Source organism: Equus asinus, chromosome 4 (assembly GCF_041296235.1).
Source record: "Equus asinus isolate D_3611 breed Donkey chromosome 4, EquAss-T2T_v2, whole genome shotgun sequence".
NCBI classification, from domain to species: domain Eukaryota; kingdom Metazoa; phylum Chordata; class Mammalia; order Perissodactyla; family Equidae; genus Equus; species Equus asinus.
In genome coordinates this window covers 110,946,563-111,086,671 of record NC_091793.1, presented here as the reverse complement: position 1 = coordinate 111,086,671, position 140,109 = coordinate 110,946,563, and the positions used below count along the sequence as shown (strand labels likewise).

Sequence of the window (140,109 nt, the reverse complement as noted above, 5' to 3'; positions counted from 1 at the left end):
AATTAGTGCACCAAAATTGTTGCCTAATAATACCTCAAGTGGCCTGATCTCGTCCTGCATGTCTCAAGTCCTTGTGGCCTGAACCACATCACAGGATGTTACGTAATTTAAGCCATAGTCCTTGTTAGTATTTAGTAACTGTTGAAACTTTGTCCCAGAGTATAAGCCATTATTTAGGTATCCACAAATATTCCCACAATGTTGTCTGTATGCTAGAATGCCTCGTCTCGACAAATGTTGGTTAACAGGTTTTACAATGACGATGTTAAAACTAAAATGGACCCTTGGGATAATAGTCTAGAACTAATATACCCCTCATATTAGAGATGAGGAAACTAAAGCCCAGAAAAAAGAAATTGCCCAAGTTCGTACTCTGTAAACAGCCTGTGTAAGAATGCAGTTCTCCAGACACTCAGCCCAGTATATGCTGGATTACACAGAGATGGCCCTCTCAAAAATAAAGATCAGAAAAGGTGCTGAGAACACTCTGATCTTTTTCTTTAAGCCTTAGTGAAATGCAAGACATTATGATCACAATGTTAAGAAAACTGAAGTCTATGCTACTAATGACGTTATGGATCAAAAAGGGAAAACAATCTTTCTTATATAAATCACTTCTTCAAAATGGCAAGTCTCATAATTTCTTTTCAAAACCACTTTATCTGTAGATGAAGCAATAACTGACCAGCAATTATGATCCTTATGGTAAGAAATCAAGAGGAATTTGTCTTAACTGCAGCAAATCTGAAACAGGTTAGTCCTGGAACTTTATGGTTAATTGTAGGAAAGAAATATGATGAAGCCTATATGATAAATATGAGTAAGAAATAAGATGCGTGTGAATAGGAAGTATGATGAAATCTGTGTATCGTAAGTAGCATTTAGTATGATCTGCTTGCAGAATTGAGGTTACAGTTTTAAATTGTCCTTATCTTAGAACTGTTCACATATGTTAAAATGTCACGGAATACATGTTTAACTAAAAGACAAAAGAATGACTTCTTTTAGAAAGGTAGTAGTAAAATTACCAAAAAGGAAACAGTATTTCCTTTTCTTGTAGTTTTTACCTCTTTTTTAATTTATATTTTACCTTGTTCTAAAGGAGCTTTAGGAAGTGAATGTTACCACCATGGAATAAAGTTTCTACAAAAGGAATATGCTGTCCTGATATAGATGGAAGAGGCAGCATAAAGATATGGCAAGTTCAATGCCCTACTAGTCTTAATTCTACTACTTCATGACTGTATGACCTTGTTTCACACATTAACTAGAGACAATAATACTTTCCCAGTCACTACACTGGGTTGTTGTGAAAATCAAATGGAACAGTATTTATGAAAGAGGTTTGTAAACTCTAAAATTCTGTGTTAATGTGAGGTGCTATTAGTATGATAACATTTATTCTAGAATAGGAGGTCTGGAAAAGGCATTTTTCTCCAGAGAAAAAGGCCATATTACACTATTAGGAATGAACTAGCAACCATATGTGTGGTACAGGTTCAAGTGCGTATGGACTGGTAAATTTTGTCACCTTGAAACCTTCTGAAGGGATTTTTTTTTTAAACATGGTATTAAAAAGATGGTCATCAGAAAGGGATGTAGGAAATCTGAGAGCTAAAAGAAAAATGCAGGTACTTTATGTGTCTTTATTTCAAAATATGTAGCTCTCTACAGACAGGTAACAGTAGCTTGTAAACCTATTTGTTTAGCTCACAGTGCTAATGGTGGGGTGGGGTGGGGTATGAGTATCACTTCCCAGAACAATTATCCAGAATCTCCTACCCAGCTAGATGACCTTTACATGGGATAAAAGAAAGAAAATAGAGGACCAGCTTGTATTGAAAATTACTGTGAGAGGAATAACTTAAAGACACATATTACTAACAGCACATATGTTTTTAAACTCTCATATACTACCCATAGCTGTATAAACTAGTACTTTTTAAGATGCAATTTAGAAATTTTTAAAAATTTAATAAAATTTTCAATTTGTATGTCTTTTGAGGTAGCAGTTCCACTTATAAGCATTTGTCCTACAAAACTCTTTGCACAGGAACACAAAGATATATGAACAAAGATGTTCAATGCAGCATTAATTTTGTTGACAAATTGGAGATAGCCTAAACATATACCAAAAGGGGCTGGCTAATATACTGACTTAGGAAAATATCTCTAATAGGTTAAAAATTAAATTACACATTATAGTGTTATTTTATTTGTATAAAAAAGTGTGATTTGATAAGCACAGAAAACATCTGAAAGCATACTTAACAGGTTTAACCATGGCTGCCTCTACGAGGGGGAATTGGAGATGGAGATTAATGAGTAATTTTAAAAAAAAATACTGTTTGCTTCTCCTAATGAGAATGTATTGGTTTCTTTAATAATTAGAAACTTATCAATCTTTTTGGAACTTCTTAGACATGGTTGCTAACGCTTACCCTCTTCTTTAAATTCTATAAATTGTGATACACAAAATCAAAGAGGAGCAGCTTAATTGAAATGAGGAACAACTGTTGAACAGTTGAAAATTAGTATTTGTAGTTTTGCATTCTGTCATTATTTACAAGCAAAGATTTGCCAAAATGAGGGAAGAGCACTATAATTGCTTATACTTGTTTCCAAAATTACCATCCTGTGATGACTGCTTTACTTTTTGAAACTATAATTTGTAAGAATGGCATTAATTATGTATGTCTATTTAGGGTGAGAAATACAATAATGCCTATGATATTTCACATTCCATAGTTAAAATGTTATTTCAAATATTAATTCTTTTTTCAGTTTTAGGCAATAAAAAATGACCATTACTCTTCTGTTTTAAATTTTTCTGTTCTTGTTTTGTGTTGTTTCTTAATGTGGAAGAGCTTTAGGGTAGGGGGAGGGTGAAGAAAGCTTTATCAAAGCTAGTTAGATAGTAAAGAAATGAGACTAAAAAGTGGTTAAAATTATGACTAGACATAGTCATTTTAAACTGATATATTGTTTCAGTCACTCTGGGTTTTCGTTTGTTTGTTTGTTTTTGGTGAGGAGGATTGGCCCTGAGCTAACATCTGTTGCCAATCTTCCTCTTTTTGCTTGAGGAAGATTGTTGCTGAGCTAACATCTGTGCTAGTCTTTCTCTATTTTATGTGGGATGCCACCACAGCATGGCTTGATGAGTGGCACTAGGTCCGTGCCCGGGATCTAAACCTGCAAACCCTGGGCTGCTGAAGCAGAGCATGTGAACTTAACCACTAGGTTCCCAGGGTGGCCTCTGTTTTTTCTTTTTTGATTGTGGTAAAAAACATAAAATTGACCATCCGAGTCATTTTTAAGCTACAGTTTAGTAGTGTTAAGTATATTCCCATTGTTGTGAAAACTGCCATTTTAATGGATTGGTTTTCAGCCAACTCCTTTGTAACCTATTTACCCTGTCATATCACTATGCACAGCAAGACTCTTAACTTCCTATGATCTGGACACACAAAGAGAGAAGCTATTATACCAGCTATACAGTGCTGTTAGTTAAGTGTTTAGTTGATAAACTTGTTCCTTAAAAGAATTATAAAAATAAAATTTAGCTTTGTGGTAGTGTTTCTCTTTTTTTTTTTTTTTAAAGATTTTATTTTTTCCTTTTTCTCCCCAAAGGCCCCTGGTACATAGTTGCGTATTTCTAGTTGTGGGTTCTTCTAGTTGTGGCATGTGGGATGCCGCCTCAGCATGGCCTGATGAGTGGTGCCACGTCAGCGCCCAGGATCCGAACCAGTGAAACTCTGGGCCGCTGAAGTGGAGTGCACGAACTTAACCACTCAGCCAGGGGGCCAGCCTTCTGAATTTTCTTACAAAATTTAAGAAGAATGTAATTCTTCTAAATTTTTTTACAAATCAGAATTTTGAGGGAATATATACAGTTGTCCACAAGCTAAACCAACTAGTCACTGTGAAAATTAAAAAAATTCTTTCTGAAAATTTTGCTAGAGGGAAGCCACACTTTAAGTTTGTCATTAATCTCATCAACACAGGGCTCTCAGAGAATCCCTTTGCCAGTCTCTTGAATGGGCTAAGAGGAAGAAAGGGTCATGCCAACTGGTACCATAAAATACAAAGAGAGCCTGCTTCATCAGGTAAGAAGGATGTGTCGTTAGGGTTAGGATGCATCTAAAGAATGAAAGCTTTACTTTTTCATATCTTTGTAAATTTAAATTTTGTTGTTCATGGGGAAGTTTGTTACTATAGATATGGTGTTATTTTTTAATATAGTTTAAGAGGAACTAAGGTACTTTAATATAAAATCAGGAATTTTAGAGCAAAGTGATTTTAGAAATCAGGTAATCTAGTCATTGTCATGCTTTTTGTTTGGTATACGTATGCATAAAAACTTTTGTTCCCATTTCCTTGTAAATATATATCTAACATATTTTTACTACTGTTAATCCCTATATTAAATATTACTATTGTTAACTTATTTTTTAGGCAAAAAAGAATAAGAATACTCATTCTTAATATTTTCAGTCAGTCAATCACTTGTGCACCCCTGAAGATCCCTGACTTAATCCCACACTCTTCTTTTTGGGTGAGAAAGATTGGCCCTGAGCCAACGTCTGTTGCCAATCTTCCTCCTTTTGCTTGAGGAAGATTGTTGCTGAGCTAACATCTGTGCCAATCTTCCTCTATTTTGTATGTGGGATGCCACCACAGCTGGCTTCATGAGTGGTACATAGGTCCGCACCTGGGATCCTAACCTGCAAACCCTGGGGCCTCCAAAGTGGAGTGTGCAAACCTAACCACTATGCAACCGGGCTGGCCCCAATCTCACACTCTAGCTTGAGGTTTCTCAGCAAGCAACTGATAGAGCTGATATTGTGGCCCAGGTCTCTCAATTTGGTCCTATGTTTTTCCACTTTTTTCTTTCCTTTCCTGCTGTAGAAAAGGCTAATTTCCTTCATGAAATACTTTACTTTGGAGAGAAAGTCACTGTGTCTTGCACATGGTTGACACCCATTAAACATTTGTTAAAAGACTTTGCAGTGATACCATCAAGAACACAATTTCCCCCGCAAAACAACCAAGCTTCCACTTTTGTTCAATCACTTACTTGGTCTTGGATTGGAAACTGCTACATTTCTTTGCCTTAAAACATCCTTGAGCCTGTGATTAGAATTAAAGAGACTAAAAACCACCTCATCCATGTTTAACCCATTACTGCCAACATATGTGTAACACAGGCCTTTCCCTCTTATTAAGTTGTTCTTTGTACATCATCAGGCAGAAGCTTTGGCCTAGGGTGAGTAATCATAATTAGCAGGAGACGATCTTTTGCCAGAGTAAATTTATCCCTGGTACAATAGCTCCAAAGACAAGATTATCTGGGACACAGGGCTATTCTTGTAGACAAGCCCAGATCATCAGTAGCCCTGGCTTTCCCCAGAGAATTTTAACTCAGATTAAGTTCTAGCTTTCTTACAGAGCTCTGAGAAAGCCTAGCTATTCCTCATCAAGAGCTTACCCTCCTCCTCTTTACCTCCTTCTCTATCCTTCAATTAGTTAAGCACCCAAACATTCAGACACTAAATATAAGCTCCATCTCCCCAAACCCAGGTCCTATTTGGCATACTACACTTACAGGGTCGAAGAGAGGTATTGGGTAAGTGGTTCAGTGGATGTGACATCCTTCCTCCTTTTTCTCTCTGGGCTTCCCACAACAAACAGGAAGGAGCCCGTGCTGTTCCGTGCAGCAGCCCCATATTTCACCCCGGGTGAGGCTTTTATACTCTTCTCTCACTTTTCTCCCATTGGCTTCATTGAAGCCGGCTGTATCAGGGCCCTGCTGTGTTCACTCACCAAGGCAGGCCTGCTTATCACAGAAGGATTGCCTCGATTTCTCATCTGTCCTCCTAGGGGATAATTATGAATCATCCCCTTCTCCACTCTTAAGCTTATTTACCTCTTATTGATAACTCCTCCAGGGCTGGAACTATGTTATCTTCATCTCTGAGTTCTTACTTGAAGGGAGAACAAATTCTTTTAACTAACATTTATGAAAGATTTTTATTCAGGTTATCTGTTGTATTGAATACATTAGTATTTAAGCTTGCCCATATCCTCTCTTCTTAGGCCACTCTCAGGTTTGTTTATCTCCCCTCTTTCTGCCTGACCCTTAAGGACAATTGCTATATAAACAGAATTATCTGCAATACTGTGTTTTATAAATTTTATAAAATGAGGTTATATTCTCATTTGATGTTCAAGTTATATTCTCTCATTTTATAAAATCTTAACTAAAAATCTGAATGTTAACTTTAAAAAACTATGTAGGGGGCTGGCCCCATGGCCTAGTGGTTAAGTTCGCGCACTCTGCTGCAGGCGGCCCAGTGTTTCACCAGTTCGAATCCTGGGCGCAGACGTGGCGCTGCTCCTCAAACCATGCTGATGCAGCATCCCACGTGCCACATCTAGAAGGACTCACAAGTAAAATATACATTATGTAGCGGGGGGCTTTGGGGAGAAAAAGGAAAAAAATAAAATCTAAAAACAAAAAAATGTAATATTCTCATTTGAGAACAAATACTTGGAGAAATGAAAACTCCCGTTTAAAAAAAGTTGTAAGAATGACCTCAAGGAGTTGCTAAAATATTTTAAAATAACAAATAATTATAACGCTTTGTTTTATGTAAGTTTTGTTAAGCTAGAATCACAAGAAAGACCAGGAAGAAATTTTCTTTCTCCAAAAATTGTGCTGCACGTCTACATTGTCCTTGGATACGTGGAAGCCCTGCTGAGCTAAATCGCATGTTTCCTTCATTTGGTAAAGATTTTCGCTATTTTTCCCTTTTCAAGTGGACTTTCAAGTTCTTTTATTCTCAGATTTTGAACCTCACATTGTTCTTTTGAGTAAAATGCAGAAGGGCTGCAGCAGGGAGACAACAAATGTCCAATTCACTCAAATAGTATCAATAGGATTTAATTTTCTTAGGTTTTGCTTTGCTTTCTGTTAAATAAAATAAATTAGATAATATATTTAAATGCCAAATGACAATTTTATCTGTTACTTGATTTAATTGTATGTGAGTCCATATCTAAGCACAAATGAAAATTGCATAGTTATATGTTTAGTACATTACAACACCTTATCCATTTATTTAAAGCAGATAAATACTTATCTAAATCATCATTGTGACAAATAAGAAAAATAGCTATAATTTGAAAGGTATTCTTTGGTGAGCCTTTATTTTTATGATATCTAGATCATATATTTTTTTCCATTGGGGTCATATAGGGTTGAGATGAAAAAGAAAAAAAGATAGCTGTAAACTTTTTATCTCTTACCTGGCTTGAGTTAAGAAGGGGTTAGAGCATTCCTAGGTATGAGATCCATATGCCACAAATAATTCCAAGAGATTCTCGCCCTGCTCCAGTGTCCTAAAATATTCCAGTGTGGGAGGAAGACTTCATAAATTAGAGTCCTCATACAAATATTGTCAATGATGCTATAGAAATTGGAGTTAGAGATAGAATAGGTTAGTGTAGATGATTTCACATCAGGTGGGCCTAAAGAATCTTCCCTAGAGGATTCAAAGACATGTTCTCTGAAATATCTGTGCTATTAACAATTATGTGTATGGACTCCCTGCAAACTGGAATGATTGTAGATAATGGAAAAAGTCAAGGCTAATACTCAATTTTTAATGGAAAAGGGAGGAACTGAGAGATCTCACTCTGTTTAGTCTTCTTTGAAATACTATGGTGTTGATCTTTGAAAAACAACAACAACCAAAAAAAACAAAAAACAAAAAGCCCATAATTTACGAGTCCACAGAGGGTGGTCAAGTATCCATCATCCAATATGGATTTGTGAAAAGCAGTCTTACTGAATAAACTTATTTTACTTCTTAGAACAAATAAATGGCAAAAAGAAGTATAATAGTAGGTTTGGTTAGATATATGATCATTCCTGACCCTATGCAAAGTTGTGATTTAGAGAAAATTCATTTATCTGCTCCAGGCTTTACATTCAGATTACTCATACAATTGTACTTGCCACATAGATACAATTTCAAGTTCTGATTCATTCACTTAACATTATATCATAAACTACATACTACTCTTACTTTTATGCGACCAAGTTGCTAAGGAATCTGAACTTAGGGGAGGTATATACATAAAATGTTTTTTCTCTAGTCACTACTCCCACTGTACTACGTTGAATATCCTTTCCCCCCAGGCAGATGCCGTAGTTTTCTGGTGTTTTAATTTGTGCAAAGTATAGCTTGGCCTACTTTAAAACTTTGGTGTTTTAAAACATCCTCCCTTGCTGGCCAGACTTGTAGCCACAGGGACCTGAAATGAGGATGGGAGTATAGTCACTTTTTCACTCATTCTCCTTTCCTAAGCCCCTTAAGATTGGGTTGGGGAGAGTGTCTGGTTCTAGAATATTTTTTCCTCCTTTCTTTTCAAGACTAGTTCTTCTGGTGTTGAGGGCTAAAAGTAGGAATAGAGAAGAAATTAATCTTGCCACTTAACTCTCTCTGTTTTGGGCGTCTCTACTTCTCCAGCTGACGTTGACTCCCATTGATGCTCTTACTGCCTCTCACATAGCATGCATTCTTAATTTCTTCAGTGAGCTGCAAGGGGCCACCATATTGTACCAATTCCCTGACAAGGAAACTCTGGCTCCTTGCTGCTGTTTTATCCTTTGTTAGTAGGGTTCCCTTTTGGGTGGAACACTGCAAAAGCAATTCAAGCCCCAACATCTTCCTGGCATCACTTGACCTATAGGAAATTCATATATCATCTCTTGTGTGGCAATCAAAGTCCCCAATACAATGGACACACATAGTCCTGTCAGCTGTCAGGATGATGAAATTTAAAATGTTAGCCAATGCCAATACTCTTCATATAAGGTGGGGGTGGGATGGGGAGCAAGAATAATATAAAGTGTAGCTGCTACTGAACCCTTCTTCTGTAGATGGCTGTGATGCCTAAGTTGATAATCATAACTTCCATTTTCAACCCTTCATTGTGTAACCCTTTATCCCTCTAAGCACTTCCACTGGGTCTAACTCTTTATCTCGTTCAGTGCCTAAACCTTAATTCCCAAATGATCTGAGTTTACTATGGATTTATCTTTGTTGGCTGTCTTTATTGAATTGTCTCTGATGGGTTTGACACATAGTCATCCTCGTCCCTTGGTTGGGATTAATAAACACATAGCTATGGTGACCCTTTTCTGCCTTTAATTCTACAGCTTGAGGAGCCCAAAATGGCCAGGGGACAGTCTCAGTTTCCAATTCATCTGAACCTTGATGGTGTTTGCTGATGGAAGCATTCCTCCCTTGGATATAGGACCTCAAAATCCATGAGCCTAAGGTTGTAGGGAAGGGAGGCAAAAATTTCTTTAGTGGGTTATTTTGTGTGATAGTGAGAGGGGCCATTTTCACCTCTTCCTCTTGGTTCCTGGATCTGTGCATTCCAGCTACAGGAGATCCTCTATCTCCAATGTTCTGTTATTTTATAATGTGCCTTGTTATTGAACCTTTTTCATCTATTGTTCTGGATACACAGAGGACACTTTGAAACTCAAAACTCATCTTTTGGGTGTGGAAAATTCTCTTATTTCTTTCTTTGATAATTTTTTCCCCATCATTTTAAATCTATATTTTCTGTGGAACTCTTAGTTGTCAATTATTGGGCCACTTGGATTAGTTTTCTATATTTAAATATTTTTCCTCCCTTTCTTTGTATATTTCTCTACTTTCTGACAGATTTTTCACAACATTTTTATTATAATCCTTTTGCTAACATTTTTATTACCACATACTAACTGTGTAACTTTGGAAAAGTTGCTCAATGTCTCAGTCTCAGTTTCCTCATCTTGGAAAGGGTGATAATAACATGAGATAACCCTACTTCATGGTGGTGTTTTGAGGATATATCATATAAAATGCTAGAATATTATGTGATACATAGGAAGTACTCAAGAATAAATATTAGTTAATATTAGCTATTCATCAGTATCTTGCGAATTTGGTTCACTTAAGTGATTTTTAGAAGATTTTTACACCTACAAGATGATTTCTGACCTATAGGACTGATGACCAGATCCCAGACTTTGGTGACTGCACCACATTATGCCTTTTCTGGAAGACCTAACAGTTGACCTTCAGCAATCATGCCTCTCTATCTCATTATGCCCTTCAAATTCGACAATTTCTGAAGTCCCTTTTCCAGTTTTGCATCTCTGTATCTGTGCTTACATGTGTATATTTTCATCTTAATTTAAGGTCTTGTAAGAAACTCTTATTCTTAAAAAGGAAGTGATAAGGGAAAAAGATGATTCATGAAGATGGTCTGCCCCAGAAGTGTGTATTTATTCTTTTATCAAACATTTTTGTTAACCACTGCTAAATGCTAGAGATACAGAGACTTTTGTTTTATCTTGTTCTTTTTTTAAATTTTTTTTTAAAAGATTTTATTTTTCCATTTCTCCCAAAGCCCCCTGGTACCTAGTTGTGCATTTTTAGTTGTGGGTCCTTCTAGTTGTGGCATGTGGGATGCTGCCTCAGCATGGCTTGATGAGTGGTACAATGTCTGCACCCGGGATCTGAACCAGCGAAACCCTGGGCCGCCAAAGCAGAGCACACAGTCTCAACCAGTTGGCCACGGGGCCAGCCCCTATCTTGTTCTTAATTACTTTTCTTGAGCACCTATCATGCTCAAGAATCTATGTGAGTTCACAGTCTATTGGACTATTTTTAAACTATGGGTCATGAAATCAATTCAGTATGTTGAAACCAGAATTAGAATAAAAAGAAATAAAATAGTATAGAATAGTAAATGCCAGAGTGTGTTGCATATAGTAAATTCAATATTTCTTCATGAAATTTTTATTTCAGTGTGTACTGGGGTTGTGATTTTTTTTAAAAATGTGTATTTTACTATTTAGGTCAATAAAGTTTAAAAGCTACCAGTGGAAAAGACAATAAGCAAAGAGATAATTACAACACAGTGTGATAAATACTATGCATAGAGCAGGGGCCTACCTACCTCAGATGGGGAAAGAGGATTAAGGATTGTTTTCTGGAGGAGGGGATTCTTGAGCTGTATCTTCAAGGATAGGAAAATTTGAGTAAATATGGAGTAAAATATTCCCAGCAAAGGAAATAGCACAAAGGCTCAAAAATCCTTGTGACTAAAGGAACAAGTATAGTAGTAAAAGTAAGATATAAGACATAAAAAAGAGGAAGTAGCCAAGTCAGGAAGCTCCACTTTTCACCATACTGAGGTAGTTGAAATTTTTTTTTAATTTTATTGAGTCATATTGGTTTATAACATTGTGTAATTTCAGGTGTACATTATTATATATCAGTTTCTGTATAGACTGCATCTTGCTCACTCCCAATAGTCTAGTTTTTATCTGTCACCATACATATGTGCCCCTTTACCCCTTTTGCCCTCCCTCACCCCCCTTCCCCTCTGGTAACCACTAATCTGTTTATCTTCCGTATGAGTGAAATCATACAGTCTTTGTCTTTCTCTGTCTGGCTTATTTTGCTTAACTTCATACCCTCAAGGTCCATCCACGTTGTTGCAAATGAGATGATTTTGTCTTTTTTTTATGGCTGAGTAGTATTCCATTGTATATATATATACCACATCTTCTTTATCCATTCATCAGTTGATGGGCATTGGGTTGTTTCCATGTCTTTGCTGTTGTAAATATTGCTGCAATGAACATAGGGATGCATAAATATGTTTGTATTGTTGATTTCATGTTCCTTAGATAAATACCAGGTAGTGGGATAGCTGGATCATATGGTATTTCTACTTTTCATTTTTTGAGAAATCTCTATACTGTTTTCCATAGTGGCTGCACCAGTTTGCATTCCCACCAGCAGTGTATGAGGGTTCCCTTTTCTCCACATCCTCTCCAACATTTATTATTTTTTGTCTTGTTAGTTATAGCCATTCTGACAAGCATAAGGTCACATCCTATTATAGTTTTGATTTGCATTTTTCCAATAATTAGTGATGTTGAACATCTTTTCATGTACCTGTTGGCCATCTGTATATTTTCTTTGGAAAATGTCTGTTCATATCCTCTGCCTCTTTTTTTGATCAGGTCGTTTTTTGTTGTTGTTGTTGAGTTGTATGAGTTCTTTATATATTTTGGAAATTAACCCCTTGTCAGATATATGATTTGCAAATATTTTCTCCCATTTGGTGGGTTGTCTTTTTGCTTTGTTCATGGTTTCTTTGGCTGTGCAGAAGCTTTTTTGGGTGACATAGTCCCATTTATTTATTTTCTCTTTTGTTTCCCTTGCCTGAGTAGACATGGTATTCGAAAAGATCCTGCTAAGACCAATGTCAAAGAGTGTACTGTCTATATTTTCTTCTAGGATTTTTATGGTTTCAGGTCTTACATTCAAGTCGTTAATCCATTTTGAGTTTATTTTTCTGTGTGGTGTAAGATAATGGTCTACTTTCATTTTTTTGCATGTGTCTGTCCAGTTTTCCAAATACCATTTATTGAAGAGACTTTCCTTTTTCCATTGTATGTTCTTGGCTCCTTTGTTGAAGATTAGCTCTCCATAGATGTACGGTTTTATTTCTGGGCTTTCAATTCTATTCCATTGATCTGTGTGCCTGTTTTTCTGCCAGTGCCATGCTGTTTTGATTACTATAACTTTGTAGTATATTTTGAAGTAAGAGATTGTGATGCCTCCAGTTTTGGGTTTTTTCTCAGGATTTATTTGGCTATTTGGGGTCTTTTGTCGTTCTATATAAATTTTAGGGTTCTTTGTTCTATTTCCATGAAGAATGTCACTGGGATTCTGATTGGCATTGAATCTGTAGATTGCTTTAGGTAATATGGACATTTCAACTGTTTATTCTTTCAATCCATGAACATGGAATATCTTTCCATTTCTTTATGTCTTCTTTGATTTCTTTCAATAGTCTTAAAGTTTTCAGCATACAGGTCTTTCACCTCCTTGGTTAAATTTATTCCTAGATATTTTATTCTTTTTGTTCTGATTGTGAAGGGAATTGTATTCTTGACTTCTCTTTCTGCTAGTTCATCATTAGTGTCTGGAAATGCAACTGATTTTTGTAAATTGATTTTGTACCCTGAAACTTTGCTGTAGTTGTTGATTATTTCTAATAGTTTTTTGGTGGATTATTTAGTGTTTTCTATAAATAGAATCATGTCATCCACAAACAGGGAGAGTTTTACTTCTTCCCTTCCAATTTGGATTCCTTTTATTTATTTTTCTTGCCTAATTGCTCTGGCCAAAACCTCCAGTACTGTTTTGAGTAAGAGTGGTGAGAGTGGGCACCTTCATCTTGTTCCTCTTCTCAGAGGGATGGCTTTCAGTTTTTCACTGTTAAGTAGGACATTGGCTGTGGTTTTGTCATATGTGGCCTTCACTATGTTGAGGTACTTTCCTTCTATATCCATTTTATTCAGAGTTTTTATCATAAATGGATGTCAGATCTTGTCAAATGCTTTCTCTGCATCTATTGAGATGATCATGTGACTTTTATTCCTCATTTTGTTAATGTGGTGTATTACATTGATTGATTTGTGGATATTGAACCATCCCTGCATCCCTGGTTTAAATCCCACTTGATCATGGTGTATGATCCTTTTAATGTATTGTATTTGATATGCTAATATTTTGTTGAGGATTTTTGCATCTATGTTCCTCAACAATATTGGACTGTAATTTTCCTGTTTTGTGTTATCCTTGTCTGGTTTTGGTATCAGGGTAATGTTTGCCTCATAGAAGGAGTTAGGAAGTGTCCTGTCTTCTTCAATTTTTTGGAATAGTTTGAGAAGGATATGTGTTAAATCTTTGAATGTTTGGTAGAATTTTCCAGAGAAGCCATCCAGTCCTGGTCTTTTGTTTTTTGGGAGGTGTTTGATTACTGTTTCAATCTCTTTACTTGTGATTGGTCTATTCAGATCTCTGTTTCTTCTTGATTCAGTTTTTGGAGGTTGTATGAGTCTAAGAATTTATCTGTTTCTTCTAGGTTATCCAATTTGTTGGCACATAGTTTTTCATAGTATTCTCTTATAATCATTTGTATTTCTATTGTATCTGTTGTAATTTCTCATCTTTCTTTTTTTTTCTTTCTGTTTTTGGTGAGGAAGATTGGCCCTGAGCTAACATCCATTGCCAGTCTTCCTCTTTTTGCTTGAGGAAGATTGTCCCTGAGCTGACATCTGTACCAGTCTTCCTCTATTTTGTATATGGGACACCCCCACAGCATGACTTGATGAGCAATGTGTAAGTCTGTGCCCTGGATCCGAACCTGTGAACCCTGGGCTACTGAAGTGGAGCACACTGGATTAACCACTACATGACTGGGCTGGCCCTACTCTTTCATCTTTAATTTTATTTATTTGAGACTTCTCTCTTTTTTCTTAGTGAGTCTGGCTAAGTGTTTGTCAGTTTTGTTTATCTTCTCGAAGAGCCAGCTCTTAGTTTCATTGATCCTTTCTATTGTTTTCCAGTCTCTATTTCATTTATTTCTGCTCTGATTTTTAATATTTCCCTCCGTCTGCTGACTTTGGCCTTTGTTTGTTCTTCTTTTTCTAGTTCTGTTAGGTGTAGTTTAAGACTACTTATTTGAGATTTTTCTTGTTTATTGAAGTTGGCCTGTACTGCTATAAATTTCCCTCTAAGTACCACTTTTGCTGCATCCCATAAGAGTTGGTATGTAGAAGTTTGAATTTTATACTGAAGTTGGTAGAGAGCTCCTAAAGGATGGGGAAGTCACAAAATTTAATTTCTATTTTAGATTGAACACTTGACAGCACTGTGTAGAATGGATTTGAGGATAGTGACTGGAGGTAGAAAAGGGAGAACTGGAGGCTTGGAGAGCAAGTAGGAGGCATAGTGATGGCTATTATAATCAAGAGAAGAGATTTAAAAAGCACTGAAGGGGATAGGAAACACAGGATTGGGTGGCTATTTGGATGTGAGGGGTAGGGAAGAGTCTGATACCCAACTTTCTGGATTGAGCAACTAAGGCAATGGTAATGGTCTTCACTTAGTAAATATAAAAGGACTAATGACTAGTGGTAGAGTGACCAGCTAGGAATAATCAATAAACATTTAATTAGTACCTACATAGCTAATGTCAGGCACTGAGATAAATGTTAGGACTGAAGGCGTAGATTAAGAAGGAAGGATAACGTAATAAGACATACTCTGGGAGGAACACTGAGAAATGGTAAAGTCTAGAAGAAGTGGTGAATTATGGTTTCCATGAAACCTTCTGTATATCATCCAGCTTGATTTTTTTTTCTAAACCTGTATTGCATACATTTATCACACAGTTCAGCATATGCATTGTTAATAGTTTTACCTATCATTTCTCTTCCCTATACATTGTAGGGTCTTTATAGAAAGGGATAATTATATTCACTTCATATTGCCTGCTTATAGATATCAATAAGGCACATATTATGCCTAAGAGATGGATTAGAACTTCATAGCCATATAGAATTCTATATGACGAAATGCCCTACCATCCCTTCAAGGTTCTCTAGTATGTTTAAGTAATGGAGGAATTGTCTTATCTGCTACTGAGCAGTTGGATTACACTCGCTTAGCTGCTGTTCCCTACCTACAACTCTGAGCCTACTGTCTTTGATGAAATGATGTTGCTGCTACTGCCACATGGATCTCAGCGAAGGGGTGATGTGAGGAAGACTACACTTCCCATTACTGCACCTTAATTTTCTTCCACAACATCAATGCAAAACTTGTTCACGTCTAAATGCTTTTTTGAAGGGTTTGGGATGATTAAAGGAAGGATAATTACTGACTCCTTATGTTATTCTTCATCCTCATTCTGAACTGTCCAAGTAAGCTCATCCATCTAGGGTGATAGAAGAACAGAGTGAGCAAACAGTGACTGTTTCTTTGGGGTTTCTTTCCAAGCACTGATAGTGAGGCAAGACTGTAGATCTGTTACTCCATCATTTTTTACCCTGCTGACTTGACCAGAGGCAGGGAAGAAGCAGCAGGTGGGCATCACCCAGAATCCTTCTCAAAAGTGCAGGCTATATTTAACTCTTTTTATACATAAGTTTATTCTTGTCCTTTGTGGCATCTTTTGCAATACAAAGACTTTATGCCATGGTGAATACCTCTTATGACTCAACTCTTAATTCCTGTTTATTTTGTTTTCATTTAGTTTTTCCTTATCATATTGTCATTACTTTAAGGTGGCATCCTATTGTCAGGGCTACTGGAAACGGGATATGCAGAGGATAACTTTGACTGAGACCTTTAACTATTCTTGGTCAAGTTCCTTCTGTGTTCTCAGCTTCCATCCTCTTCTGATTAAAAGAATGCCAATCATTCCACAATTCTGCCCCCTTTTCCTCCTTGATTTGTCTCTTTCCACAAGGTCTAACTCTCCTCAAGGTCTGGCTGTTCCACACTGTTTCTCCAGAACTTTCTAACTTAAACTTCTGATTGTTCTTCTGATCAGTTCAATTTGATACTGATCAATATTACATTATAGTCAGCTCTTCATATCCATGCGTTCCTTATCTACAGATTCAACCAACCATGGATCAAAAGGCTTACAATGGTTGTGTTTGTACTGAACGTGTACAGACTTTTTCTTGTCATCATTCCCTAAACAGTACAACAATTATTTATATAGATTTACAATGCGTTAGGTATTATAAGTAATCTAGAGGTGATTTAAAGTATACAGGAGGATGTACATACGTTATATGCAAATATTATGCCGTTTTATGTAAGGGACTTGAGCATCCACAGATTTTGGTGTCCATGGGGGTCCTAGAACTGGTCCCCTCCATGGATACTGAGGGACAGTATTCCTTTATATTAATTCTTGAGAAGGAGTTTCTTCCTGGGCATACCCCGGTTCCTGGCTTCCTTGTCTTGAGCTTTCTGGCCCTCTCCCTTAATGAGTCCTTTCTTTAGGTTTCCCACGAGAAACCTGCCCTCCCCTCTTTAGAAACTCCCTACTCACTGGGGTTGACTTCATCCTAGGATCAGTTCTTCTTCCCCTGACAGGGCAATCCAAAGACACAGTGACCCACTGTAGGATATTTCCCACCAAAGTCTTTAGTTTCTCAGTCTAGGTTTACACCCTAGATGCACTTGAGCAGAAGAGTTCCAGGGTAGGCTTCAGATTCCAAGTCTGGTAACTTGCAAGGTTTCCTTCAGTATGGTATACATGTATACTTCCATGTTCTTCCTCTAGTTTTCCTGTGGGTAACTATTAGACCAAACAAAGACATACAAACAAACACACAACACTCCCAAGGACATATAATTTCTATGTAGATCCATATTAAGGGAAACATTTTTTTTTCCTCAATGCAATATAGTTTTCAGAGATTCCCCTGCCCATAATAGAGATATGTTATTTGTCAATCACTTTCAGTTTCTTTTCCCTACTCTCCAACAGTGCACAGAGGCCTATGAGTGTTTAAGAAACAAGTCCCGTTACAATGTCTGGCCAAACAACAGTCTTACATACCTGGATAGCCATCTTTAGTAATGTAAACACCCAGCACAATTTTCTCCGACGTTTTATTATGAACAATTTCAAATATATAGAAAAGTTGAAAGAATTTTTATGGTGAATTCCCATATATCCCTCAGTTAGGTATCACATTATCTATCTATCTATCTATCTATCTATTTATCTATCTATCTACCTACCTACCTACCTACCTGCCTGTCTATCTATCCATTTGTCTATTCATCTCTCTATCCATCCATCAATCTTTCTTGTTTCTTATATGCATTTCAAAATAAATTTAACATACCAATACTCTTTCCCTAAATACTTCATGCCATTAGCTAGAGTTCAGTATTTAGTCATAGATTTTTTTGCTTTTGAGGAAAAATTTACATACAATGAAATGTATAAACCGTAAGTGTACATTCTCTAAGTTTTGGAAAATACATACACCTGTAACCTAAACCCCTAGCAAGACATGGACTACTACCATCACTCTAGATAGTTCCCTCATGCTCTTTCCAGTTAATTCCTCTCCCCCAGCAACCATAGTTCTGATTTTTTCCACCATAGATTAGTTTTGTTTGTTCTAGAACTTTACATAAATGTAATCATATGGTATATGCTCTTTTGTACTATATGATTCTGTGTGTCTTCTTCACTTAGCATGATACTTTTAAGATGCATCCATGTTGTTGTGTATCAGTAGTTTGCTCTTTTTTATTGCTGAATAGTATTCCATTCTGTGACTGTACCACGGTTTTTTTATCCAGTGTCCTATTGATGGACACCTAGGTTATTTCCGGTTTTTGGCTTTTATGAATAAAGTGGCCATGAACATTCTCGTACAAGTCTTTTTTATCCACGTATATTTTCATTTCTCTTGGGTGAATACCTAAAGGTAAGATTGCTGGGTCATAGTGTAGGTGTATGTTTAGTTTTATAAGAACTTGTTAGATCTTTTCCCAAAGTGATTATACCATTTTACACTCCCACTACAGTGCATGAGAGCTCTGGTTGCCAGCATCTGGTGTTTTCAGTCTTTTTAATTTTAGCCATTCTAGTGGGTGTGTAGTGCTATCTTTTTACTGTGATTTAATTTGCATTTCCCTGATGACTAAAGATGTTGTGCAGTTTTTCATGTGCTTATTGGCTATTTGTATATCTTCTTTTGTGAAGTGTTTGTTCAAGTCTTCTGCCCATTTTTTAACTAGGTTGTTTATATATTGAGTTTTAGGAGTTCTTTATATCCTGAATATCAGTTCTTTGTTGTATATATGTTTTGCTACTTTTTCTCCCAGATTGTGGGTTCCTTATTCATTTTCTTAATGCTGTCTTTTGATGAGTAGAAATTTTAAATTTTAATGAAATCTAATATATCAATTTTTAAATTTATGGTTATTGCATTTTATGTCCTGACTAAAAATCTGTTACTTACCTCCGAGTCACAAAGATACTCTTTTATATTTTCTACTAAAAGCATGATGATTTTAGTTTTTGCAGTTAGGTCTATGATTCATCTCAAATTAATTTTAGTGTATGTTTTGAGGTAGAGGTTGAAGTTTATTTATTTTCCTACATGGATAACTAGTTATTCCAGCATCACTTGTTAAAAAGACTTCTTCTTGTCCCATTGAATTTCTTTGGCACTTTTGTTAGAAATCAAATGCCTTTATAATTTTGTATCTATTTCTGGGCTCTCTATTTCTGTTGCACTGATCTATGTATCAATCCTTCTGCCAGCCGGTACCACACTATGTTGATTTATTTAGCTTTAAAGTAAATCTTGAAGCCAGGTAGTGTAAGTCCTCCCACTTTGTTCTATGTTTTTTTTTAGGAAGATTGGCCCTGAGCTAACATCTGTGCCCGTCTTCCTCTACTTTATATGTGGGACGTCTGCCACAAGATAGCTTGATAAACAATGCGTAGGTCCATGCCCAGGATCCGAACCAACAAACCCTGGACTGCCAAAGCAGAGCGCGCTAACTTAACTATTATGCCACTGGACCAGCCCCCAACTTTGTTCTTTTTTAAGTTTACTTTAGGTATTCTGGGGCCTTTGCTTTTCTCCCAACACAATTTTTAAAGTGCAAATAATTTTCTTTACTTTGGATCAGATCCAAAGCATCCTTCCTGATTGACCTCTAAGTAGAAGGAAGGCAAAAACCAGATCCAAGGAAATCCCCAGGGGTTGGGTAGGGGTGGGCAGCTGAGGCCTGGGCAGGATGTTTGTTCTCTCAGTTATATATGTAATTTTGATTGGAATGGGAATATGTGACAAACCACAGAGTTTTAAACCCCATTATTACCTAAAGCTGCCTTGGCCTTTGCACATGCAAAAGGTTTTGGTCTCATTCTTTCAGCTTTATTCATTAAAAAGATGAATAGTAGCAGTTGCCACAGTAAAATATTCCCCATACTTTGGGAATCATGCTATTTATTTTTCTTATATTACCTACAGCTGCAACAGCAAGTTTAGTACAAGCACATGGCACTCAATAAATGTTTATTAACTAAAATTTGGCTCATTCCAAATTATGACATTAGGGTGTTGAAAGAAGTGTTAAACCTCATCTAGTTCAATCCTCCATCTGATCATAAGGTTTCCCACTAACTACCAGCTCATACAAGACTTGTATAATGATAGGGCACTCACAGCCTTCAACATCTAGAGCAGCTCATTCCATGAATTCCTTACAAAATCCATTGAAAAGAAAACTGACTGTTATTGCCTCCACAAGGAAATAAAGAAGCCTGTGGTCCAAAAATAAGATCACTGTCATCTTCATTGCATAATTTATAGGACTTAGAGTCAGACTGTGAGGAAGAGCATTTTAGGAAGACGTAATTGCAGGAGTACCAATAGTTCATCTGATTTTTGATACCTCACTCTTCCCTCTCCACGAAAATGAGAACTTATTTCAATTAGAGCAAATGTTCGTACAGGGAGTATATAATACTTGTACAATATTGAGAAGCCCAAAAGTGTGTCATTTATCTAGTGTCTAGCTATAAGTGGCTTGGGTTGAAATGAAAATTTCTGACATTGATTTCCAGGTCATCCTACCAACTAAAACATAATTTTGCTCAAAGTAGGACACTTAGTCCTTCATATTTCTGTCCAGCCTAACCCCTGCCACTTCCTCATACAGTCTCTTAGCGAGGAAGGAATTAAAAGCACAACTTATAAAATTTGTAAGTTTTGCAATATTTCAGTAAAATTATAAAGTGCCATTTTATAATTCTAGGTATAGGCCAAAACCAATATACACTTGAAAATTCCAGATGTTTAAATATCATTCATGTGTGCGTGCATGCACATGCACATGCATGCCAAGGTGAGATCATGCTATTTATTTCAAACACCTTAAGTGAGCTTCATCTTGCTGGGGGGATAAAATCAGCTTATTCCTCATCAGAGTGATGGTGTGTGTACCTTTAACCTAGGAAGAGTTCCACTCCTTGTTTAATTAGTCAGTGATATCCTACTGCTCTACTCAGTGTTTGTACACCACCTTGATTTACTTCTTGTAAGATGACGTTCTTAGTAGCTGTGTGGGATATGGAAACAGGAACAAAAATGTATTCATGCCAGTAAAATAATCAGAGGAGGCTAGAAGATAAACAGAAATGGTATGTTATTAAAGATGGAAGGAGGACCAGGAGTGGCAGAACCTGCTCATTGGAAATTGCTTCTTGTTTTAGTAATTACATTTTAGTTTATGAGGGCACTAGGCATTAATATAATTCTAACTTTGACCCACAAAGTCCTGGCTGGTTTCAAATTAATGTAAGCAGCCTGGGAGTTGGAGATATGTCTGTGGACTTGTCTGGTAAGCTCATATTTTGGTTTTGCATCTGGGGGTAATATATTATTTTGATGGGTAACAACTTCACAAGCAGATTTGAAGTCCCAGCTCAATCAAGCTACATATTGAATCTTTTATGAAACCAACTCTAAAAAGTGACTATTAATGACAATACATTTGCAGCTCATCTCTTGGCCTTTAACTTACAATTTTGCTTTCTAAAATGTCTTTTTTTTTTTTTTTTTTTTTGAGGAGGATTAGCCCTGAGCTAACATCTGCCACCAATCCTCCTCTTTTTGCTGAGGAAGACTGGCCATGAGCTAACATATGGGCCCATCTTCCTCTACTTTATATGTGGGACTCCTACCACAGCATGGCTTGCCGAGCGGTGCCATGTCCACACCCAGGATCTGAACCAGCGAACCCCGGGCCACCAAAGCAGAACATGCGCACTTAGCCACTGCGCCACTGGGCCGGCCCTAAAATGTCCTTCTTTATGGATTGTCCTAATTATCAAGTTTTCAACTTATAGTTGTTGTTCCACAGTTTTAAAATTATTTCTTGTTTACAAATATCATTTGCAAGTTGAAGGGAGACTTATAAATTACTATATTGGCATGTGATTTTAAAAAATCATGCAAAGTTTTGAATGATTTCCACTACCTTTTCCAAAATATATTGTGACTCTCATTTGACAGGTTTGTCTTTTGATATCCCATTAACTAAATAAGTTTTCCCTCAACCCTGATCATCTACTGTTGAGGCAAAAGTAAGTTTTAATTTGCCGTAACTTCTGGTAACACTATTAGCTGGTCCTTATAACAGAATGACTGCAGTTTCTCAGGGCGGGAGCTCTCACTCATATGCTTTTGTATTCCTTTCGATACTTCGTTTATTTCCTCCAGTAAATACTTTCAATACTTTTGTCCATTTTATTATTACATTTGGATAGATGAGAAATCCAGCAAAATTCACCTTTATTTAAGGTAGCTGAGCTCTTCTATCTTCTTCTCCATATAGCAGCCTTATTTAGTTTTAAATTATTATATCATCTCCATTGCAGCTAGATTGGCACCAGTGAAGCCCTTGAACTTCTCAAAGATGAGCTATTTTTTTATTCAAGAAAATTTTCATTGTAGCTTGGTGCCTATACCTACAAATTATTGTGGTGGGCTCTATTTAAATGTAATTTGTCTTCCTCTCTAGAAGTGGCCAGTCTGACCTTAAATTTTCACCCAACAATATGGATTTGGTCAACAACAACATGTTTCAATAGAAAATAATTCATTTTAAATAAATGCCTTCCTTCTCCTTAAGTATTTTTATTCATACCGAGGGACTTTGAGCTACTAAACAGACATCTTTCCCTTGTAAAGTAACATAAAATAAACATCTTAAGATTCCTACTTACAGAAACTTCACAAAATAAGAGAGAGTAGAGTATGAGGGACATAAGATGCTAGACATAAGGTAGAACAAAATATGAATTTGTAAATCCTTATGTCCAATTACATTATTAAAAGAACTTTGAATAGACTGAAGAAAGAGGTGTGATGGTGGTAGACAGTTAAATCAACTGCAGCAGAAAAGCTCACTTTAGGAGTACTAGTCATGGAGCATTCCTTATCAACAATTTCCATTTGCCACTCCTCTTTCCTCATTTCCATTAACTTGGATACTTAACACAAATATTATGATTAGTGAGACTGGAGAAGAGGGAAGCCTCCTGTGAGATTCAATCTTGGAAATGTAAAAGAGGGTGGAGAGGCAGTACAGAGCTAAGTGAGATTAAGATAAATCTTGGAGTTGTTAGACAACCACTCTCCCACCCCCACCCCCTCTCCTCCCAGACCATGCGCGGTTTAAACACAGAAAGAAAAAAATACACTCAGGGTTGGGGTTGTGGGGAAGCATTGACTCCTAGAGGGTAGGAATTATATGCAATTTGCCTTTGTATTCTTTACAAGCAGGACTGTGTCTGGCATGTAATAGATATCCAGTAGATGTTTGGTGCGTGAATCAATATCAATATAGTCGTAATGGCAAGACTCAGTTTTAGAGACGTTATTTTGGTTCAAGGCAGAGTTACTACTTCTTAGATAGGGCTGGAAATGTTTACGTAGGGTCAAGTTGGGCCAGGATTCAGTGCCAGCCCTATGGAAGACAAATGGATTTTTTCCATATGCATTTGTGCCCACATCATCGCACACAGGACTTGGGTGATTAGGAATGTGGGGTGAGTCTACTAATAAAGCTTTATAATAGTACATGAAGCACAAATACATTCAGCGTATTCATCCCATACCGATTTAGGGGCATATTTCTTAAGTTGTGTTTACTTAGGTTTCCCCCAGAGTGAGTGGTTCCCAATCTTTTTTATTGTCAGTATTTGCCATTAGTTGTCATTATTCTGTTATTATTAGTAATGGGACATGATCTTTGATCCTTCAAAATCTTGCTCAATCTACGCCCCAAGTGTTCCTTTAAGTATCAGGGGAAAACAACTTTGGCTCAAGTCGGTGCCCAAAGCCACACCCACTAAGAGGCCTTAGGAAACCCGGGGCTTTCCTGGCGGCGACTAAGCTGTCGGCAACCACGCGGCGCGTCGGAATCCCACGGCTAGCGCTCCGGTCTTCCCCGCGGGAGGCGCGGCGCCCGGGCCAGCTGCCTTTCGGCCGGAACGCGGGGCCCTCTCCCCGCCCCGGGCTCATTTGCATAGGGACGCGCGCGGCGCCGGCGAGCGGGAGGGCGGGCGCGGCCGAGGAGGCGGCGCGCGCGCGCCCTGACAGCTCGGCCCTGCTCGCTCACTTGCTCGTCCCCGGCTTCCGAGCACAGCATGGCGGTCAAGGTGACTCCAACTCTCTGCTGCTGCCTTTATTGCATAAGAGACATTCCGGGGACCCTGCCTGCAGCCCCTCACTTCTTCCCATTTCCTTCTTTGCCTGGTTCTTAGATAGCGCGTCCTGGGACTCCAGCTCGCGGGTGGGAGAGCTGTGCGGGGCTTGGACCGGAGACAGAGGATGCCCGACTGGGGGAGGGGAAGGAGGAGGGATTGTGAGTTGGAGGGGCTTGTGAGGACCACGGTCGGTGAAGGAAGAGTAATGTCCTGCCCTAGGTGCATGGGATAGTGGGCCCGGAGTTGGAGGGCTTCGGAAAGGGAGTGGGAGGAAGTGGCCTGTTAAACCCGGGGACACCTAAGGCATCTGTGTATTGCGGTGGGGGAGGGGGTGAGTAATTGAGTAATTTGGGGCCTCAGTGGGGCTGGGGGACAGTGGTTGGCATTTGCGCTGCAGGTGGCAGGATGGCGAAAGTATTTGGAAACGTTGTAGCAGCTTTCATATTTTAGGTTGGGTGGAGAAAGAGAGGAGCGCGGAGATATAATTATACTCTGGTTTGCTTTCCATTGGGAAGAAAGGCTGCTAGGCCATGCGATTAATTTGGGTTTTTCAACTTTCTTGTTGATCTACTGTTGCTAGCCTCTTGATTTGAAGGTGGGTGGTTGCTACTGTGTTGCTAGTGAATGTGGAGTAAAGAAAGATTGAACCCCACTGCCTTCCCTTTCCAGTCCAGAGGAAACTATCTGATAGATTTGCTGTATCTTTGGCTCTTCACACTTGTCTTTCCACCCTGTAGTCACAGATCTCCAATTTGACAGTTGTTATCAGTATTAGTGCTTTTGGTTTGTTTTAAACTAAATGCCCTTATAAAGATAAGAACATTGACTGGTAGCATCTGTGAACTCTAATCTGAAGAGATTATGTGGTCTCTGGTGAAGCATTAACTGGCTTTTTTTTTTCTTACATGTGCAGACAACCAAGCGAGGTGATCCTCAAGAGTTAAGAAACATATTCCTGCAGGTAAATTGGCTTATGTAGTGTGCTTTTCCATTAGGAAAAAGAAGTGTAAGTCTAGTACTTTTCAGGCCTTAACTTTCAGGAATGTTCTATTTTCATGTATTCTTGAAAACATGGCTAGACAATGAAGTTTATAATTCTCTTATTTTATTAAGTATTAAATATTTTCCTTTTTATTAAGGTTTGATAAAAGATTTTCCTCAAGTTATTGTTTTTTAACATGATTTAAGGCATGCAAAAGAAGAACACTAAAAAGGAGAATTTCCAGCAACCCTTTAGTACTGTGACTGAAATAAAATTTCAAAATGTATTGACACTCTTGTGTAATTGATACGTATGGTGGTTAAAATTCTTTTTTCCTTGAAAATTGCATATTTATAAAGTTTTCCTATGTATAAGAAACTCTCTATGTAATTTGTTACAGAGATAAGAATATTATAGCTATTCGTAATTTGTGCATCTTTTTCCCCTCTACTTATATTATATCCATAGGCTTTTGGGTTTTCTTACAAAATGTTACTGTATGCTATTCTTGCAAAGATCCATCTTAACTTCTAAGTTTTTAGGATCAGTGACTTGGCTGTAGACGTAAAAAAAAAGTTGGCTTAGTTTTTTGTTTTGCTTTCTTTTCTTAAATTTCAGAAGTTCCTTATGCAGGAAGTTGTACTTAAGAAGTAGATGTAAAGGGAGACAAGCTAAGATGTTCCACTAAATATTGCTGTTTTTCCTGAAATCTTCTTTTGAGAGCTTTCTCTTCTGGACCTGGGTTCCTGTATAGAAACTTTGACCTTGGCCAGGTCCCTGCTCGGTGTTAGTTTCCTCCGTAGAATGAGAAGTGATCTCCAGGGTTCCTTCCAACTCCCAAAGTCTACGGTTCTATATTAGGAACAGATTCTATCATATGCTGATGGGCCTGGAATAGATGACATTTTTATGAGATATGTGGATTGCTTAAGCTATTGTTGGGGAGGAGGCTGCATAGATGACCATAGATATGTGTAGTTCGTGGAAAAGAATTAGTGACAAAGGGAATCTTAAATTTTATAAGATCTGATAAAGAGAAGCATCATTTCCAGAACAAAAGTAATTGTACTAGAAATGCTCTATTTATGGCTTGAAACGTTTAAATTGTTTTGCGAGGAGTTCATGTGATATAGTTAATTTTGTTTTCTGGATTAAGTAGGCATGGAAGAAATCAATTGAAATAATGCATGAGTATTATTGAAAAGAGCACTCACCTAGGTATCAGGAACACCAGGTTCGATTCCCAGTCCTGCATCTAGCTGTTTGTTGTACCTGTAGGCTAATTTTATGGCCTTCCTGGGCTTCGTCTTCTTGTGTAGGGCTCAGTGGGTAAGGGAATGGGAATTGAGGTCCTTCCAGCTTTAACAGTCCTGTGTTAAAAAAATCTGTGATTCTGTATGGATTTGGGTTTTTTTGGGAGGGGGGATGGAAGTACAAGGAGAGACCTGGGACTATATGTAGCTTTTTTGACAACTTTTAAATCTTTTAATCTTTTTACACGTTATTTTCATGATGGCCTTATTTTTATTTGAATATGGAATTCATAACTGTGCATTTAGCACTAACTATAAAGCATTGACTCAAGAATTATTGATAGATAAGAAAGAGATAAAGCATAGATACCTTCAGCTAGAAAGATGCAATATAGTTAGTTGAATCATTTGAGGACAGATACCAAGGAACATGTTAGATTTTTTAACTTCCTATCTGTAGTTCCATAGAATATGAACTATAGTTCCATAGAATATTCCATGTAGAATAATTCCAACTATAGTTACTTGAAGCTGTAGGACATTGTTTAGAAACAGTTTTATTTTAGATGCATATGACTTATAAATATTTTAGAGGTAATAGACAAAAATACATACTAACTACATAATTCTTTAGCAGTTAACATATTTACCCAACAGATATTTACTGAGGACTCTTTGCTGTTGTGCCATGTATGCACTTGTATTTAGTTTAGTAGTAGACACCAAGTTGAATCATCAAAGGGGAGGACTGAGCCAAGACTTGAATGGTAATGGACATGTGACTAGCTCCTTTCTGAGAACCATTCCATCTCTAACAGTTTATGGTTGAGAGAGTCAAGAGTAGTGAAGGAGGGCCCGCCCCGTGGCCGAGTAGTTAAGTTCGCATGCTCTGCTCCGGCAGCCCAGGGTTTTCCCTGTTCGGATCCTGGGCGCGGACATGGCACCGCTCATCAGGCCATGCTGAGGCGGCATCCCACATGCCACAACTAGAAGGACTCACAACTGAAAATATACAACTATGTACTTGGGGGCTTTGGGGAGAAAAAGGAAAAAAATAAAATCTTTAAAAAAAAAAAGTAGTGAAGGAAAATGTGTAGCCTCTGGTAGAGCAATCACATTGGCTTACCTTGATCAGAGTGGTGATGTAATAGTAATGACAATGGCTAACATGTATTGATCATTCTGCAGTGTGCTGGGCGTTGACCTGGTACTTTAAGGATGTGATACTAATGATACTAATTTTCACAGCAACATTAGGAGTTAGGGATAGTGTCTCTCTTATATAGATGAAGTTAAATGACTTGGCCAATGTCACTTAGTTCATAAGTTGCAGAGGCTGGATTTAAATCAAACTACAGAACCCATACTCTTCTTCATCCTTACACTATTACTGCTTGAGGGATCTTGAAACGAGTGATTTTTGAAAAGCTGAAGGTATGTGAGGGGATAATGGCAGCTGTGTTTGTTAAGAAGCTAAAGAAAAAAAAAATCTGGTTACTTAGGTGATGAAAAAAAAGGTGCCTTTACACTGTAACTACCTAGAACATTTGGCCAACAGGTTTGGATTTGAAACAGTAGGGAGACACTGTGGGTTTCTGAGTGGGCAAATTGAAGTGGTGAATTCTGGCAGCTCTTTGTGTCTGTTGGATAAAGCGTACAGAGGTTGGAAGTAGGTAGGACAAACAGCTAAGAGGCTATTGAAACAATACATGTGGGAGATAATGACGTGGAGTGGCTGATGGCTGGGGAAATGGAAAGGAAGGACAATACCAGGGACTTTGTAAGGGATAAATCTATTGAATTTGGTATTAAATATGGAAGTAAAGGAAGGAGTAGTGAATCTGACATTTTTAGGATAGATGTTAATTACTAAGGCATCTATTTTGGGAATTTAGGGAGGAGGGGTTTAAAGTTGGTTGCTAAATAAATGTGTCACAATAAGTTAAAGTCAGGTTCAGACAGATAGAAATTCATACAGGTGGTAGATGAATCCTTCTGGTTAGGGGGATTAAATATAAAATGAACAAGACAGAATAAGGGACTGATTTACAAGTGATATCTACAACTAAAGTGGGAAGGAGGAGAAGGGGAACTAGGGAGAGTGGTCCTATGGGAGCTTGAGTATCACAAAAAGGAGATAGTTGGGGCAGGCCCAGTGGCTGAGTAGTTAGGTTTGTGCACTCTGCTTCGGCAGCCCAGGGTATGCCAGTTGGGATCCTGGGCGGGGACCTACACACCGCTCATCAAGCCATGCTGTGGTGGCCTCCCACATAGAAGAACTAGAATGATCTACAACTAGGTTATACAACTATGTACTGGGGCTTTGGGGAGAGAAAAAAAAGGAAGATTAGCAACAGATGTTAGCTCGGGGCAATCTTCCTCACCAAAATGCATACTTAAGAAGAAAAAGATATAGTCAAGCACTAAAATATAGATTATTCCGTTATTAGTATATTTTGGTAGGATTTTGAAGTCACTGGAGTTCAGGATCATTTGAGCTATTTAAAGACTACAGAGAAGATTTTATTTTGAGTTTTAGAATACAATTGAAAGCTCTTTTTTGGTAAAATTTAGATCTGTGTCATTAACTGTCTAAATTCACAAATAGTCAGTATGCCTCAAAAGTCATTTATTTTGTAAACAGCAAAATATTCCTATTTGAAAATGCTGGTATCTTTATGTTTAATGAAATTATGTGTGCAAGTTCATGAGAAGGGCTTTGTAAGAGTAAAGTATTATTTTGATTATAGGGAAATAGATTTTTTTGTGTGTGTTATTGCTTCTCAAATTTTGATGAGCTATATTTTCTATTAGTTAAAAAAACAAATAATAATATTCACTAGGATTCTGCTTTTTCCTGCCCCCCCAAGTTCGTAAAATTGGAGCACAACAAATGAATTCTTATGTGTTAGACTGTGCTATAATTTTACAACAAGTTGTCAAGCTAAGATTTTACTATTAGCACCCTTACAACTGTCATTTCTTCATTTCTGTCTTTCTTCTTTCCCCTTCTCACCCACGCACTATCATTGACCCAATTTTGCTACATCAGAAGTATACAGTAGCAAAAGGAGACAATAGAAGCAATGAAGAGGGAGGTGAGGTGAGGACAACAGGAATGTCACAGGCTGTTATAAACCTGACAGATTTTAAAACGAAGAGTTAATCTGGTTTGTGCTTTGTGGCAAAGTAGGTTTATCGAAAACTGTTTTAAGTGAATGATTTTTCAAGATCTCTTTTTTTAGTTGATAGACTTTCTGTTGTTCTTTTATCAATGTATTGTATATAAAAGCAACACATATTGAGACTGTACTTGCCATTATATATGCTAGACCAAAAATGTACTGCAATGTAGAACTCAAGTATTATTTTGATCTTGTTCTTTTTCTCATTATCATCAATGTAACAGTGAAGATCGTATCCCATATCAAATTATGAAACTACATTTTTTTCCTATGTTGTTTATTTTGGATTAGAGAATAGTGGAAGAAGATGCTGCTAATATAAAGCAAAGAGTGATTATTTTTAATTCAAACTTTAATTTTAATTAATTTAATATTAATTTTAATGGAAAGAAATGTCATTTTATTTATTTATTTATTTATTTGAGGAAGATTAGCTCTGAGCTAACTGCTGCCAATCCTCCTCTTTTTGCTGAGGAAGACTGGCCCTGAGCTAACATCCATGCCCGTCTTCCTCTACTTTATCTGTGGGACGCCTGCCACAGCATGGCTTGCCAAGTGGTGCCATGTCCGTACCCAGGATCTGAACCGGAGAACCCCAGGCCGCCAAAGTGGAACATGCACACTTAACCACTGCGCCACTGGGCCGGCCCCCCAATGTCCTTTTATTCAATAAATATTTGTTTACATTTTATGTATTTATTTACTTTTGGTAGTAACCTGAGCCTGAGAAGGGAATTAGGCAGGGCTTTTGGCAGGAGACCCTTCCACTTTGTTGGTGTATGCGTTAGGGCTGTGTTTTCAAAAGCATTGAATGTGTGCTACAATATTAAGGTTATAATAAGATTATCAAGTATTAAAGAATGATAACATCTGCTGAGACTGAAGGTGGAGTAAAAAGGTGCTCTCATACGGTATTTGTGGAAACAGAGACTCTTGGGAAAGCAGTCTGGCAGTGATTTAAAATAAAAAGGAGATACTGTTTGAACAAACAGTTCCACCTTGGGGATATTTATTCCAGAGAAATAAAAACACTCACAAGAATATTTATGTACAGGGTTGTTAGTGCAGCACTCAGTTGTTCCTCAAAAAAACCCCAAAATAAATGTAGTCAAAGGGGAGTGGTAGAAAAATTATGGAATAACCATACCATGAAAAATTATGTAGATACTAAAAAGAATGAGTTAGGCCTATTCCAGTTAATTCAGAGGGATTTCTAATGTACCCTTAGTGAGAAAAGAAAGATGTCAAGAAGTGTATGTAGCATGATTCTAGTTTTCTAAAAGTCATTTCATATATGTTGTATGTATATTTATACATATTTATGTTTGTGTGACTTAAGGGGCATTGAGAAAGGTATGGAAGGATAGATACTAGATTGTTAACTTGGTTGGGAGAAGAATTAGGAGAAAATAAAAGCAAATAAATTCAATGTGTATGTATTAAATTTTGAGCAAGTTAGTAATTTAGCAGTTCAGAACCTGAAGTTAAAAGAGGCCTTTCCAGCATAAATTGGATTGAGTAAACTCAATATGAGACACAAAAGGGAATCTATAGTTTTCTTAGCCACACTGATTAAGGGTTTTCACCAGTTCAGAATATAGGAATTGAAGATGATAACCTTTATCTTTAAGTTTTATAAAGTATTTGCCATAAACTATATAAAGTTCTCATTTAAAAAAACTATAGGCATTAAAAGTGTTAGGCATTCGGGCACACTAGCATCATAGTGAGACTTTATCCTTGAATCAACTAGAGTAATTGAAACAATGAGAAAATTACTGTTATTAAATGCCATGTTATGTTCTAGTACCAATCAATACATTTTTAATTTCCTCCTATGTGCCAGGCTAGGTGTTGAGCTAGGTTCTGCCTTTACAGGGATAAGATAGAGAAGGGAGTTCAGTGAAGGTAGGACCTCATATTCTACGCAGGGGTGAGACAGTAAGAAAGCCCACACGTTAAAAAAAAAAAAAAAGCAACTGCAGATTGTGATCAGTCCAATAAGGAAATAAACAGAATGATGGAAAAGGCCATCATTTTTCAAAAGGGTGTTCAGTGAAGGTCCCTGAGGAGATCATATTAGAGCTGAGAACTAAAAGGTAGGTAGAGAGAATTCCAAACAGCGAGCTTACATGTGTAAAGGCCTCAGTGTGAATAAAGGTTTGGTCTGGTCGACAACAGGAGGAGGCCGGTGTGCCTGAAGCACCAGTGAGCAAGGGGATGAATGGCTGGTCAGAGATGAGACTCAAGTAGCCACTTGGAGCAGGGCCTTATTTGTAGGAGTTGGAGAAGAGTTTGGATTTTTTTTAAGAGCGGCATGGATACCACTGCGGGTCTTTCACCTTGGAAGTGAAATGATTCAGTTTCTATTTTAAATAGATCATATTGAAGCGTAAACTTTCTTACACATTCCTGTGCTTTCTCATGGATGATTGCTTTGACTAGACTGCTTCTTCCAATTTGGTTCCCTCCTGTTCTTAGGGTTCTTAGAATATCTTGAGCTGGGCCTCAGTTGACTCCTTTTCACTCAGGAGGCAGTAGAGTGTAGCTGGAGCCTACGTGGGCTTTGTAGTCTAAGCCAGATTTGAATCCTTATTTGATCCCTTTTTGCTGTGTGACTTTAGGTGTTTACGTTACTTTTGGAGGCTGTTTCCTCGTCTGGGATAACGACATCTAGCACATAGGGATGTTACAAAGATTGAATGAGGTAATATGTAAATGGTGCCTGACACATGGAGAACCGAATAAAGCTTAGTTCCTTGTCCCCTCTTTTTCTTCTAAGATGAGATGAGGACTTTTCTTTCCTGAATAGTATCTGAGTCCCTTGTCTTCCCCAAGTAGCTGTGCTGGACCTATAAAGTGACTAAGATGTTAATTTGTGTTTATGATTATGTACATGTAATCAGTTAATTACTCACATTCTTGAGACATACATGTGAAGATCTTTACAAATCTCCACTTTCAGAAATACCACCAAAGAGGTAATATCTCTCAAGTCTGTAGTTTCTGAGAAGAGGTATAGCCGTGGTCTAAGACTGTGGAAGATATGTACAGAGTTTTTTTTAAACCTTTAATTACTCAGTCTGGACCAGAGAAGAAATAATAGTCCAAGCATAGGCTCCGAAGTACCTAGAGACAGACCTGAAAGAGAGTATAATTCATTCTTTATGCATGTAACATTTTTTTTGCTGAAGAAGATTAGCCCTGAGCTAACATCTGTGCCAGTCTTCCTCCACTTTATATGTGAGTCACTTCCACAGCATGGCTGACAAGTGGTGTAGGTCCGTGCCTGGGATCTGAACCTGTGAACCTGTGCTGCCAAAGTGGAACACACCAAACCCAACCACTACACCACAGGGCCACCCATGTGTAACTTTTCTTTAATCATCATCTTCCTGTTCTGTCCAGGTCTCTTACTTAGTACTGCTGAAATTCCTGAAGCATCATTCACTGAAACCAGTGCCATGGCCAGTATTGGGTTTCTCAAACTGTGCTATATTGCTTACTTACCAAGTCACTGTTATGTCTCAAGCACTGTTCTAAGTGTTTTATACAAATCATCATATTTAATCCTCAGAACAACTCTATAAGATAGGTACCATTAGTATTCTCTTTTTATAAATGAGGAAATTAAACCCCAGAAAGATCGAGTAACTTTCTAAAAATTATACAGTAAATGGAGGAGACTATATATTTTAAGTGAATTGCCTTTTTCACTTAATATTGTTTGGCGCTACAGGGATGTTAGTACATATAGAATCATCTCATTATTTTTCTGCAGCCTTTTAAAAAACTTTTTTTATTATGGAAAATTTTAAACATATATAAATTTAGAGAAAACAGTATAATGAATTGCCATAAACCCATCACTCAACTTCACCATTGTGGCTAATCTTACTTCATCTGTATTTCAGCTGCATTAGATTATTTTGTTTTTGTTTTTGTTTTTTTTTTTTGCATTATTATTATTATTATTATTATTTTTTAAAGATTTTATTTTTTCCTTTTTCTCCCCAAAGCCCCCCGGTACATAGTTGTGTATTCTTCGTTGTGGGTTCCTCTAGTTGTGGCATGTGGGACGCTGCCTCAGCGTGGTCTGACGAGCAGTGCCATGTCCGCGTCCAGGATTCGAACCGACGAAACACTGGGCTGCCTGCAGCGGAGCGCGCGAACTTAACCACTCGGCCACGGGGCCAGCCCCTGCATTAGATTATTTTGAAGCAATTCCCAGACATCATATCACTGCATCTATAAATATATCAGTATGTATCTCTAAAAGATGATGACTGAAAAGCCAACCAAACAAACCACAATGTGATTATCACACCTAAAGATATTCCTTCATATCATAGATTTCCATTTAGTGTTGAAATTTCCCTGATTGTTTCGTATTTTTTTGTTGCTTTATTAAAATCAGGATCCAAGCCAGATTCATACATTACATGTGGTAGAGCTGTCTCTTAAATCTTTTAATATTTTCCCCTCCCTACCAGGATAAAGGTCCTCCTTTCTGTATGGCAAAAATCTTGGTATGTAATCAAGGCTTACCAACATTTAAGCATTGCATCCCCCTAGGAGCTGCACCTTGACTGTCAAAGATATGATTTGCCCAGGCTTAATAAGTATATATACTCCTTGTATGTTCCCATGGTTACTTAGACCAAGAGATTGAAGTATTTAAGAACAACGCAAATTAATCATTCAACTTAATCTTCCCTGGGAAGCATTCTAGTTCCAGTTATTGAGTACTTTGGGGGTCATCATTTTATTTCCAAGGTTTTTGGCCATTTTGAGGGGGAAATTGTTTTGGTAGGCCTAGTTTATTATGGTAGCTTCACTTGATTTCAGTGATTAACAAGGGTGTTGTACCCCCTCACTTTGTTAGGAATTGCATTATTTAGTAGCTGATAGTAGGATTTGCCAGAATGGAAAGTAAAAATACTTATGTTAAGGCAAAAAGAGAAATAAGCACACAGTGTTTCATGGAAGAAGTCTGAATGAGAAAAGCAAACTTCTGGAGAATTTTCTTTGCAAAATTAAATAGAAGGTTTTGTTTCTAGTGTATGTGAAATATGCAGCTGAAAGTGGTAATTAAAATTTGATGCCTAAAACTGCCTTTCCTAATGCATGCGCAGTTGATTTTAGTAAATATCAAAAATTTTGTATCACTAATTAAAATCTGTTTTAAAAAATTAATGTCGCTCAATAAAGTTAAAATTAATGTGGCTATATGTGCTAAAAATTATTTTTTCTCATTAAAATATTATTATGATAGATGAATTCCACATGGCGCTGTTGTAACAGGGTTTGTGTGTCCGGGTTATTATGGTCTTTCCTCGTTATGCAGAGTGCTTGTGTAGTGAAAGGGCAGGCATTCCTGACTAAATTTGGCTTCCATTAGGAGTAAGAGCAGTCATAGTGAAGGACAGCAAGAAGATTAGCTTCATATGCCCAGCTCTTGCGTTGGTCATGTCTTCTTTCATTGTTCATGTAATTAATTTTTCTATATAGGAAATGCTATGTGTTATCTATAGTTATGAAACTTCATGACATTCTCATTTGAGAATTACTGAAATTGAAAGGACATTAAGATCTGAAAATGTCTGTTCATCTCAGTTGGCACAACATCATGGAGGAACAGTTTGTTTTGACTCATATTACAGCCACATATTGGATAAGCAGAGATGAAGCTGCCTAGACCAGTCAGGACCGACACCCCTGGTAAATCCAAGAACGATGGAAGCCAACCCCAAGGAAATCTTGGTTTGGAGAAAGATGAAGAGTTAGAACAATAACTCCTGCACATTTGGACAAAAGCAGAAAAATTTGATAAGCAAGAAGGGAAACAAACATCCCATGCTTTTCTGTGTCTCTAAGCATTTTAGAACAACTATTTCAATATGCATTCGCTTTACAGTTTGCAAGTATTTTGGTGTTCAAGATCTAATTTTTTCCCTTACAACAAGACTCTATCTTTCTGTAACCTCCTGTTAGAGAAGAGGCTCAGAGAAGCTAAGGCTAAGTTAAGGCTCGGGAAATCTCAACTAGTTAATGGCACAGGGGGTTAGAACCCGTTTTCTGACCCTGGTTTCGGTGTCCATTTCACCATCATCTCTGAGCTATGTTTGAGGGCAGGACCTACGTTTTTTTGATCTCTGTATCTCTAGTACCAGGCAAAGTGCCCAGCACACAGTTGGTGCTTAATAACTGTTTTTAAATGAAAGCAAAATAACCTGAAAGATTTGATTTCAGCAGATTTTTGGCTTAAAAAGTAGTGCTTCTTTGACAGATAAAAACTAGACAATTGATGGTGAACATGATATAGTCTGTACAAAAACTGATATATAATAAGGTACACCTAAAATTTACACAATTTTATAAGCCAATATGACATCAATAAAATAATTTTAAAAAAAGTAGTGCTTCTAGATACATTACCTTGGTCTTGGTGTGCATACTTAACAAGAAAATTCTTGATCTTGATGTACTGTATAATTTTTAAAAAGTAACCAGCTTTTTAGTCATAGCAAATCAGAATTTTTCCTTTATAATCTCTGGAAAATCTTTTAGAAATACAAAACATCAAAGGATCTGTTTTTGAACTTAAACCATTTAAACAGGTAATTCATATCATTCAAACTATTTGGGTTTTTTACTTATTAGTGTCATTGAAGTTTAAGTTAACTTTTTTTCCCCTTACTCAATGGAAATTTAGGGTTGCAGGTAAACTCTTTGTAAAGTCTACTTTATAGTTAACCTGTGATATAGGTTGCATGCATTCTAAAGGTCACGTAAGGTTATATTTGGTAAATTGCAAAGGAATTACTACTATCTAGTTTACTCCAGTCAAGTGAGGCCTTGGAATGTTCATCTCTTGGCTGGATAGGCAAAACGTTTCTAAACAACGTGTTCTCATTGGGAGCTAGAGGTGGTTCAGTGTAAGTACAATATATATCTGTATATGAAACCCTACATCTTTTATGGGTAATAATTTTAATTAAATGTATAAAGAGTCTGATCTTTCATTAGGATCCATTTTATTTCTCGAGCTTCAAAATGTCAAGGCTTTTTCAAGCACATGTGAACTATACTCAATGTAAATTTAAATAGTTCTGGAAATGTCAAAGCTATGTGCACTTTTACATTCAAATAGTTGAGTTGGGTTTGGAAAAATTTAATCAAGAAAATAGACTGCCCATTTTTGTTCAGCTAGTGTCGGCTATTTCTTGTCTATGTCTTTCACGTGTCCTTGACTTCTTGCCCAAGAGGGATTTACAACTGCCTAAGAGACATCTTTGAAATGGCAAATGGTTAACTCTTAATCATCTTAACATCTTAATCGCTTTTCTTAAAGTTATTTGGAGTATGGATATAGTATTTGGTTAATTTCTTTCAAAGTCATTTTAGTTCACCCTTTGAAATGATAGTAACAAAATGGAAATGATATTATGAAACTACTAAGTTACTTGAGATATTAAATTTTTAGCATCAGTGTTAGCCTGGGAGGCTCAAAACTTTGTTTTAAATGCCTTTTATCATTTTTAATGTAAACACATGTCATTTTAATTAGAAATAGAAGGTCTCAATAAGACCACTTAACCTTTTCTTATTTCTAGCCTTATGTGTTTCTGTGGGCCACGTTGACTTTTTTGTGTGTGTCTACAACATTATTATCCAGTCAATTAAAATAAGCATTAAAAGTAATGAAGTTGTTTAAAATAAATGGGTCATTCGTATTTTAAACAATACTTTTGGTTTAAATACATCACCTGTTTTTGAGGTACCTGCTTTTCTTTGTTAACATAATATCTAAAATGTTTCAGCATCTTGACTGACTGTGGTAGATTCTAGTTTCAGTGCTAAACTCCCTCCTCTGTTCTGTCTGTTCAGGCAACAGGCTCACTGACATTGCCAAGTAATTGTCTCTAATTCAATGAGTTAATTAGTTAACTGTCTCCTGCAGAAGTCAAGTACTGACTCCTTGTGGATGAGAAGACTTGTGTTTTTTTCCTCTGAGCTATACACTTTATCTTTCAGTTAAAATCAAGTTAAAATAGACTAGGAGAGTTGGGGAAAACACTAGCAAAATACCTCGGGGTAAGTGATTCTCTGGCATTATTTATAATCCCAGATACTGGCAGACTCTGTTCCAGTACATGTCAACAAAAGCATTTCTTTCTTGTTTTTCTTGTTGGCTGCTGTGTCCTTGCTGGTTTGTGCTGAGGCCGCTCTATTTCCTAATAGTTTTAAAGGCAAGAATATTGTAAAATCCTGGTAATTCAGCTTATACTGTCAGTGTGTGTATTCTGTGTGTGTAATGGTAGTCTTGGCAATCAAATTCAGGTGTTAGTATTAGATATTAGACACCTGTGTGGCAAGAAGAACTGGACAATTAGTTGCCAAATTTTGTCAGTACTAACTCTGACATGTTTTCATATTTGCTGTCTTTTGAAAATTGACATCTGCTAATTAAAGAAAGCAAGCAACACAATTGTGAAGAGAGAGAACAAGGATCACCATAACCCATATCTTGTATTTTCTTATTTTATATTTAGTTCTTCCTTCTTTTAAATTTTTTGTAGGAGTCAGGCCCAGGATTCTTTGACAAAGGATATGAGCATTTTTATGGTTTTTTATATATGTGCATATGTACATATATATATTGCTAAATCGCTTTTCAAAAGGACTGAATTTGAAAAAGCAGGATATCCAGAATGATGTAAATAATATGTTATCATTTGTGTAAAAAAGAGAAATAGATAAGCCATTATTTTTTTCTTTTCACTTCCACTGCCTTGGTTCAGGTCTCAGCCTCTTTCACCTGGGTCTTTGCGGTAGCCGCTGCTTAGTCTCCCTGCCCCCAGTCAGTTTCTCTGTTCTCCAATCCATCTTTCACGTTGCCACCAGAGAGACTAGAGGTCAGATCATGCCTCTCTCTTCCCCTAAAATTTTTAGTGGTATCCCATGGACCACAGAGTAAAGTTCAGACTATTCAGTTTAGCGTTCAAAGTCTTCCACCATCTGGTCTCAAACTGCGTTTTCAGTTTCACCTTCTACATATCTTTGTATACTCTCTCTTTATTACCACGTCTCTCTCCAACCAACCCTCCCACGCCCCTAAAAATAAAAAAAATTATTTTTAAATTTCTATATTTGTTACCTTTTTTTTTTTTTTAAGGCTGAAATAGCCTTTTTCTCCATTTGTAGTTGAAATTGAATTTTAGTTTCAAGGCCTATTCTGAAGTTTCTCCTTCCTCCTGCCAACCCCATCTCACCTGTCCTCAGACTGAACCACTCCTTTTTGGTTCCCATGGTACATTTCTCATACTATTGTTTGGCACTCGTATTCTGGTTAGTGGTTGACTTGTCAGTCGGCTTAAATTCTATTTTTAGACTTCCTTGTGGTGATTCCTCTTTCTAATTGCAGTAGTCTCCCTGACATTTTACCTTCCCCACTCCTGCCTGTCCTTGACTGGTGGTTTTCTGATTTTGGTAAACCATGTCCAACTATATCATATGTTGAAGAATGAGGAGGGGAAGAAGCAATTGTCATGAATTGGGAGAGTCCGCTCACTATTAGTATCAATACCATACAGTTTGTTTTTTCTTTGTCCTATGTTTGCATACCTATTGTTTTGAAACATCAAAGATTATTTAGTCATTTTATGGATGTGTGATAGATCTAGAGGCCTGGCAGGAGAATGGAGTTGTTGAACAACTCACAAAAAGTTAGTGGTAGAGCCAGGATTTAGACCCAGGACCCTATCTATCAGGAATGACTTTTCTAGCATGTAGTGAGAACCTGACTTTATTTTGGGGTGATATTTGTTAGGTGCTTTTGGGAGCATCAGCTAGTAAGGGTGATATGGCATTGGCTGTAATAGCCTCTGTGGTGTTTTTCAGAATACGACAAAGGAAACATTTTTGCCTTAATTCTCTCCTTGTTGAAAGAGCTGGTGGCTTGGTTTAGTCAGATTCACAAATGAGGACATGAAATGCTTAATCAGAGAGCAAATCAACAGTCTTTTGATCTGATCCTTCCTATCCCTGTCTTGTTTTCCAGAAGCAACCATTTGTAACTTTTTTTTTTAAAGATTTTATTTTTCCATTTTCTCCCTAAATCCCCCCAGTACATAGTTGTATATTTTAGTTGTGGTCCTTCTAGTTGTGGCATGTGGGATGCCACCTCAGCATGGCCTGATGAGCGGTGCCATGTCCGTGTCCAGGATCCGAACCGGCAAAACCCTGGGCTGCCGACGCTGAGCACATGAACTTAACCACTCGGGCACGGGGCCGGCCCCTTTGACTCTTTTAGCTATTTTTTTTTGGTTTTTCCCTTCATATTTCTATACTGCTATTGCTAGACATTATTGACTTTCTATTACAGTAGTTGAGAGCTTAGCTTCCCAATACTACTTTCTGCCCCATTCTTCTCCCTCCATTCCTCTCAGTATATTTATAATTGTTATTAAATTAATATTTAGAATCTACATTATGACTGTAATGTCTATTTTGAGCCATCATGTATTATAATAATATTTCCTATTTTTTACAACAAAAGTACTATTTCATGGAGTTAAAAATGACCCTTTTATTTACTTAGTGATTTGTATACCTATTACCAGTTCATTAATTTAACAAATATTTACTGAGTGCCTACTGTGTGCCAGGCGTTATGCTAGGTGTTTGGGCTACACCAGTGCACAAACTAGACAGAGATTCCTTCCTTTGTGACACTTATATTCTAGTTGGGAGATAGACAGTGAACATAATAAAGAAGTAAAATATAGTGTGTTAGAAGGTGATAGGTGCCAAGGGGAAGACAAGCAGAGCAATGTAAGAGGATTGGGAATACAGATACAGGCATGAGTTGTAAAACTAAATAGGATGATAAGACTAGGACTCATTGATGAGGTGACAATCTCATCCATCTCATTTAAATCTTGAGCAAAGATTTAAATTCCTCCCAGTGTTCTTTTCTGTGTAGCCAAATGCCTTGGATACTCCTGCATTCCATTCTCCCCAGTGGCTTTCGTTCTTAGAGCCCTCCATCTGCCCCGAGGATGAGGTGCTCTAGAGCCCGAGGCACATTTATTGTCCTGGGATTTCCTTTGGCCACTTTCCTGGGTTGGATCATCTGTTTCCTGGATCCCACATCTTCCTTTTACTTGGTATTCACGTCCTCTTTTTGATGGGTCAAATTCTCCTATAACTTCCTGAGAAAGGGTACATGAAGGGAGAGAAAAGTATTGAGAACATGGATACCTCAAAGTGCTTTTAACCCACCCTTACAATTGATTGAAAGTTTGGCTCAGTTTAGAATTCTAGGTTGGAAATCATTTCTCTTAGCATTTTCAAGGCCTTACCGATTGTCTTCAAGCTGCCAATGTTTCTCTTGAGGAACAGCCAGTGATTCGTAATTCTCTATATGTGACCTGTTTTTTCTCTTTGAAAACTTTTACGATTTTCTTTTTAGTCTGATGTTCTGTAATTTTATGATTATGGGCCAGGCCCTGTTGTGGGTCTTTGTTTTGTTTGTTTTGATTTATTGTGCTTGGCACTTGTAAGCCCTTGTATTCTTCAGTTCTGGGAAATTTTCTGATATTACTACTTTGATAGTTGGCTGAAGTAGCTAAATTGATCAGCTCCAACCCAGAGAGGGGGGCTCTGGTTGTTCATGTTTGGTCATGCCATAGTACATAAAACTGTTAAAATAATGAGGCATTTATTTGATAGGCAGGTATTATTATTATTTTATTTAAAAAAATGATCAACATAAAAGGCAGAATATTTTTGATTCTTTTTTCCAGCTACTGGAACTTAGAATGATTACCTACGACAGAAATTCTTGTTTATATGCTTTTCTCATTCATTTCCCTTTTAAGATTTGGCAGGATATGTTCCTCCCCCCACCCCCCTCCCCGACTCTTGTAGGCGGGAAGCCTCTGGGAGTCTATGGATGTTATCTTCTCACTTTCAGGTCATGGTCACTTTGGCTACTCTTTCACCTTTCTTCATCTTTCTCATATTTCTTCTCTTACATATATATAATAATATATATAGTGTACTATATATACACATCTTACATTATAAGTGATATATATAAAATATATATATTTGAGATAAAAGTCACATAACAAAATTCACCATGTTAACCATCTTAAAGTATACCATTCAGTGTTGTTTAGTATATTTACAATATTGTGCAACCATCACCACTATCTAATTCCAGAACATTTTCATCACCCTGAAAGAGAAATCCCATACATGTTTAGGCAGTTACTCTCCTTTCCCCGCTCCTCCCACCTCCTGGCAACTACTCTTCAACTTTTTATTCCTATGGATTTTCCCATTGTGGACATTTCATGTAAATGGGGTCATACAATATGTGGCCTTTTGTGTCTGGCCTCTTTACTTAGAATGTTTTCAAGGTCCATCCATGTTGTAGCATGTATCAGTACTTTACCAATGTTATTAAATCAGACTCTGGTTGTATATTTTTTCACTCTCTAGAGAAAAATTCTGCATTTATTATCCTTATTTTGATTTTGATAATGGCCTTTAGTTTACCTTTTCACAAAACATTTGTTGGCTACAAAATGATACTGAATAATTTAATTTTTAAGTATACATTATTTGTTTATTTTTTAGTATGCCAGTACTGAGGTTGATGGAGAACATTACATGACCCCGGAAGACTTTGTCCAGCGCTATCTTGGACTGTATAATGATCCAAATAGCAATCCGAAGATTGTGCAGCTCTTAGCAGGAGTAGCCGATCAAACCAAGGATGGGTAAGAACATTTATACATTTTTTAAAAATTAATGTTCTGCAATATCTTATTAAAAAATAAGTCAACTTTCTAAGTTTACCTATGACCATCTGGAATTTTAATATTAGTAAACCATATCTTTTCTTAGAAGTTTATAAAACCAGTGTTATTTACTGCCATTATCAAATATACTAGTATTTCTTTCTTTAAAAAAAAATTACGTGTGAAAAACTGTATTTTTATATTGAGTAATCTGAGCAAAATGAATTTCAGATAACTAAGTGTATTTTCAGAACAACTAAGTGTATTTCTTTCATTCTTTCATCTGTTCAATAAATATTGAGTACCTATTATGTTTTAGGCACTGTTCTAAGTGATAGAATTACATCAGTGAATAAACTATGTAAAAACACTAAACAAAATTTAAAAGTAAATGATAACATGTTTTGAGGTTACAAGTGCTATGAGGAAAAATAAATCAGGGAAGAATTTAGAGAGTGGCATTTGTTCATTTATCTGTCTACTCATTTATTTGACAAGCATTTATTGAACAACCACCATGTGCCAGGCACGGTTGGACCTTAGAAATAGAAGCATAAATAAAATGAGGTTCCTGGTCTTAAGAAGAAGCTCATGGCCTAGTGAGGAAGAGGTTGAGGAAACAAAGAGACAAAAAGTAATACTCCGGGAATGAGGTGCTATAATAGAAGTATAGGAAAGGTACAAAGGACACCCAAGAAAGCATGGTTAACTGCTTTGGGTGGTCAGGACACCATGATGAAGAGGTGATGCTTGAATGAAATCTGGTAAGACGAATAGGTGCTTGCTGTTGGTTGGACAGTAGGGAGGAGAATTCCAGGAAAGGGAATAGCTGTGGCATGGAACATCATGGGCTGTGTGTGTGTGTCTGTGTGTGTGTGTTTTGGGGAGTGACAGTGGGGAGGTTGTGTTACGAGTACTTTGGCGTAGCTGTAGTGTTGCTTTGTTGTTGGAGTTGTGGTTGAAGTAGAGCTGGGGACCTTGTGTGCTAGGTTTTGACTGTCGTCCTGGAGCTTCCTGACTCTCAGTCTTGAAGGTATTTTTAGCCTGGCGTTATATGGGTGTGTGCAGCTACAGAAATAACAAAGTGCATCTTACTAGAGTGTCAGTTTACTCAAATCAAGCGGGAAACCACAACATTTTTATATTAAAATCAAATATGACCATGTTATGGAGCGAACAGAATATTTGTATGAATTATAAAGAAAGTTTTGACTGGTTTTGTGAGTTCCGAGCTACGTCCCCAGGCCTGCAAGGGTCTTGGTTCTTTCTCCTACCTGTAGAGGTGTTTGTGTGAAAAACTTTGAAAAAATGGGCAATGTGGAATCTTTAAAAGTTATTTCATTACCACAAATATGATCAGATTTTAGAAAAATGATAGGTTGGAGTAGGACAAGAGTTGTATGCATTGAAATCCGTTTAGGAGGCTGTGATAAAGTAGAAATGTTGGTATCTAAGTTCTTCTTTGAGTCCAGGGTTAGTATTGTATAAATTTATTCTCCCACAGAATCTAGCACAGTGTGTGAAATTTACTATGACTATTTTGTATCTTGGAAAGATTTTATATAATTTGTCAATGGCAGATGTTGGGGAACTTGTATACATTTTGTGTCTAGTCTCTAAGTGAAATCAGCTGTGATTAGACAGTAAGGCATATGAAAACTAGCTATATTTAATCAGAATTTCTTCTAAATTATTAAAGGTAACATATGTATTTAGCTCTTTTAGAAACTATCAGAGGGGCAGTGGGGAGGGAGGAGGGTGAAAGGGGTGATGAGGCAGATGTGTATGGTGATCTATGGTAATTAGCCTTTGGATGATGAACATGAGAAAATCTACACAGAAATTGAAATATAATGATGTACACCTGAAATTTATATAATCTTATAAACCAGTGTTACCTCAATTAAAAAGGTAAACACATAATTTAAAATAATAAAATAAAATAAAATAATTAAATCCAGACTGACAGAAGTTTGATGTCATTTAATTTCCAAACAATAAATTTGATATTCATTAAAAAAAAAAGAAAAACTATCAGAGTGTTTGTTGTTATTAAATTGATCTGAGACCTGCTTTCAGGGTATCCATATCTTTTTAGATGCTTCCTTTTGTGACCATCTGCTCAGGTCCATCTCAGTAGTGTGTCTTTTTTGAAGCTTTATGTGGTTCTCCCAGACTCAGTTGTCTTGCTAAAGAGTGGTCAAGTGGAATCAAGGGTTTAAGTTGCCAGAGGAGAATAAATCAAAAATGAGTTTTTTAAAAGGTAAATCTTCTATTTCAAATTTTAAAAACTTTTTAAACTTCCCTTTTTTTTCACTCTCTTTGGAATTAGTCAGATTAGGATTGGGTAGGAAATCTGATTCATAGAGTTAGGTCATAAAAATTATAAATGAGTTTATGAGATATAGATTATTTTCAAAAGCAGAGAAAGGTGGAATTTTCTAGAAACACCAGAATTCCTTTTTTTTTTTTTGAGGAAGATTAGCCCTGAGCTAACATCTGCTGCCAATCCTCCTCTTTTTGCTGAGGAAGACTGGCCCTGAGCTAACATCTGTGCCCATCTTCCTCTACTTTCTATGTGGGACGCCTACCACAGCATGGCTTGCCAAGTGGTGCCATGTCCGCACCCAGGATCCAAACTGGCGAACCCTGGGCCACCAAAGAGGAATGTGCACACTTAATCGCTGTGCCAGTGGGCTGGCCCCAACACCGCAATTCCTAATCTGTTCATAGATGGTCTTCAGAGGTTCCTGAATTTGCTGAAATATAATGCAAAATGAATGGATTTGTATCTGAATTTTTCTAGGGAGAAATCCCAGGTTTTCAAAAGGGCCTATGACTTCAAAAAGGATTAAGTATCATTGTCAAAGTTTCTTTAATATTTAAAAAAAATTTTTTTTATTGAGGTGACATTCGTTTATAATGTTATATAAATTTCAGGTGTACATCATTATATTTTGACTTCTGTAGATTGTATCGTGTTCACCACCACAAGTGTAGTTGGTATCTGTCACCATATGCATGTGCCCTTTACCCCTTTCAACCTCCCCCTGCCCATTTTCCCTCTGGTCACCACCAATCTGTTCTCTATGTGTTTGTTTGTTTATCTTTCACATATGAGTGAAGTCATACAGTAATTGTCTTTCTCCGTCTGACTTATTTTGCTTAGCATAATACCCTCAGGATCCATCCATGTTGTCACAAATGGCTTGGTTTTGTCTTGTTTTTATGGCTTAGTAGTATTCCTTTGTGTGTGTGTGTGTATGTGTATATATATATATATATATCTTCTTTATCCATGTGTATATACATCTTCTTTATCCATTCATCCATTGATGAGTACTTGAGTTGCTTCCAAATCTTGTCTATTGTCAATAATGCTTAAATGAACATAGGGGTGCATGTATCTTTTTGAACTGGTGATTTTTGTGTTCTTTGGATAAATACCCAGAAGTGGAATAGTTAATCATATGGTAGTTCTATTTTTAGTTTTTTGAGGAATCTACATGCTGTTTTCCATAGCGGCTGCACCAGTTTACATTCCCATCAGCAGTGTACGAAGGTTCCTTTTTCTCCACATCCTCTCCAACACTTGATATTTATTATCTTTTGATAATAGCCATTCTGACAGGTGTGAAATAATATCTTGTTGTAGTTTTGATTTGCATTTCCCTAATAATTAGTGGCGTTGAAATCTTTTCGTGTGCCTGTTGGCCATCTGTATATCTTGTTTGAAAAAATGTCTGTTCATATCCTCTGCCCATTTTTTGATCTACTTGTTTGCTTTTGTGTTGAGTGGTATGAGTTCTTTATATATTTTGGATGTTAACCCCTTATCAGATTCATGATTTGCAAATGCTTTCTCCCAATTGGTAGATTGTCTTTTCATTTTGTTGGTGGTTTCCTTTGCTGTGCAGAAGCTTTTTAGTTTGATGTAGTCCCATTTGTTTGCTTGTTCTTTTGTTTCCTTTGCCTGGGGAGACATGATATTCAAAAAGAAACTGCTTAGACTTATGTCAGAGAGTGTACTGCCTGTTTTCTTTTAGGAGTTTTATAGTTTCAGTTCTCACATTCAAGTTTTTAATCCATTTTGAGTTAGTTTTTTGTATAGTGTAAGATAATGGTCTCCTTTCATTCTTTTGCATGTAGCTGTCCAGTTTTCCCAACACCATTTATTGAAGAGACTTTCCTTTCTTCATTGTATGTTCTCGGCTCTTTTGTCAAAAATTAGCTGTCTGTAAATGTGTAGGTTTATTTCTGGGCTGTCAATTCTGTTCCATTGATCTGTGTGCCTGTTTTTCTGCCAGAACCATACTGTTTTGATTACTATAGCTTTGTTGTATATTTTGAAATCAGGGCATGTGATACCTCCAACTTTGTTCTATTATCTCAAGATTGCTTTGGCTATTTGTTCCATGTAAGTTTTAGGATTCTGTGTTCTATTTCTGTGAAAAATGTTGCGATTCTGATTGGGATTGTGTTGAATCTATAGTTTGCTTTTAGGTAATATGGACATTTTGACTATGTTAATTCTTCCAATCCATGAGCATGGGATAGGTTTTCATTTGTTTATGTCTTCCTTGATTTCTTTCAACAGTGTCTTATAGTTCTCACTGCACAGGTATTTCATCTCCTTGGTTAAATTCATTCCTAGATATTTTATTCTTTTGCTCTGATTGTAAGTGGGATTGTATTCTTGATTTCTCTTTCTTCTAGTTCGTTGTTAGTGTATAGAAATGTGACTGATTTTTGTATGTTGATTTTGTATCCTGCAACTTTACCATGTTCATTTATTATTTGTAAAAGTTTTTTGGTGGATTCCTTAGGGTTTTCTGTAGATAAAATCATGTCATCTGCAAATAGTGACAGTTTCTCTTCTTCCTTTCCAATTTGGATCCCTTTTATTTCTTTTTCTTGCCTAATTGCTTTGGCTAGGACTTCTAATACTATGTTAAGTAAGAGTGGTGAAAATGGCATCCTTTTCAGGTTCCTGTTCTTAGAAGGATAGCCATCAGTTTTTCTCCATTGAGAATGACGTCAGCTGTGGGTTTGTCATATATGGCCTTTATTATGCTGAGGTACTTTCCTTTTACACCCATTTTATTCAGTTTTTTTTATCATAAATGGATGCTGTATCTTGTCAAATGTTTTCTCTGCATCTAGTAAGATGATCATGTGATTTTTATTCTTCATTTTGTTAATATGGTGTATCACGTTGATTGATTTGCGGATGTTGAACCATCCCTGCATCCCTGGAATAAACCCCACTTGATCATGGTGTATGATCTTTTTAATGTATTGTTGTATTCGATTGCTAGTATTTTGTTGAGGGTTTTTGCATCGATGTTCGTCAGTGATACTGGCCTCTAATTTTCTTTTTTTGTGTTGTCCTTGTCTAGTTTTGGTATCATTGTACCGTTGGCTTCATAGAATGAGTTAGGAAGCTTCCACTCCTCTTCAATTTTTTAGAAGAGTTTGAGAAGTATAGGTATTAAGTTTTCTTTGAATGTGTGGTAGAATTCACCATGGAAGCTGTCTGGTCCTGGACTTTTATTTTTTGGGAGGTGTTGATTACTGTTTCGATCTCCTTACTGGTGATTGGTCTATTCAAATTCTCTATTTCTTCTGGATTCAGTTCTGGAAGGTTGTATGAGTCTAAGGATTTATCCATTTCTTCTAGATCCTCCAATTTGTTGGCATATAGCTTTTCGTAGTTTTCTCTTATAATCGTTTCTATTTCTGAAGTGTCTGTTGTAATTTCTCTTCTTTTATTTCTGATTTGACTTATTTGTGCCTTCTCTGTTTTTTCTTGGTGAGTCTAGCTAAAGGTTTGTCAATTTCAAAGGAGCAACTCTTAGTTTCATTGATTTTTTTTCTGTTGTTTTTTGAGTCTCTATTTCATTTATTTCTGCTCTGATTTTTATTATTTCCTTCCTTCTACTGATTTTGGGCTTTGTTTGTTCTTCTTTTTCCAGTTCTTTTAGGTGCACTGTTAGATTGTTTATTTGAGATTTTTCCTGTTTGTTGAGGTAAGCCTGTATTGCTATAAACTTCCCTCTTAGAACTGCTTTTGCTGTATTCCATAAATTTTGGCATGTTGTATTTTCATTTTAATTTGTCTCCAGGTATTTTTTGATTCATCCTTTGAGCCAATTGTTGTTCAGTAGCATTTGTTTAATATCCACATATTTGCAACTTTTCTGATTTTCTTTTTCTTTTTTTTTTTTTGAGATTGGCGCCTGATCTAACATCTGTTGCCAATCTTCTTTTTCTTCTTTTTTCTTCTTCTTCTCCCCAAAGCCCCCTGGTACATAGTTGTATATTCTAGTTGTAGGTCCTTCTGGCTCTGCTATGTGGGATGCTGCCTCCCCATGGCTTGATGAGCGGAGCTAGGTCTGTGCCCAGGATCGGAACCAGCGAAACCCTGGGCCACCAAAGTGGAGCACGTGAACTTAACCACTTGACCATGGGCCAGCCCCTCTGATTTTCTTCCTGTAGTTGATTTCTAGTTTCATACCTTTGTGGTCAGAAAATATGCTTGGTATTATTTCAATCTTACATTTATCGAGACTTATTTTGTAGCCTAATATGTGATCTATCCTGGAGAATGTTCCATGTGCATTTGAAAAGCATGCGTATTCTGCAGTTTTTGGATGGAATGTTCTGTATGTATCTACTAAATCCATCTGGTCTCATGTTTCATTTAAGGCCAGCGTTTCCATATTGATCTTCTGTTTGGATGATCTATCCATTGGTATAGGTGGAGTGTTAAAGTCCCCTACTATTATTGTGTTATTGTCTATTTCTCCTTTTATGTCTGTTAATAATTGCTTTATGTATTTAGGTGCTCTTAAGGTGGGTGCATAGATATTTACAAGTGTTATATCCTCTTGTTAGATTGTTCCCTTTATCATTATGGAGTGCCCTTCTTTGTCTCTGGTTATAGTTTTTGTTTTAAAGTCTATTTTGTCTGAGCATTGCTACCCCCGCTTTCTTTTCATTGCTATTTGCATGGAGTATCTTTTTTCCATCCCTTCACTTTCAGCTCGTGAGTGTCTTTAGGTCTGAAATGTCTCTCTTGTATGCAGCATATACATGGGTCTTGTTTTTTTTATCCAATCAGCCGCCCTGCACCTTTTGATTGGAGCACTTAGTCCATTGACATTTAAAGTAGCTATTGATAAGTAGACACTTATTGCCATTTTGTTACTTTTTTTTCTGGGTGTTTTAGTAGTTCTTCTCTGTTCCTTCTCTTGCTCTCTTCCCTGTGGTTTGATGGCTTTCTTTAGTATTATGTTTGGGTTCCTTTCTTAGTTTTTTATGTATTTATTATTGGTTTCTGGTTTGTGATTACCATGAGGTTCATATCTAATAACCTGTGTATATAGCAATCTATATTGATGGTCTCTTTAGTTTGACCTCTTTCTAAAAGCTCTACTCTTTTACTCCCCTCCTCCCACATTTTGTTTGTTTGTTTGAAGATTGGCACCTGTGGTAACATCTGTTGCCAGTCTTTTTCTTTTTTTCTTCTTCTCCCCAAAGCCCCCCGGTACATAGTTGTATGTTCTAGTTGTGAGTGCCTCTGGTTGTGCTATATGGGACGCCACCTCAACATGACCTGATGAGCAGTGCCATGTCCGTATCCAGGATCTGAACCAGTGAAAACCCCGGGCCACCGAAGCAGAGCCTGTGAACCTAACCACTCGGCCATGGGGCTGACCCCCTTATGTTTTTGATATCATGTCTAACCTCTTTTTGTGTGTCTGACTCTTTTACCCTCTTATCATGGAAATAGACAATTTTCATACTTTTGTCTTTTGATCTTATTATCTTCATAGGTGGTTGGTCTGCTACCTTTACTGTATTTTTGCCTTTACTAGTGACTTTATTGCTTTTTTGATAATTTTCTTATTCCTGTTTGTGGTCTTCTCTTTCTTACTTAAATAAGTCCCTGTAGCCTTTCTTTTAAAACTGTTTCTTGGTGATAAACTCCTTTAGTTTTTGCTTGTCTAGGAAACTCTTTCTCTCTCTGTCTGTTCTGAATGATAACCTTGCTGGGTAGAGTATCCTTGGCTGTAGGTTTTTTCCTTTCAGCACTTTAAATATATCATGCCACTTCCTTCTAGCCTGTAAGGTTTCTGCTGAGAAGTGAGCTGATAGCCTTATGGGGTTTGCTTTGTATGCAACTTTTTGCCTTTCTCTTCTGGCTTTTAGGATTCTCTCTTTGTCTTTAATTCTTCACATTTTAATTATGCATTTTGGTGTGGGCCTCTGGGTTATTTGTTTGGTGCTCTCTTTGCTTCCTGTACCTGGATGTCTGTTTCCTTCCTTAGGTTAGGAAAGTTTTCGGCTATTATTTCTTCAAATAGATTCTCTGCCCCTTTGTCTCTCTTTTCTCCTTTTGGGACACCTATAATATGAATGTTAATGCACTTGATGTTGTCCCAGAGGTCCCTGAGACTGTTCTTGTTCTTTTTCATTCTTTTTTCTTTTGTCAGTTCAGCTTCAGTGATTTCTTTTAGTCTTTCGTCTAGCTCACTGATCTGTTCTTCTGTATCATCTAGTCTGCCATTGAGTCCCTCTAGTGAATTTTTCATTTCCTTAGTGTATTCTTCATTTCTGATTGCTTCTTTTATATATTTTCCAACTCTTTGTTGACATTCTCACTGAGTTCATCCATTCTTCTCCCAAGATCAGTGAGCATCCTAATGACTTTTTGTTTGAACTCTTTTTCAGGTGGATGGTTTGTTTCTGTTTTATTTAGTTCTTTTTCTGGGGTTTTGTCCTCTTCCCTTACTTAGAACATATTCCTTTGCCTCCTCATTTTGCCTCTTTCTCTGTGCTTATATCTATGTATTAGGTGAGTCAACTACGTCTCCTGATCTTGGAGAGGTGGCCTTGTGTAAGAGATGACTTATGAGGCTCAGGAGTGTGCTTCTCTCTCATCACCAGTTCTAAATGTTCCAGGAGTGACCCCTGTGTTGGCTACGTGTGTCCTATTGTGGCAGGGTTGCTCTTGCTACAGGTGCCCAGGGAGTCTAAGCTGTCCCCTGTGGCTGGCTGGTTGTAATGCTCAGCTGCATGTGGCTGCTATGGACCCTTCTGTCACTTCATTGGGCGTGGAGAGTCCCAGCACAGTTGGCTACAAGGTCTAATAGCACATTCCTGTTGCAGTTTTTCTGTTAAGTGAGTAGGCCCCCAGTATAACTGATTGCTATATGCAGGGGCTTACAGTTGTTGTAGGCCTCTAGCCTGCAAGGCTCTTGTCAGCTCTCTCAGGATTGCAGCTGAGTGGGGCTGGCCCCAGGTATGGGAGCACCTAATTGTTTCAGGCTTTGGAAGGTGGGGCTTATCCCCTATGTGGCTGTTTAAGAAGCACAAGTCTGCTGCAGCTGACAAGCCCCACTGCCCACAGGGCCACACACACCATCAACACAGTCCTGCTGCTTGCTCACACCCCAACCCCCTGAAGTGGACCCAGTAGCTGCACTGTAGAGACCCCACACATTCCACCAATGCTCCACACACTCCACCTGCTCATTGTGCATGCCCTGCCCTGCAGAGGTGGACCCACTCATCATGCTAAGGATCCAGGCACCCAGCCTATGCAGGCCCACAAGTTGCCTGAGGGCTTGCTGTTGGGTGGGGCTGGTCCCTAGGGAAGGCTGCCTGTCTTGGCTGAGCTGGATTAAATCAGTGTTCTAGTGGGTGGGGCAGACCCTGGGCTAATAGGCCAGGGGAAAAACTCCAATGGCGTCTGCCAGCGTCTGTTTCAGCATGTCTGTTCTAGGTCACATTATTGGCTGCTAACAGTGTCTCAGTCCCTGGAGAGGTCTCACCTCTCATCAAAGTGCACCCAGAACCTATCAGGTGAGTCTCTTTTCACCAAAGGACTGTTCACCTTTCTTTTGGTGATTTTAGGTTGCTTTCTGAAACAGGTGAATTTATGTGTGGGCCCTTTAAGAACCAGCTTTTTCCCCTTATGTTCAATAGCTTTTCTGGGGGTGTTCCCCGTTGTTGTTAGTAGCCAGCAAAGTTAGATATTATGACACTTGTCTCATTGTGCTGGGTCCAAAAGATACCTATAGCGGTAATGTTTCCCTCCTCAGGTCTCCCACTCCTCCAGGGTAGGTTCCCAGCTAGCCATGAAATACTGTGGCTTATGAGGTGACTTTTTTTTCTCTCCAGAAAAGAATGTCTGCCTCTTCCATCTCAGTAAGGACTGTCCCTTGTTGCAGGGGTTCTTTTTAGCTAGTTTTCAGTTCTTTCTTAGGGGTATTTTTTCCAAGAGTAGCTGTCAATTTGTTGTGTCCATAGGAGGAGGTGAGTTCAGAGTGCACCTATGCCACCATCTCGACACCAACTCCTATACCCATTTTAATGAGAGTGTTTTTTATCATAAATGGATGTTGAATCTTGTCAGATGCTTTCTCTATATCTATTGAGATGATCATGTGATTTTAATTCTTCGTTTTGTTAATGTGGTGTATCACATTGATTGGTTTAACCATCCCTGTGTCCCTGCAATAAAGCCCACTTGATCATGGTGTATGATCTTTTTAATCAGTTGTTGTATTCAATTTGCTAATATTTTGTTGAGGATTTTTGTGTCTGTGTTCATCGGTGATATTGGCCTGTAGTTTTCCTTTTTTATGTTGTCCTTGTCTTGTTTTGGTTTTAATACTTTTAACTCAAGAAAATCAAAGACTTTGATAATATTTAACTTATTCCAATAGTCAATCCTCCATCATTTAACATTTAAGGAAAATGAGCCCCAGAGAGGTTGATTGACTTCCCAATTAAGTCTCTTAATTTTTAGTCCAGTTTTCTTCTTGTAATCATTAAAAAAAAAAAGATATTCTCTTTTGTCCCTCTGTCTTTTTCACACTCCTTTACCCAGGGCAGTGATGAAAGGTTAGAATAGTTCAGTTGGTACTTTTTTTTTCCCAGCCCCAAGAGATATTCCTTGGTTCTATTGTAGTCTTTTGGTGTTGAGTCCTATAGGTATGTAAGTTTAAATAGCACCACATAATATTGTTTATAATTACCCAAAACCAAATTTGAATTAATAGAACTAATAAAGACACGTTTAAGTGACTTAGTTAAGTTACTTTAAAGCAATAAAAGCAAGTTTAGGAGTGGTCAATACCATGCCCTTTTGTGCTCTGACACTCCTTCTGCCACCATCCCCTGCCCCACGTTTTCTATCATCTAAACTGGCCCCTTTCTCCTCTTCCCCGCTCCCTTTCCTCCAGTAGATAGTAAAACAAGCAGGAGTGTTTTGATACAGGTGCTTGCTGTGGAGAGCCATGTAGAAGCAGCATTGTATGGTATAAATAGCATGATGGGTTGTCTAAAAGTAAAAGCCATTAGCCAAGTATTATTTGTGAGATTGTGGCTTAAACTTTGAAGTTCTGGTTGTATAGTGAAAAGCAAAATGATTTTATGCATTAGATGCAGATCTCAGGGATGATTATTGTGTGATTTAATCTAAAATATTTAGACAGTTGCTTGTTTGAAACTGTAACTTGTAGAACCAAAGTTTCTATATTTAGCTCTAGTCAGAATTTCATCTGGAGGATCTATTTTCCTATAATGTGGAAAACTATAGTTTTCCTCTCTTTTACTTTTTCACAAGTGTTTTCCTTTAATATTATACTTGCATATAGAAAACCCTTCTATGCAGAAATCTTGGTTGTTTTAAAATCTCAAAATTAACATACGAATATTCTGAAATTTTATTCATTTCTATTCAGTTAATTAAAAAGAAACTTTGTAGGGGCTGGCCCAGTGCCACAGCAGTTCAGTTCGCACGTTCTGCTTCTTGGCAGCCCGGGGATCGCCGGTTCGGATCCCGGGGGCGGACATGGCACCGCTTGGCATGCCATGCTGTGGTAGGCATCCCGTGTATAAAGTAGAGGAAGATGGCCGTGGATGTTAGCTCAGGGCCAGCCTTCCTTAGCAAAAAGAGGAGGACTGGCAGTAGTTAGCTCAGGGCTAATATTCCTCAAAAAAAAAAAAAAAAGAAACTTTGTAGAAAATTTAAAAAACACATCAAATCCATAAAATACTTTATTTCAAAGTTATAAAATGAATACATGTTCGTTGTAAAAAGTCAAACTGCAGCTGTGGTAAAAAGCAATGGTCCCCTCATCCCCATTAAAAGAAGACAAACTATTTGTTAAAGTATGACCTTGGCACTCGTTTACTCACTCCACAGTTAGTGGCTTGAAGTTAGCATTTGTTCTGCTGAAGCCTTGATCTGGTCCTTCTAGCAATAGGGCAATCCATGACAAGATAAAAAAAAAGCTTTAGAAAACTATTCTGGAACATGTTTGCTTAATGTTAGCAGATAAGCAGACTATTTCTCACTTTCTGAAAAGTATTGCTATGTTATAAAGTGGTATAAAATGTCAGTGGGCTAAAAAACAGATAAGGAGCGTATCAGAGAGAGAAAGTAGCCTATTCGCCCCCACCCCACTTCCTCCCAATGTTTTATTATAAAAATTTTCAGACGTTCATGAAAGTTGAAAGAATTTTACATGAACATCCATTTACCTACCACGTGGATTCTACCATTAACATCTTTCTATATTTCCTTTTTTTATCTCTATCCCTCTATCTTTCCATCAATGCATCTTATTTTTTTACATGTTTCAAAGTAAATTTCAGATTTGAAATTGATACATTTGTCCTTAAATACTTTAGCTTGCATATTGTTAACTGGATTTCAATATTTGAGTTTTTTTCTTTGGATGTAAAATTTACACACAGTGAAAAATATAAGTTAAAGATACATTTCCTGAGTTTTGACATATGGCGCACACCTGGATAACCTCAGATGATGTATATATATATATATTTATATATATATATATAAAAATAATATGTATATGTATTATATGTAATTATAATATGTACATGTATTATACATATATTTTTAATATATATAATATTTTTTTTCTTTTTGGTAAGGAAGATTGGCCCTGAGCCTGACATCTGTTGCCAGTGTTCCTCTTTCTGCTTGAGGAAGATTGACCCTGAGCTAACATCTGTGCCAGTCTTTCTCTATTTTGTATGTGGGACATTGCCACAGCATGGCTTGTTGAGCAGTATGTAGGTCTGCACCTGGGACCCAAACCCATGAACCCCAGGCTGCCAGAGCAGAATGTGCAAATTTAACCACTACCCCACCAGGCTGGCCCCGACTTATTTTTTTTATTGTATTAAAATATATGTAACTTAAAATTTGCTATTTTAACCATTTTTAAGTGTTCAATTCAGTGGCGTTAAGTACATTCACATTGTCGTGCTACCATCACCACTATCCATCTCCGGTCCTTTTTTGTCTTTCCTTACTGAAACTCTGTCCTGTTAAACAGTGACTCCCAGTCTCCCTCAACACTCAGTTCTTAGTAACCACTATTCTGCTTTCTGTCTCTGTGAAGTTGACTATTCTAGGTACTTCATATAAGTGGAATAATACAATATTTATCCTTTTGTGTCTGCCTTATTTCACACAGCATAGCATTTTAAAGATTCATCCATGTTGCAGCCCGTATCAGAATTTCATTCTTTTTAAGGCTGAATAAGATGAAGTGATATACTTTTAAGCTGCTGAGGCTTTTGTGTTTCTTAATTGACTTTACGTTCTTCAAATGAATCACTCTATAGAACAAAGGTAACTCTGAGTGTTGAGACTTGGCTGAGTATTCTCCCCAAACCTTCTTACAATAATGGCCTCTTTAGGTAGATACCAGATAGCCTTTCTGTTTTTCAGCTAACTTCAAGTTTGGGGTGGAGGGCAGGAGGTGTACACTGAATCGAAGGCAGGAGTTGAGAGTCTTGGAGTAGGCTCACTGAGTTGCTGAATGTCTTTAAGCAGATCACTTCTTTGGACTTTCTAAGGGTCCTTCTGGCTCTAAAGTTGTGTGACTGTATCATTTGCCTTTTTAAATAAACTGATAGACAAAAATGTCGATATTTTAAAAAGTCCATCGAATTTATATTTTAAATGAAAGGCTCCTTAGTTGGAAACCTATGCAACAGGAGTCTCAAATCCTCAGGGGCAGGCTGTAGACAACTGGTGAGCTCTAGTCTTTCTGAAGGAGGCAACTCTGCTTGGCTCCTGGGAGCTGCTGCTACTTGGGACCAGAAACCTGTTGTCCAAACTCACAATTTACCAAGAGAAACCAAAAAACTGGATATTTATGTGAAATCTTATGATTGCCTGATGTTGGCAACTAATGAAACGTAAAAAATAGTACTTTACATGCCAAAAAAAGCATGTATGTGGACCAAATTCAGTCTGCCAGCAACCGTTTGTGACCTTTGCTGGTTAAGAAAAAAATCCTTTACCTCTTCTCATAAACACAGAAAATTTTACAACTAAGCATGAAATGTGTTTTAAAGCTACATATTCTGTTTTTCAGAGTAATTGTATTTTTGATGTCTAATTGCTGAGACTTGTTATGGGTTCCCCCCTCCCCATAATCAGCCTAGCTACTTTTTATTTTTTATTTATTTAAAAAATTTTTTTTTCTGCTTTATTTCCCAACCCTCCCCCCCCACCCCCCCCGCCCCGTACATAGTTGTATATCTTAGTTGCAGGTCCTTCCAGTTGTGGGATGTGGGACACCGCCTCAGACGTGGCCTGACGAGCGGTGCCATGTCCACGCCCAGGATCCGAACCCTGGGCCGCCGCAGCGGAGCGCGCGAGCTTAACCACTCGGCCACAGAGCCGGCCCTGCTACTTTTTATTTTTAAAATTACTCTCATAATCAAAAGAAATAATGCTAATTCTTCATTAGGAAATTTCACTCATTTTAGAAATACGTGATGTAAAAAGTGAAGTTTGTCTCTAACTCCTCCCCTGGATCGCTACTCTGTGTTACACATTCTCGTACTTTCAGACCATATCACACCATACCATTGATCTTTAATTTTGTTCAGAGCTTAACACTACACATTTCCCATTGCATTTTAGGAATGTAGGAATGGTCATGATGATACCTGATATGTTATAACTTCATTTGTTTTTACTACCCTAAAGTTTGTGTAATGATAACCACACTTTTGAGTTTTACTGTATTTTTTTAGTAGTACACCAGTGTATAGGATATATTGTGACATGTGGCGTGATAAACAGTTTTGATTATTGGATTGTTCCCCTCAGGATTCCTTAGGCACTGAAGCTCCTAATTTCACTAAGGATTCTTCAGCATGGGCACGCTGAGGGCATAGTCTTCAGTGCCCTGAATAATACTGCCACAAGCCTTTCCCTCAATAAAGAGCAAAGGTGTAGTATACATCATTGCTTTGGATATTATGTAATTTGTGCATTTAAACATATTTCAAAATGTTTTAAGTAATAGAAAATGTAACTTTGAATTCAAAATATGTCTTACATGAGTGGGGGCATAAAATGAAATGTAAAATGTAGTCATTTTCCTAATACCGTGTTGGGAAACATGTCTCTCTAAAAAGTCACATATTCTAAATTGAGTTTATTCAAGAATATTTATGAGTTCCTACCCTGAATTAAGCCTGTGCTCTGTGACAGGCATACCTTCTGGTAGGAAATTAGACTTTAAACAATGAATTACATAATTATTTTATTAAGAATTTTGCAAGGGGCACTAAAAGAATACAGTGTGCTGCTGTAAGGGTGTAAAGGGGATGTGAAGTCATCTGGGGTCTCTGAGATGGTTCTCTTGAGGAAGTGATGTTTGAGCTGAGCTCTGTAAAGATTGGGTACAAATTAAATGGGCAAAAGTTTGTGCATGGTGGGATCATTCCAAGGAAAATGAATTGCTGAGTGGTGGCCCAGAGTAGAAGGAGCGTGGGTTATTCTAGGATCTGAGAATGAGTGGGCTGGAGTGCAGAGAGCAAAGGGGAGGTATGCAGAGGTCAGATCCCGTGGATCTAGAAGCTACATTAAGGATTAGGTCTATTCCTTTAGATAAGATGACTGTATATGTATTGTCCAAACCAGGCCATTTGAGAATGAAAGGTGGCACTACAACTAATATATAAATATATTACATATACTAATATATAAGTAATATATATAAACAGATTTTTATAATGTTGTTACTTGGATACTAGTCACCAATAGCAGCAATGTAGTATGGAATCTTTGCAGCAAGCTTGCTATGGAAGATGACTCTAAACTGGCATATGACAGCTCCATAAGATCATTGAAGGCAATTTCACTGTAATTTTGGCCACTGGCTAATTTCACAATCCTAAATATAATAGGACTCAATAAGCTTTAGTTTCCCCCGTTTTTGTTTTGAATTTTCCTTTAGAAAATTTTATTACTGACATTTCACACATATATAAAACAGAGAATAATGTAGTAAATTCAATATACTCATTACCCACTTTTAATAATTATTAAGATAATTATTAAATTTGTTTCATTTATAACTCCACCCATTCCTTCATCCCCTGGGTTATTCTTTTAATTATTATTTTATTGAGGTCATAATAGTTTATAACGTTGTGAAATTTCAGTTGTACATTATTTGTCAATCACCATATATATGTGTCCCTTTACCCTTTATGTCCACCCCCCACCCACCTCCCCTCTGGTAACCACAAATGTGTTCTCTTTGTCCATGTGTTTATCTTCCACATATGAGTGAAATCATGCAGTGTTTGTCTTTCTCTGTCTAGCTTATTTTGCTTAACATAGTGCTCTCAAGGTCCATCCACATGTTGCAAATAGGATAATTTTGTCTTTTTTATGGCTGAGTAGTATTCCATTGTGTATATTTACCACATCTTCTTTATCTGTTCATTAGTTGATGCATCCCTTGGATTATTTTGAAGCAAATTCCAGATGACATATTTCATCTGTAAATATCTCAGTGTGTACCTCTAAAAGATAAGAAAAATTACTGAAAACAAACCTCTTCAAGAACTTTTAACAGTGATTTCTTAATTCATCAAGTATTTGTATTGTACCAGTATTTCCGCTTCCTGATGTTGTTATAAATTAAAAAAAATTTTTTTTTACTTTGCTTGGTTCAGGATCCAAATAAGATCTGTACCTTGTATTTAACTGCTACATCTCTTGAGTTTTTAATGAGCTTCTCCTCCATATCTTCATTAAAAGTTGTTTTTTTTTATTTTTTACTTTTTTCCAGCTTCAGAATGTTTGCCCTGCAGTTTCCTATAGTCTGCATTTTTGCTGATTGTGTTTCTGTGGTGATGTTTACCATATTCCTTTGTATTTTCTGTAAATTGTTGATTACGTCTAGAGAACAGTGGTTCTGAACAGGGTGGGTGCTATTGGCATCTAGTGGTGGAGGCCATGCTGCTGAACATGATACAATGCACCGGAAGCCCCCACAGCCCCCACAGTGTCTAGCTTAAAATGGCACTGTTGAGTGCCAAGGTTGAGAAACTCTGACCTAGAGACGTGATGAGATTCAAGTTTAATTATTTTTGGTCTAGTTGTCTCTTTGTGATATTAGGGGCTACTGATTATTGCCCAGGTCCATTAATTTGTTAGAGGTTTACAAAAGGTTTATATTCTATCATTCCTTCTCTCTTTCTTTGTAATCTGGACTACCTCTATAAACAGAAATCTCCCTTCATCAATTATTTGGTTCCCCTTAGCTACAGTTCATACAGTAAAGGCAGGTTAAATGCCTGATGTTTTCCCTTTCTTTACCAGCCAATAACATTTTATATTTTATTCCAGGTTGATCTCCTATCAAGAGTTTTTGGCATTTGAATCTGTTTTATGTGCTCCGGATTCCATGTTCATAGTGGCTTTCCAATTGTTTGACAAGAGTGGAAATGGAGAGGTGACATTTGGTAAGGAAAAAGAAAGATTGTACGTGATAAGTGAAGTTAGTGAGGCTGGTCCAGTCTTTAATTGGTAAATCTAGTAACTACATATAGATTGCTGCTTATTTAAGAGCTAGTCAATAAGTGAAGTATTAATTTCCTAAAAGGATTTACACAGATAAAATTCAAATGGTTTTATTTTCTTCAAAGCGTTAGAGTACTGCAAAAAATTAAGGAATCTAGGAATGCTGTTGCTTCAGCTCACTGAGTCACTGACCCTTTCACATTCCTAAAATAAGTGGTGTAAAGTTTTCTTGTTCTGGGCCAGCCTGGGCAAAATTCTTTATGAAACACACCATGGACAACATGGAATAATCATCGTGTTCTTTAAGAGATTTTTGGGTAGAGAGTTCAGAGCTTCTCTGTAGCATCTTTGGAAGATTGCTACTATGTCATTTGACCACCAAGGATGGAATTGAAGGAGGAAGTTAAGGCAAGAATAGTTAGTATTCTCTGAACACCTATTTTTGATTTCTGGTTTTAGGAAACAAGGCTAGAATATTAAAATTATCATCTGAGTTGGATGTAGATATTGATTTAAGTCCTTTGGTAGGTATGTGATCCAGCACATTGTGATGTCGTGCAAGCATATGAACTAGGATTTCTATCTGTAGCCATGTATTAGTTTTTAAAGATGCTTATTTGCAGAAATTAGTTTGTGTTTAGTAAAAGTATCAGATCATTTTTCATGCAACAGTCTTTTCAATAAAAACAATGTAGTGTTTTCAAGGACCTTGAGCCCTCCTCCCTTTTTTTTTTGTAGTGGGATTTTTTTTATTGTTGTAAAACAACACATAACATAAACCTTACCATCTTAACCATTTTTAAGTGTACAATTCAGTAGTGTTGAGTATATTCACGTTGTTGTGAAACAGATCTCCAGGACTCTTTGTCTTATACATCTGAACTTGAGCCCCTTTTATGGTATGAATTGGCATCAATATGTGGTAGAGAAACTCTTGAAAATCAGGCTTTCCCTGAGCCACAGCACTAAATATTTACTCACTGTAGGGTTTGTTATAAAACAAATATCCTTTAGTTAAACCCAAAAGAAGAAGTATTACTGCCGTGATATGAATGATAAGGAAGTACAGGGATTTGGAAGGACCAGTGGTGCCTTTCCTGTGATCTTAGTGGGCACATTTTCTAGCTTGGCATTGACCGTTTCCTTCCTTCTCCCCATTGACTCAATTGTCTTCTGTATGAGAAGATTTTCCCAAGTAAATACCTATGCAGAGCTCCATAGGTTTGTGCATATATCTTGTCATTCTCCCTACTTTGGAGCAAGCTCTGGCCATTCTGCCTCTTAAAGAATGTTGACTTTTCTCAGAAACTCCTAAATTCTATAGTTTACAACATAAAACCTTTATCATCTCATCATTCAGCATTAACTCTGTACCCTAATAATGCTGCATTTTTAATTTTCAATAGGTATCACACATGTTCACATGTCTCACTTCCGAATGTGGTGCAGAAATGCTTGGGAAATAACTTGATACAAATATCTGCATTAGTGACAGTATACCTGTGCTTCTATCATGTGTCCAATGTTTAAGAATTAGATTTCCCAAAACCAAATTGTAATTTATTTTGTCCCTCCTACCCTGGGACTGTGGTTCTTTGTGTCACCTCCATTTGATTGCTTTTCCCAATTTCTACTTTTAAAAACAAGTCCCTCAAGTCAATTCATCCAACAGACTAACAATAGAGACTCATGTCATTGTTGATTAGTATATTAAAGTGAGTGTAAGAAGTAGCTGAGTGGTTTATGCACACCTTATTATTTCATGCATTGAAAGCTTATACTTAAATCCCAAACTTAGCATTTTATAGATCTTTTGTTTTTCCCTCAGACTATGATTTGTGAGTTAGAATTTCAAGAAAATATAATTAGGATTAAAAGCAAAACAAGTCAGTTTTAGTTTTTATAGCCCCTGGTATAAACTGAAGAACATATAAACCCTCCAGAATCCAGCTTTCGTTCTTCTGCTCCATAATCTAAAGATAGGACAGTTCTTACAGAATAGAATAAGGCGAACCCACTTTCAGCATTGTCCCTGGCAGGCTGGATGGTTAATTTGATGGTGCTCACCTATTTCCTGGGGACCTTGACCATTTCCCTTTCCTGCCCTGCCTCCCTAGTTTTGAGGATCCATTTTTAGATAAATTTTCTTAACTAAGATGAGAAGAATCATAATGAAGGAAAGTTTAATTTTATATTCTTAAGAAAAGAGGAAAAGTATTGAAATTGTTACAAATGTCATTTAACAAGATTTCTAAGGCTCACTCATTTCAGGCCGTATTCAAGACTACAGAATTTCAGCATAAGGAAATAATTAACTTGGAGTTTATTTTTATAGGATTTTGGATCTATGATAAAGGTCAGTTTTCATGTTTGTACCCACTTAATAAAATGAATTGTGTTTATGTATTTATAGACATATGTTTAGGTAAAAGGAAATTTTATATCCATTCTAACTAAATCCTTTTCACCAAATGGCCTTATGTTTTCTAGTTTGGAGCTTATTTAAAGTATAATTTTCTCTTGTGTACATCAGGGGAGAAAGGTGGGAGAGAATATTGGATGCAAGGTGTAATGGTGTGGTGAAAGACTATTATGCCATTGATATCTCTCGTGGACTATGATGAAGATGTTATCTGTGTACTTGTATATACTGTTCTCATCTATGCTTTTGTTTTTTTAGATATGCTTTTAATACACATCAAATTATATACTTAAATTATGTGCATCTTTACAAGCATTTATATAAATAGTGATATTGAACAACATTTACTTGAGTGCCAGACAAGCTTTTCTTATTGTTAGAGATACCTTTACTCTGGAGGAGAAAACTTACCATTGAGACCTTGGTAATGCATTTCAGAATGTGCAAGCTCAGGAGAGGGTTCTGGAGTTTTTAAAAGAGTGAATAAAACCATTAGTTAATTGTTTCCTCTTTGATGTTCCTTTAATAAAACTTCTAATGCATGCTGTGGATAATTACTTAATGGCTTGTATATCTGTTACTGCCTGGTGGCATGAGCCTTGTAGAGGACCTTGCATGACTGATGTGTGCTAGATACAGTATAAACTTGCCTTAGTCTCACTTTTATCCACCATTATACTAGATATTCTGCTGGGTAGAATTAGGTTGAGGTAAGCTAAATAACCAGTTATACTACATTGTGTTGTCAATAGCTGCCATGCATTTGTCCCAAATTAAAAAAATAAAAGCCTATTGCTTTAACAAAGATGTGATCTTTCTAAAAAATAAAAAACAAAATCCAGACTCTTATCCAGTAACTAATAAGTGAATATAAAACATATTATATATATTCTAAGTTTTCTATTAAAATTTCATCAACATTGTGTTCCAAAGTATTTGCCTAGGAATGGGAACTCTCCAAAGTGAGCTTTTCCAATGGCGCATCTTCACCCCCTGGCTATAGAACCCTCAAAAAGAAGAGACTCCTTTTGACTTTGTACTGTGTTTGACGATCAATATGTACAGCAAATAAAAATGTGTTCCATTTGTGCCTCTAAAATAGACTATTTTTCCCTAAGGGGAAGAAAAGATTGGAGTGGTTTAGGCATAACCATTGCTATTATTAAAAGGTGCAGGAGATGGAAGTGTAGATATGAAAATGTTGTACCTCTCTCAGTGGAAACAAAGCTATAGACATGGAAAAATATGAAATTCTAATGGTAATAAATACCTAGTTTACTCTGGTAAGAATTAGAGCTTCACCTGGGCAATCAAATTAAGTCAGGAAGAATTTTTGAGGCTCCTTTCAGATATTGCAGAGAAAGTTATTTTAATAGTCAAGGCTACTAGATCAGCTTAGAGTTTGAGGTAAAAGAAGGACATGGTGTTATTAGTTTTTATGCCATTTGGCGATAGACTGTTGAAGCATCTAGCTTCTATGGTAATAGATGCTCTTTAAATGTAAACTTATCTTACCTGAGAAACGGACCTTTACATATCCTTGGCAGCAGGACCACTCTGTTGACTGATTGTACAGTAGTCCCTTCTGGAGGTAGGTAAAGGGTTGATAGAAATACTTTTCCTCTGAAAAACAGAGGTGGTCCCCCAGGTAACTAACGACCCACCTGGAAGTCTGGGCCTGAGTCTACATGCTATGTTGGTTGGGACTTCCTTTGAAAGTTCCTGTTGTTGATCTTTTTGTTGTTGTTGTTTGTTTTCCTTTGTTTTCTTTTTTGGTCTCTTAGTTGTTCCTCTTCTTTCCCCCCAAGTTTTCCTTCAGTGAAAAACTCTTTACTTCCACAAGTCTCGCCATTGTTTTTGTTCAGTTATACACAAGGATATTCATTGTTCATGATGGGAGTCCTTCTAAAAAGCCTTTCTGACTTCACTTTAAGAACTGTGCAGGTGAAACTCAGCTATTGAGGACTTTTTTCCCTGACAATAAAAATGTTTGATCTCAAGCCTGTAAGTTGGAAGCAGTGGCTCCTGCTGGGCTGGAATCCTTGGAATCAGGATGTCATTGGGCTGATGGTAGGTGGGCTGTGTCACAGGGCTGATGGCTTGTATACCTACAGGAGGAGTTCTCTGGCCACACCGTTGGTACAGCAGCTCCTTCCAGGCTCATTCATGGAGCAGGCATGGTGGCAGTCTTGGAGAAGAGTGCCAGCCCCGGTCAGAGGTAATTTTGTACTGCAGAAAGGTGAACAAGACCTGTAGGAAGCTCCCATAAGGACCAGGGGAGGGATGAGGGTGGATGAGATGGGAGACATAGTGTGGGCTGCTGGGGAAATTAAAACCTCTAAGACATATTTACATAATATGTATGCCTCAATGTGTATTTCATCTAGTCCAATCATTATAAGTGACTGATACAGCTAAACTGACTAATGTTATACGTCTGTGAACATTTTTACTTAATCACAGTTGTCACCATTACCTGCCCTCTTGACAAATCATTGTGCTCCTCTCCTTTGAGCAAAGAGAACATAATGACAGGCTACTTTTGTATCTGGCCCCAATTCCCTCTTCAAAGGAATTATAAACCATCTCTTTCATAAGCCCATGCTCTGCAGGAAGTAAAAAAGTGGTCTGTTGTTTTCTATATGTCAGAAAACAAATGGATTCCTATTTCCCTTAGCAATGCCAACCTAGTATAAAACACTAGATCATGATCTTGCTGCCAGTAAGATGTGACTGTCGTATCCCTTTCATCGGCCAGAACTCTGGCCACTGAAATAGCACTCTTTGGAGTGCTATTTAGAGCTAAAGACCCTTGTTTGCCACTGGAAAGACGGGATTCTCTCTGGGGGGAGAAACTTGCTATGCAGTTCCAATTAAATGTATTGGATATACTTAAGATTATTGGTGTTCCCTTTCATGTCATGCAGAACCTGATAAAACCGGATAAGAATGTCAGCTGTTTGAGCGATTGCCTCACACAAGTGTAAGCTCTCCAGTTCTGGAGCTTTTGTGTAACTTTTTCTTTGATAAGCACATCCTGGTAAAAGTGAAGTGGTAATTATGAATTGGACTTCAAAACCGTAGTTGCACTAATTGTTTCTGTAAGCTTCCTGAATTATCCTTAGGCAGTTGGTAGTGGAAATAACGACAGAAGGGAAGTGGGATACATCAAGAGGTACCAAAGTAGGTTTGAAGTTTTGATAGTCCTAGTAACTATAGTTGTAGCCTGTGACATGGCTAAAATGATTACATGTCTGGGGTAGTCAGTAAACCGCAGTACATAATAATGGTCATAATAAAATACACAAAGCTGTCAAGTGACCACTTTGGGAGAAGTAGGAAACATTCAAACAATACTAATGGTAAATGATACTTCAATATTTGGGGAGATTACTATGAGTAATTTAGGTCATCATTTTAATTGTTTCAAAGATATTCTAGGATCTTATTTAGAGGTTGCTAGGAAGTTTACAAAATAGGATTTTAGGTAAAGTTTTTATTATAGAGCTATTTTTCTGAATGTAAATTATACATTATAATTTTGGTTTATAAATTTTTTTATGATAATAGAAAACAATTTTCATAGTTAAACTTTCATAGTTTGAAAGCTTTTGAATCTTTGACTTTGATGTAGCTTTACACTGGAGGTTTTGATGTTTTCTGATCATATAGAGGGAATTCAGTTTTATTCCACCATTATATAAAACTTATCTAGGTAACAATATGTAAATTTCTTATCAAATATTTGAGTTTGGAGAGATTGTGACCTTTAAAATGAAGGTTGTCATAAAACAACTCATTACTTTTAATAATTAATATTACTTAAATATATATAGTAATATAAGTTATCCTATTCTGTTTTCCCTTAATTTCCCCATGTTCTCTTAGTTTAACCCTTTATTTGTTAGAACTTAAAAATAAGAAATCAAATTAAGTAATTTGAGAATAGAAGCAGCTAATTAATTAGGAGGATTCTAAAAAATCTTTGCTGATCTGCCATAATATTTTAGCTTTAAATATTTTTTGTCAGCTTTATTATCTTAATTATCTTGTAAACTTTAGCATATTTTACAACTTGTTGACATTTCATATAGATTTAAGGGTAGTCTTTTGTGTTGGTTAAAAGCCAGGATCCCATGAATTGATTTTGAGTTAATTCTTTGCTTTTAGAAACAACCCATATATTTACTTTATGTTTGTGGGAGGTGAAAATAATTTGACATGATTTGAAAACTCTGAAATACTGTTGCTCCTTAGGCAAGAAATAAATGCTACATTCCATTTGAAAGAAAAGATGAGAATCCCATCTCCCCAGTGACATCCAATGCCTTCTTCCAACTTACTGATTACTGTGACCTATTCAGAGCTGTTGTATTGAGTCAAGACTTGTAGAATTTCCAGTTTAGGATTCTTATACACACACACACACACACACACCCTCCCCCATAGCAATGCTTTTATCAAGGAAGAAAGGTATATAAAACTAAAGGGAATCCATTAAACCATTTACAATACGAGATCTGTATCTTATTCAAAGAATTAGCAGAAATTAGATAAAATAGCATAGTTGAAGATTATAAAACATTAAACTTGTGTTTACTAATTCTCTCCTATAATTGATAGCTATCAATGGTAAAACCCTTTCACTAATACAATTGGCTCAAATTTGAAAATAATTTTGTTCTTAAGACATCTGTAAAACAGGCTTCCTGCTTTCTTAACTTCGTTAATGATTTTTTTTTTTTTTTTGGCATGAGCTTCTAATTAGTCTATCCAGTCTATGCTTGTTAAAGTGCCAGTCATTTGTGAATTGACTTTTACAGTAAGCGTAGAACTGTGGAAGAAGGTGAATGGCATTGTTATGCATGAAGACATGCTGTCAGAGGGTTTTGGTTGTATATTAACAGTGTGACTGGTTCCTACCTAAAAGTTAGTGCACAGTGGTTAGTCCTTCTTTATTTAAAAGTGAATCACTAATTTCACTTACCTTAAACTATTTTAATAGTTGAGACTGATAATCATGGTTTTTATGGGGATTTTGAAGCTTTCAGTCAAGACCATACTTTTGACAATATCAGAAGCTTTTAATAAGGTGCTTGCTGCTGAGCTAATGATATGCTTTTGGTAGTATTTCTTATTACCTATCTTCAATAGACATATTCAGGCTAGTGTGAATGTAATAATCAAGCCTCAATCAAACCATACTTAGTATGACAAATATTGCATTATACTGTAATCTAGGTATTCATGCTTCTGATAAAGGACTTAATTCGACTCCTTGAGGAACCCGGAAAACACTATTGATTTTATACTGGAATGCAAAGTAGCAGCCATTTATAGTGCAAGATATAAATCACTTCCTAATTAAAATTAAATCAGAGAAATTAAGAATCTCATGGCCTTATATGTAATGGTACACAATCTTAAGTGTAAAATTATATTTTGTATCAATTGTGTTCCTGTGCATGGGTTTCTGGGCACAAAAAAATTTGCAGCTAATCTTAACAGAAGCAGATAATATTGACTTTTAAAATTTCTCTTAATTTCTTTCTGTAGGAACATTGCAGTGGACTAAACTACTTATTCCACATATAATTTATTTTTTTGTTTTCCCTTTTAAGAAAATGTCAAAGAAATTTTTGGACAGACTATTATTCATCATCATATCCCTTTTAACTGGGACTGTGAATTTATCCGACTACATTTTGGGCATAATCGGAAGAAGCATCTTAACTACACAGAGTTCACACAGTTTCTCCAGGTGAGCTTAGTTTTCATTTTTGTTGTTGTTACTACTGTCAGAGTCAATTCCAACTCCTAGTGACCCTGTGACTCCTGGTATAGCAGAGCTGAACTCTGCCCAGTCTATTTGCGCCATCCTCTCCCCTTCTGGTGCTAGATCAGACAATGCTCTGCTGCTATTCCTAGGGTTCTCATGACCAATTTTTCGGAAGTAGGTGACCAGGTCCTTCTTCCTGTTCTGTCTCAGTCTGGAGGCTCTTCTGAACCTTGTCCACCATGAGCGATGCTGCTGATATTTGAAATACCGGTGGCATGGCTTTCAGCATCACAACAACATGCAGCTGCCACAATATGACAACTGACAAATGGGTGGTGTGGTTCCCTGACTGGGAAATGGACCCAGACCTCGGTGGTAAGAGTACTGAATCTTAAGCACTAGACCACCAGGGCTGGCTGGTTTTCATAACTGGTGTAAATATATGCCATTCCTCCTCTACCTCCTTCCATTTTAGTTTTATTAAGTTTATTACCAAAAATAGCAATGCTCTGTGGCATCTTACCTCCATTTTTCATTTCCCTCTCCCGGAGGCAACTTCTTTAAACTCTTATAATGGTTTCCTTCAGTGTTTACTTCCAGAGCTTTAAATAATAAACTTGTGCTGACACTTCTACTTTTTAATTTTTCATTTTTAGGTATTTTTGATTGAATTCTAATTGTGGAAGATTAGGGGCTGGTTCTTTCACCTCTCCCTCTCCAGCACAGACTTGGACATCTTCTGTCCCCACCTCCCATAGAATTATTTTACGATTCTTGAGATCAATAATTATATTTGAATTACTATAATTTTGTAAACACTATGCGTGACTAAAATGATTACTTTTCTTAGAGTTTCTAGTTTTTCTTATTTGTTTAGTTTTCTGTGCGTTAGTGCTAATTCATTCTCAAACTTTGCCTCAGTTATTAAAATCTCATTTTAATGTTTAAAACACATTAGGTATTCTATCAATTTCATCTTCTTGGAGCTCTCGATGAGCTTTCTTTCTTTTTTTAAAAAACAGAGGTAAAATTCACTTAACTTAAAATTAACCATATAAAAGTGCACAATTTAGTGGCATTTAGTATATTCACAGTATTGTGTAACCTCCATCTCTGTCTAATTCCAAAACCTTTTCATCACCCCGAAAGAAAACCCTGTACCCATAAAACAGTCACTCTTCATTTCTGCCTTTCCCCAGCCCCTGGCAACCACCAATCTACTTTCTGTCTTTATAGATTTACCTTTTCTGGAGATTGCATATAAATGGAATTATACAATATGACTTTTTGTGTCTGGCTTTTTTTCACTTAGCATAAGGTTTTCAAGGATTATCCACATTGTAGCATGTATTAGTACTTTATTCATTTTTATGACTGAGTAATATTCCATTGTATTGATATACCATATTTTGTCTATCCAGATATTCGTTAGTTGATGGTCACTTGAGTTGTTCTCAGCTTTTGGCTGTTGTAAATAGTGCTGCTGTGAACATTGGTGTACAAGTATTTGTTTGCATACCTGTTTTCAGATCATTTGAATGTATCTCTAGGAGTGGAATTAGTAGTTCATAAGGTAATTTTATGTTTAACTTTTTGAGGAACCACCAGACTGTTTTCCATAGCCCCTGCACCATTTTCCTGTAACTTTCTGACCTACTTCATGTTCGGAGGCTGGACTTCGTACTGGTTGCATAGCTGTCAGTCTGGTCTCCCTTCAGCTTCATCCTGGGGCATCCATTTGTCTTTCTCTTCTGTTGACTCTCCTGTTTGCTGGATTTCATCTCTTCCTTTGTTATGGTTTACTTCCTCTTTTTGGTGGAATACTTCCTGCAGGGGCTTCCTGAGGAAAATAAAATAACTTTTTGTGAGACCTTCATGTCTGAAAACCTCTGCTCTGTCATTACTCTTAGTTTGGCTGAGTATAGAATTCCAGTAGGAATTTATTTTCCTCCTAATTTTGAAAGCATTTCTCTTTTGTTTTCTAGCTTCCAGTATTGCCACTGAGAAGTCCAATGCCATTCTCATTCTTGATTCTGTTTTGAAACTTTTTTTTTCCACTCTGGGGCGTTTTAAGATTTTTTTCTTCTCGTCAGTGTTTTGAAATTTCACAGTGATATTGCTTGGTGTGTGTTTATTTTTATTTGTCGTACTGGACATTCAGTGGCCTCTTCTAACTTGAAAATTTCTGTCCTTTAATTCTTGAAAATATTCTTATTGCTTTTCTTATTTACTTCTATTTTCTTCCTTTATAGAACTAGTAAAATATTAAATGTATGAACCTTTAGTTTTCTTTTCTTTCCTATTTTCCTTCTGAACCTTCTGTTAAGTTTTTTTGTTTGTTTGTTCTATTTCTAATTTTCAGGAGCTCTTTTTGCCTTCGGAATATTTCTTTTTAAAAGCAGCACGCTGTTCTTCTTTCGTGGATGTACTATTTTACTTCTCCAAAGATATTAAAGACAGAGTTTTTTGTTTGTGTGTTCTTGCTAATTTTCTTCTTCCTGCAAAGTGCCTGTTTCTTCCGAGTTTCTTTCTTGTTCTTAGTTTGGATCTCTGTTTTTCATGTTAGTGGCTTTTCTCATATGTCTGATGGTCCTTGGTCCTCTTCATATTTAAGATTGAAGCTTAGTGAGAGCTTTGGGTTCATGGTAGTACTTACTAACTCTTACTGTAAAGTTCTCTGGCTGGGCTGTTTTATTGGGGACCTTCCAATGTCTGTATGTTCAGGTCTTTTCTTTTGACCTGGAGAATCAGAGAATAATTATCTGGCCTCCCATCTGGAATGTGAGATCTGTCTTTTGACATTCTGGTTGCTGAGTAAGACAAGAGGGTTGGAGGTCTCAACGTTCAGTGTGGGCATGGACTTTGGTTTAATTACCTTTTCTTAACTGTGCCTGGTCTCCCCTAGTCCACAGATCTGTTAGACTCTCCAGACGGTAAAACTCTGCCAGGGTTGGGAAAGGGCAGAGGCCCGGCTACGGTGGGGTAAGGCGGGTAACTAACTGCTTTTTAAACAACCTTCTATCTAAGCCTCCTGTGTTCAGCTTCACCTTTCCTGTCACTTCCAGGGGTACTAGTGCAGTCAATTCCTGGGTCTTTGGGAGGTTCTGTCATACACATTGGATTACTTTTAGACTTTCTCCACTTCTGGTTTTCTTGGGTCTGCCAAGTCAGTTTACTTGCCCTCCTGCTCTCTAACCTTAAAAATGTAGTTGCTTTCTTCTCCTTTTCTATTCTCTTTGTCTTGAGTTTCTGTTTTATTTTATTTTTAGTTCCTTTACTTTGATTTTAGTGAAGAATAGGGTTTTGGAAAACAGCAGAGCTAAGTGTACTAGTTCAGTCTCATCCAAAGCCACACCATTTCTGAAGCTCTGCTATTTTCATCTCATATTTAGGTGAAATCCATTTCCAAGTGCGTAAGATCTTTAGCTTTGGCACAACGTCCTTTCTTTGCCTTTTTCCTCAGTCCCCTACTCACCCTCTCAATGCAGAAGCAAATTTATTTTATCTTTTATTTATTAGAGTATCTTTATCTTTTTAGATAAAATCTCTTTTTAGAGTATCCTTATTTATTTTATCTTTTATAAGCCCAGAGTATTGCCTTCCTTCCTTAGTGTGATCACAGTTTGAAAACTGTATCCTTTAGATGTGGATATTTGTAGAACCTAGTGCTTGTTCTAATACTTTCACTGTTAGTGCCCACTAAGATGTGGAATGGACCTGTGTCTGCTGCTGATGCTGCTCAGGGATATCCTTTCTACGGAGAACACTTTCAACCATATTTTAAGGCTGAAATAAAGACCAAAAATTGCTGCTTTGTTGGGAGGGTGGTGTGGTTGGAGCTGAGGTGATAGGAAGATGGAGTGAGTTAGGGAGAATGACTAAAGTAGAAGAGGAAAATTCACAGATATGTGGAGATTAAACAACATGCTCCTGAACAATCATTGGGTCATAGAAGAAATCAAAAGGGAAATAAAAAATTATGAGACATGAAAATGGAAACACAGCATACCAAAACCTATGGGATGCAGCAAAAGCAATTTTAAGAGGGAAGTTTTAGTGACGAACACCTACATTAATAACAACAACAAAAAGATCAGAATAAACAACCTACCTTTATGCCTCTTGGAACTAGAAAAAGAAGAATAAACTAAGCCCAAAGTCAGTAGAAGGAAGGAAATAACAAAGACAAAGCAGAAATAAATGAAATGGAGACTAGAAAGACAATAGAAAAGATCAATGAAACTAAGAGCTTGTTTTTTGAAACGACAAACAAAACTGACAAACCTTTAGTTAGACCAACTAAGAAAAAAAGAAGACTCAAATTGAAATGAAAGAGACTTTACAAATGGTAACATAGAAATACTAAGGATCATAAGAAACTACTATAAGCAGTTATATGCCAACAAATGAGATAACATAGAAGAAATGGGTAAATTCCTAGAAACATACAACCTACCAGGACTGAATCATGAAGAAACAGAAAATTTGAACAGAGCAATTACTAGTAAGATTGAATCAGTAATCAAAAACCTACCAACAAACAGGGGCTGGCCCCGTGGCCGAGTGGTTAAGTTCGCGCGCTCCGCTGCAGGCGGCCCAGTGTTTCGTTGGTTCGAATCCTGGGCGCGGACATGGCACTGCTCATCAAACCACGCTGAGGCAGCGTCCCACATACCACAACTAGAAGAACCCACAATGAAGAATATACAACTATGTAGCGGGGGGCTTTGGGGAGAAAAAGGAAAAAATAAAATCTTAAAAAAAAAAAAAAAACCTACCAACAAACAAAAGTCCAGGACCAGATGGCTTCACTAGTGAATACTACCAAACATTTAAAGAAGAATTAATACCAGTTGTTCTCAAACTCTTCTAAAAAAATGGAAGAGGAGGGTACACCTCCTCCAAATTCATTTTTTAAGACCAGTATTACCCTGATACCAAAGCCAAACAAGGACACTACAAGAGAAGAAAATTACAAGCCAGTGTCCCTGACGAAGGCAGATGCAAATACCCTCAGAAAAAAGCTGAATTTAGTAGTACATTAAAAAGATCATACACCATGTTCAGGTGGGATTTATTCCTGGGATGCAAGGATGGATAGACAAATCATTAAATCTGATAAACCACAAATGGAAGGATAAAAATCATATCATCTTTTCAATAGATGGAGGTACAGAAAACGCATTTGAGAAAATTCAGCATCCTTTCATGATAAAAACTCTTAAATTAGGTATAGAAGGAACATACTGCAACATAATAAAGGCCATATATGACAAGCCATGGCTAACATCATACTCAAAAGTGAAAAACTGAAAGCTTTTCCTGTAAGTTCCAGAACAAAACAAGGATGCCTGCTCTCACCACTTTTCAACACAATGCTGGAAACTTCAGACAGAGCAATTAGGGAAGAAAAAGAAAGAAAAGGCATCCAAATTGGAGATGAAGAAGTGAAATTGTCCCTGTTTGCAGATGACATGATATTGTATACAGAAAACCATAAAGACTCTACCAAAAAGACACAAAGTCGTTAGAACTAGTAAACGACTTCAGGAAAGTTGCAGGATACAAAATCAATATACAAAAATCAGTTGCATTTCTATACACTAACAATGAACTATTGGAAAGAGAAATTAAAACAACCCCATTTGCAATAACACCAAAAAGAATAAAATACTTAGGAATAAATTTAACCATGGAATTGAAAGATTCGTACATTGTAAATCATAAGACGATGAAAGAAATTAAAGAAAACACAAATAACTAGAAAGATATTTCGTGTTCATGGATTGAAAGAATATTGTTAAAATGTTCATACTACCCAAAGCTATCTATAGATTCAGTGCAACCCGTATCAAAATTCCAATGGCATTTTTCACAGATATGGAAAAAACAGTCCTAATATCTGTATGGAACCACAAAAGACTCCAGATAGCCAAAGCAATCTTGAGAAAGAACAAAGCTGGAGGCATAACACTTCCTGAATTCAAACTATATTACAGAGCTATAGTATTCAAAACAATATAGTCATAAAAACAGACACATAGACAAATGGAACAGAATAGAGAGCCCAGAAATAAACCCATGTATGGTATATATGGTCAATTAATTTTCAGCAAAAGAGCCAAGAATATGCAGTGGGGAAAGGGTATCTCTTCAATAAATGGTGCTGGGAAAATTGGATAGTCACATGCAAAAGAATGAAACTGGACAACTATCTTATACCATACACAAAAATCAACTCAAAATAGAATAAAAACTTGAATATGACACCTGAAACTTTAAACTCCTGAAAGAAAACGTAGGGGGTAAGCTCCTTGACATCAGTCTTATGATGATTTTTTGAATTTGACACCAAAGCAAAGGCAATAAGAGCAAAAATAAACAAGTGGGACTACCTCAAACTGAAAAGCTGCACAGCAAAAGAAACCATCAATAAAATGAAGAGGCAGCCTATGGAATGGGAGAAAATATTTACAAATCACGTGTCTAATAAGGGATTAATATCCAAAATATACAAGGAACTCATGAAACTCAGTAGCAAAAATCCTCAAATAACCCACTTAAAACATGGACAAGAGAACTAAATAGACATTTTTTCAAAGAAGACATACAAATGACCATCAGCTACATGAAAAGTTCTTCAACATCACTAATCATTGGGGAAATGCAAATCAAAATCACAATGAAATATCACCTCACACCTGTTAAGATGGCTATTATGAGAAAGACCAGAGACAACAAATCCTGGCAAGGATGTGGAGAACAGGGAACCCTTATACACTGGTAATGGGAATATAAACTGGTACAGCCAGCCACTATGGAAAACAGCATAGAGTTCCTCAAGAAATTAAAAAAAATAGAACCATCATATGATCCAGCAGTCCCACTTCTGGGTATATATCCAAAGGAAATGAAATCAGTATCTCAAAGAAATAACTGTATTCCTGTGTTTATTGCAGCATTATCACAATAGTAAAGTATAGAAACAACCTAAGTGTCTGTTGACAGGTGAGTGGATAAAGAAAATGTGGTGTGTATATACACAATGGAATATTATTCATCCTAAAAGAAAGGATATCCTGCCATTTGTAATAGCATGGATGAAGTGAAATAAGCGAGACAGAGAAAGATAAATAATACATGGTACGCTTAAATGTAGAATCTAAAAAAAAGTTGAGCACATAGAAACAGTAGAATATTGGTTGCCAGGGGCTGGGAGGTGGAAGAAATAGGGAGAGGCTAGGAAAAGGGTACAAACTTTCAGTTACAAGATAAAGTCTGAGAGTCTAATGTATAACGTGGTGACTGTGGTTAATAATACTGTATTGCATAATTGAAATTTGCTAACAGAATAGAACTTAAGTGGTGTCATAAAAAAAAGAGATAGATATATGAGATGATGGATGTCTTAATTCGATGGTAGGAATCCTTTCATAGTGTATACATATATCAAATCATCACGTTGTACACTTTAAATATATTACAGTTTTATTTGTCAATTGTACCTGAATAAAATTGAAATTTAAAAAAAGTAGAAGGGGGAAAATGAGAAAACGTTGTCAAATTGTTCTGGTTGTTTGTTTTGTACCCTTTATCTTTCATACATATTTACCAGCTAAAATCAGGGTTTTAGTTTCTCCACTTCTATTGCTCTTTTCAGGAAAATCCAAATATTTAGACGTTTGATGATAGATTTTAAAATGTTTAGATGTTTTTCTCAATGTTGTCATTTAATGCTTGTTAGGACTATTGGAAGGTTTAGTAGGTTTGATATACGTCTCTAGCCTATCAACCTGCTAAGAAAAAATATTTTTAAAGCTTGTTTTATTGTTAAGTATCATACAAATACAGAAAGCCATATAAAACAAATGTATAGCTTAATGAATTATTGTAAGACAAACTCCTGCTGAAGTAATTTTAACGTCTTTGAATTACCATTGAGATATCACAAGTCCATAGGAAAATATAATTAAATAAATTAGTAAAACAGTGAGACTTTCATAAATAAATGATAATGAAAATTGCAATATTTAGTTTTATCTATGAATATTTATGTATTTAGATATGAATATTATTTCCAGAGTTGCAAATAGTGTGAAAATGCCATCCAGTAGCACCATTATGTTGTGATAACAGATTTATTTGGATTATGTTGTGGGTCCTCAGGGCAGAAATACTCTAAATTAGACTTTCGCATAATACTTAGGGTACTACTGGCATATTTTATTGATATCACTTATTACAGAGTTTCACTGTCCAGTGGTTCAAAAGTTCAGAGGTCTTCTGGATTGTTTCACAGTTTGTGAGTAACTGTGCCCAAAGCCGGATGGAGTGATAGCTGAACACTAGTTGTGCAGTTTGCTGTTCGTAACTTTCATGTTAGGATCACTAACTAAATATTGCATTTACCAATCAGTAGAGTTTCTCACTAAGTTCATTTTAAAAAATTGTTTGAAAAATGGCCTCTAATTCGTTGAGGGAAAGAGAGAGAGAGCATGAGAGTGAGAAACACTTTGATTGCAACATTTAAAATTGAAAACTGGAAATAAATCTAAACTTTTAATTCAGAAAGTATTCTTAGATGACAAGAATGCCTTCAGGCAGGAGAGAATAAATTTCTGCTTACTTTAAAGGTTAAAATAAAGCACTGAAAACGTACAGAGTAAAGTTGAAGTTAAAAGTTATAAGTAACGTATAACTTTTCACGTGAGTGGTGTTTTTCTCCTCCCTTTTCTTTATTGCCATGCTGTGATCCATTCTTCTCCCTGAGGAGTACTATAATACATTTTCTCAGAAAACATGTGCTTTTAAAAATAAATTAAAAGTTTTGTTGTAAACTCAGAGCTATACATTGTTCATTTCTGTGGTAAGTGCATGTAGGGGAAGGATGTCTGTCCCTCCTTTTCAAAGCTTACAGTAGGCATGTGCTTTAACAAATCTAATGCCCTATTTCTAACTTTTGCCTTCAGGAGCTACAATTGGAACATGCAAGACAAGCCTTTGCACTGAAAGACAAAAGCAAAAGTGGCCTGATTTCTGGTCTGGATTTCAGTGACATCATGGTTACCATTCGGTCTCACATGCTTACTCCCTTCGTGGAGGAGAACTTAGTTTCAGTAAGTAAAAAGCAAGTACTTCAACTTATTATTTCCTTAAACCTTTTGAACCATTGGGTCCTGGGTTGCTTCCTTGGACCCATCTGACTGTCAACTGTTCTAACTATATGCTTGGCTGGTAGAAGGTAAACAGGTATGTGTGTAAGGGAGGTGGGAGTGATGGTGAATAGTCTTTCCCCAGATCATAGCTTTTTTCAGAGCCACCGTCTTGCTCTCATGTATTTCCAGATTGTTTATTTCCATTTACGGAGTGCAACTAAAGAAAACAAGGAAATTTGTAGACAAGAGTGTGCAATTACTTTTTCCAGTGGGCGGTACCTCTCCCAGACACAACTGCCTTCACCTTGGCCTCTTTCCATCTCACCAAGCTCCCAAAGCCTTGCTATAAGGATGGCTCTTTCCTTTGTTGCCTGCAGGGTGCTGTTTGCTAGAGGAATCGTCACTGGCCTCTACACTCTTTTAATAACCAAGGCCATGGCAGAAGGTATGGAGGAAATATGTGGGCACCAGCTTCTGGCTCACTCCTCTCTCTGCCCCTTCACCTGTACATTCAGTTTGCATGGACCAGACAGTTTTTTGTTCTGTCAAACTGCTAATCTCTGTAAAGTAATCATCTGGACCAATAGCAAACTGATGTCATCCACTTCCTCACAAAGAGTGGTGAAACTTTCCTCACGTACCAGTTTTCTTGTTCATGTGTTGTACTTATGTATAAGTTTTTGATTTCTGCTTGTTTTAAATGGAGGGAAGCCAATGGGTGCTTTTGTTGTTTCAGCTGAAGATCATTATCCCTGATTTAGACTGGGGTAGAAAGATCAACTTCTGTTCTTTTTCTTCAGTGAATTTGAACATGGAGCATGTCACTTTCTCCTACATGTTTCACCTCCTTGACACCCATCTCCCACTCCCCTACCCTCGCCTCATACCCAAGCCAGAAAATGAAAGAAGGAAAGAAAGAAAGGGAGAGAGGGAAGGAAGGAAAGAAGAAGGAAAGAAAATCCTAGAGAGAAGGACTCACTCAGTGCCTTGGGATTAAAAGACTCATTTAATCTTTCCACTAGGGTTAGAGAGACCTATTATAGCCTCAGTTTACCGAATGCCATTTCAATCCCCAGAGGAATGTATGAAATAATTTGAGTGCTGCTTTTGGGACACTGGTATCCAAATTCAGGCTAATACAAGTCTCATGTGTATTTGGGCTGAGGCATGTGTGAGAGAGGTGGTGGGAGTGGATATATTTGCCTATCATTACCTACACTATTCTTAATAGACCTTTATAATTAAGGTTGTCACACTGGTATTTCCATAAATAGATTTATTTTTGATTGATTTTTTAAATAGAGAATGTTTTCAATCGTATGGGTTCTTCTGACTCCTGGCTTAGAAATTAGGCTTTTGAAAACTATGAAAAATATTCTTTTTGAGTTTATGTCCAAGTGGTGGGCAGAGGGAGAAATTACCTCCTCATCCTGCAGAGGTGGTGAAGCCCACGTTGCCCACCATCCCTCCCCAGGCATGAGAGAGCCTCTTTGGCACTGTTCCACTAAAGACATAATTTATAGCAAATAAATCCTCCCTAGATTTTTCTCTACATTTTTGGAGTTTTTGGTAGTTGTATCTTGCATGATACAAATTTAGAGCCCAGCACAGAGTGCTAAATATCTTAATTATAACAATGGCTTTAAAAAAAAAGATTAGGAAAGTTGATATAGTAAAATAGTCTTAAAATTTAAAGTTACCACTGGTTTTTGTGTATGTGTGGAGAGGAAGAAAAGCAAGTTTTAAAAAATACTCCTTATATTGTCCTTCCCTTATATTGTACCTTAATGTTTGGGTTATCCAGACCTAACAGGAGGTCCATAGTTGAGGGTCTTGGAAATCCTGTTTAAATAACCGTCGTTTTTGATCTGTGATAATTATATTTGTTGTTTCTGACCTTATAGGTAGATGAACCATGAAGTCCAATTTCCAGATGTTGCTTTCTTCCTTAAAACCTAAATTACGTAGACCTCCCTGAGGGCATGAAATGCACTGAGTGTTTCGTATGATACTTTCCATGTATTTACGGACTGGTTGTTAATCGTTTTAATAATGAAGACTCCTTTGGATCTTCTTTGAGAAAAGTGGCATCCATAAATGTGTTTTTTGTTTTTGTTTGTTTTTTTAACTTTTTGTGTTGTCGTTTCTTAGGCAGCTGGAGGAAGCATCTCACACCAGGTTAGCTTCTCCTACTTCAATGCCTTTAACTCCTTACTGAATAACATGGAGCTTGTTCGTAAGATATATAGCACTCTAGCTGGCACAAGGAAAGATGTTGAAGTCACCAAGGGTAAGATTTAAAAAACATATATTGATTTGAATCTCAGCATTTTCGCTTTTGTTTGTCTAGGGCATGAAGTTGATCTAAGTTTACCACTCTGAAGCCAGATTTAGAAAGTATGTTACCATGTGTATTTGCTTCACTTGGGCCATAATAGTCTCCAAAATCCAGGTGGATTTAATGGGATGCTGAGATCAGGAATGAGAAAGTGGCTTTGACAGTTTTGAAAAGAACCTTGGCCCAATCTGTCAAACAGGTCAGTGGCACTGTGGCAGCAGCTTGTTTGTAATCGGAAGGAGTTGCCACAGAAAGATGGGCAAGTCTGCTCCTTTTACTGAATTGTAGTAGGAGGTTTTAGGTGACTGGAGAACAGCCAAGTCTTTTATCTTTGTAACTCTGGAGACCAAAGCCAGTAAATAAGATAAGAGAGAGGATTCTAAAGAGATTGTTTCATCTTAGAAGTTAATTTATCTTTATCTGTTTTATCATCTTAACATTTTATCTTTTGCCAGCTTTTGGAATTTTGTAGTTATTCCTATATAGTTGAACTTGGGTATTTAAATTGTGTTTTAGATTTCTAAAATAGTATGAAAATGCCTTAAGCTTTCAGATTATAGTTGCTTAAGGTAGAAGTTTGTTGTAAATTAAGAATCTTTTAGGATTTTGAAATATTTTCTTTTTCTTCCAGAGGAATTCGCCCAGAGTGCCATCCGCTATGGCCAAGTCACCCCACTAGAAATTGATATCCTATACCAGCTTGCAGACTTATATAATGCTACAGGGTAACTATTCCGATAATTCGCCATGATATTTGTTATAGGACAGCTGTTTTAACATGTGAATCAGTCGTCTGCTTTCAGTTCATTTTAGCAATCCTTTATTCAGTGTATAAATTCCAAGAGAGACAGGCAGATAGGAGAAAAGGGGAGGAGGGAGAGACAGAGGAAGACACTTTAAAGGTAGGAGGAGATAGAGGGAGGGACAGGGAGAGAAAAAAAGAGGGGGAAAAAGAGAGAAGAGGGGAGGGAAAAGGAAGAGAAGAGATGGAGAGAAAGAGGTAAAAGAAAGGATTAGGGGTTGAGGGACATGAGAGAGGGAAATGGGTGAAGGAAGAAAAATGAGAGAGAAGGGGAGGGAAGCGAGAAGAAGTAAGAGAGGGATGGAAACTTGATTTAATTTGGACTGTGAGGAGGTGTTAGGCATTTTAAGAGATTTGTGGAAATTTGCCTAAATTTATAATAGAAACTGAGGTGCACGTTCAGGAATCTTGTAATCTTTTTGGTTCATCCCGAATAGTCATTTTACTAAACAGTATATACCATTTTGTGTTGGAGAGTATTATTTTCTTGAAATATTCCTGTGATATTATCATCATAGTTACTGTCACAGACAACTCAGATGTTTTATGCCTCTATTTTATAGACTGAACTAACCAAAGCACATAGAGGGTATTTAATTTGCAAAATCTTAGGCAAATCCAAAAGAAAAACCCTTATCTGTGGGCTCCCAGCAGGACCTGTGGGATAAGGCACTTACAATCTATTAAGGGGTCAGATTTTTTTCACTCGCCTCTAGTAGTTATTTAAGTGTAGGAATATCTGAAAAATGGGTTTTAACTCTAGAACTGAGGACTAATAGAAGTTGAGTGTACATGGGTGATTTATTGCCTTCGTTCTATATAATTGAACTGGAGATAATACTAAATATACCAGTCCATCTTTGGTGATTGACATGAAATATCAGGCCATGCCTCATCCACGTAGAATTCACATTTTTAGCTAAGGTTTGAGCCTCCTTCATAATAATAAATGCTTTCTAAACATGCTTCTCAAAACTGGATCTGGTGTGACCCTCTAGCTGGTTCATGGAATGTACTTATTTTTAAGTAAATTTTTTGAAAACGTTAGTACATTCACATGGTTCAAAACTTAAAGAGTTTAATAGAGCATGCCACGAAAAAGTCTCCCCTCTACCCTGTGCCTTTTCTTAAAGACAACCAGTGTTAATCTGTTTTGTGTTTATCCTTCTCGAGATACTTTACACCTATGCATTAAATATATATGCTAGGTGAATACGTTTAGTTTGTATGAACTATCAACGTCTTTACTTTGCTTCTGGCAGGAATTATTTTTTTACTTTTAATATCTATCATTGGAGTCTTATTAAATTTGTGTACTCCACATTATTTCTCTGGAGTCTTTTGCTTTTTGTTGTGGCAAGCACAGTCTAAAGATTTTTTTTTCTTTCTGAAATGATCTGTGTGAATAGGGGAATATTACTCTTTTTTTTTTTTTGAGGAAGATTAGCCCTGAGCTAACTACTGCCAATCCTCCTCTTTTTGCTGAGGAAGACTGGCCCTGAGATAACATCCGTGCCCATCTTCCTCTGCGTTATATGTGGGGCGCCTGCCACAGCATGGCTTGCCAAGCGGTGTCATGTTGGCACCTGGGATCCGAACCAGCGAACCCTGGGCCGCCGAGAAGCGGAATGTGCACACTGAACCGCTGCGCCACTGGGCCGGCCTTGGGAAATACTACTTTTAAACCATAGTTCTTCCCCTCCCCCCTTTTTTGTGAAGACAGATAATCTTGGTGTGAGAAATTTGTCGATGTCTAATCGTTTTTTCTTTCCCTTCTTTTTTGCCTGAAGGCGCTTGACTTTGGCAGATATTGAGAGAATAGCCCCACTGGCTGAGGGGGCCTTACCTTACAACCTGGCAGAACTTCAGAGACAGGTAGGAGGAGTCTCATAAATAGAATCACCTTCAAAAATGCTGAAATACTGTGTACATGGCAGTCTAAAGCTTCCGAATGCTATGAAAGTTAAAACTACTGTCCAAAAAAAGACTTTACTTAGCTCAAAAATTACCTTTATAAGGAACCCTCATACGCTGCTGGTGGGAATGCAAACTGGTGCAGCCACTGTGGAAAACAGTATGGAGATTCCTCAAAAAATTAAAAATAAAACTACCATATGATCCAGCCATCCCACTACTGGGTATTTATCCAAAGAGCTTGAAGTCAGCAATCCCAAAAGTCCTATGCACCCCAATGTTTATTGCAGCACTGTTTACAATAGCCAAGACATGGAAGCAACCTAAGTGTCCAGCAACAGACGAATGGATAAAGAAGTTGTGGTACATATATACAATGGAATACTACTCAGCTGCAAAACAGAACAAAATCATTCCATTTGCAGTAACATGGATGGACCTTGAGAGAATTATGTTAAGTGAAAAAAGCCAGCGAGAAAAGGATAATCTGTGTATGACTCCACTCATATGAGGAATTTAAAATTATGGACTAAGAACAGTTTAGTGGATACCAGGGGAAAGGTGGGGTGGGGGGTGGGCACAAAGGGTGAAGTGGTGCACCTACAACATGACTGACAAACATTAATGTACAACTGAAATTTCACAAGATTGTAACCTATCAATAACTCAATAAAAAAAAAATAAAGACAAAAAAAATTACCTTTATATAACTCTTACCCCCACCCTCATAGGATATTTTTATGGGGTAACTAGATTTATGTTTATGTTTTTTTATTTTAGCTTTATTTTATTTAGTTTAGTTTTTTATTTTATTTTATTTTTTATTTTAGTTTGTTATGAAGATAAGGAAAATAAGAGTGCAGACATACATGAGCTTGGCTTCCTTCCCCCTGGAATTAGCAGTCTTTTCCTTTCATTTGTCTAGTCACATTTAAAGATTAGTGTTAAGTTCACCTTGTGACAGTAAATTGATATTTATAGGGTTTTTAAAATACAAAACATTCCTCTAATGAAATAAATCTTTCACTGAGATTGTGTCTTACAGATTAAAGCAATAATAGAGGAAAACTAATTAATGAACCAGAAAGAAAATCTTGATTATCATTACGTTTTTGATAAAATGTTAGTTTGGTTTTTTTTTATGTTAGGATGATTAAAACAAAGCTTCTGAGTTCTATAAAGTTAATGCAGTCCTATTTCTGATCTCAAAAATAGTGTTTTGGTAGGAAAATAAGCCCCATGATATTACCTTGAAGAGTGAAATGGAATGGTTTTTAAAGCCATCTTGTTTTAAACTGAAATTCCAACTTCTGTAGCATTTGGAGGAAACCTCAGTGGTAGAGATGGTCGCATGGCTTTGGGTGGGTGGGTGAGGGTTAAGAGGACTAGTCCTTGTCCTCCTGGTATTTCCCTGTTCTAGTAGACATGAGACCTGTGTCTCTTGTGAGTCTTTAGGGGACTATGATGTTCTGTGAGGCTGGGAGACATGGGGAGGTCGTGGGGAGAGGAGGGAGAAGACAGGAGACAAGCAGAGAGAGAAACAAGCTAAATGGACATGCCATGGAGAGAGCCCAAGTCCACTTGTTCTTCATTGCTGCCACATTGGTGAATACCCAAGTGTGCTTGTGAAAAATCAAGTTTATAGTGTGGTTCACTTTGGGACATTCCGGTAGGAAATCCTTCTTCTACTTGAGCTCCATGGAATGATTCTGCCTCTGAAACTAATTAGAATTTCCAGTTTTATTTTACATAATAAACAAGAACTTTTGTAGTCAGGTAAGTAAATCGCAAATGGAAAATATTGCTTTTATATCTCCATTTTATATTAATACTTTGCTTGGTGTGTAACAAATCTTCCTGCGGATTAAAATATATCTGTAATAACCTATTGCAGTTTAGCATCTTTAGTGCAAAAAACTCTTATCTGCAGCCCTCAAAGTTTATTTCCATTACAAGTTCTTAGAGCCTTTAAAAGTAGATGGATTTATTCCAATTCATTGATTTATAATAAAATTTAATGAAATTATTAAAAATTTGAGAAATTGAAATATTTAAAGAGCTCTTACCGAATTTGTTTAGATTTTGTGGTATACATTTATAAAAATTTGCTCTTAAAGTTTGAAAAATTGCATTTCAAAAGGACGTATTTTTCAGTGTTTCATGTCTATGAATAGAGCTTTCCCTAGGGGTGTCCTTAATTTTGTAATTGGGGAATATTTCGTTTAGCTTATTAAAAACAGTGTAATGAATTAAAAAGTCTCAACTCTTTTCCTCCTTTCTCAGCCTTTCTGCTGCTCTTACTTTTTGTTTCACTTGCATCCTAGAGGCCATACCTGCAAGTTTTCTTTGTAATTTTTGGTGTCCTAAATCTACATCTCTCGTGTTTCTTAGTTCTTAGGAGGGTGATATGATTCTGCTACTGGTATAAATTTTCTTGAAGACAGTTTCGAAGATGATTTGCCTGCCTTCAGTGGCAGCACTGATGCTTTTATGCTGGCATGGGTGGCCTCAAAGGTCTTGTCTCTGGGCCAGCCCAATAGCATAGTGGTTAAGTTTGCATGCTGTGCATTGGTGGCTGGGGATCACAGGTTCACATCCCAGGTGCAAACTGGTACACCACTCATCAAGCCATGCTGTGGCGGCAACCCACATACAAAGTAGAGGAAGATTGGCAGGGGTATTAGCTCAGGGACAATCTTCTTCACCAAAACAAACAAACAAACAAAAAAAGGTCTTGTCACATACATAGGAAATGGGCAGTAATAAAAACAATCACTCTCTCCTCTTTCCCTGGGTTTCCGATTGGCATATCAAGTGGTGGTGGGGTGCTTTCTCTGCCTTTTTCCTAACCAGTAGGATGGTACAGGGATCTGGAATCTCCAGAGAGCAGGGAGAGATCCTGCATATTCTTGCATTGTCCCCAAAGGAGGAACTCAGAGCCTGCATTGTTCTTCCTGTCACATATCAGCTAGATTGGATTGCTGAGGGTTAGGAATAAACAAAAATGAAGATTTTAAATCTACTTTTCCCCTATAAATTATTGTGAAAACAACACCTGAGAAAATAAAACTCAGAAATCATAAGTAATTTTTAGAATTTCGTAGAAACAGATTTATGAAGATTAAGAGGGATTCAAATTTAATGTCCCTAGTCACAGCCATCATAAAATCTGAACTTCACTGTCCTTGGGATCTGGTACAAGTTTCTATGGACCTCAGTTTCTCCTATAGTAAAGTGAGTACCTTCAAATGTTTCCAAGATTCCTTCAAGCTTCTACACTCTGTAAAAATGGTGTGAATCAGTAGATTTTTATTTTTATTTTACTTTCAAAATTCTAAATGTATCCTCCTTTTTTCCTTGTAGCATTAAAACTTTGTAAGGAATACAGACTAGGAGCCAAGTAGAATAATGTAAAAGTATGCCTAAGTCCTTACAGCAACCAAAGTAGTGAACATTCTGCAATTTTCAGTCTAGAAAAGACTTTTTTTGGTTAATATATTTTAGATTGTGAGGCATTCTAAGGCAGCCATGTAGACTACTAGTTTAGTGACTCAGTTTTTAGAAATTCTCTAGGGCACAGAATTACAATAATGCTAAGTATAACTATTTTTGTGTCACTTCCAGAAGACATTTTTTACTCTCTTATAATTTTTCCTATATTGCCAAACTAGGAATACATAATTATCTACATTTCATATGTGGAGTGTTCCCCTACAGGAATCTACTTGAAACTTAGATATAAAATAGGAAGGACAGCATGTTTTGTTGTTACCTCCCTGTGAAAGTTGTTACAAAAACATGTTCATGATAGAGACCTGTGAGCTCAGAAATAGAAGGGAAGTTATGAGAGGCAGAGGTTAAGAACTTGGGCACTGATTATGTAGCATCCTTCCTTTCTCAGTTTCCTCATTTATTAAATAGAGACAATAGTATCCATCTGATTGGGTTATTGTAAGAATTACATGAGAAAATGCACTAACATTAGCATGCAATGTGTTAACTGCTATTATTGTGGTGGTTGTTCCTGTTGTTGAATATGAGAAGCCTATCTGAGCAAGCTCCAAGTTGGGCTCAGATGTATTTATGACACAACTCCTTCATCCATCCTCATCTGCCTTCCTTAGGTGGAAGGGGATAGGAGGTGAGGAAGAATTATATCTTTATATTTATTGCCTGAAATGTTTTACTTTTTAAATTTTTTTGTGCTGGCTGAAATTCTACATACATTTTCTAAAAATTTAATTAATGGATATTCATATAGAAAAGAAACCCCTACCCCACACCATACACAAAAATCTGTTTCAGTTGGAATGTTCTAAATATGAAAGATAAAAGCATAGAGAAGGTAACATAGGAGATTATATTCGTGATCAAGAGATAAGCAAAGATTTCATAAACAGAGTACAAAATACCTGTCATAAAGAAAAAGATTAATAAGTTAAACATCATTAAATTTAAGAACTTTAGTTCATTGAAACATATCACTAAAAGGATTGAAAAGACAAACTACACAGAAGGTAACGATAGAGGAGATCCGAATGGCAGAAGAGAGGGAGGAAGGGAGAGGGAGAAAAGAAGAAAGCAAGGAAAGTTTAGTATCATTAGTAAACAGAGAAAATACACATTAAAACTACAATTCAGCACTGTTTTATACTATCCAGATTGGCCAAAATAATACTCTGACAATGGCGAGTGTTCAGGAGGTGGAGGGATGGTAACTGTCGTAAAGCTGCATCACCACTTTGGAAAGCATTCGCCAGTATCAACTACAGTTGAAGAGACACATGCCCTGTGACCTGGCAGTTCCTCTCCTGGTGTAGTCCCTAAGAGGAATGAGTACGTGTGTTGATTAAAAGACACTTGCAAGAACGTATATAGCAGTGTTATTTGCAATAGTAAAATATTGGAAAAAATTCTCCAATATTCATCAACAGTAGAATGGGTAAATTTGTTGTGGGATGGAGACGAACAATGAGAAAAGTGAGTTAAATAAAAGGAGATGGGTTGCAGAGAGAAGAGGATGTGACATTTTTGGAGCACAAAGCACTTTGGAGGTTAAAACCAGGTTAAAGAACAGTTTTGGCCCCGTATGAGAATGGGTAAACAAACTTCTTTTTCTTTACTGTGTATCACAATTACTTTTTCAGCTGAATGGGGTAAAGATCTATGATGGACCTGCTTGGGCATATATGTACTTTTTAAAACAGTTTTTGTTTCTATGGGAACTTGTATTCAAGCTACAGACCACTCACACAAAGAACTGGGTTGGGTTCTGCCAAAGCATTGTTAGAATGATTTTTCTGCCTATTTCATGTGTAGCATTCCTTCGACATAGGACTGTTTCTCTTTTGCGTTCTTAGGGATCTTCTTCGAACTTTGGATTCATGAGTAAAGGAGCTTGCTAGTTCCTTTTTTTGGGAACTTTTTACCTCTGTCACTCATGATAGTTTTGCCGTAAATGGAAGTCTGTTCTCAAAAAGGAAGAAATTGGGTTTATATATTAGTTTTATTTATTTATTAACCATTTACATCATTTAAATTATTAGATTTAAAGACTTATTACAGTCTTTAACACAATCTAATCCCCCTCTTACTGAGAGAAAAGTATATATTGTTTAGCATTAAGGAGAAATTTTTTTTCTTTTTCTTTACTCCCATCTCTTTGACTGTCACAGCTTTGGGTTTTAATCTTGTTTTGTAAAGCCAAGAATACTGAATTCATATCCAGGCTTATTAAATTCGTAGGTGTGATTTGCTGACAAAAGAATTTCGTTTTACTTTCCCTAGCCTTATTTTGCCGTTCCAGTCATACGTTTTAGTTGGTATAAAATCTAGCCTTTTGTTCCCCCCTCCTATGCTCAGTGTAAAAGACATCAGCTTTTCCTTCCTTTTTTTCTATCCATGAATAGTGTGCCATTCGGAAGAGGCAGACCTCTGTATCGGGTTGGCACACCACGTGAAGCAGCGCGGTTTGGGCAAGTTGCTTAACTTGTTAACTGACATGAGTTTGCTTTATCTAATTCTTATTTATAGGATGAGGTACATTTGACAACAAAAGCAAAAGAACTTTCTCCTCTCCAAATGAGATCTCAAGTCATTTCCTATCATACACATACATATGCTAAGGGAGCAGGTTAAAAATCATTTAAGATTCTCAGCTCTTATTTTGCTTTGAAAAACACTTAATTAATCTTGTTAAATATCACCTTCATGATCATAATCATAACCTTAAGGGAAAGAGTGCCTTTTCCTTTGGCCCATTTGCTCACGGTAGGCGATCTTCTTAGTGCTGAGTATTTTCTTTCAGCCTAAATGCTAAAAATTCAGTACACAGTCATTAATAGGGATGACAGCTACAGTAGCATTCTACTTATGAATATTCATGAAATGAAATCCATAGTATTAATTACATTAATTTACATACCTGAATACAAGCGAACCATAAGTTATAGTGATAGCTAAGCCTAAAAAATTCCTTTAGTAACCATAGATATATATTTTTATATGTATGTTTTTAAAATAAATTCTGTGTAAGAAGAGTGGAGGCGACATTTCTTTCAAAAGACCTTTGAGTATTTATAGTTAGAGATGCTTTTAGCTGAGAATTAAAGCACAATGTAATCCTTCAGTTTTCATTGGATTTTGTAGGGCTTATATGCATTCTTTAAAGGAAGAGAGTATAAAGAAAATATATGTAGTTGAACACAGGAGAAATCTTCTATGTGAATAAGGGAATTAGTGGTTACTTTATTCTTATTTGGGATCATAACCATTTTATCCTGTTAGTTTTAATACAACATATTCTTTTGAAAGTAGACATGATTGAAAATAATTCATAATCTATGAGAATGAGGTTTATTTTCACCTGGTTTTGTGATTGAAAAACTCCAGTTTCAGAAAAAAGTTTTATCTGCATGTTTTTAGAAGTTAAAAACATTTTGCTACATGTTTAATAGCATAACAGTGACATTGATTTTAAAAGATTTTTAAGTCTATGCAGAATGCCATAGTTTAAATTGCTTCAGAATATGTGATGTTAAACATCGTCTTTACCTTGAAGATACAGATCGTGTTTGTTTTCAACTATGTTGTCTTTGAAGCAGAGTTATCACAATTAGCTGGTTAACCTCAGTGTGTTCAATTAACATTTAAAAAACTAACTGAAGCATATGCAGGCAATATAGTACCTTAAAATGATACCACAACGGTTTTTTCATTAATGAATGAAAAATAAAATTTAAAAAAATCATTTCTTTTCATCTCATTCTTTTATGATTTCTATTTATGTACCTGTTTAAAAATGTATATTATATGTATTATATGTATATATTGGGGTATATATATGTAATATATGTATATATTGGGGTTAGATGCTTAAAATCTTTGCTTGGCAGGAGTGTTCACTCATAAACAGTAGTTGGAGACTGTTGACTTAAGAATGAGTCTTATGAGAATGCAGAGGAGTGACCAGGGCCATCGCTCTGCTTATTCCCTGTTTCATGGTGAGACCTTTAGCACGTCACCTGTCCTGTCCATAGTATAGCCATCTTACCTTTGTATGCACAGGGGACCGACTGACAAAATAGGACAGTGTGGTCTCACTGTGGGTAGAAATTGCTGAGAGTCAGCGTTCTGATGGTCTCACAAGGGAGTTTATTTACGGAAGATTGAAAAGCATTGGCCCCCTGTGGGCTGCATTAGGGCACAGGTTCTGAGTGCTTGGTGAGGTACTTTCACCCTTTGGAAGACAGCAAATCCCTAAACAGTCTAAAATTAGTATTATTAGTATAGTAATAAACAGAACAAAAAGTAGTTATCTTTTTGGATGGCACATTTCTTGCTGCTCTGTGAATGAATCAAAATTAGGCTTATACTCAAGGTTTTGTTAAAATAGCCTGCTTTTTCTCTTATTAGATTTCAAATAAAAGTATCAATCTCAAATTATTAATCGCTCACTTTTGTTACAGCATGTAAATCAGACATAATGGATGGCTATGCAGTTGCTTGGGCTAACTTGATAGGAAAAATGTATTCCCTGCAAGACTATGATTATGTCCTACTATGTGTAATTTTCCACCTTTTTTATGATGGTTTCTCCTGTGTACTAAATTCAGTTTTGGATATAATAGATGTATATTTTCACCTAAATTGGTATATTGGGATAGTTGAGATTTATAAAGTATGGTAGTGATATTATTTGAACTAATTGCCGGATTTTCCATGGGTTTCATCTTGACTTTTCATTAAACATTACTTACTTTCATTTTTACTGTGCAATTTATTGAACCACAACACTCTGGTAAGCATAATGAGCTTTTAAAAGATCTCTGTCTACAGAGATCACAATCAAACATTAAATATTTAGATATCAGATGCTTTGGTTAAAACAGAAATGATACTTATTGTGGTGCAAAATTTACAAAACAGGAAGGCAGATAAAATATTTCAATAGGCTGCTTTCCAACTTGTTTGTTAATATCTGGCTTTGCCATATTTAGTTTGGTTAATTGAGCTTTGAAGAGATTGTACAAATGAAAGCAAATCAGAGTAGACTAGCTTACTTTTTTTCCTTCTTTCAGACTTTAGGCATAGATTCCCTCTCCATTAAATTATTCTGAGAGTATCTAAACTTTTTATTATGCTGGTTTTTTTGTTTGTTTGTTATGAGGAAGATTAGCCCTGAGCTAACATCTGCTGCCAATCCTCCTCTTTTTGCTGAGGAAGACTGGCCCTGAGCTAACATCCATGTCCATCTTCCTCTACTTTATATATGGGATGCCTGCCACAGCTTGGCGTGCCAAGCGGTGCCATGTCCGCCCCCAGGATCTGAACTGGCGAACCCCGGGCCACTGAAGCAGACCCTGCACACTTAACCACTGCATCACCAGGCCAGCCCCTATGCTGTTTTTAAAAAGCTCATTCCTAGTTAATATTTTTCAACTTTCCTTTATGGTAAAGTAAATATTTTATTCCTCCATTTTGGACTGTTTATGTAGCATAATTGCTATTTTGGGGATGAAAATATTAAAGATCAAGACCGACACACTAATAGAGACAAATTATTTCAGATCCTTTATGCTGTGGGATACCTATGAAATAACATTCTGAATCAGAATAGGATTTTCCTCTTTGCTTTCTTATCGTCATGGATTTTATATTAGAACTATAAATGTGGCTAGGACAGTGGTTCTCGACCTAACTGCCGTGCAGAATGATTTGAAGCCTTTTAAAAATGTATAAGCCCCAGTCCGCAGGGATTTATTTTTTTAAAGCCCCTCAATTGTTTTCTTTGCACAGGTAGAGCTGGGGAATACATAGATGTAGGAGGGCAAATGCTCGATAGCACCAGTCACAGATACTAGCGATAACCTCGGTGGTTGAGCTGCAAAGCCAGAAATAAGGGAGCACAGGCTCTGAACCCTTGAAATAGTAGTTATTGAAGTCTTTCACCTTAGCCCAAAAGAGAAGCCCTTGATTTTGCTTTACATATAATCCTAACAATCCTAGTTATGTGATTTTTCCAGCCCTGACAGATGAGAGGCAGCAAAATCAAAGTAGAAGGCTGTTGGTGAAAGAAGTAATAGCTGTCGAGCGTGGGGAAATAGCACAAACAGCTGCATTAGATCTTGGTGCAGTAACTGATGGACGTAGGAATATGGTGACCTGCAGTCATTAGAAATGGTAGATGATGATCAACGTTCTCTGATTTAGGAATGAAGATAGTTTTTGTACATTTTAGAGAAATTTTTAAATTTTTAGTTGGTTAACGTAAAGAAGGGGGAAAGATTTTATATCTAAATGTTTATTTACCTGAAAGATTCATTTCTGTAGAATAATAGTGTCTTCCTCAATAGTAGCAGATAAATGAGGCATTAATAGGCTTGGAAAAAAGTGAAGGGAGAAAAGCTACTGTGTCTGTTTGGCTGGATATGGTTTTTAAATGCTAATAATAGAGGTATCTATTTTAAAACCTGAAAATAGCTGACTTGTGGCTTTCTTCATTTGCTCTATGCTTTTACAAAATTTTTTACATGTTTTCCTCCTCCCCACAGCAATCTCACGGTTTAGGCAGGACTGTCTGGCTCCAGATTGCCGAGTCCGCTTACAGATTCACTCTGGGCTCAGTTGCTGGAGGTGAGTGACATGTCTGTGTGCTGTTTCAAGCTTGTGTTAATGTAATATTATCTCACTAGACTGGGACAGATCAGCAAAGGTGCAGTTCATTGTTCCCGCGGGTCACGCCTGCGGCGCTTTCTGAAGTGTTCTTTATGTTTTACCTGTGATCAGAAGACTTGTCACAGCACGGCCATGGCCTCTCTGGCTCCAGTCTGTCTTCAGGACAAAAGCTCTGTAATAATGTGGAAGTCTTGGCTGCAGTGCCGCACTCACCTTAATTATGCTGGTTAGAGCCGGTGGAAGAAATGGAGACTAAGGCTGTGTTTATGGTTTTGGGGATGAGGCAGGTAGGAAATCAAGATTTGGGGTACAAATTCCAGAACCTTATGAAATAAAACAACCTCTCAAAGCAATTCACTTTTGCTTTTCTGCTTCTATTTTTTTCCTCTCCTCTTTTACTGGTTGAAGACTATCTAAACTTATAGTTTATTTGCTAAAATGAACCTCCCCTCCCTGTTCCTAGGCAAAGTTTGAGAGACTTTTTTTGCTTCAATCTCTCTATAGAAGATGTGTAGAATCTGAAGTTGCTTTGTTGAGAAGAACCCCACAGGTGTGATTAAAATACTTAGGATTTTTCAAAACAAGCCTGGACTGATGAAACTATCATTTTTTTCTTTTTAGTCTCAGTTTTAGAAGTTGCAAAGCTTATTTTGGTTTTCAACAGTTGAAAAATATAATACTCTACTTCGTGTTAGAAACTTCTCAGTCCCTGAGAAATTCTAAAGCCTGTCCTTTTGGGTTTTTTTTAAACCAAATTCTGTACATAGGGATAGGGTCATGTTGAGATTTGGTTCCAATATTGTGGTTTCAAACTAAGATTAATTTATCAAAATAATTTGGCAAACTAAATTTTAAGATTACAGCCACCTACGTATACATATATAGTCATTTTAAGGGGTAACTGTATAATATTTAAGCATTTAATGGGAAATATATAGAAATATGTTTTACATATAATAGTTTAATGTTACAGAAAATTGAGTGTTGATTATGTAATGTTGGTGATGACTTGAAAATCCGCTGCAGTTCTTCTCTGAAGCAGCTGTATTTATGGATCCCAATAGCTGCAAGCCTGTCATCCTTGAGCTGTGTATGGGAGAAGGAAAAATAACACAGTCTCTTTCGTGAGGATAGATGTTGTGTTTTATTTTCTAGTCCTTCGAGATGAGATTTGTTGTCCTTATAGATTCTCCATTTAACTATGCTCTCTTTGAACCCTTAAAATTGTTTTATTTGTAGCTGTGGGGGCCACTGCGGTGTATCCTATAGATCTGGTGAAGACCCGCATGCAAAACCAGCGTGGCAGTGGCTCTGTCGTGGGGGAGCTGATGTACAAAAACAGCTTTGACTGTTTCAAGAAAGTCTTGCGTTATGAGGGCTTCTTTGGACTCTACCGAGGTGAGTAAGCAAATCTCAGCTGCTGAAGTTAGTGGTTTTATCTCACCAGCGGCAGATTTCAACTTGCATATTATGAAAATCAGTGTGTACCCTGCCCAGTCAGACTAGGGCTGTTTCTCTCTTTTTATTTTCTGATTGCTCGTTTCCCTTTTTACATTCTTGCTGGTAACTAGCACTATTAGTCTGAAGACAAGGTCTTCATTTCTTCTTCCTGCTATTTATATTTCTTGGAATTCAAATCCTGCGTGTGTCCCAACGTGGGTCTCTGGTCACCGTGCTCTTACAAACTAAGGTGCACGTCTGCAGGTGGAATACGAGGACGGCAGCTAAAAAATAGAGAGCTTCTTTTCTCAAAGAATTAGAGAGGAGGAAAACACCTCTTCTCTGTGAAATAGAAGCCAGGGTGCCACTGGAAGGTGAGTTTACTCTCTTATCCACTTGTTTCAACTGGAAGAAATAGCGAATGTTTTTCTCTCTTCCAGATTCATAAGTCTTTTCCAGTGAGTCATCTGAAGTTTACAAAAAAAGAAAACCTTTTGGCTCCAAGCCTCATTCCTGCCCCTTTCCTCCCCTTGGTTCAGAGGCTCTGAGTGAAAGCAGAGAGCTTTTCTTCTGCAGGGAGTGTTAGCACCAGCTCTAGGCTGAGCACAGTGCTGTCGGCGTCAGAGGCAGTGGCCCCATGCAGAATTCTCCCCACCCCCATTGGCTTTGTAGGAACTTGTTCTCTTTGGAGGGAGAATGACTTTCATGTAGATGTTTTCACATTAGAATTTAGGGTTTCCTTTGGGAGGGAGATTAATTTTTTAATCTCTTTGGGCGCCACTTGGAATTCTTTGAAAATACTCTCTACATACTCAAGTCCAGGGCATTTATGTAATTTACTGTACTTGTTTGTTTGCACACACGGTCTCATTAATCCCAAGCTCATTCTGAGCTCTGTTGAACTATTTGGCTTAGTACCTCTTCCTTAGAGAGAAAGACTGGTCCTGAACAAAGCTTTATGCTCATGGACCGGAGAAAAAACACCTCTGGTTAGCATTATGTGCAGATATTCAAGTGAGAAATGTAGCTCTGATACACTTAGATTTGAAGGAGAGGGTCATGAGGAGGTTTATGTTTGGCATTATGTATAGCATAAGAGAAGAGAGTGGTTCTGAAATCAAACTAGGCTCAAATACTCAGCTCCTAAGAATGATTGTAATTAATTTTGCTGAAATATTCAGAGCTCTAGTCTCTCTAAATTCTAGCTGTACAGTGTGTTCTCCATGGGAAGAAGTGTGCATTGTCCCGAATGCAGATTGTCACGTGAATGCTTGTTTTAAACTGTATTAAACTCTGCATATCTAGATTTTATTTAATAGGGAATCTAAGAGTCGAGCGGTGCTAAGGTCGTTTGTTGTGTGTTTGTTTGACATCTCCAATCTTTTTTTGTCGAATGATGACCTTTCTTCCTCCTTGATATACTTTTAAAGAGAATGACCTCTATTAGAAGGAACCTAGATATATACTGCACAGTTTATTTAGCCTTCTCAATGGATGGATGTTTACAGAAGATTTCATTTGGGAGAGATGTCATGTTAATTAAATGGGTCCAATATAGCAAGTTGGGGGCGGAGGTGAGGAGACAGAGGGATTGCTACCTTTATTCAGGATGTGAGCTGATAAAATCAGTCCTTTAGATGAGAGACTCTTGTATTAGGGAAAGGATTGTAGGAGTCCTATATGTGAACACTGTGATTATTGATATTGTCATATATTGCTTAGAACTGGTCCATTATTCTGTCAGTTGATTGACAAAATTGTTGACAGATTAGCCTAAATTTCTTTGCAGGAAACAATGGTAAAATGACGTAAATCAGTACTTTATTAAAATTCTATGTGCCTTATTGAGGCAAGTTGTAAAACAAATACGCATGCTGACATGGTTGTATGGGAGTTAGAGTAAAAGTAATAGGGTCTGATAATCATGAGGGTTAGCAAGTTAAGACTGCCATCTGCTGATTTCTTCTTTTAAATCAGTCTGCTACCCATTAAGGTGTGTGCGGATTTGTTTGTCATTGATAATTCAGTTTGACTGACAGTAGCCTGTATGTACGATTACTTGCTGGCTCTCAACTCATAGAAAATCACTCAGCAGTATCCTCAAAGCAGGCTTAAGATCAGCAGTGAGCGTGCAAACACATACATAGCTCCCCCTTGGCTGGGTGATTTAAAGGATAGAAAGTGTTTATTGTTAGCATCTTTAAAAAATGTACGCAAGAAATGTATGCTAACAATTTAGATAATCTGTGTGCTTTAGAAAGCTGAGCCCTATGAATATCTACAGATGTTGAATTGTTTATATGTTTTTTTCTTTTCCAGTTTGCAGCCAGCCTGGGAAATTTAACTTTCTAAGAATAATGATTTCCTTTGTTTTAAGAGGATTCTTTTGAAATGTCTTAAGTTTGACATATATTAGTAAATAATACAATAGGCATATGTTTTTGCTTGTAGAAGATACCCATTAAATGATACTTAAAACTGCATTTTTCTTGGAGTTTTGGCTTCCTTTTAAATAAATGAGTGCTGAATTCTGAGTTTCTCTAAAGAGAAAATTATGGGAGCTAGTAATCTGTAATAACCAAGCTACTGTATGCTGTTACATAGGTAGCATCATTTGTGGCAAAATCTGGGTCTCCTTTACAGCATGCTTTGCAGAACTTTTCCAAGCATATAACCTTGACTTCTTTAAAGTGTCTGTGTATATTTGTATGTTGTTGGTTGTAAAGAGAGGGAATTTGGTTACGTTGTTATTGGCAGTGTTCCTGGAGTAGAGAAGATCCATGGGCTCCATTACTTCCTCACGTACTTTTTGGGAGGTGTTAGATAACTAGGCTTTAAAGGAAGCGTGCTTAAGAAAAGGATTTATAGCCTCAAGAAAGCATAACATTATATTTGACATAAATAATTATTACATACATATACAGAGTTTTGGGGGTAATCCATTTTTTCCCATTTTAATGAAAACCCTAAAATGTTTGATGGGTAAATAATATGGGAAAAACCGTTCCTCGTTGGGCTTGTATCTTCATGTCTAGTGCATCTCTATTGCTAACAATTCTCTCTGTTTACCTAGGTCTGATACCACAACTTATAGGGGTTGCTCCAGAAAAGGCCATTAAACTGACTGTAAGTTTCTTTCTCATTGAATTTATGTCATTGGTTTAGATTATCATTAAGCCAAAAATTAAAACTGATGCTGCTGAGACTGGCCCACTGTCAAGGCATTTGTAAAATTTGAAATTTATATGGAAACTTTTGATAATTTTAAATTTTATAATGAGACAAATATTTTCCTGACTTGGAAAACTAATAATGTGCCAGTAGAGGAAATGGTTGGGAATTATGGTTAACTGATGTTGTCTTTCTAATTAGGTTAACGATTTTGTCCGGGACAAATTTACCAGAAGAGATGGCTCCATTCCACTTTTAGCAGAAATTCTTGCTGGAGGTTGTGTAAGTATTAATTCTGGGCATGTCTCGTGGCAAATAGGTTCTTTTAACCTTCTTACACATTAGATATAATATGTGAGTGACATTCTCCCTGAACTCAAAGGATTCTAAGCAGATTTTCTCAGTGATCATATGGAATGATTTTTTAATTTCATCGCATCATCTAACTGGTTCTGAGTGCAGAAAAGAAGTGGTGTTTTTGTCAGCTTGGTCTCTTAGAAGCTCCTGATGCATTATCTTCCACAGTTTTTAAAGTTCTAATTCTGATTCTTCTTAAATAGCACGGAAAATAGAGTAGTGAGTAGAGTTACCATACCCTTATACTGACTGGAACTTTAAAATAAGTGTGAGATGACTGATTAATTTGGCCCTTATATTTTAGGTGTAGGACTGAGTAAACCATTGTGTTATAATTATAATTTTCCTTCTTTAGGGACCAGGATATAGCAAAGAACCATAACTATGTTGAGGCTGTTGACAATCCTGAACACATTCAGATTATATTTATTTAGAGCACAAGGGTTTCTATCTTTAAAGTGTGAGCATGACATTGGATTTAGACCAATTCTCAAATCTAAGTGTGCAGCTCAACTAATTTTACTTGTGGTGTTCATTTCACATTTGGTAATACATGATTTGTTTTAGACTTATTTAGTCGGTTTTGTCCCTGAAAGCCTTAATAACTTCCAGTTGAATTGGCTGACAGTCTTGGCTAAACCCTCCTCAGTTGCTTGTGGAACCTGAGGTGATGAGGTCGATGACCTTTGCGGCTTTTAATTCAGAGAAGATGCCCTGAGGGTCAGAGAGAGAGGCTGCTCTGGATTCTCCTTGATGAGATTTGTCAGCCTGGCGCATACCTGGGTCCTCACCTTTCTGCAACCAAAGTTCTTATGGAAGAGGTGGCTAGGGGTGTGTGTGTGTGCACGTGCTTTTTGCATGTGTGCCTGCATGCCCCCAAGTGCATTCTCAGGAGGAAAACTCACCTCTTTGGCTGGCTTTTTTTTCATGAAGGACAAATAATGGACATAGAATAAAACCTTTGCTTAGGCAGATCACCAAAAATATAGTTTCTCCTCTTCCTCTACCCCAATTAGTTGCTGTAATTGTTTCCCTTCTAATGAGAGAATCTTTGCAAATCGTAACTATTCTTTTTCTCACTGGTTTTAGTTTCAATTTGGTTAAGAAGTTTCCTGATTCGGTTTTGCCACAGCACATACATACATTTGCCAAAAATTTCCTAAGTCATGCTCTTTCTGTTCCATGTAGCTAATTATTTCTGTTTCCATTTGTATCATCCACAGGTTTTTGCCCATGAAAGTGACCTGTCCCATGTCTCACAGGTGACCCTAGTGGTTAAACCATAATCAGATATCTGGTTCCTTTGTTCTTCGTAGTTATGGGCCCTGTTTCTAGGTTTGAACTTTGGGAAGTTCTTTTGAAGTCTGGGGTGCCTTAAGGGTTGTACTGACACTCCAAGTCTCTTCCTTAATCATGACTCATTTCTGGAACTTTGATGGATTGTCTACACGGAAGTTGACAGCATGAAGGATAGTCAGGTTGGGCTCTAGGCAGAATGATTAGGTTGTCTGCAGTTCTTCACCTCGAACATTTTCTGCTTCCCTCTTCCCTCTAAACCTCTTCATTCAGGGAGGAAAGAAAATGTGCAATTATTGAGTTTCTGTTGGTGAACTCAATCACGCTGCAGCGTAAATGATCGTTAGAGCTTAATCTACTGCTTCTTCCAAAGTCTGTGTCTTTCAACGGAGAATAAAGTCTTACACAAAATGGATGAGTCTCTACTTGTAGACTGTCAGGCGTTCTGGAATATAGGAATACTCTCTTTACTGAATGAAACCTGGTAAGCAGCCACCGGATAGACACTGGGAAGAGTGGCTGCCATGAACCTGATCATGAGAACCCTCACCATCCTGGGTAGTGGTGGTGATATTATGTGCAGTGTCCCTGTGGGTGTTTGGCTGAATGCTGTCAGTGCCACTAGGTGAGAAGAGTGCTGCTGTTCTTCCCCAAATCACTCCGTTTTAAAGATGTACTTAATGTACTAACCTAATGCAGGTTAGTTCAGAGGAAATGGCTCAAACTGAGTCGTCAGTATTGGCTTTATAGGTTTTTTCCCCAGCAGAGGGAGCACCTAGGACCCGGGCCTTGAGTTGCCTCTATAAGGGAGGGAAATTCTACTGCTATGACAATGACCATGCTGCCTTTAGGAAAAATGGTATGCATTGATTAGATCATGAAGTGACCAAGAAATAAAAATATCCACTCCTTAGGCATTATATGTTTTTCTTTGTTGTTTGTTTTGTTTTATGATCCAATTCTAAAAGTATGTGATGTTTGATATGTGCAAAAGAGTATACACTATATAGATATAAAGAGTAATAATAAAATGAGCATCTGTGAACCTACCACTCAACTTAGCTAAAATATTAGCGCTATCATTGACACTGATTTTTGCTTTTAATGTAGCTCTAATCTACTAGATTGCTAATGAGCAGTAGGAGCTTTTCCTACTGGGCTGAACATTTTATAGGCATTATCTCATTATTATTCTCAACCAGTGTTAAAGAAAATAAAACTTCAGTGAGATCCCGCACTTAGTAAATGACCAAGTTGAGATTCCAACACTTGGGCTTCAAATCCATATTTATTCATGTTCGGTATGTGTCCTTCCATTCATTCTTTCATTTATTCGTTCTCATTGAACAAGTTGTCCAGGCTGAGAAGGATTTAGAGTTTTTTTCTTCTGTGCAGAGAACCAGACTTAGGATATGTTTCTATCTCATAGAAAAAGGGTAGTTCCTTATCATGCTCACCAGATAAAACTTAATCTTAAATCTAATCATATTCCACTGTGGTAATTTGAAAGTAGAATTTTTTATCATGATTTGCTTCATTTTACATATCGCCAAAGAAAATATGTGCTTATGATTATAATTCATCATAATAGCTACCATTTCTTGAGCATCTTGCACTGGATTGAACACTTTATAGGCATTATCTCATTATTATTCCCAGCTAGAGTTGAAGAAACTAAAAGCTCAGTGAAATCCAGCACTTAGTAAATGGAAAAATTGAGATTCAAACCACTTCTGTCTCCAAATCCGTATTCTCTTATATTTGGTCTATGTTCCCATTCTTTCATTCTTTGATTTATTCATTCTCTCATTCATTGAATGCCTGCTATGTTTCAGGAAAATTTTTAGAATAAAATTGAGATATAATTCACATACCATACAATTCCCCCCATTTAAAGTGTACAATTCAGTAGTTTTTAGTATATTCATAGAGTTGTGTGACTATCATCACAATCAATTTTAGAATATTTTTATCACCCAAAAAGAAAGCTGGTACCCTGTGGCTGTTGCCCCCCAGCCTTCCCTCTCTCCTCCCAGGAGGGCTTGGACAACACCAATAAACATTCCATCTCCATAGATTCACCAATTCTGGACATTTCATGCAAATGGAATCGTACACTATGTGGCCTCTTGTGTCTGCCTTCTTTCACTCAGCATAGTGTGTTCAAGGTTCATCCATGTTGTAGCGTGTATCAGTACTGCAGGCCTTATTGCTGAACAATATTCCTTATAGAGATACATCACATTTTGTCTGTCCATTCATTTGTTGTTGAACCTTTGGGTTGTTTTCCACTATTATGAATAATACTGCTGTGAATATTCATGTAAAAAGTTTTGTGTGGACAAATGCTTTCATTTCTCTTGGGTATATACCTAGGTGTGGAATTGGTGAGTCATATGGTAACTCTAATTAGTATTTTGAGGAACTGACAGACTGTTTTCCAAAGTGTCTGCACTATTTTACATTCCTACCAGCAGTGTATGAGGGTTCTGATTTCTCCACATCCTTGTCAACACTTGTGATTATCTGTCTTTTCATTATACCCATCCTAGTGGGTGTAAAGTGGTATCTTATTGTGATCTAACAACTGGTGGTATTGAGCTTCTTTTTATGAATGTATTGGCATTTGTATATCTTCTTTGGAGAAAAGTCCATCAGAATCTCTCCTCCCCTTTTTTTTTCCTTGAGGAAGATTAGCCCTGACCTAACATCTGTGCCAGTCCTCCTCTATTTTGTATGTGGGTCACTGCTACAGCATGACTGATGAGTGATGTAGGTCCACGTCTGGGATCCAAACCCGCAAACCTGGGCCGCTGAAGCGGAGCGTGCTAAACTCAACTACTACACCACAGGGCTGGCTCCTGCCCATTTTTAAATTGGATTATTTGTCTTTTATTATTGAGTTACAAGAGTTCTTTATATATTTAGAGTCTCTTATCAGATATGTGATTTACAAATATTTTCACTTTCTTAACTGTGTCCTTGAAAGAATTGGACTTTCATTTTAATGAAGTCCAATTTATCTATGTTTTCTTTTGTTGTTTGTGCTTTTGGTGTCATATCTAAGAAATCATTGCCTAATCCAAGATCACAAATATTTATACTTCTGTTTTCTTCTAAGAGTTTTATAGTTTTAGCTCTTAGACATTTAGGTCTTTGACCTTTCACAAAAATTTTTAACCTAAATTTTTTAGGGTCATTTCCCTTGAACAGATATATTACCAAATAACAGTTTTGTTTTCCATTGTCAACATTTTTGTATATTACCTTCTAACGTTTTCATGCGCATGTGCACATGCTCATGTGCATATATAGGTACAGACACATGTACATTCTTTTTTAAACCAGATGGAAGTTTTATTGACTCTGACTTCTTGATTGGAAATGCAAGCAGCTCTCACTTTCTAAGGGCAGCAGGGAATCACAGTGGAACTTTTCACTTTAGAAATAGAGTATAACTTTTGGAAATATAAGTATAAACAGAGTGTGCGTTTTCAAATTTTACATCTCCATTGTGAACATTACCCCAATTTTTTTATATTTATATCAAAACCTTCTCAAAAAAGACTTACTAGTTCAGAATTTTTGATAATTTAGATGTGCTAGCATAAGTTTTTTTGTTGTAGTATCTATAAATTGAACTTTAGGTTTACTAATTGCTTGCCCTTCTTTAGCTGGGGATGGACTAAGAGTGTATCTGTGTGTATGTAGTTACTCAGTAAATGTCTGTTATGAATGCTGTATGTGTAGTGTATATGTAACAATAGGTTTCAAAATAATTTTTTCCCTTTGTTTTCATAGGTAAGCCATTCTTATCAGGCCATGTGTTTTTATTTTTCTATTAGAAAGTCTCTCTTTATATGTGTATGAACACATATATATATGTACACACACACATATTACATGTCCATATCAGACATAAATATAATTGACTGTTTAATTTTGATATCTGGGGGCCAGCAGATGTTCACATGTTCTGCTTCTGCAGCCCAGGGTTCGCCGGTTCAGATCCTGGGTGCAGACATGGCACGTGGCAAGCCATGCTGTGGCAGGCACCCCACATATAAAGTAGGAGAAGATGGACATGGATGTTAGCTCAGGGCCAGTCTTCCTCAGCAAAATGAGGAGGATTGGCAGCAGATGTTAGCTCAGGGTTAATCTTCCTCAAAAAAAAAAATGATTATGATATCTGTTGTGGGCAGGAATAATACTGTAATGTTAACTTAGAATATTCAAAGTACTTTAATATTCACTATTGGCATCTCCTATGAAATAAGTAGATGAGGAACAGAAGCTCAGAAAGGATAACTCTCTCACCCCAAATGACACAGCTAATATATGCTGCAGGTTTCATGTGAGCCCAAGTATTTTAATTTTAAGACCAACTCCTTTTATTCTATAATGGTCTCTTAAGGAATCAAATCAGAGCCTTCTCCATGTGTCAAAATAAATCTAGGGCTGGCCCCTTGGCCTAGTAGTTAAAGTTCGGCACGCTGTGCTTCAGGTCCCAGGTTCAGTTCCTGGGCACAGACCTACACCACTGGTCGATGGCCATGCTGTGGTGGTGATCCACATACAAAGTAGAGGAAGACCGGCACAGATGTTACCTCAAGGCAAATCTTCCCCAGCAAAAAAAATAAAATAAAATAAATCTGGATGAGCCCATTCAAGTTTGTAGTGGCTTTTCTTTCTTTTTTTCCAATTATATAGGTATATATAATAAAAATTTAATATGTATGTTAATTTATTAAGATATAATTAACGTATAAAAATTGAACAGATCTTAGATGTGAACTCAGTGAGTTTCAACAGTTGTAAACAACAATGAAATCACCACCCAAGATAAGATAGACCATTTCACCCCAGAAAATTCATTCACGCCTATTTCTAGTTAATCACTCCTCCGCTCCCCCAGGCAACCACTGTTCTGATTTATGTCACCAGTTTTGTTTCTTCTCGGATTTCATATAAATGGAATCATACAAAATGCATTCTTCATGGTTGGCCTCTTTTGCCTAACATAGTGTTTTCAAGAGTCATCCTTGTGTGGGTATCAGTAGTTGATCTTTTGTTTGTTTTTAATTTTACTGGGCATTATTTCATTGTATGAATCAACCACAATTTGCTTATCCATTCTTCTGTCGATGGACATTTGGGTTGTTTCCAGTTTTTATCTGTTATAAATAAGGCTGCTATAAACATTCTTGTACAAATCTTTTTGTCAACATGTACTTTCATTTTTCTTGGTTGAATATCTAAGAGTAGAATGGAGCAGGTGTATGTTCAATTTAAAAGAAACTGCCAGTTGGTTCTTCGAAGTAGGTGGACCGTTTTACAGTGTCATCACCGGTGTATGAGGAACTCCACATCCTCATCAATGTTTGATGTTCTTAGTCTATTTTATTTTAGTCATTCTAGTTGGTGTGAAATGATATCTTATTGTGGTTTTAATTTGCATTTCCATGGTGGCTAAAGATATTGAGTATCATTTCATGTGTTTATTGGCTGTTCATATATCTTTTTTTGTAAAGTATCTGTTCAAGTCCTGTGCCTATTTTTTATTAGGTTATTATTACTGATTTCTAGGAGTTCTTAATATACCATGGATACAGTCCTTCATCAGATATATGTGTTATGAATATTTTTCCTGGTCTATGACTTGTCTACTAATTATCTTAATGGTGTCTGTGGTGGTTTTCAAAAGAAAAAGATAATGTAGAGTTTCTTAGACATATCCATGAACTTAAGTGAGAAAAAATTTGTCTTTCCAAGTCAACCAAGGAGAAATTTTAAAAGCCTGTACTTTATACTTATAGGACTGACCTATATGTATTTTCTAAACACCTCTTTGGTAAGTACCTGTTTTTATGTTGTTACACTGTAACCACAGCACTTTCACCTGATCACATTACCTTCTTCAGAGAGTGTATACTTGTGAATGGATAGAAGTCCTAAAACTCAAAATGTATTCACTGCTCAGCAAAGGGCTAATGTGATCCTGTCATATTGCAGGCGTTTCCTCAGCCCTCTGGGAGCGTACCTTCTGGAGAACACATCCCTTCCCTTGGTATCTTGCGTTCAGTCTTCATAGTGTCTCACATTAGTGCACAAGAGCTCTGTGAGGTACATAGGGCAGTTGTTGAGATCCCTGTTGTCTCATTAGGAAACCAAGGAATGGAAAGGTTATGACCTATCTAAGGTCACAAAGTTAATGACAATTTAGGTCAACAGCCTTCCAAACCTAGAATCTTTCCACTCTTCCATGCTTCCTCCTTCAGCTTATGTGTGTGTGTGCACACGCGCACACACCCACACCCACATGCATATAGGTGCAGCAAGAAGCCCGCTTACTAGTTGCAGCATTTACTAATCCTGGGAGCCAAGAAGCATAGCCGGCCAGTTCCCTATGCTGTGTCTTCCTCAGCCACGGAGCTTACACATCTCTAAAGAGTTGTTTGGAAATGGTTTCTCCAAATCCCACCCCCAAGAGTCAGTGTGGTTCCAACTTTATGCTTCCATACTTATGTGAACACAAGTAAAAGATCCGTATCTGTTTCTGTCAAAGTGGCTTATAGTAGGCACACAGGGATTTTGACTCTTCCTTCACCCTACTTGGGGGTATGTGTAGTTCTATCTGTTCGTACCCTAACACCCTGGTGTGTATCGTCACTCAGCAATGAGCAAATTGCAGTTGATTCCTTTTAAACTGTCACTATCCTAGACTATTTTAGAAAGACTCGGAGCATTCCCCATTGCTTTATAAAATATCTGAGAAAGTCTGGTTGAAGGCGTGAGAGACAGAGTCACTGTCTGTTCCTGTTCCCCTTGAGTCAGTCCTAGCGACAACTAATTCTCTTACTTCTGTTGTTTGTCTGATTGTTTTAAATGCACAGATTTTGTACATCTGTTAAGGAGCTGGTGCGGCCTTAAATTGAAGTTAGATTTTCATCGGTCTCCGTAAGGGAAGACTTCATAATGAATTGTTCAGATTTGTGTTGGAGGGAAATAGTTCCAAACTACAGGAGACAGCAGATCAAAGAGGGAAGTAAACGGGGGACTTGGCACAAGCAGGGCCAGGTCCCCAGCCCTTTTGTGGACTCTGCCCCTGGGGTGGGACTGTGAGGGCAGGAGGTTGAACAGGCCTAATCCTGTGTGCAGCCCCGTGGCCTCAGGCACGTCAGGAGGCACGGTGACATCTCAGTATTACAGCCTTTTTCTCCTCTAACTTTTCTGTCAGCTTTAGTTGGTTTATTTTCTCACTTAAAAAAAATTTATGTGACACAAGATTAAATGGAAGTTTTTACATTCTTTCCATTTCTGTTGTATATAGGTAATTCTCATTCAAAATGAGATTTGTTCCCTTTTATTGTGTCATTTGTAATTCAGTTCTAGAACAGAGAAATGACAACTTAATACTGAAAAATGAAAACATGTAAGTCAGTTTTAATATTAATGCTTGCCTCTCTTTAAAAAAAAAAGCAGAAAATTTGAAGAGGGAAATTTAGCAATTAGAGGGTTAGAAACTAATTTTGGTGATTTGATGAGTGAAAAAATTCACCAAAGGTATTGTATGGAATGGTGTTATGTGATGTAAGCGTCAGTACAAGAAGCAGCAAGTGTCTGTTTAAGCCTCCGTAGCTGTGTGGCATCACAGTTTAGTTTGAAATTTTGTGTATCTTGGTGTCTGTTCTTTCAGATCACTACCTATATTTGGTTAGATTTTTTTCATGTTCATACATATATTTATAGAGAGAGAGAGAGATAAGCCTTTTTAAAGTTTTGGATCCACAGATAACTAGTGCTAACTGGTTTTTAGAAATGCATTTAAACTATATAAATTACCAAATTTATCATGGGGAACAATGTATGAGAGAAAACTTAGTCTCTAAAAGAAGGCACTGTGTCTAAGACCAGTTCTGGTTCTTGTTTATTTTTTAAAATGTTTTTGTTTTTGAGTAGTTAATACATTCATATGACTCAGAATTTAAAAGGTACAGTGGGATACACTTTGAAAACTTTTTCCCCCAGCTACTCATTTCTCTTTCTAGGAGGCAACCAATGTCTTAATCTCTAAGCCATTCTGAATTTGATAAACTTAGGTAAATTTTGACATATTTGTGATCAACGGTTACTGAATATTTTATGTCCTGTTTATGTTACTTGGCATGATTTTATTACCTAATCTTGTCGCTTGATTAAGAGCATCTAGTTGTTTCTACTTAACTATTTCCTTATTGGGCATTTAAATGTTTTTCTGTTTAATTTTGTTGCTTCTTAAAATAGCAAACATTAGCATATTTGTAAAATTAGTGATATTTTTTCATTGTAAAGTTACCATATTTTTATTTCACAAGTTAACGCTCCTGAAATTCTGTATGTTCAATCATTGTATTTGCTGTAAGTAGTGTTTTTTTCCCTCTGAAAAGCTCTTATTAAATTAATGATATCACTTACAATCAGTAGAATCTGAAAATAGAGGAGAAATGATATTTTCCTGTATTTTTCTTAGAGGGGAAACATTCAGTTAAGGATGTGATAACATAATCCTTGTTCTATGTCACTAGATTTCTTACCAGAATGACTGAAATAATTGCAAATTTTATTCTCCCTTCCCCCACCCCTACTTTAATATGTATGAGATAGTGGTTAGAGTTTAAAAAAGGACAGTGCCTATTTGCCATGTATATTTCCCTTTAAGTGTTATAAAATACCCAAAGTTGTAGATAAATTAAATAACAATGTTTATTTTTTCTAAAATTATTTAGTGTTTCTGGATAGTATTTGCCTTCATATTCCTAGGCCTACCATAGAGTTTAAAAAAATGTATATTAATATTTAAAGCAGATACAGATTATGCAATTGCTAGAAGTTTTCCTCCTTCAAATATAGCAGAGGACGTAGGTGTGAAACAAACCCAGAGATGTGTGCCTTGCTGTAGTGTCATTGTTTCATTGTTTCCACTCTCACTTGATGTATATGACGTATGATATGCTATGATTATTATGTATAAATTCAGTGTTGTGGTTGTGTTCACTTGATTGTTGGGACTTAGTGTGTGTGCTGGGTAAAAAGGCATCAAAGCATACAACAGTCAGTGTTTATGTTTTAAAATGTGGTCATTTCCTTCTCTTAATCATACGTTTTTAATAGAAAGCCTCTTACGTGTACACTCAGAAAGAAATTTGAAGAGTTGTTAAAGGAGTACAAATCTCAATAAACTGACTATTGTTTCCAAAAGGGCCCGTGAGAGAAGGAGGGAGGAGGGAACTGTGGGGTGTGGGAACGCTGGTTGGGATGCTTCCGCTCTGCGGGATGTTATAATTTACTAGTGATTAAAACATGAAAGAACTTTGTATTTATTTAAATATAATGTCCACATTTAATGAGTGGCACCCAGGGGTTGACATCATCTGGCAGTGGCAAGTTTTGGGGATTATAATCAAAATTTGTGCTTGTATTCTTTTGTTAAATCTGCTTTAGAATATAAAGTGCATTTTCCCAAAGAGAGTCTGCGCAACCGTTATTGAAACAAGAGACCTCAGGGAAGTAGTAGACTTTTTCAATTGGTTTGGTCTTTAATACTAGCTACAGGAGCAATTACTTGGATTATCATTTTAACATAATTTTTCACCCAGCAATCCTTTTGAAAGTATTGTTTGCTCAGATTGAAACATTGAAATGCTTCCTCCTGCCTGCAGTGCAACAGATTAAAAGAGACAGAAACACAGGCACATCAACATGTAAAATTGGGTCAGTCTCATTTGGGGCCCTGTGTGTCAGTGGTCTGGAGTTGGGAGTTGTAGGAAATCCAGAGGGAGATGGCCAATTGCTGCACCTCCATGCTTGGTGGACGAAAAGAGGATCAGGGCCCTAGGCAGTTCAGGACAATAGGCTTCCCACGAAGACGAAAGGGATCTGTGTCTGCGCTGGCAGCTGTGGATGTTGACAGGAGTAAGGGGTCAGGATTGCAAAAGGAGTGGTTGGGGGTTTATAACCCCAGGTCAGTTAGGAGAGTGGGCTGGGACTTGCTGCCCCTTGGAAGGAGGCCTGGGGGAGCTGTGGGTTTTACAAAAATGAACAGGAATGTGAGTGTAGGCAGAGTATTGAAGTGGCATTGAATGCTGCACATGAGTTTTATGGGTATTGTTTATGATCTTTCTATACCTGTGGCACACATTTCCTGTTTCACGGGTGACATGCTATTGCCGTGAAGTTATGATTGTATAATATAATGATGATTATGTGACTGGTTATGATTATATAATGTAAAGAGCTACAGGTGAGATGAAGATGTGCAAATGAGATTTTTTTCGCTTCATGAATGGAGATAAATGTATATATATTTATGTTTTAAAACATTTATTTCTATATATTTTTATATATCGATGTACACACACATATACATACACACATTTTTTTCTTTCTTACAAAAACCAAGCAAGGAGTTAGAGTTGGTAGCAGTTTTAAACATTCTTTTTTTTTTTCCTTGTACTGGTTAACAGATTTCAGATGCAGATACACTCTCATTATCCAAATTCAAATCTCTGTCACTCACCACTGGAGAGTGTGGAGTACGGCTTTGATTTGTCCATGTGGTACTCGTGGTAACTAGATGTTCCATTTCCCAGCTCTGCCTTGAAGAGTTTTTCTGCTTTTGTCTTGAAATGATACTGAAATTATCTTTCTAAATTCCCTCCTTTTGTGTGGGTGTAGCTGTGTATCCGTCTCAGAGTTTGCTCGGGATAACACGTTTTAGATTTGAACCAGAGGAGACTGTTCCCTCAGACTTAAGGCCCCTCTCTGGGACAGAGCTGTGTTAATTGCTCTGCAGTCCGAGGAAGCAGAAGCAGGCGGCTGAGCTAGAGAAGGCTTACCAAGAAGAGGAAAGAAACCAGTGTGATCCGAGTTCTAGCCCTAGATTTTAAAAGATACCAACCAGCCTTCTACTCTCTCTCTCTCTCTTTCACTGGGGAGCCCCACACTGCCACCTCTGGCTTCACTTTTGTTTTCCAAGTGAGTTTATTAGTTTTGCCATTTTGGATATGGCTGAGTTGACCCTGGAAAGACTGGTCTGAGAAGCACTCTTGACATTTCGAATAGAAACAAACCCAGACATAGATTGGCTTGAGACAGAGTTTAGGACCATCCCTGTGAGCCCCTCTAGCATCGGCCAAGCCAAAGTGTCAGACTCATTCCCCCATGAAGAGGGAGACGTAAAGTGGTACAATGTGGAGGCTTTTCTGGATTTTTCTTGGTTACATGGCTGGTCGGGCTCTGACTTGGAAATCTGCTTCTGTGTCTCCTCCCTTGCCTGCAGGCTGGCGGCTCTCAGGTCATCTTTACTAACCCCCTGGAGATAGTCAAGATTCGTCTGCAGGTAGCTGGAGAGATCACCACAGGCCCCAGGGTCAGTGCCCTGAACGTGCTCCGGGACCTGGGCCTTTTTGGCCTGTATAAGGTGAGTGGATTCCCTCGGGTTGTCTCAGTAGGGAGGTTGTAATATACTCAATGGAAATATGAAAGAATGCAGAAACCAGACTTCTGTCCCCAAATGGAAAAGCAATCTTGTCCAGCAGCATAGACCCTGGAGTAGAAAATCAAACAAAAAGAAGAAATCAGGACCCTTCCATTAGAGGGGGTGTGATATGCAAACACGCTCCCCTGTGGTCCTCTCCAGGCTGTTGTGAAGCTGCCAGCAAGGGAGGCCAGCACCGCAGACCTGCTGGCTTCAGGCTCACAGCCTTTTATTTGATGGCAGGTTTGGGAAAAGTTTCATTAGTGTTCTCTTTGGGCTGGTTTAGGACTTCAGAGTAGGCTTATGTTTATTTTGAGTCTGAGTTATCTCTATTGTTATCTTCCCAGTAGGAGCTTCTCTTTGTCTTAATAATTTGACCACAGTGAAACAGTAGTCGAGTTTGGTAGGATTCAGGTCTTTAAGAAGTTAAGTGGTGGGATTTGTCAATAATGAATTCCATTAAAAAACCCAGAGTGTACTGTACTGCAAAATGCCAGTCAATGGATCCCTTCCCTGCAGGTATGCTTACTGCCATCATTACAGATCAGATGTAATGGAGCAGAAGCTATTACTTTTCTTAAACAAGGGAGAGTATTTCTTTCCATTCTTTTGTGTGGTATAAGGGGGGAATATGTAAATTTAGCTGCTAGAGACAACTGTGGTTCCACAGCATCTGATTTATTTATAGATCTGTCCCTGTAGAAATGTGGAAATTGGCTTCTGTAGCTGAAAATCAGAAATCCTCTAGATTAGCATCACCCAGCTACAGGGCTCTTGGGAGAGCAATAACCCATATACCTATCTTGGGAGAGCAATAACCCATATACCCATCTTGGGAGAGCAATAACCCATATACCCATCTTGGGAGAGCAATAACCCATGATACCTATCTTGGGAGAGCAATAACCCATATACCCATCTTGGGAGAGCAATAACCCATGATACCCATCTTGGGAGAGCAATAACCCATATACCCATCTTGGGAGAGCAATAACCCATATACCCATCTTGGGAGAGCAATAACCCATATACCCATCTTGGGAGAGCAATAACCCATATACCCATCTTGGGAGAGCAATAACCCATATACCTATCTTGGGAGAGTTTTGTATACATTCCCTTGCCTCCAGCCCCGGTTTCCGTCCTTTCCGTAATTCCCTTTGAGAGCTGAATTTATTAATATTGTTTCTCTCTGTATCATCCTCCAGAGAGTCCCTGGAATTTTTTTTTTTTTTAATGTTTGAGTTTATCTTTTAAAAGCAGAGTCATTAGGGAAACAAATGCCAAAGATGGTGTATTCGCCTGACTCAGTGAAGCCCTGGGCAGTGGAGTGGCGTGGGCTCCTGAGCAGCTGAGGAAGGTGTTCACAGTGGCCTCAGGCACTGGGACAGACTGTCCCAGGGTGGTTTTCTGCTCCCATGGGAGCATCCTGCTAAGATGTTTTGTCTGGTCCCCCTAGTCCTCCCAGTGTAGGCTTTGGGGAATGAGGAGGGGAGACTGGTGGCTTCTTTCTACCCTTCCCTGGAGAAGTCGTCTCCTTTTCCATTGCCCCTGCTGATGGCTTCTGACCAGGCACTTCAGGGGCTCTGAGCTGATGTAGATTGAATTGGTGATTTGTTCATTTTTGGGGGCTGCCTTTGCTGGTTGCTTTGGAATCAAGCTATTAATCTTGGGTTTCTAAGTCTATTCCCACCCACACGTCCTCCCCTCACACCCACCAAAGCCAAACAGCATTCACAGCCTAGCGGTTTGAGAACTGAATTTTTATTAGCCCTAAAAACTGAATCTATACTGGAAATACTAGAAAATTCTTAGTTGTCAGAATAGCATCATTACCCAGTTAACCAAGTCTAGGACTCCAGGATCCACCAGCCTTTCTCAGACCTGGAGCCATGTGTATTTCCCTGTTCTCCCCACTTCCCTTCCCTATCAGTCCCGATGCTGTTTGAAGGACACCCCAGGCATGTCACCCTGGATTCCTCATGGGCATTCACACCCTGTTTACACAACCGTTCTGTACTGTTTCTTCCCTGTGCGACAGGGTGCCAAAGCGTGTTTCCTCCGAGACATTCCCTTCTCTGCAATCTACTTTCCTGTTTATGCTCATTGCAAACTACTTCTGGCTGATGAAAACGGACATGTGGGTGGTTTAAACCTCCTTGCAGCTGGAGCCATCGCAGGTAATTATAATTTTTTCTTTCTAAACCAAAAGAATCCTCCCCCCATTCTCTTTAAGAAGTACAGAATCTCAACGTACTTTCCCCCTTTATTTCTGGAAGGGTTATTGTTTGTATTTGACTTAGTTTAAATATGATCACTTTTTCTCCTTTGTGGAATGTGCTGTAATTCTGATGAGAGTTAATTACATTTGCATAATGTGGATAAACAGCTTAATGCAGCTTAGCAACTCGGAGCCAAATTAGATCTGCCCATCTAAATTGGGCTTTCATCATTAACGTGTTTCTTAGCCTTCTGCACCCCTGAAGCCTTGAGTGCAGCCAAGCTAAGCATTAAGGTGGAAAAGTTCTTCATCACATCAGTTGCTTTGTTGTACCTCATGCTGATGCACAGAACTAGCATGCCTTCACTTTCGATTTCTGTATATTGGAACCTACTTGATTTAGCTCAAAATTGAGCTTTCTTCATGAAAAGAAGCTCTGTTCCTTCTACCTTCATCTTCATTAGACCATGTAAGTGATACTTGCCCGGCAAACCACCCAGTACTTGGTTGGCATCTCTTTTCTGTCCCTTAGTTCTTTCTGTCTTTTATTCATGGTAGTTTGCATAAGTTTTATCCTCTGTACTAGACTGGGAGCTTCTTGAGGGCAGGGCTTTCATTCTCCTCATCCTTGCCTTCCCTACATGGCCAGCATAGTGATAATAGGAACTCAATAAATGTCAGTGGAACAGAGTAAGCCCTTCATCTGGTTTAAGACACCACATTAGGCACAGAAGAGCTTCCATGGGACAGGGGAACCTAACAAATGCAGCAGTTTGCTAAGATGCTTCCTTCTGATCTCATGTGTCTAGCCTTCCTCTTGAGTTGTGAAAGAGCTGACTTGGGATAGAAGGGAAGGGCCAGGCGTCCTTGCTGCACCAGCACTCAGAAATGACAGAGCAAGGGAAGGGCACGTGTTCTTTCTCCATTACAGCTGGTCAGGATAGAAATGTGAAGGGTGAGCACAAACCCACACGCTGTCCCCAAGTGCTCAGTGTAGCTCTGACCCCTTGGGCTCATGGTACTGTGTAGCTCTCACTGGGTTCCTTCTCCTCTGGTGCCCTGACTAGACACAGCAGGACATCCTGAGGACTTCCTCACGTGTGCGGTGTGGCGGGAGCCTTTGGTTCATGAGGATGCTGGGTGGCCCATGTAGTTGTTCTCACCCATGATGACAAGGCATGACTTGTGATTAAGAAACTCTCCTGGGGAGCTTCAAGCCCTTATTTGGGGTCCTGCAAATCCCTTGTCATCGGGCATTTGTATCTTCAGTCAGTTGCACATTTGAAATCCAATAAATCTACCTCTCAGTCTTGGCAGTGAGCGCTCGTCCAGCCCCTTTCTGGTACTCACCAAAGTCTCCCAGTTTCAAAGGGGAGCCAGCACGCTTTCCCTCCAGTCTTTGCTCTGTGCTTCCCAACCAGCAACAAAAAAGAGCCAAAGAGAAGTCTAATTGTGGACAGGCATTTTGCCAATGGTTGACGGAACCAAGTAAACATTTCCATGGACCTGTCAGCACCAACTTCTTGCCCACGGACATTTGATGTCAGTTGTCAGAACGAGAGATGAATTTTTCTAATTTTTACCAGTAGAACTTTGCTGGCAGGTACTGAGAACATTCAGAATGCAGAACATTCCAAAGGCAGGTTTACCTAGTTTCATCTGAATAAGGCGCCGGGCTGTGCAGGGAGGAGGTGCTTGCCTCATTCTTTAACAGACACCCCCCATCCCCGCCCCGGTCTGCCAGCTCCATCTGCCTAGTGATGGTTCAGCGATAGTCAGGCCAAATTGAATTTCTTCCCCGTAAGGGAGGTTAGCTTGCTTCTGTGGTCCCTGTTTTGTGTTATACGTAAAAGGTGTGGCTGTGAAATCCATCTTGTGTGTCCTGCTGCTGGTCAGTCTCAACAGGACCCCAGAGAGCTTGGGCACAGGGCTGGGTTGACAAGGCCTTTTGATGATCAGTTCTCCTCTTGCTCCTTAACTGGTTGCCTGGCCCCCTCTGCTCCAGTTATGTTGACTTCTGTCATGTAGGCATGTTTGGAAGGAGTCACAGTCCGTTCTCTAGTTAGCCTCTCAAGCAGGTGAGTATTGATAGTCACCTTGCACAGTAAGGTGACAAGAATCAGTGAAAAAACTGCGACATTTTGGTGTCAGATGCATTTGGCAGCTCGTTAAATTGACATTATCCTTATTTCTTATTATCCATGAAAATGTTTGCATCTTGTTTCAGAAAAAAAAGTAGGTAAAGCGGCCAGCCTGCTGGCATAGTGGTTAAGTTCACGTGCTCCGCTTTGGCGGCTCTGGGTTTGCTGGTTTGGATCCTGGCCGTGGGCCTAGCACCACTCATCAAGCCATCCTGAGGCAGCGTGCCACATATAAAGTAGAGGAAGATGGGCACAGATGTTAGCTCAGGGCCAATCTTCCTCAGCAAAAAGAGAAGGTTTGGCAGTGGATGTTAGCTCAGGGCTAATCTTCTTCTTCAAAAAAAAAAAAAAGAAGTAAAATCATTGAAACCTAAGGGGGAACACATGGGAATTGTCCTAGTAATATCGCTGCACTTCTTTCCTCTCACCGTTCTTGGGGATCATGCAATGTGAGTGATTTTCCTAATTCAGAAAGAAAAAAGAATTTTGCCCTGACCACACTGAAGCAGCTAACAGGCTTTTATATCTTTTTTTCCATTAGTGCCCAGTATCTATTTAAGAAGCTCTGAGTTCAGCAAAGTTACTAACTATATTGTTAGACGTTAGCAGTATTTCTATCCTTATAAGGTACTTTGGGTTAATTAAATGTGCCTTTCTCCTGAAAGGTGTGCCTGCTGCTTCTCTGGTGACCCCTGCTGATGTCATCAAGACAAGACTGCAAGTGGCTGCCCGTGCCGGCCAGACGACATACAGCGGTGTCATTGACTGTTTCTGGAAGATACTCCGGGAAGAGGGGCCTTCAGCATTTTGGAAAGGGGCTGCAGGTAGGGAGGGGAGCCATATGGAATGGCCGGAGGCGTTAGGGTCCTGCTCCCATTAATGACTGCTGGTCTTTGCCACAGTCGTCCTGGTGTTGAGTGCCCCCACTCCCATCTCTGTTTTTCAGCTCGAGTGTTTCGATCCTCTCCCCAGTTTGGTGTTACCTTGGTCACCTACGAACTTCTCCAGCGGTGGTTTTACATTGATTTTGGAGGCCTGTAAGTGCAGCTCTTCACTTCCTTTATAAAGAAAGCACCAAAACCAAAACAAGTCTTTGTTTAGCCTACAGAGGCATTTTGGGAACTCTCAGACACTGATAGGACTGAGAATCCTGCAGGACCAATGCATTTAAAACAAACAGCGGGCTTGAGAAGCCTCAGCGTTAGCGGAGTAAGCCCTTGACAGGGCAACACCGTACGCAGTATTAAGCAGCTACTTAGGGAAATATTCGGGAGGCAGCAAGTTAAAATGTTATGTGCATAATTGTCTGTTTTAGTGTAAGCAAATACTGAGCTTCATGATTTTGGTCCTTACCATTTGGATTTTATTATATGACCTTTTCACCACAAGTAATGTAAACTTGTGTTAGTAACACTTTTGTGAACTTTCTTTCAGACACTCAAGCCCTTTCACACCTCAGATTTCATTATTCACCATAATTTATTATTAGGTATAAATGTTCTTAGAGCGAATTTATTGCCCCCAAAAAAGGTTCAAAGAGAGGTTATACCCATGGACATAATCACTGGTGAGATCGAGGCCAGAAATTGGGCCTCGTGAAGCATGGTACTTGATGCTTGTGCTGGGGAGAAGGAGCATTGTTGAGTTTTCTCGGTGGGAAAGGTTGTACCCAAAGCAAGCAATGATCAGCTTTTCAGGAGAAAATCAAATCCTGTATCTGAGTCTTCATGTCATAAACCTGTGAACCCGTTTCCTGCTCAAAGGCCAAGTAGCAAATTTCCTGTTGAACCGAGATGTAGAAGGACTTAAAAGACAGAACGGCAATCTTACAAAGCCAAGCTTTTCCGTGCTTTCACATTTTATAAAAGTAAGAATTATATCTATTTTTCTTTAAATAATTTTAGTAATATCCTTTATGAGTCTGTCTACTCTTCAAAAAGTTAGGTTTTAAAATTATGTCAAAGTAAAAGAAAAATATAAACTTCTTATGATTAATTTATGCTTAGTGCAGAAAATTTGGAAAACAGAAAAGTGTAAGAGAAAATCATCCATAATCCTACTTCCCAGAGAGTGTTAATATTTGAGTGTATTTTCTTATCTTTTCTCTGTGGATCCATTTATATATATATAAGCATTGAAATTGAGGCCATTTCTCTGCTAATTCAAATACGTGAATGTGTTGCCTTCAAAGCAGCTGTAAATCATGACGAGTGCAGCATAGACGACAAGGAAATAGTTGGAGACTCTTCTTTCTGGCACATGAGTTAGGCTAAAAATGTTCAGTTGTCTGCCGCCCGCATCAATCTCGAGCACGTTAACCACTGGCTTTTTCCTACCAACAGCAAACCCTCTGGCTCAGAACCAACACCCAAGTCACGCATTGCAGACCTTCCTCCCGCCAATCCTGATCACATCGGTGGATACAGACTCGCCACAGCCACTTTTGCTGGCATTGAAAACAAGTTTGGCCTTTATCTCCCCAAATTTAAATCTCCTAGTGTTGCTGTGGTTCAGCCAAAGGTGGCCGCAGTGGCTCAGTGATGAGAAGACCGTTGAGTGTGGCAAAATGGCTCCCTGAAGAGAGAGGCCTGGGAGAGCAGCCCCGTAATGTATCCCGTCAGCTGCATGGTGCTGACTGAGCTGAGGAGTCAAACTATTCTTTCTATATGACATATACATATATTTGTTTATAAAGTAACCATTTGCCCAGGAAAAAAAACAACGCAGTTTCAAGCTTTAGTCTCATGTGTTGAAATGTTTTCTGAGCCTTGGCATGAATTAGTGTTCTAGACTGCTTTGCACAGCTTGCACTTATAGTGACTGTACATATTGTACATCTTTGTACAGAAACATCTTGGCACCTCATCCCCCAAAATCACATTTATAGAATGTAATGCAGTTCTGAGTGGCTTGAAATGTACAGAATGTTTTGAAAGTGTTTTATTAAGAATCACACGAAAATAAATGTATTAAAATTAAATTCATTCTTTTATTGGTGACTTATGGAAATAAAGCATCAATATTGGATGCATTTAATTGCTAGCTTGTTTTCCATTCTGGAATAAAAAGGTATTTGCTGATAAGAGGCATAACAAGGCCAAGTACTGACACCACTGAGTAAGAGGTCCTCTGGAAAAGATGCATGCCGGTGGATGCCAGAGGACCCGGCTGACGACTTGCGGGTGCTGATGTGCTTCCGTTTGGATTAACTGTGTGTAGATTTCCTCTGTTCATCAGTCCCAAGGCATTTCCTCGACAGCTCCTCCGCCGTCAGTGTGCGTATGCAAACAGGGACGTCTCCCACATTACTGGCTGAGTTTTGCCTTCTTCTCACACAGCAAGGCAAGGGCCTAGCTTTCAAAAGAGTAAAGGATACTTTGGTAATTTTCCTTCATATGGATACAATTCCAATCAAAAATAAAACGCACACCAAAATGTACGCATGGAGTCGGATTTTCCTTCATAAATATATTGATAGCGCTTTTTATTTTGATTCACCACTGATTCCAAATAATTCCCGATCAGGTTTCCTCTCTCCCACGTTTTCAGGAAATGGACAGTGTGATTTGGAGAGGGCTATGGTGGAGTGAGAGTAGGGAAGAAGAAAGAGAAAAGCTCTAGCTTGTGATTTAGTGTGGTCTACGTTCTTCCTCATGAATCCAAATACAAACTACTTATTCCAAAAGTCACTCACCAAGTGTGTGATTACTAATTCAGATCTAAACATGCATCTTGACAGCCACATCTACACTTTGCTATGGTTGTGATTTGATGTGTAGCATCAGAATTTATTTACTTCAGCAAAGTGCTTTGGGGAAACATTATTGCTATTGCCAGTGAGCCGGGATATGAGAACATATGCAAATATTTTCAAGGTGCGAGGCTGGAGATGGACCAAGTCACTTAGTATCCTACACAGCGCTCTTCAGTTGATGGCTGACAGCCCTGTAACACCGCTATAGGCTCTCTTGGGGCCCTCCAGGAACAAAGGAATTAGCTTCAAAAGCAAGTTATTTCCAAATGTATTCATTTGTTCTCATTGGAATGGAATAAATAGCAATATAGTTGTTTTGCTGTTACCACCTGTTAAAAATCTGCAAGTAGTCCATGGGTATGTTCTTACAGAAGATTCATATAATAAATGTATGTAGAGGGAGATGTGAAAGTGCCCTCTTTACCCTGCTTCTCCTTTCGCCACTCCCTGTCCGAGAGGTAATCACTGCTGAGGCTAGAGAATAAATTGTAGTCTGTTTTTCATAATCTGTATGTATAAATATATGTACGTGGTTAGGTTTTAAAAACGGGATTATGCTATGTGTGTGTTGTTCTGTGACTTGCTTTTGTTCACTTACTGTCTTTGGCATCTTTCCATGTCAATTCATGGGTTTATCTTAATTTTTAATAGCTGCATAGTATTCCATTGTATGAATTATGATACATTTCATAAATACTCCCTTATGACATAGTCATTTTGTTCCACTACAAGCAATGCCGTAGTGAACGGCAAACACCTTTGCACACATACTTTGAGTACATGTACTAGTATTTCACTAGGATAGGTATTTAAAATTGGAATTGATAATTCACAGGATATATGGGGTTTTTTAATATATATTGGCAGATTTTTCTTCAAAAAAGCTTTACTAATTTACTTTCTGACTGACAGCAGATGAGAATGCCTATTTTTTTGCAACCTCAGGAAAAATAGATATTATCAGTCTTTTACATTTTAGGCAAATCATGATAGGTGATGACTGTTGTTTTAATTTTCATTTTCCTAATTACTTGTGAGGTTGAATGTTTTTTCATATTTATTGGCCATTTGTATATTTTCTTATCATTGTGAAAAATACATGAAACACATATGTATGTATGTATACACAGACACACACTCATGCACATATATATTTTAAACAAATAGTCATAAAGTGAGCACCCATTTAACTACCCCTAATCTTCATTTTGCTTTTTTAAATAGTTTTACCACCCAAATATACATCCCTAAACACAATATTTAGTTCCTGTTTTTGAAATGTATATGAATCGAATGATATTGTATACTTTTAAGACTTTTCTTTTGCTAAACATTATGTTCATAAGATTCATGCATAGAATAGTATGTAGCTATAGTTCACTTATTCCATTGTATGAACATATTACAGTTTATTTTTCCATTTTATTCCGGACATCTGGGTTGTTTCTAATTTAGGGATATTACAAACAGTGCCGCTCTGGACATTTTGTACTCATATTTTGGAGTATGCATTTTTAAAAGGATATATACCTAAGAGCAGAACCACAGAGGCACAGGGTATGTTAGATTCAACTTTGCCAGCTCATGCCAGACTGGTTCCCAGAGATGCCTGTACTGATTTGCATTCCCCCAAGGGTGAATTGGCTTTTTAATTTTTACCAATCTCTTGGGTGTATAATGTTATCTCATTGTGATTTTAATTAGCATTTTCCTTACATCACATGAGGCTGAACACCTTTCATAGGTTCATTATATTGCCACATTGTTGTTCAAAAAGACTTAAGTAATTTACTTTCCTACTGACAGCAAATGAGAATGCCAATATGTTTATTGGCTATTTGGATTTCATCTTTGGTGAGTGAAATATGTGTTAAAGTCTTTTGTCTGTTTTTCTCAATAATCTGCAGAGGCTTCTTTATATGTTTGGGATACTACTCCCTTATGAGTTGTGTTGTACAGTCTTTTCCCAATTTTTGGCTTGTCTTTTCACAATGTTTTCAATATATTAGCATTTTCATTTTAATATGTTCAAATATATCAATTTTGCCCTTATGGTTAGCATGTTTTATATTTCATTTAAAAAAATTATTCTCTCTCTAGGTCATGAAGATAATGCTGTACAGTTTTACCTCTCATATTGAGGTTTCATCCTGTTTGTCTTGGGCATGGTAGGAGGGAATCTTTTTTGCTTCTTTATATGGTTAGTCTGTTCGTCCAGCACTGTTTATTGAAAAGACCTTTCTTTCCCTACTGCTTTGAAGTGCCTTCTCTGTTCTATATTTAGGTTGATATATACAAAGATCTATTTCTGGAGTTTTTATTTTATTTATTGATCTTTTCCTGTGCTAATTATAACCTCTTTAGTGCTCTATCTTTTAAAAAAGTTTTGATATATAGTCTATCAAGTCCTTTCACCTTATTGTTAGTCTTCAAGAGCTTGTGACTCTTCTTGGTCCTTTGCTCTTCCCTGTCCATTTTAGAAATAGCTTGTCAATTTCCTCCCCAAAAATAAACAAACAAACCAAACACACTGAGATTTTTTTTTTAAAGATCTCATGTTTATTTGCATGTTTTTTTTTTAAGATTTTATTTTTCCTTTTTCTCCCCAAAGCCTCCCAGTACATAGTTGCATATTTTAGTTGTGGGTCCTTCTAGTTGTGGCATGTGGGACGCCACCTCAGCATGGCCTGATGAGCAGTGCCATGTCCGCGCCCAGGATCCGAACCGGCGAAACCCTGAGATACTGAAGTGGAGCACGCAAACATAACCACTCGGCCACGGGGCCGGCCCCCAAACACACTGAGATTTTTTTTTTTATTGAGTTTATGATAGTTTACAATCTTGTGAAATTTCAGCTGTACATTATTGTTTGTCAGTCGTGTTGTAGTTGCACCCCTTCACCCTTTGCGCCCACCTGCCATCCCCCCTTTCCTCTGGTAGCCACTAATCTGTTCTCTTTGTCCACATGGTTAAATTCCTCACATGAGTGGAGTCATACAGAGATTGTCCTCTATCTGGCTTATTTCACTTAACATAATTCCCTCAAGGTCCATTCATGTTGTTGTGAATGGGATGATTTTATTCTTTTTTATGGCTGAGTAGTATTCCATTGTGTATATATATACACCATATCTTCTTTATCCAATCCTCTGTTGATGGGCACTTAGGTTGCTTCCACGTCTTGGCTATTGTAAATAATGCTTCAGTGAACATAGGGGTGCATGGGTCTTTTGGAATTGCTGATTTCAAGTTCTTTGGATAGAAACCCAGTAGTAGGATAGCTGGATCATATGGTATTTCTATTTTTACTTTATTGAGAAATCTCCATACTGTTTTCCGTAGTGACTGCACTAGTTTTCCCTCCCACCAGCAGTGTATGAGGGATCCTTTTTCTCCACAACCTCTCCAACACTTGTTACTTTTTGTTTTGATTATTTTTGCCATTCTAATGGGTATAAGGTGATATCTTAGTGTGGTTTTGATTTGTATTTCCCTGATGATCAGTGATGATGAACATCTTTTCATGTGCCTATTGGCCATCCGTATGTCTTCTTTGGAGAAATGTCTGTTCATGTCTCCTGCCCATTTTTTGATTGGGTTGTTTGATTTTTTGTTGTTGAGTTGTGTCAGTTCTTTATATATTGTGAAGATTTGCTCTTTGTCGGATATATGACTTGCAAATAATTTTTCCCAATTAGTGGGTTGTTTTCTTGTTTCAATCCTGTTTTCCCTTGCCTTGAAGAAGCTCTTTAGTTTGATGGGGCCCCATTTGTTTATTCTTTCTATTGTTTCCCTTGTCTGAGAAGACATGGTGTCTGAAAAGATCCTTTTAATACTGATGTCAAAGAGTGCACTGCCTACATTTTCCTCTAGAAGCCTTATGGTTTCAGGTCTTACCTTTAGGTCTTTGATCCATTTAGAGTTTATTTTTGTGAATGGTGAAAAAAAGGGTCAATTTTATTCTTTTACGTATGGCTCTCCAGTTTTCCCAGCACCATTTGTTGAAAAGACTTTTCTTTTCTCCATTGTATGCCCTCAGCTCCTTTGTAGAAGATTAGCTGTCCATAGACGTGTGATTTTATTTCTGGGCTTTCAATTCTGTTCCACTGATCTGTGCACGTGTTTTTGTACCAGTACCATGCTGTTTTAATTACTGTAGCTTTGTGGTATGTTTTGAAGTCAGGGATTGTGATGCTTCCAGCTTTGTTCTTTTTTCTCAGGATTGCTTTAGACTTGGGGTCTTTTGTTGCCCCATATGAATTTTAGGATTCTTTGTTCTATTTGACTCTGTACAGAATGTCATTGGGATTCTGATTGGGATAGTGTTGAATGTGTAGATTGCTTTAGGTAGAATGGACATTTTAACTATGTTTATTCTTCCAATCCATATACATGGGCTGTCTTTTCATCTCTTTATGCCCTCACACATTTCTTTCAGGAAAGCCTTGTGGTTTTCATTGTATAGGTCTTTCACTTCCTTAGTTAAATTTACCCCGAGGTATTTTATTCTTTTTGTTGCAATTGTGGATGGTATTGTGTTCTTGAATTCTTTTTCTGTTAGTTCGTTATTAGAATATAGAAATGCTACTGATTTATGTAAGTTGATTTTATATCCTGCAACTTTGCTGTAGTTGTTAATTATTTCTAAAACTTTTCCAGTGGATTCTTTGGGAGTTTTCTACATACAAGATCATGTCATCTGCAAACAGCGAGAGTTTCACTTCTTCCCTCCCTATTTGGATTCCTTTTATTCCTTTCTCTTGTCAATTGCTCTGGCCAGGACCTCCAGTACTATGTTAAATAAGAGTGGTGATAGAGGGCATCCTTGACTTGTTCCTGTTTTCAGGGGGATGATGCTCAGTTTTTGCCCATTGAGTATGATGTTGACTGTGGGTTTGTCATATATGACCTTTATTATGTTGAAGTAATTTCCTTCTATCCCCATTTTGTTCAGAGTTTTTATCATAAATGGCTGTTGGATCTTGTCAAATGCTTTCTATGCATCTATTGAGATGATCATGTGTTTTTTATTCCTCAATTTGTTGATGTGGTGTATCACGTTGATTGATTTGTGGATGTTGAACCATCCCTGAGTCCCTGGTATGAATCCCACTTGATCATGATGTATGATCCTTTTGATGTATGCTGAATTCTAGTTGCCAAAATTTTGTTTAGAATTTTTACATCTATCTTCATCAGCAATATTGGCCTGTAGTTCTCCTTTTTCGTGCTGTCCTTGTCAGGCTTTGGTATCAGCGTGTTGTTGGCCTTGTAGAATGTGTTAGGAAGTGTTCCATCCTTGCTAATTTTTTGGAATAGCTTGAAAAGGATAGGTATTAAATCCTCCCTGAAAGTTTGGTAGAATTCCCCAGGAAAGCCTACTGGTCCTGGGGTTTTATTCTTTGGGATGTTTTTGATTGCTGTTTCAATCTCTTTCCTTGTGATTGGTCTGTTCAGATTGTCTGCTTCTTCTTGAGTGAGCTTTGGGAGATTGTAGGAGTCCAAGAATTTATTCATTTCCTCTAGGTTATCCATTTTTCTGGCATATTGTTTTTTGTAGTATTCTCTTATAATCTGTTATATTTCTGCAGAGTCTGTTGTTTTTTCTCCTCTTTCATTTCTGATTTTGTTTATTTGAGCTTTCTCTCTTTTTGTCTTTGTAAGACTGGCTAGGGGGTTGTCAATTTTATTTATCTTCTCAAAGAACCAGCTCTTGGTTTCATTGATCCTTTCTACTGCCTTTTTGGTTTCAATAGCAATTTTTTATGCTGTAATTTTTATTATTTCTCTCCTTCTGCTGACTTTGGGCTTTGTTTGTTCTTCTTTTTCTAATTCAGTTAGGTGTAATTTGAAGTTGCTTATTTGGGATTTTTCCTGTTTCTTAATGTGTGCTTGCATTGCAATGAATTTCCCTCTTAATACAGCTTTTGCTGTATCCCATATGAGTTGGTATGGCATGTTATTTTCATTTGTCTCCATATATTTTTTTATTTCTTCTTTAATTTCTTCAATGATCCATTGCTTGTTTAATAGCATATTGTTTAGTTGCCACATCTTTGTCCCTTTCTCAGCTTTTTTCTTGTAAGTAATTTCTAGCTTTATAGCATTATGATTGGAGAGGATGCTTGTTATTATTTCAATTTTTTTAAATTTGTAGAGGCTTGCCTTGTTTCCCAACATATGGTCTATCCTTGAGAATGTTGCATGTGCACTTGAGAAGAATGTGTATTCTGCTGTGTTTGGATGGAGTGTTCTATGTATGTCTATTAAGTCCAACTATTTTAGCATTTCATTTAATTCCACTGTTTCTTTGTTGATTTTCTGCCTGGATGATCTGTCCAATGATGTGAGTGGGGTGTTGAGGTACCCTACTATTATTGTGTTATTTTTAATATCTTCTTTTAGGTTTGTTAATAGTTGCTTTATGAACTTTGGTGCTCCTGTGTTGGGTACATAGATATTTATAAGTGTTATTTCTTCTTGATGTAGTGTCCCTTTGATCATTATATACTGACCCTCTATGTCTCTCTTTACCTGCCTTATCTTGAAACCTACTTTGTCTGATATAAGTATTGTGACACCTGCTTTCTTTTTTTTGCCATTAGCTTGGATTATCGTCTTCCACCCCTTCACTCTGAGCCTTTGTTTCTCGTTGGAGCTGAGGTATGTTTCCTGGAGGCAACAGATTGTTGGATGTGGTTCTTTGATCCATCTTGCCACTCTCTGTCTTTTTATTGGAGAGTTCAATGTGTTTACATTGAGGGTGATTATTGATGCATGAGGGCTTAATCCTGTCATTTTGTAACTCGTTTTCCAGCATTACCTTTGTTTCTTGTCCTCTGTGTTTTGGCCTACGCATTGACATCTGCAGTTTCTTCTTACTTATTTTTTGTGTCTCTGTTCTGTTTTTAAGGTTAGTGGCTACCCTGAATTTGTATTCAGAATCTTGTGTATAACATAGCCCATTTTCTGGTGGCCTTTTATTTCCTTAGCCTAAACTGATTCAGTCCCTTTCCTCTTTCCCTCCTAAATTATTATTGTCATATTTTATTCCAACTTGTGTTGTGAGTTTGTAGTTAAAGTGCTAAGATTGTCTTTGTTTTTGGTGTTTTCCTTCCTTTTATCCTAATATTTTGTTGTGTATTTGCTATCCTATTCTGATTCTATCTATTCGTCTCCTTACTCTGTGTTGTGACCCCTTCCTCCCTTTTTTTTTCAGGCATGAGGACCTTCTTGAGGATTTCTTGTGGGGTGGGGGGTCTCCTGGCTATGAAGTCCCTTAGCTTTTGTTTGTCTGGGAAAGGTTTAATTTCTCTCTCATATCTGAAGGATATTTTTGCTGGATAGCGTATTCTTGGCTGAAGAGTGTTATCTTTTAAAGTTTTGAATATGTCATTCCAATCTCTCCTAGCTTGTAAGGTTTCTGCAGAGAAATCCGCTGAAAGTCTGATAGGGGTTCCTTTGTAGGTTATTTTCTTCTGCCTTGCTGTCCTGAGTATTCTTTCTTTGTCATTCACTTTTGCCATTTTTACTACTATATGCCTTGCAGTAGGTCTTTTTACACTGACATATCTAGGAAACCTGAAAGCCTCCTCCACACATATTTCTCTCTCACTCTCTAGATTTGGGAAGTTCTCTATTATTCCTTTGAAAATCACACTTTCTGCTCCATTCTCCTTTTCGTCACCCTCAGGGATTCCAATTATTCTTATATTGCATTTCCTCATTGAGTCGGCCATTTCTCAGAGATTTTCTTCATTCCTTTTTATTCTTAATTCTCTCTTTTCCTCTGTCTGGAGCCATTCAACCTGTCTATCTTTGATTATGCTGATTTGCTCCTCTGGAGCATCCACCCGGGCATTCAGGGAATCCATGTTCTGTTTTATCTGATCCATTGTATTTTTCATCTCTAGTATTTCTGATTGATTCTTCTTTATAGTTTCAATCTCTTTTGTGAGGTAACTCCAGAACTCATTGACTTGTTTCTCTATATTTTCCTTTACCTCATTGAGTTTCTTGACTATAGCTATTCTGAATTCATTTTCATTTAGTTTACTTATTTCTGAGTCCTCAGGGCATAATTCTGGGTCTTTATTTTTCCTCTGGCCTGGAGTTTTTGTGAATTATTTAATCCTAGAACGGTTTTTATGCATAGTGCTATTATTTCGTTGCCATTACAGCCTGTCACCACTAGAAGGGGGTCGAGAGCCGCATATTCTGAGCCCTCTGCCTTCAGCCAAGATGGCCAGCACAGTGCGGCTTGGGGGAGGGAGGGGCACCTTCTCTCTCACGCATACCCGGTTTCCCGATCAGCTCTCGTTATCTGCTCGCCTGGGGTCTTGGCTTGATGAGGTTTCTCCATGAGAATACTTTCCCCAGTTAGAGGGCTTCCATGTGGGCTGCACGGCCTTGGGAGTCCTGGGTGATCCTGTGGACGTGTAGCCCCTTCCCTGCTCCTTCCCTCACAGAGCCTCTCCCGGCAGCGATCCCAGTCTTTAGAGGAGGGAGCGAAGACCTCTCTTACCCCATTCCAGTTCCTCTGAGGGGGGCTCCAGCCTCTCTGCCCTCTGTCATTTGGCTGCTGTGGGTCTCCGAGGATTTGTGTGCTATTAGGATATTATTTTGTTGGAATGTGGTGGTTCTTTTTTCGTTGTATGTTGGAGGGGAGAGTCCCGGGCAAGCTCACTCCACCATGATGCTGACGTCACTCCCCCCACACACACTGAGATTTTGATTGGAGTTGCAATGACTCAATAGGCCATTTGGGGAAAATTTACATCATTATATTGGGACTTCTAATCCATGAACATGACTATCTCCTTATTTAAGTCTTTTATTTTGGTGAGGAAGATTGGCTCTGAGTGAACATCTGTGCCAATCTTCTTCTATTTTATATGTGGGACACCACCGCATCATGGCTTGATGAGCAGCATGTTGGTCCGTGCCTGGGATCTAAACCCACAAACCCTGGGCCACTGAAGCAGAGCATGTGAACTTAACCACTATGCCACCAGGCTGGCCCCTTATTTAAGTCTTTTTAATGTCTTAATAAAATTTTAAAGTCACCAAAGAGGTCTTGTACATTGTGTGTGTGTATCACACACACACACATATACATTCCTAGGTATATCATATATTTAGATAGTATTGTAAATTATATCTCTTTTTAAAATGTTATTCCTGGTATACAGGAATATAGTTGAGCTTTTCTCCCGCTTGTGATTTTCAAAAATTTCAAACCTACAGAAAAGTTTGAAGAGGTAAAATGAACTCTTTGAATACCTTTCAACTAGATTCACTTATTTACATTTTTCCATATTTGCTTTATCTTTATAATTGCACATTTATATTGCTGAACCATTTGAAAGTACGTTGCAGACATCATGGTACTTCATCCATACATATTTCAGCATATATCTTCGAAGAATGAGGACATTCTGCAACCAGACAATACCGTTATCACACATTAAAAAATCAACAGTAACTTCATAATATTATCTCATATTCAGTCTAAATTCAAACTTCCCAAACTACTCTAGAAATGTCTTTGTTTTTCTGATGCAGAATCTAATCAACATTGATGCATTATGCTTTGTTGTGCGTCTTTAGTCTTTAATTCTGGACTAGTCCCCTGCTTCTTTGTTTGTCCTTAACATTGTAAGTCATTTGTCTTACAGAATGTCCCACATTGTTATCTGATTGTTTCCTCATGCTATTGTCTAACTTATCCCAATACTATAAACTGGAAGTTAGTTTAGTGGTACAGTTAATTTTTCTTTTTTTGCAGCTTTACTGAGTATTCTTTACATCACCACAATCCAATTTTACTACATTTCCATCTCCTCTCTAAATGTTAGATGTATCATTTTGTATTCCCACCAGTAATGTGTGAATGTTACATTTTCTCCATATCCTTACCAACACTTTATTGTTATCTATCTTATATTCAGTGGGTGTGAAGTGATACTGCATTGTGGTTTTAGTTTCCATTTCCCCAGTGACTAACAACGTTGGGCATCTTTCCATGTGCTTACAGACATTTGTGTTTTTTACCTATTTTTAAATTGGGATTTGTCCTTTTATTGTTGAGTTGTAAGAGTTCTTTATATATTCTGGAATGAGTCCTATATCAGATCTGCAATTATTTTCTCTCAGTCTGTTTTCTTAATGATGTCTTTTGAAACACAAAAGTTTAAATTTTGATTGAGTCCAATTTATCAATTTTTTAATTTTGTGGATCATGCTTCTGATGCCACCTAAAAACTCGGCCTAAATCAAGGTCAAGATTTTCTCGTATGTTGTCTTTGAAAAATTTTATATTTTAGCTCTTACATTTAGATCTATGATCTATTTTGAGTTAAGTTTTGTATATGGTGTGAAGGGTCTAAGTTCAATTTTTTGCATGTGGCCTTCCAATCGTCTCAGCACCATTTGTTGAAAAGACTATCCTTTCCCCAATGAATTGCTTTGGTGCTTTTGTCAAAAATGAACTGACCAGACATGTAAGGGTTTATTTCTAGACTCTTAGTTCTGTCCCATTCATCTATATGACTGTACTTATGCCAGTACCACACTGTCTTAATTACTGTAACTTCATATTAAATTTTGAAATAGGAAAGTGTAAGTCCTGCAGCTTTATCCTTTTTCAAAATTGTTTTGGTTGAATCTTTTGCACTTCCATATAAATTTTAGATTAGCTTGTCAGTTTCTTCAAAAGAGCCAGTTGGTATTTTGATAGGGATTTTGTTGACTCTGTACATCAATTTGGGGTGAATTGTCATCTTTGACAATCGAGTCTTCTAATCCATAAACTTGGAGTCTTTCTCTGACTATTTAGATCTTTTAAAATTTCAGCCATGTTTTGTAGTTTTCACTGTGGAGGTCTGGTACTTCTTTTAAGTTTATTCCTGAGTATTTTATTGTTTATGATGTTTTTATGAATGGATTTTTTTTTCAGGAAGATTAGCCCTAGCTAATTGCTGCCAATCCTCCTCTTTTTGCTGAGGAAGACTGGCCCTGAGCTAACATCCGTGCCTTCCTCTACTTTATATGTGGGACACCTACCACAGCATGGCTTGCCAAGCAATGCCATGTCTGCACCCGGGATTCAAACTGGCGAACCCTGGGCCATTGAAGTGGAATGTGTGCACTTTACCGCTGTGCCACCGGGCTGGCCCCTGGAATTGTTTTAATTATTTTGTTTTCAGATTGTTCACTATTAGTATACAGAAATATAATTGATTTTCTATATTGATCTTATATTCTATGACCTTGCTGAACTCCCTTATTAGTTTTGATAGTTCAGTTTTGTTTCCTATATGTCTCACTTATTTTTTTTGTTCCTCTCTTCTTTCTTTACCACTTTCTTTTGTGTCAAATAGATACATTGTAGTGTACCATTTTACTTTCTTTGTTTGTTTTTACTATTTTAAAAAATACTTAATTTTTTTAAAGACTAGTTTTAGATTCACAACAAAATTAGGAGGCAGTATAGAGATTTCCCGTATACCCCGTTGCCACACATGCATAGCCTCCCCCATTATCAACATTCCCCACCAGAGAGGTACATTTGTTACACTTGATGAACCTCCTTTGCACATCAGAATCACTCAATGTCCATAGTTTACATTACATCTTGATATCGTACATTCTACGGGTTTGGACAAATGTATAATGACATGTAGCCATCATTATAGTATCACAGAGTATTTTCACTGCCCTAAAAATCCTCTAGGCTCCACCTGTTCATCTATTCCCTCCCCGCAATACTTGGCAACCACTGATGCTTTTGTTTCCATTGTTTTTCCTTTTCCAGGATCACCATAGTCTGTAGCCTGTTCAGATTGGTTTTGTTCACTTAGTAATATACAATTAAGATTCCTCATCTTCTCATGGCTTGAGCACTCATTTCTTCTTAGCACTAAATAATATTCCATTGTCTGGACATACCACAGTCATCCATTCACCTTACTGAAGGACATCTTGGTTGCTTCCAAGTTTTGGAAATTATGAATAAAGCTGAGCTATAAACATCCATGTGCAAGTTTTTGGATGGACGTAAGTTTTCAGTTCCTTTGAGTAAATACCAAGGAGCATGATTGCTGGATCATGTGGTAATGGTATGTTTAGTTTTGTAAGAAACCACCAAACTGTCTTCCAAAGGGCATTTTTGCATTCCCACCAGCAAGGAATGGGCGTTCTTGTTACCTCACATCCTCATCAGCCTTTGGTGTTGTCAGTGTTCCAGATTTTGACCATTCTAATAGGTGTATAGTGGTATCTCATTGTTGTTTTAATTGGCATTTCCCTGGTGACACATCATGTGGAGCATCTTTTCAGATGCTTATTTGCCATTGATATATCTTCTTTGGTGGGGTGTTTATTAAGGTCTTTGGCCCCTTTTTTAATTTGATTGTTTTTGTTGTTGAGTTTTAAGTGTTCTTTGTGTACTTTGGATCATAGTCCTTTGTCAGATGTGCCTTTTTGCAAATACTTTTACCCAGTCTGTAGCTTATCTTCTCATTCTCTTGACATTGTCTCTCACAGAGCACAAGTTTTTAATTGTAATGAAGTCTAGCTTAACAATTATTTCTTTCACAGATTGTGCCTTTGTTGTTGTATCTAAAAAGTCACCACTATACCCAAGGTCACTTAGGTTTTCTCCGGTGTTATCTTCCAGGACTTTTACAGTTGTGCTTTAAGTCTATGACCTACTTTGAGTTAATTTTTGTGAAGGGTATAAGGTCTGTGTCTAGATTCATTTTTTTGCATGTGGACATTAGTTCCAGCACCATTTGTTGAAAAGACTATCTTGCTCTATTGTATTGCCTTTGCTCCTTTGTAAAAGATCAACTGACTACATTTATGTGGGTCTATTTCTGGACTCTCTATTCTGTTACATTGATCTGTTTGTCTGTTCTTTCACCAATACCACACTGTCTTGATTACTGTAGCTTTATAGTGTAAGTCTTGAAGTCAGGTAGTGTTAGTCCTCTAACTTTGTTCCTTTCTTAGCACATCAGTTATACTACCTACCTTACTTTCTTTTAGGAGGTTGCCCTAGAGTTTGCAATATAAATTTACAACTAATCCAGGTCCACTTTCAAGTAATACTATACCACTTCATGGGTAGTGAGAGTACCTTAAAATAACCAAATAATCCTAATTCCTCCCTCTCATCCCTTGTATCATTACTGTCATTCATTTCACTTGTACATAAGCATACACACACACACACACACACACACACACACACAAGCATACATAGTTGAATAGTGTTATTTTGAATCTGTTAGATCAAGAATAAGAAAAGGGTTTTATTTTACTTTCACTTATTCTTTCTCTGATGCACTTCCTTTCTTTATGTAGATCACAGTTTCTGACCTGTATCATTTGTTTCTCTAAAGAAATTATTTTAACATTTTTTGTAAGGCAGGTCTACTGTCAACAAATTCCCTCAGTTTTTGTTTGAGAAAAATCTTTATTTCTCCTTCACTTTTGAAGGATAATTTCACAGGGTACAGAATTCTAGGTTGGTTTGTTTTTTTCTCTCAACACTTTAAATATTTCAGTCCTCTTCTTACTTTCATGGTTTCTGAGAAGTTGGATGTTACTCTTATCTTTGCTCATCTATAGGTAAGGTGTTTATTTCCTCTTATTTCTTTGAGGAATTTTCTTTATCTTTGATTTTCTGTAGTTTTAAAACTATATGCCTAGGTGTAGGTTTTTATTTATTTTTTATATTATTATTTTGCATTTAACCTCCTTGATGTTCTCTAAGTTTAATGGATCTGTGGTTTGGTGTCTGACATTAATTTGGAAATATTCTCAGTCACTGTTAAGTATTTGTTTTATTTCTTCTCCTTGTGGTATTCTCATTACGCATATGTTACATGTTTTGTAGTTGTCCCATAGTTCTTGGATAGCCTGTTTTTTCAGTCTTTTTCCTCTTTATCAGTTTGGGAGGTTTCTACTAAGATATCCTCAGAGATTCTTTCTGCAGCCATGTCCAGTCTACTAATAAGCCCATGAAAGGCATTCTTCATTTGTTATAGTGTTTTTATCTTTAGCATTTCTTTTTGGTTCTTTTTGAGAATTTCCGTCTGTTTGCTTACAGTGGTCATTTGTTCTTGCACGCTGTCTCTATCAGAGCCCTTAACATGTGAAATCACAGTTATAAATTCCCAGTCTGATAATTCCAACATCCCTGCCATATGACATATGTGCCATATCACATAATTTTGGTTTGCTCTGTTCTCTTCCAACTGTGTTTTTTGACTTTTAGTGTGTAATTTTTTCCTGATAACTGGGCATGGAAAACCAGGCAAAGGAATTGCTGTAAATGCCTTTAGTAATGTGGTGGTGAGGTGTAGGGGAGAAGCATTTTATACTCTGTGATTAGATCTCAGTCTTCTAGTGAGTGTATGCCTCTGGAGTGTGAATTACACATGCTCTCAGGCCCCCCCCCCCCCCCACCCCCGTGGGACGGAATGGCTAGAGTAGGAGGGAGTTGGGTGTTTCCCTTCTCCCAGGTCACTCAGGCTCTGATAAAACCCCAGCAAGTTAGGCTCTGGTTAAATAGTTTCTCCTGAGGGCAGACCTTATTAGGTAAAACAGAATGCTCTGGCATATTTCAAAATGGTTGCTTTTCCCCTCCTCCTGCTGGAACCATGAGGGGATTATTCTCAGACATTCACTGTGAGGAACTGGTAGAGACCTAGGAAGTAAAACTCCTAAAAAAAAAAAGTGTCCTCCTCCCCTCCCCACATGACTGGGTCCCCCTGGAGTGTTTAACTCTGAGTTGTCTACCCTGCACCTCCAGCCTTTTATCAATTACCTTTCAGGTTTCCCTACCCTGCACTGGTTCCCACGGAGGTTAACGCTCCAGAATGCTGTGATTCTCTGATTTGCCTGTCAGTCTAATCTTGCCCTAGAGTTTACCCTGTGAGCTTACTTCCCTTACGGATCTAGGATGAGTTATTTTCAGCTTGTTGAGCTTTTTACTTGTTGTTAGGGCAGAGTGGCAACTTCTAAGTTTCTGATATGCAGGAATGGAAACTGCAAGTCTAGAATTCTCGGTTCTTGCGTTGTCTTTATACATTATTAGCAAAGAGAGGCCTGATGCCAATAGTGTTAACTTGTACATAATTTTTGGCCTCTGCTAGCTTTTAGGATTGTCCTATATCATTAGTATTTCAAAACTTTGCCTTTTAAAAAATTCATCTGGTTCTATGCTGAATGTGGACAAATCCTTTTAGTCCTGACTTTTCAGACCAGAGAAATCTATTCTACTCTATTTGTCTCTCTACATTCCTTATTTCCTTTCTGTTAGTTATATACTGGAATTTATGGACCTATCTGTGTATCTTTTGGCTTTCCCTGATACTTTCTCCATCTATACTTCCAGGTTGAGTAATGGGAGACTCACCTTGCCATCATCCTGCTCAAAGCTTTCCTCTTCAGCTGTATCCCTCTATATTCAATAGCCTGTGTTTTTTTTGTTTGTAAATTTAATGGCTATCATATCCTCTTCTGTGCCCTTGGGATATTAATACACTTTACTTATTGTCTTCTTCTGTGGATTTTTTATTTTTGAAGTTGTTTTGGCTTTTCATATTATTGGCTTTCTTGAAATATTTTGGTGATTCATAGTTGTAATTTGTTTAGTTGCTTATTTAGTTGCTCATTTTTGTATTTGAGATCCTCTTTTTGTGGAAGTTCTATTTATCAAAGCCTGTGATGGGCAGGGTGGGCTGTGCTGCCAGGTGAGGATATGCCAATATTTTGATTTTGGGTAAGCAAGTACCTGGGGCGCACTGCCCTACTTCTCTAGCTCCAGTGGCTTCACTCATGGTTATGTTATAGGCTGGGTATAGACAATCCTGCTGCCTGCTCCCTGGCCCATGGTTGGGCGATGGGACTTGCTTAGCTATTCTGAATCAGCTCCCTACCGAATCACCTGCACAGTACCCATGGGCATCTTCCTGCTCTTTGCAACTGTTGATTCTGACTTCCAACCCATACCTCTGTTTGCAGTAGTCTTTACTTGTTTTCTTGTGATTTCCTCTTATTTGCCCATAGCTTTGATCTCACCTGCTTTCTATCTTTCTGGCATTCCTCAAAATTTTTATTCCATTGCTAGCCCTCTCATTTTTCAGTGCTGTAGCATATTTATTTTTCTTCTGCTTTAGCACCTTATGGGATTTAGGGTTGAGAGAGAAAGATGCTTCTGTTGCATCTGCCATTTTGATCCAATCTAATACCACTTTAAGCAAACAGAACAAAAACTCTTTCATAGCCTTTGTTCCAATTAATTTCCTTGAACAGAACTAGTGTTGTAGTGGCTCCTGGGATTGTCCTGTAGTTACAAAATGTGCTGTACTACTAGCTATTCACAGAAAGTATTGTTTACAAGCAATTACTGAAATAGCAGCTCTTTTCACTGCTTCCTAACATGCACAATTTTGTGATGAACTTATCAATACTAATGAGCAATTCCTAGCAGTGAATAATCTTAAGGGTCATAAAATAGGTCAGTGATAACCAGTTTTATTTGCATTGAAAGATTAGGGATAATAGAGCTATCTAAAAACTACTCAGTTGGTCAGCATCATGGCAGTGTAAGATGTTCCTCCTTTTTAAACAACAAATTAGACATCCATCTACAAACAAAAGTGCTGTTGTGGGAATGAGCATCATATGCCAAGGGACCCAGGAGGAGTCTTGCCTACCTGTGCATCCAGTAATAGGCAGACAGACCTTGGTACAGGCTGTGGAACCAGTGAAACTGCCCCAAACTCTCTTGCCGTGGTCGGGAAAAAGCCTGGAGAGTGTGGACCTGAGCAGATACACATGGATAAGAGAGAATTTGCAGAAATCCAGGCTTCCCAAGGGGAGTTTCCAGCATACCATCAGAGGAGAAGAAAAAAAACACAAGATTGGCTGCACTGCAGATGGTAAGAGGAACTTTCCCAGGGCTGTCCCCGCACCGCCACAGCAATACTCAGGGATGAACTATCCAGCAGTGGCAATCACTTCCATGGGGGAAAGGAGAGTAGTGAGTGAGTGCCTGGCTATCCCATTACACAGCTGGAGAATCCCATTTCTCTCCAGCAACACCCAGAATACTGAGACAGGACCCCATGACTTGGAGAGAGACTGGGAAAGAGGCAGATAAGAATATTAAAGGAAGGTGGTTCCTGCTGACGGTGTTTGGACTTCAGCAGGAAGTCTGCCCATGAGCCTCTGGGAGTGCCTCATGCAAGGATCACCCCACTGAGTCCACAGGTACCCCCAACGCCTCAAATGCTAAACCCACACCTCCCTTCACTCTGTGGCCAGCTCCTTACAGTCATTCTGAGTGCAGTTGCAAGAGCAAGTCCAGTAAACGCTATCACAAAAACAGACCAGGACAGGTGGGCAAGGGCGAAACTACAAACTTGAGCTATCGCACCACCTTCTGGAAAACAAGAGAAGTTTCCAGTAGCCAGTCTGATGAGTGGTAAGAACCAGAGAAGACATAAAAGCTTAAGAATTTTGCCGCAAGAAGAGTGCAGCACGTATACCTATATAAAGGCAGAGAAAACCCCAGATATAACAGCATCAACCAACAGCATACCCCACCTGAAGGCAACTAGTAAAGATTTAAGGAGATGTCAGCTACTTCAAATGTGAAAGCAGCAATGCCAAACTACAAGGGACATGAAAACTCAAGGAAACATCACTAAAAAATAATAATTTTCCAATAACAAGCTCAAAGGTATGGAATTTTGCAGTATAGCTGATAATCAAAATAGCTGTTTTGAAGAAACTCAATGGGCTATAAGAAAACTCAGAAAGATAATTCAATAAGAGGACAAAAAATACATGAACAAAATGAGATATTTACCCAAGGGATGGAAATCAAAAAGAACCAAACAAATTCTGGAGCTGAAGAGTTCAATGAATGAAATGAAAAATTCAACAGAGAGCACCTGCAGCAGAATATAGCAAATGGAATACAGAATAAGTGATCTAGAGGACAGGAATTTTGAAATAACATAGCAGAAAAAAGAGTGAAAAAGAGTGAGGAAAGACTACGGGATCTATGAGATTCCATCAAAAGAACAAATATTAGAATAGTCAGCATTCCAGAGGGAAAAAAGAGGGAGAAGGGGGCAGGAAATTTATTTAAGAAATAATAGTTGAGAACTTCCCAAATCTGGGGAGAGATCTGGACATCCAAGTTCATGAAGCTAACAAGTCACCCTATGGTCTCATTGCAAAAAGACCTCTAAGACACATTATAATGAAACTGTTTAAAAATTAAGTTAAAGAGAGAATCATAAAAGCAGTGAGGGAAAAAAAGATTGTAACCTACAAAGGAATCCTCATTAGGCTACCAGCAGATTTCTCAGCAGAAACCTTACAGTTCAGGAGAGAGTGGGATGACATATTCAGTGTTGAAAGAACAAAACTGCTGGCCAAGAATACTTTATCCAGCAAAGTTATCCTTCAGATATGAAGGGGAAATAAATACTTTCCCAGACAAACAAAAGCTAAGGGATTCATCACCACTAGATCTGCCTTGCAAGAAATGCTGAAAGGAGCTCAAGCTGAAGTGAAAGGATGCTAATCAGTGACATGAAAACATAAGCAAGTATACAAGACACTGGTAAAGTTAAATATACAGTCAGAAAACTCTAATTCTGTAATAGGATGGTTTGTTAACCACTTAACTATAGTATAAAGGTTAAAGGAGAAGACATTAAAAATCATTATAGATACTATAATTTGTTAATGAAGACAATATAAAAAGAGGTAAGTAATGACATCAAAAATATAAAAGGATGAGCAAAAGGGTGACTCTTTGTTGGTGACTGAAATTAAGTTGCTATCAGTTTAAAATGGACTGATTTATCTATGAGATGTTTTATGTAAGCCTCATGGTAACTACAAAGCAAAAACCTAGAGCAGATTCATGAAAGATAATGAAAGGGGAAACAGAAGACACCACCATGGAAAATCACCAATTTACAAAGGTAAGCAGAAAAAGAGGGGGGAAAAAGCAATAGAAATACAAAACAATCAGAAAGCAATTAATAAGATGGCATTAATAATAAGTCTGTACATATGAGTAATAACTCTAAATACAAATAGAGTGAATTCACCAAATCAAAAGGAACAGAGTAGCTGGATGGATAAAAACAAACAAACAAGACCCAACTATATGCTGCGTACTAAAGACTCACTTTAGCTTAAAGGACACACAGGCTCAAAGTTGCAGGATATAAAATCAACATACAGACTCAGTTACGTTTCTATACAATGAAACATAACAACAAAACACCTGAAAAAGAAATAAAACTATCCCACTTACAATAGCATCAAAACCAATAAAATACTGGGGGCCGGCCCCATGGCCAAGTGGTTAAGTTCGTGCGCTCTGCTTCAGTGGTCCCAGGGTTTCGCCAGTTCAGATCCTGGGTGCAGATCTAGCACCACTCATCAAGCCATGCTGAGGCAGTGTCCCATACAGCATAACCAGAAGAACCTACAACTGGAATATACAACTATGTACTGGGTCGGGGGGGGAGGGGGGGCGGGTTTGGGGAGAAAAAGAAGGAAAAAAAAAGATTGGCAACAGATGTTAGCTCAGGTGTCATTAAAAATAAATAAATAAAATACTTAAGAACAAATTTAATCAACGAAGTGAAGAAGATCTGTACAATGAAAACTGCAAGACCCTGATGAAAGAAAATGAAGTCACAAAGGGAAAGACATCCAATGTTCATGGATCAGAATTAATATTGTTAAAATATCTATACTACCCAAAGCCATCTACAATCCTTATTAAAATTCCAATGGCATTTTTCACAGAAATAGAGAAAACAATCCTAAAATTCGTATGGGACCACAAAAGACCCTGAATAGCCAAAGCAATCCTGAGAAAGAAAAAAGCCAGAGGCATCACACTCCCTGAATTCAAAGTATACTACAAAGCTATAGTAATTAAAACAGTATGGTACTAGCATAAAGCAGACACATGGACTAATGGAACAGAATAAAGAGCCCAGAAATAAACCCCTGTATATACAGTCCACTAATATTTGATAGGGGAGGCAACAACACTCAATGTAGAAAGGACAGTCTCTTCAACAAATGGTGTTGGGAAAACTGGATAACCCCATGAAGAAAAATGAAAATTAGACCCCTACTTTACTCAAAAAAATTAACTCTCAATGGATTAAAGACAAACATAAGACCTAATACCATAAAACTCCTAGAAGAAAACATAGAGAAAAAGCTCCTTGATACTGGTCTTTGCAATATTTTGGATATGACACTAAAAGCACAAGCAACAGAAACAAAAATCAACAGGTGGGACTACAGTCAAACTAAATGGCTTCTGCAGAACCAAAGAAACAATAATAAAATGGAAAAGGCAACCTGTGGAATGGGAGACAATATTGGCAAACCATATGTCAGATAAGGGGTTAATATCCAAAATATATAAAGAAGTCATACAACTCAATAATGAAAATCCAAATCCAATAAAAATAATCCAATAAAAAATGGGCAGAGGTGGGCCAGGCCTTGTGCCCTGGTGGTTAAGTTCAGCACGCTCTGCTTTGGTGACCCAGGTTTGGTTCCAGGATGTGGACCTACACCACTCATCTGTCAGTGGTGATGCTGTGGCAGCAGCTCACATACAAAAAGAGGAAGATTGGCAACAGATGTTAGTCCAGGGAGAATCTTCCTTGGGGGAAAAAGAACGGCCTAAGAACTAAACAGACACTTTTTCAAAGAAGACATCCAGATGTCCATAGGTAAGTGCATAATTGGTGTAACCATTATGGAAAACAGTATGGAGGCTCCTCAAAAAATTAAAAATAGAACTACCATATGATCCAGCAATTCCACTTATGGGTATATATCCAAAGGAAATGAAAACAGGATATCAAAGAGATACAGGCACTCCTATGTTTATCGCAACATTATTCACAATAGCCAAGATATGGAAACAACCCGAGAGTCCATCAACAGATGAATGGATAAAGAAGTTGTGGTATATATATATAATGGAAAGCTATTATAATGCTACACCTCTGTCATGCTACATGCTACTTATATATTGCAATATATAAATGTATCAAATTAACATGTTGCACACCTTAAACTTATATATTAATAATACTTCAATAAAAAAAAAAACCACTCAGTTGATTTTAGGAGAAAAGGCCCAGCACTATCCTTAGCTGCCTCATTTTAGGGGGCCTCTTAAATCAAGAACTCTATGTCTAGGTCTTCCGGTAGCTGCGCCC

General features: G+C 37.6%; 1 protein-coding gene and 1 long non-coding RNA gene across 3 annotated transcripts; both read left to right on the top strand.

Annotated features, from left to right (window-relative positions):
* The first annotated feature begins 645 nt into the window (after window positions 1–645).
* Window positions 646–6,786, top strand: LOC139045121 (uncharacterized). Its single transcript, XR_011502863.1, has 3 exons — window positions 646–753; window positions 4,005–4,106; window positions 6,658–6,786. It is a non-coding gene; the product is annotated as an uncharacterized lncRNA (long non-coding RNA).
* Window positions 6,787–23,858: 17,072 nt separating this feature from the next.
* Window positions 23,859–118,033, top strand: SLC25A12 (solute carrier family 25 member 12). Of its 2 annotated transcripts, XM_070508099.1 has the most exons (19): window positions 24,132–24,156; window positions 25,118–25,165; window positions 42,276–42,418; window positions 60,153–60,268; window positions 64,863–64,966; window positions 68,370–68,509; window positions 77,497–77,643; window positions 79,834–79,972; window positions 80,652–80,745; window positions 82,613–82,697; window positions 92,789–92,870; window positions 94,152–94,310; window positions 97,426–97,478; window positions 97,725–97,805; window positions 110,494–110,634; window positions 112,733–112,871; window positions 115,719–115,877; window positions 116,000–116,090; window positions 117,396–118,033. In XM_070508099.1, exons 5-19 carry the CDS (start codon window positions 64,915–64,917, stop codon window positions 117,592–117,594), a joined length of 1,761 nt encoding a protein of 586 aa, XP_070364200.1. In that variant the 5' UTR covers window positions 24,132–24,156; window positions 25,118–25,165; window positions 42,276–42,418; window positions 60,153–60,268; window positions 64,863–64,914; the 3' UTR covers window positions 117,595–118,033. The 2 variants fall into 2 exon arrangements, with proteins under 2 accessions (XP_014702072.1, XP_070364200.1); XM_014846586.3 differs by lacking the exon at window positions 64,863–64,966 and having other exon boundaries at window positions 23,859–24,156.
* The last annotated feature ends 22,076 nt before the right edge of the window (window positions 118,034–140,109 follow it).

Excerpts from the sequence above, each read along its gene's own strand:
- SLC25A12 (XM_014846586.3), top strand. Across the intron at positions 60,269-68,369 it reads AAATGGAGAGGTGACATTTG|AAAATGTCAAAGAAATTTTT; the intron begins GTAAGGAAAAAG and ends TTCCCTTTTAAG. Across the intron at positions 92,871-94,151 it reads TCTGGGCTCAGTTGCTGGAG|CTGTGGGGGCCACTGCGGTG; the intron begins GTGAGTGACATG and ends TTTTATTTGTAG.